General features: G+C 39.0%; 3 protein-coding genes across 10 annotated transcripts; 2 read left to right on the top strand and 1 right to left on the bottom strand.

Annotated features, from left to right (window-relative positions):
* The first annotated feature begins 26,370 nt into the window (after nucleotides 1–26,370).
* On the top strand, nucleotides 26,371–62,640 carry LOC124878592 (rho guanine nucleotide exchange factor 28-like). Of its 4 annotated transcripts, XM_047382620.1 has the most exons (31): nucleotides 26,371–26,629; nucleotides 34,942–35,063; nucleotides 35,178–35,548; nucleotides 36,788–36,962; nucleotides 37,355–37,466; nucleotides 37,665–37,745; nucleotides 39,787–39,829; nucleotides 42,864–42,953; nucleotides 43,526–43,649; nucleotides 44,400–44,544; nucleotides 44,782–44,837; nucleotides 47,047–47,104; nucleotides 48,281–48,425; nucleotides 48,793–48,923; nucleotides 48,993–49,142; nucleotides 52,399–52,649; nucleotides 52,727–52,852; nucleotides 52,950–53,067; nucleotides 54,411–54,665; nucleotides 54,758–54,834; nucleotides 54,930–55,108; nucleotides 55,245–55,342; nucleotides 55,438–55,635; nucleotides 56,884–57,015; nucleotides 57,108–57,241; nucleotides 57,327–57,374; nucleotides 59,326–59,430; nucleotides 59,561–59,719; nucleotides 60,360–60,611; nucleotides 61,473–61,824; nucleotides 61,923–62,640. In XM_047382620.1, exons 1-31 carry the CDS (start codon nucleotides 26,512–26,514, stop codon nucleotides 62,105–62,107), a joined length of 4,590 nt encoding a protein of 1,529 aa, XP_047238576.1. In that variant the 5' UTR covers nucleotides 26,371–26,511; the 3' UTR covers nucleotides 62,108–62,640. The 4 variants fall into 4 exon arrangements, with proteins under 4 accessions (XP_047238576.1, XP_047238577.1, XP_047238578.1 ...); XM_047382621.1 differs by lacking the exon at nucleotides 37,665–37,745; XM_047382622.1 differs by lacking the exon at nucleotides 42,864–42,953.
* Nucleotides 62,641–66,144: 3,504 nt separating this feature from the next.
* Nucleotides 66,145–80,953, top strand: osmr (oncostatin M receptor). 5 transcript variants are annotated; one of them, XM_047380450.1, is made up of 18 exons: nucleotides 66,145–66,287; nucleotides 66,367–66,512; nucleotides 69,122–69,275; nucleotides 69,366–69,638; nucleotides 70,042–70,171; nucleotides 71,117–71,265; nucleotides 71,965–72,098; nucleotides 72,178–72,319; nucleotides 72,564–72,649; nucleotides 72,756–72,969; nucleotides 73,251–73,436; nucleotides 73,787–73,796; nucleotides 73,830–73,888; nucleotides 76,818–76,973; nucleotides 77,123–77,275; nucleotides 77,364–77,445; nucleotides 77,532–77,616; nucleotides 80,491–80,953. In XM_047380450.1, the coding sequence occupies exons 1-18, from the start codon at nucleotides 66,200–66,202 to the stop codon at nucleotides 80,818–80,820; spliced, it is 2,577 nt and encodes an 858-aa protein (XP_047236406.1). In that variant the 5' UTR covers nucleotides 66,145–66,199; the 3' UTR covers nucleotides 80,821–80,953. The 5 variants fall into 5 exon arrangements, with proteins under 5 accessions (XP_047236406.1, XP_047236404.1, XP_047236405.1 ...); XM_047380448.1 differs by having other exon boundaries at nucleotides 72,181–72,319; nucleotides 73,787–73,888; XM_047380449.1 differs by having other exon boundaries at nucleotides 73,787–73,888; nucleotides 77,364–77,427.
* An 8,645-nt stretch (nucleotides 80,954–89,598) lies between these two features.
* ykt6 (YKT6 v-SNARE homolog (S. cerevisiae)) lies at nucleotides 89,599–99,723 on the bottom strand. The gene is made up of 8 exons (XM_047382215.1): nucleotides 99,477–99,723; nucleotides 99,046–99,198; nucleotides 96,184–96,266; nucleotides 95,521–95,621; nucleotides 95,337–95,441; nucleotides 95,043–95,108; nucleotides 91,151–91,252; nucleotides 89,599–91,059 (listed from the first exon to the last, which is right to left on the bottom strand). Exons 2-8 carry the CDS (start codon nucleotides 99,147–99,149, stop codon nucleotides 91,024–91,026), a joined length of 597 nt encoding a protein of 198 aa, XP_047238171.1. The 5' UTR covers nucleotides 99,150–99,198; nucleotides 99,477–99,723; the 3' UTR covers nucleotides 89,599–91,023.
* Between the last annotated feature and the right edge of the window lie 10,193 nt (nucleotides 99,724–109,916).

Genomic DNA, 109,916 nt, shown 5'->3' with positions numbered 1-109,916 from the left:
CATTTAAATAGTTCTGTCATGTGTGATGTAGCATAAGTCAAACAGTGTTGTTGAATACATTTTAGTGCTTCTCGGCAGGGGATCTTGACAGGGTAAGCAAACACTGAGCGCTAAAGCATCTTTCAAGATCAAACTGAGAATCCATTCCTCACACTGATTTCAATTCAAATAAATCTTATCAAAGCTGACATGCTTTGAACAAAGTGTGTTTTTAGTTTGATTACAGGTCAATTAAAGGTTGATTAAATGATATCAAGCATTAATGGAGGCTAAGCTTGACCATTTTGTGGATTGAAAGATAAGACACACTTATCTGTGTGCAGTGCTTTCCCCTGTCTGCTCTCTGTGCAGCACCTCTATCAGATAAAGGATAGTTGTCCTGTTTTTCTACAAAGTGAGAAATGATTCCAACACCAGTGCCAAGATATAACTGATGAGAGCCTTGGAAAATATTGTAAAACACATTGTTCACTATGTTGAGATGCTTTATCATACATGCATTACCCTCAGTAAGTTCAAGTTAAGTAATGCTTAACTTGAACTGGTTATTCTGATTCATTTTAATGGAGGCAGAAACATACAAAAACATTAAATCTATCATTTTTACTTTGGCTGAGGATTGTTTACTAAATTGTCTATATTTATGTTTGACTAGCTTTATGTTTGTTTTGTATTTACAGTACACCCATTGCTTGCACATATCACATTTTAGCTTCTAAACTCTATTAACACAAAGCTGTTCACTAATTCTCAAAAAATGGTCTGATTTAGTAACTTGGCAAACATGTAAATTAGTGATGGTTCTGTAAATAATTCAGTTTGCAAAAGCCTGCTGACATGTAGGCACCTGGGGACATAAGTGGTGGCGACCTCAGTGGAAGACATTTGGGAAGTGTGTATTAGACGGTCCACCAGTTGGTCAAAAGAGTTGCTGAGGCCAGTCAGTCATTTTCTACCGCTTATTCCATAGTGGGTCATGGGGGAGCTGGTGCCTATCTCCAGCAGTCTATGGGCGAGAGGCAGGGTACACCCTGGACAAGTCGCCAGTCCATTGCAGGGCAACACACAAACAACCATGCACACACTCATTCATACACCTAAGAGCAATTTAGAGTTACCAATTAACCTAACAGGCATGTCTTTGGACTGTGGGAGGAACCCAGAGTACCTGGTGAGAACCCATGCATGCATGGGGAGAACATGCAAACTCCATGCAGAAAGACCCCTGGTTGGGAATTGAACCCAGGACCTTCTTGCTGCAAGGCAACAGTGCTACCAACTGCACCACCGTGCAGCCCTTGCTGAGGCCATCAAACACATAATATGCTTCTTAGATGCATAAACGACTCTATTAGCCCCTGGTAGTTTGATAAGGATTTCATTTTGGGTTTGTGTGAGGCTGGATGGTTGTCAAACAGCTGACTAGCCTCTTGGTGCTGCAGATATGTTACAGTGTTTGAGGGCACCCACACACGTTGTATCATCCTGCAACATGTTAAGAAGTTACCAGCGCTGTCGGTGACATGCATAAATGTCACAGGGGCTATGTAATTCTTGACTGTAAAAATTTGTTGCTTGATATATTTCTGAAATAAGCAAGACATTACGCCTTCGGTGAAAGGTTTACGCAGACTCACCAAGGGGAAGATTGTCATATTCGCTCTTAGCCTTTGGACACACAACTTAAGTTAATTTTTGTATTTAGAATTTATTGTTGATTTTTCTTAATCCACATAGTCAGAATTTTACATTTAATCTAAAAAATATGCATACGCCACCACTGACATTTGGTCCCACATTATTTTTTGTTGCCTTCAACAAGCTTCTGGCATAGAGGTTTCCTTCCGCTGTTTACAGGGAAGCATTTTTGACAATGACAAGTCCCTGCTTCAAAATGGTCACCTTTAAGCTTGACTGAAATGTACAGCTGTTCACATGCACACGCCAAATGCTTTCCATAGAAAACGTTTATGGTTCAGTGAGGCAAAGATTGACTTCTTTGGCCACAATGACAACTCATAAGTTTGAAGGTAAGGTGAGGCTTTCAAATGTAAGACAGCATCCTGCTGAAGGTCTGTTTAACCCATTCAATGTACAAAATGAATTAAGGTGAAAGACCTCCTCCCTATTTATTTTACTTCCTCTCAACCCAACAGTGGGATGGTCGAAACTTCGACAAAATCAGGTGTAGTGACAACATAATGATTCCAAACACACATTAAATTGAGTTTTCGGTGGAATGTGCCATGGCCTTCTTTAACCTTTGAGAAGGTTTCATAGCCAAGTCTGTTCCAGGAAATCAACAAATTCAATTGAACATTGCCAGTTTTTTAAAGAAGAGTGCTCAAATATCCAGCAAAGATAATGTCAGAAGCTTAGAGAAAGACAAATTTTCAGATTTTATTTTCAGTGCTGGATCTTTTATATTGGATATCACTCAGCTTACACAACTTCTTTCTTCTTCAATCTTTAAAACATATGAACATCTTTCCACACTCCACAGTTATTTGTGAATGACATGGCTACATATGATGTGATTGCATTTTTGCAAATATTAAAGATGTTTATGTTGAATATATTGTAAGCCTCTTAAACATTTCCAACCCAAATCATATTTGCGTGTACAAGTGATTAGATTTTCATCGAGCTAGACTGTCTTTTCCAAATTACTTTTTTTTCAACCGTCTTTGATAACCTTACGATGTTTTGCAATCAGGTCAAGGATGTAGTGTTACTGGCTGTTTGATCATGCCCACAGAGAAACAGAGGCATAATTACCACGTGTCTGATATTGAGATGCTAAAAGAAAAACATCTAGGTTTATTCCATATAACAAAATTAGGTAAGCTGTTGAGCAAGGCTAATAGAATCGCAAGATAAAAGAGCAAATGAGCATAAAAATCCTCTCTTATTTATGTTTATTTATATTCAACATGAGTCATTTTCCTTCAGCCTGTCTCCTGCACTCTAGCTTGAGTCTGTTGTTTGATATGTTTCCAAGAATAAACCACATGGCTTGTCTTGTGGCCTCAATACTCGGGTTTATTTAGGACACAAGAGGTGGACAAATTCATTTCTATTGCCTTGTGACTTTTGGAACATGGCAGCTCTGCAATATGGCTAATGGTCTGGATAGACTTTGAGTGACTAAAACTATAAGCAAAACTACACTCACTAGCCACTTTTTTACACACGTGGACAAAATTGTTGGTACTCCTCGGTTAATGAAAGAAAAACCCACAATGGTCACAGAAATAACTTGAATCTGACAAAGGTAATAATGAATAAAAAATTATATGAAAATGAACAAATGAAAGTCAGACATTGCTTTTCAAACATGCTTCAACAGAATTATAAAAAAAAATAAACTCATGAAACAGGCCTGCACAAAAAGTATGGTAAAGGTTATAAGACCATCTCCAAGCAGCTTCATGTTCCTGTGACTACAGTTGCACATATTCAGAAATTTAAGAGACGGATAATACGAACGATAACAAAAGAGCCAAGAAAAACTTCTAAAGAGATTAAAGGTGAACTTCAAGCTCAAGGAACCTCAGTGTCAGATCGCACCATCCGAAGTTGTTTGAGGCAAAGTGGACTTAATGGGAGACGACCAAGGAGACCATTGTTGAAAACAAATCATAAAAAAGCCAGACTGGAATTTGCCAAACTATATGTTGACAAGCCACAAAGCTTCTGGGAGAATGTCCTATGGACAGATGAGACAAAAATTTAACTTTCTGGCAAGGCACATCAGCTCTATGTTCGCAGACAGAAGAATGAAGCATATAAGAAAAGAAAACTGTCCCAACTGTAAAACATGGAGGAGGCTCTGTTATGTTCTGGGTCTGCTTTGCTGCATCTGGCACAGGGTGTCTTGAATCTGTGCAGGTATAATGAAATCTCAAGACTATCAAGGGATTCTAGAGAGAAATGTGCTGCCCAGTGTCAGAAAGCTTGGTCTCAGTCACAGGTCATGGGTCTTGAAACAGGATAATGATCCAAAACACACAGCTAAAAACACCCAAGAATGGCTAAGAGGAAAACATTGGACTATTGTGAAGTGGCCTTATATGAGCCCTGACCTAAATCCTATTGAGCATCTTTGGAAGGAGCTGAAACATGCTGACTGGAAAAGGCACCCTTCAAACCTGAGACAACTGGAGCAGTTTGCTCATGAGGAGTGAGCCAAAATACCTGCTGAGAGGTGCAGAAGTCTCATTAGCAGTTATAGGAATCGTTTGATTGCACTGATTGGCTCAAAAGGTTGTGCAACTAAATATTAAGTTGAGGGTACCATATTTTTGTCCAGGCCTGTTTCATGAGTTTATTTTTAAAAACAATTCTGTTGAAGCATGTTTGAAAAGCAACGTCTGATTTTCATTTGTTCATTTTCATAGAATTCATTATTCATTATTACCTTTGTCAGATTCAAGTTATTTATGTGACCATTGTTGGTTTTTCTTTCATTAACTGAGGGGTACGAACAATTTTGTCAACGTGTGTATGTACATCTGTTAAATTGCTTGTTAAAAAAATATGGAGTCAGCCAGTAACATGGCAGCAACCTAATGCATTTAGGCAGTCAAGACAACTTGCAGAAGCTCAAACCGAGCATCAGAATGGGGGAGGAAGGGGGTTTGAATGATTTTAAACATGGCATGGTTTTTGCCAGACGGGGAGGTCTTGTTGTTTCATATTCTGGTCAACTGGGATTTTCCCACATAACCTTCTTAGATTTAGAGTAAAATATCAGAAAAAGAAAAAATATCCAGTGTGTGGTAGTTGTGCAAAGAAAATGCCTTGTTGATGTCAGAGGTCAAAGGAGAATGGGGAGACTAGTTTAAGACAACGGAAAGGGAACAGTAGGTCAACAGACAACTGGTTAAAACCAAGGTATTGTGAATGCACAAATCATCCAGCTTTGAAGCAGATGGGCTGGAGAAGCAGAAGATCAAACAGAGTGCCACTCCTCTCAAGTAAGGGCAGGGAATGAAGACTACAGTTAAAATTGGTCAATAACAGACTGGAGAAATGTTGCCTGGTTGGATGAGTGTTAACAACATGAATGTATGAATGCAATCCATCCTGCCTTGTATCAACAGTTAGAATGGGTGATGATGTTATGGTGTAGTGAATGTTTACTTGGCATATTGTGGGCTTCTAAATAAAATGCCACCTGGATATTGTTTCTGACTATGTCAATCCCTTTATGACCACAGTGTACTCATCTTTCTACCTCCTGCATGATAATGTACCATATCCGATATCCCCATTTCCCAGATCATCACAAACTGGTTTCTTGAACATGAAAATGAAAAAAACAAAAACTCAGGTTCTGTACCTTTTTGTGCTCATATGAGAAGGTAAAAGTTTTCTTGTCTGTTGAGATCAGGGCAGGCCTTTGCACTAGACACACAGAGGCATTCCTGTTTTTATTGAGGGCATATGCTTTATTGTAGCCTCAAGGAGTGCTGTTGGGGGATTTGGTGTACTTTATAAATCTGTAGAATCCTACATCAGAAAAAAGTCAAAGTTTAAAATAAGCCTGCATACTTTGAAATAAGACAAGTTGTTTTCTTTTTCTGGTGTTTCTTTTTTTTTCTCAACTACTTTCACCTTTCTTTAATTTAGGGCGAGGCGAAGGTCTTTGCATTGCTTGAGGGTTTGGACTTGGTGCCAGAGGATGCTGAGGTCTATGTTGTTCTGAAAGGATCCACACTGGTCCATGTAACCCGGGCTCAAAGTGATATCATGCTCTACTTTATTGTGCCAGGTATTTATTTTGCCTTAATACTACATGATTTATTTTTATTTTTTTTGTCGTAGAGTATATAAAAATCTAAGTGAAATTATAAATGTATTAAAAAATGGATTGATATGAAAATGTAAGTCTGGTTTTTGCAGGTTTAGAGACAGTGGGCATGTAATAAAAACACACTGAAGATAAAAGAAAAACCTGATGAAGGAATGTGACAGATAAAACCCTTTTCTAGCATTGTGTGCATTTGTAACAAGTACAGCAGCTACCAATCAGTTCCATCCTTTTGGTAGCTGCTGTTACAGTGTCTCAGTATCTCGCCCCGTAGGTTGTTGTATTTAAAAATGTGTTTTACGTAGTTCTGAATGTATATACAGTAAGTAAAGTCCATTCTGTAAAAAAATCAGACTCTGTCACCCAGTTTGTATTGGGAAGGCACACTGTAAACTTTACAGTGTGCTACTGTGTCAGGTAGACTAAGGTAAGCCTATCTTTGGCTAAATGTTAAATGTATAATGCTGAGTATATGAAGGCTCCCAAGCGGTCAAGGAAATATAAACTGAATTAACTGTACTGTAGTTTCAACTCCTCTACCATGTCAGCCAGTGTTCAGCATGCTGAGGTGAGGGAAAATTCATCAGTGCAGGCAGAGTATCTGCTTAGCGAAGCATGAGATTAGGATGCGTAATCTGGCCATTGATCCGATGTTTCAGCAGCTGCTGTATACTGTAGCTTCTGTAGCAGTAGTGCTGATGAGTGTTTATATGGCATCTCTGAGTTGTGAAGCTATAGCTGCAGACGTTTTTGACATGAACAGAATATCCGTAGCAGTGGAATACTGTAACAAATTGCATGTTACAGTATTAGTTACAGTATGTGGAAAAGCAACGCTGCAGCATTATTTTTTTCAAGCTATGCTTCTTAGTATACCATAGAGATCTAAGGCATATTTGCAACAATGAGATGGGGAGATGAAGATTAAATTTTATTAGTTCAGCTTTTGGTTTATTGGAATTTGGTGGCGTTATTAATGAACAAATTTTGATTGTTATTAACTGTGAAATCTATCTGCTGCTTTATTACTTACAGCCACTGTCAGATGTACTACCAGATATGTTACAAGTGGAAGAAAACTTTTTTTTCATTAGACATAAATAAGTCAGTCTAAAGTAAATGTTTCTGCTACTTTAGGACACAATTTGCCTGAGGAGGTCTCTGTCCAGGCCTATCTCTGCTCTGAAACCAGGCAGCTCACCTGGGTGGGCGGGGCTTCTATAGAGTATGTACATGATGATGCTCAGGTAAGTGCATTCAATCCTATTTATTGTTCTTATTGCCACACCCTTGTAACATGATGCCATTCAGTTATTTTATTTTATTTTTCAAAAATGTAGCTTCTTAAAGGAGGAAATAAATTAACAAAAAAGAATTATGAAAATATATTTTATCAAGATTTATTTGTGTATTTGTAATTCCTCACTCCTAACGTGATATACAGTTGTGTGAAAAAATTAGGGCACTGAATTTTAATATTCAGATTGGGGTTTAGAAAAGGGAGAAGCACAAATGACTCTGCATTATGTTTAGAATATGAAATTAGGAGAGCACAAATAAACAAAGAAAATGTAGTAGCTGTATTTTTTGATATAGAAAAAGCATATGACATGATGTGGGTTGAAGGATTATTAATTAAATTAAATAAAATGGGTATTACTGGAAAAATGTTTAACTGGATTAAAGATTTTTTAACAAAAAGAACAATACAAGTAAGAATTGGTCAAGAATTGTCAGATAAATATATAATAGATAATGGTACTCCTCAAGGAAGTATTATAAGTCCGTTATTGTTTTCTATAATGATAAATGATGTATTTAAAAATATTGGTAAGGACGTCGGTTGCTCACTATTTGCAGATGATGGAGCTATATGGAAAAGGGGTCGTAATATCAAATTTATTGAAAAGAAAATACAGGATGAGATTATTAGAATAGAACAATGGGCAAATCAATGGGGATTTAAATTCTCAGTGGAAAAAACAAAACTAATGGTGTTTACACAGAAAAGGAAAAGAGAAAATATCAAACTAAAATTATACAATCAAGTTTTAGAACAAGTAAAAAATATAAAATTTTTAGGTATATGGTTTGATGAAAAAATTATATGGAAAGTACATATAGAAAAAATCATAGATAAATGCAAAAGAATATTAAACATTATGAGATGTATGGCTGGTATTGATTGGGGAGCAGATCGAACATCATTAAAAAGAATTTATACAGGATTAATTAGATCAAATATTGATTATGGAAGTATAATTTATGGATCAGCAGCAAACACTCATCTTATAAAATTAGACAATATACAACATCAAGCTTTAAGAATTTGTACAGGAGCAATCAGAACCAGTCCAATAGCAGCACTTCAGGTAGAGATGGGAGAGATGCCATTAGATTTAAGAAGGAAACAGTTAGCATTAAATTACTGGATAAACTTACAAAGCAATAATCCGGATCATCCCACACGTGATATTTTAAAACCATGCTGGGAAAAAGAAAAAAAACAAGTTAAGAGTTTTGGTTGGATTATCAATAATATAGCAGAAAAATTTCAAATATATGAAAAAGAAATAAGTTTAATGTTGCCTTTGCCAGTAGTACCACCGTGGCTGTTACCAGAAGCAGTGGTGGATATGGCGTTGATGGAAAAGAAAAAGGATCCAAAATGTAGATTAGATTCAAGTATAATACAAGAATATATAAACAATTACTATCATTATGTCCAGATTTACACAGACGCATCAAAAACAGATGAAAAAATAGGAGTAGCATTTGTAATACCAGAATTTAAAATAAAAGTAGGAAAAAGAATTACAGATGGATTATCAGTATATTCAGGAGAATTATTAGCAATATTGTTAGCAGTGCAGTGGGTGGAGGATATAAAACCATTAAAAACAATCATTTGTTCAGACTCAAGTTCAGCATTATTAAGTTTAAAACATAATCATTCAGAGGGTAGACCAGACATTTTGTTGGAAATAAAACATACTTTATTTAGAATACAAAGAATGGGATTAATATTAGTGTTTTTATGGGTACCGGCACATGTAGGAGTTGGAGGGAATGAGAAGGCGGACAGGATAGCAAAGAAGGCAACACAAAACAACATTAGCTTTATAATAAATATTAGTAGGTCAGAGGCAAGAAATATAATTAAACAGAGAATCAGGAAAGAGTGGCAAAAAAGGTGGGATGAAGAAAAGAAAGGAAGATGGTTTTACAGAATCAACAAGATAGTAGGAGAAGTAAGAACAGGAAGAAGGAGTAGAAAAGAGGAAAGATTAATTACAAGATTAAGACTAGGACATACAGGACTTAATTCTACATTGTTCAAGATAAAGAAACATAATACAGGAAAATGTGATCATTGTGGAGAGGAGGAAACAATAGAACATGTAATATTGAAGTGTCAGAAATATGAACAAGAAAGAACAATTTTAAGGAGAGAATTTGTAGGTATTAAAGAAAATTTTATATTGAGAGATACTTTGCAAAGAAGTTTAGGTAGCAAACATATTCAAATTATAATTAGATTTTTCAAAAGCACTAAATTAATAAATAAAATTTGATTGTTGTAATAGTAAATAAGATTTAAAACCATGAAGAACCACACTCCATACCAGTTGGTGGCGGTAATGCACATCTTCAAGTTATTTGCCAACTGCCAAAAAGCAACACAGAAGAAGAAGATATTCAGATTTTAACAAGAAATTTACACATACTGATGTCTAATCTCTGCTTTATCTTTGGAAAAGAAATTAATTTAATTAAACATCAAAAATAACAATGCTTTGCCCATCCATTCATCCATTTCCTATAGCCGCTTCTTCCTTATAGGGTCTCTGGGAAGCTGGTGAATATATCCAGCGGTCTATGAGCAGGAGTCAGGGTACACCCTGGACAGGTCTCTAGCCCATCGCAGGGCAACACAGAGAAATATGGGCCAAACAACCATGCACACACCTTTCATATCAACCGTGCAGCCCCACATTGCTTTACCCATTAAACAAAATATGTCAGCAAAATTGTTTGTCTATCTAACGAAAAAGTTAGAAGATTTTAACCCCTCACAGGAGTTTTGGTTAAAATCCCTTCAGTGAGGCGCTTCTTGTAGCCATCTACTGAGACACTGGTCTAAGGAAAGTTTGCTCCACTCCCATGTTCAGTTGTGAGATGTGACTTGGCCCAGGACGTTCAATTTTTAAATTCTCAGTCAGTGCTTGGTTGATTCATTGGCATATTTTGGATGATTGCCATGTTACAGGGTCCAGTTATGCTTCATTAATTGTTTTTTACAGATAGTCTCACATTTTCCTTGAACACCCTTTGATGCATGGTGGTTTCTACGATGGTGAGGTGGCCATGTCCTACTGCAGCAAATCGTCCCAAACCATGAAGCTTCCTATTCCACCTTGCACAGCTGACATGAGATGATTTTCCTAGAATACAGTATTTGGTTTATGCCAAACAATTAATCTTTTCTGGTGTCCATATAATTACATTTTAGACTCCTCTCTCCAAAGAACATTATTACACAAATCCTGGACTTTCATTGTTTTCTTTCAGGCAAACTTTATTCTGGGCTTTATCTTTTTTAGAGAGCCAATGTTTCCTCTTCACAAACCTCCTATAAAAATAAACTTTTGCCTGATTGTACAGACACTTTCAAATCAGCTGTAACCTGCTGTAAAATAGAACAGAATAGAAATATTCTTTGTTGTCCGTCAGTGGGGAAATTTGGTGTGTACCAGCAGCAAAGTGACAGACAAATAAAAGCATACAGTGCAGGCAAAGGTAAAAATCTAAAAACATGAAACAAGAAATATGACTGTACAGTAAGAGCAAATTTAAAACATAAGAAAAAAAAACTGTACAATTATTAAAAAAAAGGTTCAGCTGAGTAGGATCATTTAAAAAAAATTTTTACAAAATGTGCATGTATATTTGTACACAGAAACGATAACAGACTATTTACAAGAAATGGAAAAACAATAATTGTTTGAGTTTGTTGGGAGCAGTGAAGGTTATAAAATCTAAAAGCTGTTAGGAGTAAGAACCTGCGATGACACTCCTTTTTGCAATTAGGATGCAGGAGTCTGTCAGTGAAGGAGCTCTCCAGTTCTGTTGCAGCTATGGGTCCCATGTTGACATTTTAGGGTTTTTGGATACTTCTTTTAGCATCTTGTGGTCTGATTTCAAAGTGAACCTGCTTGGACGGCTAAACCTTGGCATGTTGGCAGTTTTTTTGAATGCCTTCCACTACGGGATTGTGGATTGGCTGAATTAAATTTTTTTTGAGATGCCTTTAATCCCTTATCGGATTTATAAACTGCTACAATCTCCTTTTCAGTGGCTTCACACAGCTCCTAGGATCTTACCATGTCATACATTCTCACTCCAACAGCCAGGAATCCACCAGACCAGAAGTTTAAACAGGGCAAAATGCTTTTAAAATGATGTAACAGTGTTCCAGTCATTTGCACCTGTGATGTGCCTCTGTAATTTTAGCGATTTTATGTGAGAATAAATGTAGAGGTGCCCTCAATTATTCCTCACCAGACACTACATAATTTAAATCAAATTTTACTTCAAAATGTTGTTAATTTAAATGACTTGAATATTTCAGATAGGTAACATTTATATTAAATATCCATATGTCCAAATATGTTGGAAAAACACAAAGGCAGAGTTTTCTAATTTCTTTCACACAACTGAAATTAGGCATATCTAAAGTTGTGGTAGTTTTATTAAAATCAAAACAAGATAAAAAGAATCCTTTAGTTTTCACAGTTCTTTTAGGTACAGCTTTAATTCTCTTGACGACTGATTTATTCTCAGGATTTGGCAGAGCATATCATAATCCACGGACATCGTCTGAACGCCATGGATCACAAGGAGCTGAGCAGCCTCTTCAGCCTGTGCCAGGAAAGCTCTCGGTGTGCTATGGATCGTAAAGTGGCCCTTGCCATGGCCAATCTGGACATTCCTCCAAAGTGGAATGTACTTGGGAGCCACCATGGAGATGGTGAGAGCAGGATTGTTTTATATCACTTCTTGGTACTTCTTGCACACCCATTTTTTTTGCTATTTAGTATGCAGATGTTGACATTCTTAAAGTAATGTAAAGTTGTCTTTCTCAGGGATTATCTGAAACAGAGTTGTTTAGAAATATTGTGATTCAAGTGAAGAATTGTTTTGAATGTTAAAGTTTAATTCACTATGTTTTGCATAAAACTTCTTCTCGAATTAAATCAAAGCCAGCACTTTGTAGTAAGGGGGGACTCTTCTCTCTCCTTCTCTCTTCTATTGCCCCCTCTGCTATCATTCCCATTTTCTGTGCTCAAAGAGTTCAAATCGGAAGTGAACGTAGTCACATGTGTGCTTCTGTTAGATTAATCAAAGCCAATTAAGCAGCGTGTAATGTGGTTACTAGAGCCTTTCCATCGGGAAGTAACTGCAGGCACAGAGTGAGCGTGTGCATGCAAGGTTTCTGTTTGTTAACTAGCTGCCATGATCTGTTTGTGTGACCTGAGTGCTTGTGTAAGGCCACCTACATAATTTTACTGGTTAATGTTGTTATGGCAGTCTGTTTTATTGCAATGTTTCCCTCTGAGTCTTTGCAGTGAGGTGGACAACAGCACTCGTGACGTCACTAAATTGTCTACATTTTATGAATAACCTTTTTAAAATCTTTTTTTTAAGTCACTTATTACATTTTGTGTAGTCAGTATTTTAGATAATACTTAAAAAAAAAATGGGTAAAAACTAGGGCTGCACGACATTAGGAAAACATACGATAATATATACGACAGGTCGCCAGTCCATCGGAGGTCAGCATAGAGACACAGGACAAACAACCATGCACAAACCCATTCATAGCTAAGGGCTATTTAGAGAAACTAATTAACTTAACAGCCATGCTTTTGGACTGTGTGAGGAAGCCAGGGTAACCGGAGAGAACCCAGGCATGCTGAGGGAGAACATGCAAACTCCATGCAGAGTGCCTTTCTGCCAGGCAAACGGTGGACACCAGATAAAGAGATATTGAGTATTATATCCAATATTGTATCCATTAAATTCATTGTATCTATCAGTCAATTTAACACTTTTATTCTGAGGAGGTGCTTTAAACAGACATCTGCTGTTTTGGTCTAAAACTGTTTAGTTATAGTTTCTTAAAGACTTAAGCACTTACAGCCTCTTTACCTTCTAAAACCTTTGTGGCATTCAACAGAAAGTATCACCAAACACATTACAGGCATAGTTCAGCCTGAATGCCTGGTTCTTAAATAACTAGGTGAGATTTGTTGCAATTCAGGCATTTCATATGCCATACATTGTGCAGTCCATCCTCCGCACTGTTTTTTTTCTTTTTTTCCCCACAATTCAAAACAGAACATTATCCGAGAGAAGTGATTAAAAAACATACAGATTCACCACCTTTTAGAACCAGTTTCCAAAACCTTCTACAACAATATACTTTAAAGACACAGATATTCTTAGACCATGTGCCATTTCCGGTTACAATGGTCCATTTTGATTCGTAGAGATAGAGTCATTCGTTTTCGTAAAAAAACATACAGATTCACCACCTTTTAGAACCAGTTTCCAAAACCTTCTACAACAATATACTTTAAAGACACAGATATTCTTAGACCATGTGCCATTTCCGGTTACAATGGTCCATTTTGATTCGTAGAGATAGAGTCATTCGTTTTCGTAAAATTTGAAATAACCAAAGGGATATGAAAATATCGGATTTTGAGTTTCTAATCGAATATTTTGGGATAAGTTTTAGCTAACCTAAATGAAACTGCACATGCTGATGCCATTTTATTTTTTTAGTGATGTTGAATCTGTTTCACTCATCTGCAGAACTCAGTCCCAGAGAGTGTCCCCTCCACCTGGCTGTGAGATGGGGTCTGTATCGGCTGGCAGAGCTGTTGCTTTGCCAACCCGGGGGTCTGATGGCTGTCAGTCTCCCTAATGAAGAGGGAGTCACACCACTGCAACTGGCACAGAACACAGGCAATACTGAGCTCCTGGAGCTGCTCAATAAGTAAGAGAATAGGATTCTCCCAGGTCCATGCTCTTTGGAAAGACACTGACAAAAAATAAAAATCACTTTTTTGCTAAATAAAACATGTTCAACATAGAGCTTTTCTCTCGCTTTCTCCTGAAAGCGACCCACTTTTATTTAAAAGGTTTGTAGAAGCAGCCTGCCGGGCCTAGGTGCTGGATTTTATACACATGTGACAGTACGAGTGATTGGAACACCTGCATTTAATGATTTGGAGAGCTGACACTACACTTCTGGCAATATATTGAGTCTGACTCAACAAATACAGCTACAATATACCTTAAACTCTCCCAGGACAGCTGGGAATACCTCATCAGGTCACATGACACACACAGGCAGACAGTGTTAAGGAAAACTCAATCTTTAGATAGACAAAATAATGTGCTCTGCCCCAGGTACAGTTTTATAAGATATACATATGAATACAGACTGGAATTTTTTTTTATTTGCAGCTTCACAGTTTTCTGGGGTTGGAGCTGACACAAATCACAGACAAAATACCAACAACAGGTATCAGTAGTTGATTTTCAACAAGGACTTTGATAGAATCGTTTCAAACAGCCTTGATCTGGATACTGATCCAATACCTGGGGTTGAATAAAGGCATCCCTAATTTACATGCTTGACTAATATCTATAAGATGTTTCTACATTTTATTAACAAATTTGGAACTGATATATTTCTTTTACTTTAGGGCAGAATATGTATAGCAAACTGATGAGTGATCAATTCATTTATCGATTTAAATTACGAGAACTGGTCAGTGTCAGTTTTGTGTGATTGCTCTAACAATTATTGTTACTATTTAGAGAATTATGAGTTTGGTTGGTTGATATGCCAAAATTGATTAAAGAGTCTTTTTAAGTCTTTGAAATTGTGTCTAGTTTGAACAACTGACTGTCCTATCATGTTGCAGCCCACCCAACCCCCTCGCTACACCTCCGGCAGGTCTGAGCCAGGTGTGGGCAGATCGGTCCCGCTTGCTGAGGTTTTGCCACGACACAGGGAACCTGACTCTGACCGTTCGGCAAAACCCGAGGTGGTGTTTAGTGGAGAGTGAGCATGCTGATATCCTCCTGCTCAGAAACAGGCTCAGAGATGAGAACTTCCTCAAGGAGGTAAGGAGGAGTAAAAAAAGTCTAGGAAAATGGGAATTTTGTCACTCAGAGGATGTTTATTCAGCTTTTTTTAATTTTAGATTAATAAAAACATATTAAAAAGCTTAATGAGGCAAACCTTGTTAAAGGTACCAAAAAATATGGAATTATTTTGTAATTTCCTTTGCCATCACTAAATATCTAAGCAAGTTTAAATCTGCACATGAAATAAAAGTAAGAGCATGCAGACATTTACAAGGTGTTTAATCAGGCTGATACCCATAAATGTTTGCCCCAATAAAAGTTTTTATTTTATGTTATTTGGAACATTTTGGGTGGCTTATCAAATGTCTTCAATTAAAAATGCATGCGGTCAAAGATGTAGTCATTCCAAGCAGAAGTTCTTCAACATTTCTTCAAACAAAACAGGAAAACGTTCTCAAAGGTGCATTTATAAGGAAAAAACAGTCGAGAGTAAAAACAAATACCTTAAAAGTCTGCAGAGCACTTTGAAAGAAACAGAGCCACATGAAGGAAAACATGGTGTCAGCGTTTGTAACATAACTGTTAGAAATGTGATTTACATCATCCATCCAAAATAGACTTAATTTTAAAAAAACGTTCTTGATTTTTAAAAAAATGTCACCTTTTTCTTTGTTTGGGTGATTCAATTGCTTTTTTCTTCTGCTTGATAAAAAAAACTAATTAATGCAAGGTTAGTATTTTATTTCCTTTGTAGACTAAAACTGTCACTATAAATTTTCATTCCATATAAATTGCATATTATATAGGTAGTGTTAAATAATGAAATGGACAAAAAAACACTAGCCACATTTTGTTTATTTATTCTACTTCATCTTTCCCTCTCAATCTTTCTTATTTTTTTTTACTTTTTGTTCTGCAGATCAAAGCGCTCAAAAGAGAGCAGGTGGAATCCATAACAGAGAAAGAAGAACTTGTGGATGATCTTGCAGATACTGGTATAAACTTACAAACATTTTCTTGTAACCTTTTAAAGTGGTCTTGATCAGTTTATTTTGGGGCTCTCTGAAGGTCCTTCAATATTTCTTCTTGGAACTTTGCCTGTTTTTTTTTTTCTCATTTATAGTTTGGTACCAACCATTTTCATTGATATTGTTAAATTCGATCTTTAGGTAGTTTGCTACCAGCAGCCAATCTCGATCTTTTCCCCCCATCTTTTTAGTTAAATCCATGAAAAACAGCAAATATAGCACAGGTAAATAGACATAACGTAGAATTTCTGCACCATCAGGTGATTCTGGCATAAAATAAACGATCAACCCGAAGAATGTGGCCTCTCTCAGGTCCTCTGTCAGCTATTTTAGGGGGATAGAGAGATAGATGTGAGTTAGTGCTAGATTTTCCTGACAGAAACAGACTACCATCTATTGGGGAGACGAGGTACTGCAAAGGTTTGTCAAAAAGGAAACATTATTTTTATGCCAAATTGAAATCTCTCTTGTCACCACAAACTTTTTATAAATAAGTGAGTTATACAATTACCTAATTTTGTCTGTGCTTTGTATCATCATTTAAAAAAAGCTATGGCCACATTTTTAATAGTCAGAGAAAACAAACAGTTTATGTTTAATAGTTCATTTCTTTCTCCTACAGGTCCTTCTCAAAATATTAGCATATTGTGATAAAGTTCATTATTTTCCATAATGTCATGATGAAAATTTAACATTCATATATTTTAGATTAATTGCACACTAACTGAAATATTTCAGGTCTTTTATTGTCTTAATACGGATGATTTTGGCATACAGCTCATGAAAACCCAAAATTCCTATCTCACAAAATTAGCATATCATTAAAAGGGTCTCTAAACGAGCTATGAACCTAATCATCTGAATCAACGAGTTAACTCTAAACACCTGCAAAAGATTCCTGAGGCCTTTAAGACTCCCAGCCTGGTTCATCACTCAAAACCCCAATCATGGGTAAGACTGCCGACCTGACTGCTGTCCAAAAGGCCACTATTGACACCCTCAAGCAAGAGGGTAAGACACAGAAAGAAATTTCTGAACGAATAGGCTGTTCCCAAAGTGCTGTATTAAGGCACCTCAGTGGGAAGTCTGTGGGAAGGAAAAAGTGTGGCAGAAAACGCTGCACAGGGAGAAGAGGTGACCGGACCCTGAGGAAGATTGTGGAGAAGGGCTGATTCCAGACCTTGGGGGACCTGCGGAAGCAGTGGACTGAGTCTGGAGTAAAAACATCCAGAGCCACCGTGCACAGGCGTGTGCAGGAAATGGGCTACAGGTGCCGCATTTGCCAGGTCAAGCCACTTTTGAACCAGAAACAGCGGCAGAAGCACCAGACCTGGTCTACAGAGAAGCAGCACTGGTCTGTTGCTCAGTGGTCCAAAGTACTTTTTTCAGATGAAAGCAAATTCTGCATGTCATTCGGAAATCAAGGTGCCAGAGTCTGGAGGAAGACTGGGGAGAAGGAAATGCCAAAATGCCAGAAGTCCAGTGTCAAGTACCCACAGTCAGTGATGGTCTGGGGTGCCGTGTCAGCTGCTGGTGTTGGTCCACTGTGTTTTATCAAGGGCAGGGTCAATGCAGCTAGCTATCAGGAGATTTTGGAGCACTTCATGCTTCCATCTGCTGAAAAGCTTTATAGAGATGAAGATTTCATTTTTCAGCACGACCTGGCACCTGCTCACAGTGCCAAAACCACTGGTAAATGGTTTACTGACCATGGTATCACTGTGCTCAATTGGCCTGCCAACTCTCCTGACCTGAACCCCATAGAGAATCTGTGGGATATTGTGAAGAGAACGTTGAGAGACTCAAGACCCAACACTCTGGATGAGCTAAAGGCCGCTATCGAAGCATCCTGGGCCTCCATAAGACCTCAGCAGTGCCACAGGCTGATTGCCTCCATGCCACGCCGCATTGAAGCAGTCATTTCTGCAAAAGGATTCCCGACCAAGTATTGAGTGCATAACTGTACATGATTAATTGAAGGTTGACGTTTTTTGTATTAAAAACACTTTTCTTTTATTGGTTGGATGAAATATGCTAATTTTGTGAGATAGGAATTTTGGGTTTTCATGAGCTGTATGCCAAAATCATCCGTATTAAGACAATAAAAGACCTGAAATATTTCAGTTAGTGTGCAATGAATCTAAAATATATGAATGTTAAATTTTCATCGTGACATTATGGAAAATAATTAACTTTATCACAATATGCTAATATTTTGAGAAGGACCTGTATATGAGCTCATACCATGATAGCTTCAACTAAGCACAACGGGGTTTTTCTTCTTACGTCATCAACTAAAATTTGGACAGCTGAACAAATTCAGCAGCTAGGTGAAAAGCCAACAGAAGAATAGAAATAAATTTCATCTACCAGTTTTAGAAACGACATAATTTAACATTTGAAGCAGATAAACTGTATGTTAACGCAATGATTGCATCACATATGCTGTACTGCAAAAAGACATGGGCAATGGCATGTAAGACTATCTTACAACTATTAGAAACAACATACAAACAAGCACTCTTGCACACGTATCGCTGCAGGACCTTGAACAAACATGACAAAGTGAGCTAGAAAAATATGACCAAATATGGAGATTTTGTCCTGGTGTCCAATATCCTCCATGAACTGGTCACTGTTCCACTACATGAATTTAGAAAAGGGAAAGAACATCTAAGCACATCAACAAGAGCAAGTTTCAGAGGCGACTGAGTGATTCATTTTAAAAGAAATGCTTTTGGACATGCAGTGTTCTCTTATTGTGTTTCTCAAACCTGGAATACCAACTTTACCAACTGTTTTATGTGATCTGCCCACCCTTAGTTCGCCATCAGGTCATTTACTTTACACTTATGTCACGGCTGACATGCTGAGGTTGTGTTGGACCCATAAGCAGAGCAGAGCCGATGATCCTCATGGTAGGTTGAAGTGATAATGACTATTAGAGCAGAACTTACAAGGATCTTGAAGGTGACTACAGGCAGGAAACACAAGGAAGTAGCAAGTAGGTGACGGTATAAATCTCAGGACACATTTCAGGAGGAACCAGTAGAGAATAAATGAAACCAGAGATAAATACTGAGGGAAGTGGAGTATGGACCAATAATCTAGGGAAGATAATCAGGAGGGAATGAGAAGCAGCTGATGTAAGAAAGACTAAGGGCAAGTGACTAACACTGAAAAACGCTGAGTGCAGGGAGGTAACAGAAACACATCTAAAAGAATTGAAGCAAGCAAACAACGAAACTAACAAAAGAACATGAACGGGGGGAGCCAGATCTATAAGGAAAATATAAACTCAAAAAAATAACACAGGAATCCAGAAAGTAGTCTAAATACAAGAATAAAATCATGAACCTAATCCAATATGGACAGAACACAGATAGGGAAGTGCAGAAAAACCAACAAAGAACCAAAACCCAAAACCTAACAGACAGATCCTGATAACTTAAAGATGCTGTTACTCAACATTCAAAACTGTTCTCACAATTAGAAATAATTTTATGTGATTCTCTTGGAAATCATTCTTTTTTTGTTGCCTGCTCTTGTTTTAAATTGAAATTGATAATGAATTGTTTTTTATTTTATTCATTGTTCTTTTTATATTTGATGTCATTATTTCTGTTAGTCAAAGGACTAAAGATGGAAATTAGCCATGGATATAATCTTGCATTTTTACATGTTAATGTTCATTAATATGCACTGTCCCTTTTAAAATAAAAAAATCAGAATACATTCATGTTGGAGCATTAAATATTAGCCCCCACCACACTGACTGGCATCCTGGTAAAGATGTATTACAATGTTAATGTGATAAATTAAGACAAAACGTAGCTGCAGTTCCCCAACAGTGAGTTTTACATTGTCTTTTATACCTCCCCTAACCAACCTCTTCACTGTGTGTGGACAGAAAATAAACATCAGTCTTCATCCAGTCTTGTGTATCAGTTCAAGTTGTTTTAAACTTTTTGATTTTTGCTTTGCCTCTGGTTAGTGGAAAGTTTAGGCACTTATGTAGATCAACACTCATCTCCCTTACCTGAGTTGAAGAGTGGCCAAGAGAAATAGGTCTCAGTGTAATGACATATTTTATATCCTGGGAAAATAGGAAGTCGCTGATTACTGTTTTAAAGTTCCTCAACACTCTGACTGGCATAAAATAGTATACATTTTCAAAAATGCTGCCTTCTTTACTTTGAAGGAATTGTAATTTGTGCCAATAAATCTGGGACGTGATTTTCTTAGAACCAATTATTTCTTTTAGTTTAGGGTATAATTTCCCCCTTTAAGTAAATAATGTTCAAACTAAATTTAAGCTACTTCACTAAAATATGTAGCTATATAAAGATCTTACAAGAAGGAATGTAAGTGGCACTGTATATTGAAAACATTTGCAAATGCAGATGCAAACGTATTCCACTGAACAAGATTAGATTTAACCTGCAGGAGGCGCTGGAAGAAAACTCTACCAATTCATCCTCTATGCACATTTTTAAGGGAGCCATTTCATGCAGTGACCAACAGACAGACCAAGAGCCACAGTAATGATATGATGACTAATATAACAGAAATGCAGACATTATTTCTGCTGCCTTGCCTTAGTCTCTTTCATCCCTTTATTGTGCATTTGTTCTAATGTTATCCAAACAGCAGACATCACAACTGTATCACTACTGTGTCACAGTAGTGTACTTCCTGATGTCAGATGTAAGAAGAAAGAGAACATTTAGGTTTTTGATCATTATTTTCCATAAACATTTTACATCCTTAGGCTGTTGCTTTCTTTTTCTTTCTCAGACTTCTTCCTGCTCTGTTTTTTTTTATCCCCTAACCTTCCCTTTACATCGAATTCCAGTTTACAAATCAAACCAACCAAACACTGCCTGCCACTGCTTTGTTTCTGAAAAAAGATCATGCACCATACTCTTCAGTCTGAGGTGCACATGGTGGTATAAAGGGAAAAAGGACATCAAGGTTGCACAGTAAAAATTCCTTGATGTTATTAAAAGAAAACAAATGTCAGGTTTTATATGCTATCATTAAAAACTGACTAACGTGTGTGCTCGCTGGAGTCTCCTTTTCAAGTTTAACGGCTGCTGTATGGCTTCATCTTTCAGCTCTGTATGCTGACATAAATGGAGAAAACTCTGCTGTTGAAAACGTGAGTACCTGATGCAGAACAGATGGGAATAGAGACGAACTTAAATGTTTCAGATCATGAAACAAAATGTGCTATCAGACTAAAATAACTTGAGTTAAGACAATAAGCAGTTTGAAAATGAAGACTTTATTTATTAAAAAAAGAAATCTGTCCAAACCAACCTCGCCCTATGTGAAAAAGAAACTTGCTCCTCAATCTAATAACCTAACAACTGACATCAAGTATTTGTGGACAGGCAATAGTCTTTTACATCACTGTGGAGGAGTTTGGGGTATCTCTTCTTTGCAGAGTTGTTTCAATTCCACCACATTGGAGCGTGAATATCTGTTTATGGTCATACTGCAGCATGTCAGTCTGAACAACTCGGCTGAATCTGATGTCCAGACTTTGAGTAGGCAGGCCATTCATGTACCGAAGCAACAAAGCAATCCCAGACCATCACACCGCCTCCATGTCTGTTGTTTAATGTTCTTTTTTTGAAATGCTGTTGGTTTTAGGCCAAATCTAACGTGAAGCACACCTTCCAAATAGTTCAACTTCTGTCAAGCAGAGCTCTAGATGCTGTTCCAGGTTGTTTGATGGCCTCCTGGATAAGCCGTCAATATCCTTTCAGAATAGTTTTGGTAGACCAGCCACTCCTGGAAACGTTCAACAATGTTTCATGTTTTCTGCATTTGTGGACACTGGTTCTCACTGTGGTTCGCTGGAGTCCCAGAGACTTAGAAATGGCATTTGTAACAGTTTTCAGACTGATCAATGGCAATGACTGTTTAACATCTGGTCATGAATTGCCTTAAATAGGGGCAAGATGAGTTGTTTTTGGAATTCTTTAAGCCTACCTCATGTTGTCAGGAAGGATCAATTGAAGAGATTTCTTCATTATACATGTCTGGCAATAATCAGAAATAGGTATTGCTTGTGAAATTAAACAAAAACTGTAGTTAACCACAGTTAATTCATGATTTAACAAGGGAGGTCTTTACTTTTTCACATACCGCTAGGTTTTTATGGATAATAATGAGGTTACCTTCGTCTGATATTAAAATTAGCTTAATGATCTGAAACTAAGAAAAAAACCGAAGAAATCTGTAAGATGAGGAATATGTTCATCACAGCATTGTATATTCTGCTCATACTTTTAAATCCTTCTCTGAGTGGCAGTTTGCTAAACATCTACAACAGCTTTTCAGCAAGTTGACTGTGTCTCTATGCTCTTTATAGCTTCTCTTTTTGTTGAGGTGTTGGAGTTGGCACCTTGCACACAGTAAAGAAAAGCTGGCTTTGTTGAGCAGGTTGAATGTGTGTTTAATGTTTTGACAGGTGTGGCACATGACTCTGGTCATCCAATGGAACCTGTTTTATGTGATACAGATGGTTAACTAATTAATTTTTCTCACATGGTCCGGCCATCGCCAAACACTTGTGTTTTTGTGCTTAGTTCTGCTTGTGCTTTCTGGTATGCTTGAAGCAAAAGGTTTCACTCTGTAAACGTGCTTGTTGTTCCACCGAAAGGCTCTCAACTTCTTTGCTGAGGACTGCGAGGAGCCGCTGATTTTTGGCCTGAATGAGGAGGACGAAGAGGACGACCCTTCACGATCTGACTCTGGTAAATATGCCAAGATTGTCCTTTTTTCTTTACAACGCTGCTTTAACTCTAGAGCTGCTTGTGCCTCTGCAAGAGATCAGGCTTTGTGCCTACTTAAACAGATGATTGCTGGTTTATTCATATGATTTTATTAAAGTACCTTTCAATCATTAAAGGAGGAAATGTTTACTTTTTCTGACCAAAACTTGGAACTCAGCACAAATCCTCAACCATGGTTGACTAAATTCCCTGATGATGACGGGATTATGTTTCAGGCCTGCTAACATGTTTTCCCTTCCCTCATCTTGAGTTTTTGGAGTCTTGCTACACTGCGTTTACAGTTACGGTGTCACCAAAAAGAAGTTGTTGAATTTAATGTGTCACCTGGTTTCTGAAGAACAGAAAAAAGCTAGACACATTCTGAAACCATGCTGCAAATTACAGAGTGGTGGTGAAAATAAATTTTGGAAATTATTTGCAAGGTAAATCTGAACAAATTTATTGTTTCATAGATCTAAAATAGCAATAATACTAAACATTTTTATTACGTCTAAACCATGCAGAGTGGCTCAAAATTGTATTAGTAATTAATAAATAATAAATTACAGATGATTGAACATCCTATTGAAGACCGCTTCTTTTTGTATATAAAAAGTTGGGCCCAAAACAACAAAATCTATAAAATGGCCAAGGAGAAGGTCCAAGACCTGTTGTACCACTGCATGATAATGTCTGTCAGTGTGGTAGTAATCTCAGGAAATCTATTTTGTACTGTGTTGTTACTAAAAAGGTTGGAAATCTCTGGACTAGAATAGCATGTTCCTTGAAGCTTGAGAGTAGCTTTTCTCTGAGGAGCCTCTGGATGGTAAAATGGGTCTTTAAACTGGAAACATCCTGTGGGTTAATAATTACCTTGATTGCTGCAGAGAAAACTAATGCCTTAGTGTAAGAATGTTGTGGTTTCAAGTTAATAATACTTGGCACTGGACTCAAATGCTCTGTTGGTGGTGTTTTTTTCCTTGTTTCTGTGAGTTTATGGCTTTTTATCAGCAAAATTTGCATTGTTTTTGCATAGTCTCTAATGACTGACCTTAAAAATATCCATAGTGGCTCAAGTGAAATAAAACCCGACCACTGGAATAAAATACAGTGTCTTCTATAATATAAACCACTCATTTGACCCTTGAAGACTTTACATTCTTCGTTTGACATTCCAGAGCTATCGGGCATCACGAGTGGCTGACCTGCAGGCTTTTACATATTTAGCAAACTATTGAAGCTTGCATTGTGAGTGCATCTGCTTGTTGACACATGCAGTATGGTGTTTAACTAGAGTGCATGCGTCATCAGGTAGACAGATAGAATCTGTGCAGCCGGGGTCTCAGCAAGGGATGTGGTATTTGGAAGGTACTTGTCATGTCTTCCTGATGTCATCCTTCTTCTGAACTTACTGTAACTTCATTAACAAGGCCATACTGTTTGCTTTTGTTCAAGAACATTTTAAAATACAATAATGCATTTAAGTTTCCAGACAAAAGACACAATGGTAAAGGGGGTGCCCACTGCCATTGAGAAAATTGAAAAGAAAATTAACAAAATAACAGGTATATCTGAGTTATACATATATCAGTGCTATGACCCGATACAAAAATCAATGTAGAGACTTTGCAATTAATCGTAATTTTGATCAAACTTTTATCACTGTATATTTGACATAGGTGTTTCATTTTGCACATAATTTAGGTGACAACGTATCTGATAAAGAGATATATTGTTTACATGAAGTTAAAAAGTCACCTCAGACAGACTTGCTTGTTTTTGCTCTGAGACTCTGGTGTTCTTGCTTGCAGGAGCAGGTTTGTGCATTTAGGTGACTTGTAGTACTGTATATTTAATTAAAACTGTGGGATTGTTTAATTTAATTTCAGTTTTATTTATATAGTGCCAATTCACAACACATGTCATGTCAAGGCACTTTACAAAGACTATGACTAAATGGGCAGAGTAGACATCTTGCCCATGGGCAAGGCATTAAACTCCAAGTTGTCTGTCTGTCTGTCTGTCTGTCTGTCTGTCTGCCTGCCTGCCTGCCTGTCTGTCTGCCTGCCTGCCTGTCTGCCTGCCTGTCTGTCTGTCTGTTTCTTTCTTTCTTTCTTTCTTTCTTTCTTTCTTTCTTTCTTTCTTTCTTTCTTTCTTTCTTTCAGCTGAATTAAGAGAGAGGCTTGCTGTATGTCACAGTGATTTTAAGATGTGTGAGAGAAGAAAGAACAACGCAGAAGGGAAGAACGCTTTTAAAAGAGGGCAAAGGGTATAGTAGTTCTTTTTCTAACAGGGGTGTTTGTGGCTGAATGGGGGTTGCCAAAGTTTTTCTGAATGCATTTTTCCAGCCGCTCATTGAGATCCCCATGGGAGAGGAGAGCGAAGGAGTTTTAAAACAGCAGGGAAAAGACAGAGCAACAGTAAGGGGATTTATGATAAGGATAGTTTGGTGAGTTGACAAGAAACAATAAGTGCAACACCGGGAGCGCCAACAAGATCACCCACTCCCCCATCCCTCTCTCTCCATCTCCTTGACCCCAGCTGAGGTATCTAATTGGAGACTGGAAAAAAGGATTGAACCTCATAAAGACCCCACAAAGGCCAGCATTAATGTGCACCAGTACAGTGCCAACATCCTCCAGCAGCCTCCTCCATGCACACACAACCTTCTTTCTGTAGCCACAGTGTGGCTCTCTTCTCAGCATATGCTCTTCCTGCTAAACCCTTCTTGTCCTGCTTATTTTTTCTCATCACATTCCTAAATTTATGTGCATTCATAAACATGAGTTTGGCCTTTTTCTGCGCTGCCATTGTCAAATTTCTTTCTTAAACTGTCTTTAACCAGCCCATTTGCAGAATTTTACTTGCATCCTTGCTACTGCACCGCACGTGTCCCTGCCGGTTGGCAGCAGGAGGAAAGAGGAGGAGAGTAACAACATGCATGAAGAAAACAGCAGCAGCTCTCACTGCTGTCTCCATGGTGAAGCTGCTGACCTGGCAGTCCCCCACCCAACCCTTCACCCTGACACCCCCAGTTCAGCTTTGAAATGCTAAAAAATAAGGAACAAGAAGGTGGACTGAATGAGGGGAACGCTCTTCAGATATGGCACTGAGCATGCATACTCAGCTGCAGAGTGACTTGTCTTTGAGACAGTCACAAACTCAGTGGGTTGAGGCCTTCTCGCACGCCTGGAACTTCATGTTGTTTTTTTTTTGTTGCAGCTTCTGAAGTCATTCCTATGTTTAACTTTGTCTCTCCTCTCTCTCTCTCTCTCCTTCCTTCAGTCACTATTCAGTGAGTCAGTACCCTCCTCCCCCTGTCGCTGTCAGCATGTGTAGATATCTTCCCCTCTCTCTCAGTTCTGAGCATAATGTATGAGCGACTGAGTTAAAGAATATGAACACAGATTTGAGACAAGCTGTTAGAAAGGCAGGAAAAAATTATTAGAGAGTTAAAACAAGGCTAAAGACGACAGAGCTCTGTCTCTGCTCTGTCGGACGGGTTAAGGAAGGGGGGAGGCGAGGATTTTAGGGGGAGGGGTGGATAGGGGAGACAGAGGGGAACATGCTGGCTCACTCTTGAAGTGTCAGAGTCTACAGAGGGGCTTTGGAAAAACAAGAGCGAGAGCCACAGCTTGTCTGGAGCCTGTTCAGCCATGTGGGAAATGGATGTAAAATGAGGCACTGCTCGTTTTGGACTCTCTGAGCTGTTTGGATGAAGGTTATTTTTTCTTTGACATCAAAAGTCATGGATTCTGACTCAGAGTCTCCTTTCAACTACTCTTGGCCTTCATTTCCCAGGATGAGGATATGCCGGAAAACTGGGAAAAAAGGTAATTGGATGTTGATTTAGATAAAAACTGTTATATTTAAACTTAAAGATAAAAAATTCCTTCAATAATTTTTATGACTTGTTAATATACTTACAAAGTAGGCATGGGGGTCTATCACAATATTATAACCTTGAGTGAAAATACAGCTTCACAATATTTACACAAATATAGAAAACAAAAGTATAGTAAGATGTAAAATGATACCTACAGCTGCAACAAGAATATATTAATTATGACAGGTAAAATAATATCACCTAGACTACTTCTTTATTGTTCATTTGATATAGACAAAAGCAAAATACAGAAAGAACACCAGCTGAATTCAGTAGAAGGTTCCTAATTGAGTAAAACAAGTCTAACTAGCTGCTGCCCTCACATGTGGAGTTCCCCAAGGATCAATTCTTGGACCCATTTTTCTTTTCCATTTACATGCTCCTCTTAGCAATAAAACTGAAGTTATTATTTTTTGGTCCTAGTGAAAATCATTGCACTTCTTCTCCAGATCTTTTTGGTCTGGAGCAGTTTGTAAAATCTCATGTAAAAATCTAGTGGTGCTCCCTGATTCGAATTATAAGCTTGAGAAAAAGATTAATTCTGTAGGAAAAATATCCTTTTTTAAACGGAAACTTTTATCTAAAGTGGATTCATTTTTATCTAATAATGAATGAATGGGTGATTCACGCATTCATTAGCTCTCAACTGGATTACTGTAACTCTCTGTATGTTGGTGTTAGCCAGGCCAGCCTCATGCCTTCAGTTAGTTCAGAACCCTGCAGCCCATCTCTTAACACAAACAAAAAAGCATGAACATATCACCCTAGTGTTCGCTTCCTTTTACTGGCTTACTGTTCGTTTTAGAATCGATTTAAAAGTTTTGCTGATTACCTATAAGGCCTTGAATGGGCAAGCTCCTGTATACCTGTCTGACCTCCTGCAGTCTATGTGCCCTCCAGATCTTTTAGATCTACTGATCCTTTGCTTCTAGTTCTCACGAAGTCAAGGCTGGTCCACAAAGGTGATCAGGACTTTTCTGCTGTAGCTTCCATATAGCTTGCCATATATTTATTGGCCAGGGTCTGTTGTTTTCATATGTGCTATATAAATAAATTTGATTTGATTTGATATCGGCTGGTTAGTCAGCCTATCTTCTCAGCCAACAGAAAGAGTTTATAACTTGTCATAGTTTTAAAACATCATTACCGTGATAAATGTAATGTTTTTTGCCCCTTTAGTATATTCCTCCTGACTGTCCATAAGGGAGGGCTGCCATACTCTGTTTTCCATACAACCGGACAAAACTTGGGTCTCTCTTGCACTTTCTCTAACACTAAAAATACTTTAAAGGACATAAGATTTTATTAGTTTTGAAATCATAATTTCGTTAAACATCAGTATTCCTTGAGTAGAGGTAGGTTTAGTTGACATTTGGAGTAGGGTCTCATCCACGTAGCAATTAAAATGTGTACTTTATTTATGGAATGTGTGAAGAAGGCAGATCATAAACAAGCAAGAAGAAACACTGGTCTGTGAAACTTTCTCTGACATTTCATAACATGACATTAAACTGTACAAACAGCAGTTTGGAAAATCGCAGTGCTTTTGAATACATTTTTTACAACCTCTATACCTATGTTTACTACAACATTTCAGACAGCAAATGAACGTGATCTATTTTACAGAGCATTTCTTTTTTAGATTATTTTTTTCTTGTATGCCAAAGATGGCTTCGAAATCAACTGAGTGCCCTCTTGACAGACATGGGTTTTACCAATCACTGTGAAACAATAGGTTAAATTTAGAACTGTTCCCTTTATGCATTGTCACTCTCAGGCGTCCTACACTGCAGCGGCGGCTCGGTAAGAGATAGCCACAAATTTTCCAGTGATGTAACCTGATATCTGACAGCATGTTGTGGGGAATGTCAGATGTCCGCTTGAAGGATGATGAATGCCGCCAAGCGCTTCACTGTTTCGTAGAAGAAGCCTAAAAGCGGTGCTGCTCTGGTGCAATGCGAAAGAGAAGCATGATCCTGTATGTGTTTTCATGTATTTTGCTTTACTGGTTTGTAATTTTTTTAAAGTGTCTATTGGAAGTAACGCAGGTTACATTCAGTTGTTTTTTTGTTTTTTTTTACTAAAGGTCAAGTGTGTGCTTTAACTTGATGTTTGCTTCAGGGTTAGTCATGGGAAACTTGACATAGTTGCTTAAAAAAGTGCAAATTTACACTATTGTGGTCTAAAAGCTTATGACTTGTGTTTGTTGGAAGGAGGGACAGACACAGAGGAAGATCATGTTACTGCCACGGCTATGTCATGGCTTACCTCCTGTGCTCTTTTCCTTAGCTTTCTCCATAAACCCTCTGCTAGATTGTCTGTGTCACCATTATGCTTACTGACATTGGCAAATATTGTACACACTTTGTGCACAAACATTTAAATCTTGCGTGATATTCTACAAGTGAATGCAAGGTTTTCACACATTTTTCAACACATAAAAAGTGAATTGTCATTTCAGGTGTGCACAGCTGCAAATTTGTTTCTTTACTGTGAGAAGTAATCGCAGCTAAGTCTGGCTCACTGGCTCGATCTCTTCATGCATTCAAATGTAAACACGACGGGTATGTGATGCTTGGACCCGGAGGTTCGACCGCAGGTGTCATAACTCAGAGCCATTTTTGTGGATACTGCTGAGCATTTTTTAATGGTTTAAATTTCCCTAACAACAAAGCTGAAAAATTATACTTTCATATTTGTTCTGAATCTTTCTGACTTTGATTGTTATTTTATTCTCGGCTATCTTCAAAGTGGCAGCTGGTTTATGTGGGGGTAAAATTAAACTTACATCATAAGAAATGTTATCCCATGAGCAAATAGTTTTTTAACTCTCAAAATAAATTGCTACAAATGTTTCTACTGTTAATAATTTTGTTGATCTGAATTTGTTTTTCTCATCATATACCCTTTAGCAGGACAGACACCTAGGGAAAGTGTTTTTGTGTCAAAACAAGCTCCATCTCCTTTTCCCTGGGGTTTTCAGGAGTTGAAGGGTCACTCTCTGCATGTTTAACTGCTCTGGTCTGGAAACCTGACCGTGAGTGCTGTCTTTGTCTGTGCAGACCTACCATGCTCTCATTTTCACTGTGCTGCTACTGTATAGGGTTAGCTCTCGCACAGCGACTGAATGTCACATCACTCCATATATTGTCACCTTCCTAAAATAATGACCTAAGTCATTTTTTGTCAAAAAAGATTTTTTTTTGCCTAAATCATCTCCTCATGATGCTAGCCACCTATTGTAAAATTAAATCCTCAGTTGAGGAGGTCATCCAATTCCATGCCTTTTGTATAATGGCCTATGTCAAGAGAGTGACTTAGACTGTATTACAGGCCTTTCAAAATGGTGACCCTTTTAGGAAAAACCAAAATCTACTCAGCCACTGAAGCTATTTCCATAATTCAGGGCTCATCCCCTATTGGTAGGTAATAAAGATCATCACAATATAGGCTAGGCATTAAATATTGCATAGATATTTAGTATTTCAGTTCTGTTTTTCAATCAGCATTTTTGTCCACAGAGTAGCTACACTCATGAAGCTAGCATTTGGCAAAGAGCGGGAGAGCTCCAGAATCTGTGGCTGTAACACGTAATTGATTTTTGTCAACTCTTTTCTTTCTTTTTAAAGATTATTTCATCAACTGTTTTTCTTTCAATTTCCCACTTTATATGATCTAATTAAGAAGGACGTGTAGCTTAACAAAAAGGACCATGAAAAATGGCTATGTCAACACTCATCTGTTGATATTACCATTTTGGGTGAAATTGTTAATAAATATATATATTCTGTGAAGTTCTTTGTTTCCTGAAAAACTTAAAAACATGACATAGGCCATTATTTTAAGAACAAGACAATATGTAAAGCACACTGCATTTATTGTACATCAAAGATCCACCGGTTGATTTTCAATCTCTGGATTTTGTAAAGCTTTGACATGTCGATACCGATTTTTGACAATTCTGATCATTCTTCAAGAGCTTTAATTATGACTGTACCAAATACTTATTTCTGTCCTTTTGCTGTCGGTACTTTTAACGTTTTTTTAAGAGCAGAGGTGACGTCCGAGAGAGCAGTCAATGTTAAAAGGGTGTTTTACTTTTGCAAACCCATTTATTTGTGTAGTAGATTTTGGTATTGATTATTATTGATATAAATAGGTTAACTGCGATGAAGTAGACAACAGTCAACCAAAAACAAGTGTTGAAAGCTAAAATAACCTGCAAATTGAAACTTGGATCTGGTAATGACATGTAACCAAACTTAACCGTGTTTCAGGTCCAAGTTTGAAAACCAGTTTTATGTGGCCATGCCAACTGTTATTAGCAATGCAAGCTAATACCAATGTGTTTCTCAGCATTTTTTACTTTCATGTTCAGTAATGATGGTTGCACAGCACTGTGTGTGTAAAAAGCCATAAAGATGTTATATACAAATTGAAAAAATTGCAATTGAACTTTTTTGCTGTGGCTATGAGGTTGCCATGTTGGAATTTGAGGTCAGAGTTATTAATGGTGCGTTCAGATTGTCAGAGAACATATCTTGGGATGACGTCACACTGCATTCTAGTTCCATGTCAGAAAAACAGAGGGAATTGCTACTACTATTCCTGATACTAGGTGATGAGAATGTATTTATCTAAATTCTATGCATTCACACATAAAATATGTTCACAAAAAAATCATTCACACAATTTCTGACACTGCTTTAGTGAGATACAAACCATACAAATTGCTAATAAACAATTTACTAATGCAACTTTCCCTACATTGTTTATGTAGGAGGCCATATTGGAAACTGAACTTAGGACTGCTTTGCGAGCTCTAGTCACAGGTTTCACTTCAGGAGACAGTCTTGGTGTTTTTTTAACTTGACTTAACTCTGACTTCCAGAGAATAAGAGCACCTCTTCAGAAGTCTTAGACATTCCTTTTTGGAGAATTGATTTCAGGAGATCTATCAGTGGTACGTTCTGAATTTGGCTCTGATTAAATTTGCTATTTTGCCAGTTCGACAAAACGTCCCCAAGGTAGGTATTAACTGATGTCCTGCAAGAGACAGCTCCTTTTCTCACTCGATTATTTTTGGGTACAAAGTGACACATACAATATGATGAAATTGATCAGCACCTCCTGAAATCCTGGTCTCTGTTGCAGCAGCCTGGATGAACAGTTGACATTCCTCTGTTTAAAATGGTTTGCCTTCTGGAAGCTTCTTGCTTTATTTGTGAGTCCTCTGACTTCACTTTTAAACATCTTGATGAAATTAATAATAGCTAGCTGTGGTCTTCTTCACACAGTAACAACTTCCACAATGAACAGTGTTAAGGTTAGTATGGCCTGAGGTTTAGTTAGGGAGTAATCAGTAATAAGATTTTAAAAGCCTTAAAATACAATCATCTTTTACTGCAGAAGCATAATCTCACACTGATAATTTTAGAAACATTCAAACTTAAATGAGTAGGTTTAATCAAACTACACCAAGAATATAAAGAAATCATCTGTGCCTCAGTTAGTAGCAACCTAAAAAGTCCTATTAACCAAATGTATCTGAACCATTGTGTAGTTTTTACTTTTAGATTTTTTTTTTGTTGTTGACCAGTTTACATTTTGTTATTAATCCATGACCACCTGTTTCTCTGTGTAAGTCTAATATGACACAGAGGCCATTTCCTTCTCACCACTTAAAATGGGAAAGACAAGAGAACATACCATTCAAGTAAGATCTATTTAGGTAGAGCTCAATAAGGCAGGAAATGGCTTTTCAGCAAGAGAAGCTGCAGGTGGATCTGGCTTAAAACTAGAAGCATAATAAAGAATAAAGAAAAACAGGAACACTATAATTGTGAATGCCTACAGCCTTCACACTAATATAGGATGAGTAGATGTAAAGGCAATGTTTTCCCACTGGTTAATATGGTGGAGAATCTGTGATCCTGTGGACCTAGTCCACTTACAAATGCCCTTGGAATCTCACCAGAGTGCATGGCATCATGAACTCTTTTAAACACCAGGATATTTTACATGAAACTCTGCAAACCCTGTCAAAAAAAAACAAAGAAATAAATGTCATCATCAAGGTGCTGCAAGAAAATTAGCTAAATGCCTAAACTTGCCCATGTCTACTGTCAGAACAATCATTACAAATTTAAGACAACTAGAACTGTGACATACGAGGCTGTAAGATGACCCACGTTTAAGGATGGTAAGAGAAATAAAACAACCTACAGATCACACTGTTGGAGAATTAGAGCAAAGTTTTTAGTATGCCACTGAATTAAACCTAAATATATTTAAGGTGTTTTATGCACATTTGACATAGGTACCAGTTGCTGTGGGGAGTTGTACCTTCTATGAGAAAAAAATCAATTACAAGGCAACCTGTGCAGCACTCCAAAAGCTGTTTTAATAAGTAAAAACATGTGTACAGGTTTGTCGTAGCAATAAAGTCAATGCTCCTCTAACTTGAATATTAAGTCTGCTTTGTGTGTTATGTCACAAGTTAACTGATGTTAAACACATATCTTGCTGCCTGACAGTAATGTTCACTGAGGCAGTGTTTATGGGTCAGAGGTGTGTGAGTAACTGAGTCCATAGCAGGCAGCTGTGGCTTTGGATCGAGCGAAGAACCTGAAATATTTAGCCCGTCTGTCAACTTCATGACATGGGTTTATATGAAATGGTATCTATGTTCAAACAACAGTCTGACCTCAGTCCAGGCTCTGAACCACCCCTTGTGAATTAGATTGTTGGACTCATACAAATCCTATGATATGTAGAAGAGTGTCTGTGCAGATATTTCAGATGTGGTTTCACATTTCAAACAGAGTATAAAGATGTTGGACCCAGAGAATTTAAGAAGTAGCTGTAACAGTTTGTTGTCTGTTTGAAAGGTGCGTCAGTACTTTGGAGAATGAGGAATGATGTCAGGTAATCTCTGTATACACTCGGCTGGTACGGCTGGAGTTAATTCATTTAGATTTAATATGGATGTAACGGGAATCATCTGGCATCCTCATCAGTGTCCGCTTGACTCCCTGCTGCCTCTCGGATTTATGGGACTTGCCGCCCACAGGAAGCACTGCCAATTGTGGGTCTGATTTATTCTCAGTTACAGATGCTAAACCTCTCTTCTTCTGCTCCATAGTGCTGGTAACGATGGATTTGTTTTAAAAAACGCTGCTGGAGTTTTGGTTTTAAACAGTGCCTGAAGAGCTGTGGTGAAAGCAGCAATGCCAAAAACATGTTTTCAGCACCCCCCACCCCACCCCAGGTACAATTGGAGGCAAGCCTTAGCCATCGTAAAATGAGACTGTTATTAAGAGAATTAACATTTACACAAGCTAATGAACTCTCTTCCTATGTCTGCTGTAGAAACTTTTGAACAAGCTGCTAATTTGATAAGTTTGATCACTACAAAAAAACACCATAAAAAAAAAAAACATTTTTAAAAGGCAACCGATTTTTACCTCAACTTTCTTCCTTCTCAAGTTTGTGTATTTGTTTTAGGAAGTAGCTGCATGCTCCATATGTACACTTTGTTCAGAGACTAGTTATTCCGACTCATTCAGTTTTTGCATTGCACCTGACTCTGTGTGTATTATTTTATAACATACCTAGGAACATGCTTACAGTTTTGACATGACAAGATTTAAATGCATTTTTAATTTAGCAAATCCTCCAAGTCAGAGTATGCATTTGCAGACCTTTAGTTGTCTGCTTTGTTCCAATACGTTTGAACAATTCTTTGCTATTAATGTCTACTCAGAGGCTCTTTGTTAAGCCTGCAGTCTCTTTACTGAAATACATATGCTACATTGTAGCTTTTAAAAAAAGTTGTGTTGCAGAGAGGGTGTGCTTTGTGTAGGGCAACTTGCCCAAGGGAAAGGTGTGTGTGTTTTTCCCCCACTGATCAGCACCACCAGGCTGCAGCTCACAGTGCCTCTTCTGTGTTGGAAGGGTTCCTCTCAATGCCTCTGTGTGCTCACCAGGAGTTATTTCCACTCAGCCGATGTATCAGAAAGCAGGCCGGCGAACAAAAATGCCTACAGATTTCCATCCACAGCAACTTCATGTATGTGCAAAGAACCATTCAAACACACTCAGTCACACACACTTACAGAGAGATGGAGAGAGAGTCTTGGTACTGAACAATGACAACAACTGCCCAGGATGTCTATGTCACTTCCCGTGTTTGTGAGCAGTCATTTGGGGTTGCTCTGGAAACCAAATGTGATATTCAAAAATCCCCTCTCCGTGCAGAGAAAAGCCAGTCAATAAGGGAGAGCCAGGCCTCGTCCCCGACCAGGGCAGCAGCTGCCAGACTCTCAGCAATGATACACGGGAAAGACCAAGTATACGCCAATTCCATGGTGGTGGACCAGGTGAGCCAGAGTCAGTTTATGTTCTGTAAGTGAAAGTTCCTTTAATGTAAAAAAAAAAAAAAATCTGCTTGTAGAAAAGTCTCTTCTTGTCGCTTTTTCCCATTTCTGCGTCAGGTGGATAGAGCTGACATTAAGTATCGGTCTCCAGGAGATGATGAGGAGGTCAGCCCTTCATCCTGCTGGGATTCCTTGTCTCCCACTCTTGTTGAATTGGAGAATTGCTCCCAGAAACGTTCCCAGTCGTCACCCCATTGCAGGCCGAGGGGAAGTCAGGGCCCAGGCCGGGACAATGGCAGGGAGGCATACTCTTGTGTTTCTCCCCCTTATCCCTTTGCCCCCTCCCCATCTCTTCCTTCCTCTCCTTTGGCTTCCGCAATTCGTTTGTTCGAGGGAGCTCAGAGGCGTCAGTTACAGATGGGTCCTTCAGATTCTCCAGCTCTGGAGCGCAGAGAGTGCGGCTTGACAGATGCAAGCCGGGGCCTGAGGTATGATGGTGTTTCTGCTGTGGGTTTCTTAACTGTGAGATCTTGCTGCTCTAGTACATAAGGCACAATACTAACACAGCTAAGTATAACTTTGTTGCTTCATCAAACTGTTTTTGGCCATGGTCTGCAGCAAATAAAGTCAATGACAAAGAAGAAGCCCATATGTCTGAGGTGTTGTGTGATTTCCTCAGTGAAATGTGCTCTTAGGAAATCTCTCAACAGCCTTTATGGTGAACTGGTTTGTCAGCAATGGTATTTTGCAGCTAATACTTGATATAAGGGCAGTCTGCCTTGAGGTCTAAAACAATTATGAAGCTTATCATAAACTATGATGCTGTCTTTCAATAAACTTGAATTTAGGACCTTCCTAAATTCTTAAGCTCATGAACAGGAGATGACAGTATAGTTCTTTAACTCTTTTCCTAAGAAAAGCTTTTAATTTACATTTTTTGTTTGGAAAACGGTACTTTTTGAGTTTTAAATAGCCCCTTATTTTTTTCTGTGCCTTCAGTTGTATTCTTGTAAAGTGGTCTTGGTAAATAGTTTTCCATCATTCTATCATTCAAACATTTAGGCTGCTTTTCCACTAATTTTCTGTCTAGTCTTGAACCTGACCCAGACTGCATGCTGTTCAATGGATGCTTGAAAATGTCAGTGTCCAAGTTGAGCACCACAGAGCTCAGTTTCAAGAAAAAGATACAAATGCAATAAATACATTTGTGCAATAAATGATCACATTTATACAAAATAAATTGTAGCGCTGTAGCAGTGGTGCAGTTGGTAGCACTGTTGCCTTGCAGCAAGAAGGTTTTACAGTATGTTCAACTCCCAGCCGGTGGTCTTTCTGCATGGAGTTTTCCCGCTGTTGAGTTTCAGTACATAGCCAGAAAAACAGATATTTGTGAGAGTTGAGAATTCACTTATATGAAGTTGACCTGATGAGAAATAATTTAATGTAATGGTCTATAAATACTAAGCAGTGGTGGTCTGATTACACAGCCTTGAGGCACTCATTTACTGACTAAGATCAAGAGTTATTTTGAGCACAGAAAATAGAGAGGGCACAATACTTTTACACAGTCACCAATAGGTCAGACTCAGATGACATTGCAAATCTAGAAAGTATGTTCTTAAGATAACATTGGATAAATTAGCCATTGAACATTAAGTTAACTTTATGCAGGGTCTATCTGACCCTATCTGTATGTGTTTGTTATGTATCTGTTTGTTGGTAAATAGCCCCAGTCTAGAGTGTGACAGTGAAGAAGAGGACATACTGGGACACACCTACCCTTGTTCATCTTTGAAGCAGAGGTCAATCCTGCAGTCCAGCTCTGGAGAGGAGAGGGACTCCTTTGACACTTCACCTGATTTTAATTGCTCATACTCTGAAACCGCAAAGAAATCCAGCAAGGTACATCTCAATTCCTTTGATGCCGATTAAAATTGGAGGTGAATAATTAGAAAAACTCCTTCTGAATGATTAACATCTTTGATCCAGTGTTAACATATTTGGGTAAAATGCCAAATTTGTTAACAATTTTTAAAACTAAACTCAGATTTAAACCCTGTTCAGTCATTCCACACAAAAAAAAATCCTCCATTACAAGTTTTCCAACAGACACAACCTACCTTGCAGAAAAGCCATTAGTAGATAAGCCCACATTGTCAACAGCTCAATAATGTGGACAAAAGGTCAGAGATGGGTCTATTTACCCTACAGGATTTTGCTGTCCTTCAAATGTTACTGTTCACAGATTGAACTTCTCCCTTCGATATGTTCATCTCTTGTGTTTTCTTAACCAGAATTCAGAGGATGCTGAGGTTCGCCTGCGCTCCTACTCCTACTCCTCCCCTAAAGTGAGGCCTTCTCGACCGCTGCTGAACCGAGATTTGGCTATCACCGATATGGAAGAAGGTGGGTGAACTTTGACAGCGTTGTCCTGTGTCCCCTCCTCTGTACTTACGAGCCAACTAAACTGACAAATGTGCCCAGACTAAGAGCCATAAATCAAGCAGTAAAGTACAGTTATGTTTTGGTATAGCACTGCTAAAGGGGGTCAATTGTAAATAATTGTGAGTTTTTAGCATTAAATTCTTGCTTTATTCCATATAGATGGCACTTTGAGCAGCGGCGGTCATTCGTTACTTCAGGCTTTATCTCTCTCTAAATCCCTCTCACGTCTCAACCAAGTTAGTAAGTATAAGAGGGAAGGGTGCAACTGAGACATAAACTTGATCTCTTGGTGAAAGCATTTTACTCCTTGACTCGTTTCATTGGACTGACTTCTGAAAAGCTGCTCAATTAGAGGGCAAATATGAAATCTATAAACTTTTTAAGACTTATTATAAAAAATTCAGAAAGGTAAAAGAGTGCCTGTTTTTGTTGAATAATACATTTTGCAGTAGTTTCCCACCGTTGCCCTAATTGTGCAGTTCTGTTTCTGTGGTAAAGTTTAATTCTTGGTGGTGAGCACGAGACCACTGTCTCACTAAAGAACATATTTTCAGATGTCCAGTAATCAAAAGCAGACCTTTTCCCAATCTTCATTATTTTTCTTCCATGAATAACAAAATAATGGTCTTCCAAAAGCTAATTCATAAAAAAAACCTTATAGCGGCTGACAAGAAGAAGAATGGGGATTTGGAATAATACTCAGCTCCTGTTGATCATTTGATGGATGGGGGAATTGTTTCTGGTCTGAGGCTTCTGTTATGCTTCCCCTTGGTCACGTTTTGCTTTCCTCTTGGCTTTTTATTTTTCCATCTTCTCTGTCATCTGGTTTTTCACGGAAAAGGTCGTGTTTGTTCTTGTTCTGTTGGGGTTTGCTGAATCTAGGCTTTTTTCTGTGATCTCTGTTTACCTCTAACTAAATAATAATAGGAGCTGGTGGGGGTTTCTAATTCTGTCAGCTGATTTTTTTTGTGATTCTGCAGCATCTAATATGGTGCTATGAAAAAAGCATTGCCCACTTACTGATTTCTTCTGTTTTGTCATTCTTAAATGTTTCAAATCATCAAACTAATTATAATATCCAGCAAAGATAACATGAGTTACCTAAAAAAGTGTAAAAGATAAAGGTATTTATTATTAAGGGGAATGGCTCTCCAAACCAACATGAAATGATAAAAAAGTATTTGACTGTCCTGTTAAGAAAATATATAGCCATATCTTTTGGTTCATTTTCACAATTCACACCCAGGCCTGATTACTTAATGATTTATAGAATAAATAAATCAATTAAAATGAACCCATCTGACAGTTTGAAGCAGGACAAAAGATATCAGAAAGCAACACATGCTGCCCAGAGAACACATTACAAACAAATTCACTGAAACCTAAAAATAAAGCCATTTTTAAAGTTTTGAGACTCCAATGAATCACAGCTATTATACACAATTGGAAAAAACATGAAACAATGAACCTTCCCCGGATTGGCCAGCCTACCAAAATTACTCCATAAGTGTATTAAAGACTCATGCAGGAGATCTTAAAAGAAGCCAGAACAGCATCTAAAGCTCTGCAGGCCTCACTTACCTTAGTTGAGGTCAATTTGCATGATCAATCAGAAAAAGAGCTTGCAACAATAGCATCCATGGGGAGAGGATGTCAAAGACATTGTTTACCAAAAAGAACACAAAGGCCTACATCACATTTGCCGAAGAAATATCTTGATGATTCACGCAACCTTCGGAAGTTCAAAAGTGGAGCTTTTTGGAAGAGGTGTGCCCCTTTGAATCTGGCATAAAACCAGGACAGCATTTCAGAAAAACAACAGTATACCCACAGCCAAACATGGTGGTGGTAGTGTGGTGGTCTTAGGCTGCTTTGCTGCCTTATCAGCTGCTTTTAAGTTGGTACTTGCTGTGTCATGTTTGAACAATTTTACAAAGAAGACTGAGTCAAAAATCCCCCACAGTGATGAAAATGATTCATTGTCAGTTTTTGTAAATGATTGATGGTCGTTTTTACCACTAAGGGTGAAATAACCAGTTATTGTTTTAGAGGGAATTACTTTTTCACATAGGGTTGGTTTGGATAGCCTTTTTTTACTTAACAAATGTGATCATCATTTGAAAACTTCCAAAATGACATTTTTTTGATGATCTGAAACATTTAAATGTGACAAAAAATACAAAACAGAAGAAATCTGTAGGAGGGCATACACCTATTTTGCAGCACTGGATCTGCAAATGCATTGACTTGTATTTCCAACATTTTTGTTTGCTTGCCACAGAACAGAGAGCCTTCAACCTGACTGAAACGCCAAGAGAAAAAAGGTAAACCAACATGTCACTTCCTGACCTCACTTCAGGTCTCCTGAACTGTGTAGACTCTTGCTCAGACCTGTGTCCCTTTTTTTAGTCATCAGCAGTGAACAGCGGATGGTGATTGGCTTAGATGGAGCCTACATGTGTATACATGTGTGGGGGGTTGTGTGTTTGTGCCTCTCTGGTTTTGAACTGCCCAGGGTCTTAGTGTGCAGGATATGACATGCTTCCTGTAGCGAGGCTGGGGCTGAGAGTATTCTCTGATTGCAGCCTCAAAATAACCCTGTGTAAACATCAAAACCCTGGGCTTTCTTGGTTGTCATACTTCAGAAACATCAGGACCACATCAGTTGGACTGAATTTATTGTGTGTGTATACTGTTGTGTTTATGTTGGATGTAGATTTAAACAACTGCTCTGAAGTAACATTTACTTTAAAATGTTTCCATCCATGTAACATGATTCATATGTCACTATTAATTTTGTCATGTCATTGACTTTTTAATTCATCATGTGCTAACATATTTTATTAGCTAAAAACCATGCATTGCTTTAAGAGAGGAAACATTGTAGTACACCCTATTAGGTAATTAAAAATTACATTGGAAACACAGATATACTTAAGTGAACAGAATAAGTAACTATTTTTTTGTACAAAAATGATGAATCTTTATATTAACTGTGAGGTACAGTACTGGGGAAACAAAAGGAGACCCTCTTTTTATTTTATGATTTGATGCATCAGGGCATATTGAAAATAATTTGGTTCTCAAATGATATAAAGCTGACCCTTAAGACTCGAAAGCTCAGAACAGATACCACACTGGCATTGTTTATGAAACTAAGATAAAGCCAAAATAGCAAGGCTTTATGTGAAAAAACTAAATACACCTATGATGTGTCCATAGGTTTTAAAAAGGAAAGTAGAAATCAGCTGCCGCTGATCAAATGCACTTTATTAAGATTATTGCTGATTGCTACACATCAGTCTGAACAGGTTCATAAGGGCCATTCCAAAAACAAAGTGTCCTTTTTTACTGGCCAGTGAAAAAACGATCTAAGACAGTTGCAACTATCTTAACAAATCCCATCGAATTTTCCTCAAGGTTACAAGTTGTAGCATTCTGAGAAATCTAAAAAAACTGAGACCCTGCAGGTTTTTCTGATGTGAGGTTGAGACCAAACTGAGCATTATGATAGTTTAACAATAATTAAACAGAAACATAAACAGAAGTTGCCAATAACAGATGGTGAAATGGAGTCCATGAAAGAAAAACACAGAAGGAGGTAAAATAACAGAAGAATCCAGTTGAGAATAATGAGAACCAATGAGTATTTAAACTGAGGGAGGGGTGAAAAATTACAAATAAACCAGAAGAGTTAATGGTAAATGGACTGAACTTATATAGCACTTTTCCAGTCATACAGACCACTCAAAGCACTTTACACTAGCGCCACATTCACCCAATCGCACTCACACATTCATACACCAATACGCAGATCGGTAGGCAACTTGAGGTTAAGTGCCTTGCCCAGGGGCACATCGACATATGGCAGGAGGAAGCTGGAATCAAACCCACAACCTTCTGATTGCAAGACGACTACTCTTCCTACTGAGCCACAGTCGCCTTAATCAGATGAAATGAGGAGCAGCTGAGACAGAGAGAAGGCAGAGCAGCTGAAGGAGGGAGAGTAATTAACCAGAGCCAAGCAGAAACACACAGAGACCAAGAGAAGTATAAAACAGAAAAAAACTCTGGATGTTTAAAGAACACTAAATTACAAAAGAATGACCTGATAAGGAAAACACCTAACAAAAATGAGCACAGAGTAATAAACTTAGCAGACCTTAAGATTAAAATAAACATCCAAGAAATTATTCAAATACACACAAAACAGAAAATCAATACCCAAACACCTAAGGATTGTTACACTTATATGTTTAAGTTCACGACAGAACAATTAGAAAACAACTCAACAAGTATGACCTGTGTGGAAGGGTTGCCAAGAGAAAGTTATATCCTTTAAATCAGTAATATAAAAGTAGAGATATTTGCCAATAACTCACAGCAATGAGTTTAGCAAAAACTACACACATGATGTTATCAAAAACACTTCGGACTAATTGTTAAGTATGGTTATGTTGGGGTGATGATTTTGACCTGTTTTGCTGTCCCATCACAGGGGCATCTTGCAGTGATTAGGTTGAACATGGGCTAATTGTATTTCACGGAGTATTCAAAGTATTCTAAAATCAGCCATAAGGTCTTCTGTCCAACAGCTAAAGCCTAGCTACGAAGAAGAATGTTGTAATTGACACAAAATTGAATCAGAAGCCAGTAAAGCTGACTGATAGTGGGAGAAATATGTTGGCATGAATGGGTAAAACCCTAGCCATCTGATATTGGAACATATAAGAGACTTTCCAGAAATTTACTGAATGCTCCAACAAAGACACAGTTGCATTAATCCAGATTGGAGTTTATGAAAGCATGAATAAGAGTTCCTGCCACAAGATCAGGGGGATGTGGCCAGAGTATTGAAATGTGTTTGAGGTAAAAAAAAAATAAAAAAAAGAGCTTCGATGCTGTGAAAGAGAAAGAAAGGTTGGACTGAAATCTGGTCAAGCAGGCAAAAATGGAATATTGTAAAGAAGAGTGGACCAAAATTCCCACATAACAATCTAAAAGAAATAAAGTCATACAGAAAACAACCACTTCTAGATATTGTTATTAAATGTGATTCTACAAGTTGTATACTCGCGGAGTTAAGGTTTACTTTATTTCATAAATAATAAAAATGTGAAATGTGTTGTGTATTTTTGCACACCTGTGGTTAGACTTAAATACGGAACGAGCAAAAGCATTTCCTGAGGTAATGTAGTTCTACTAAAACTCTATTTAAACCCTATAGTAACAAAACTCCCAGAAGACGTTTTTTTAAACCTCAATCCTAGATACAACCAAAAAGATTAATTTTCCCTTTTGATTACCTACCTAAGAAGATATGGAATGACCTGTCTGAGGTGTTTTATATCCACACAGGGTTTTGGGTTTCCGTAAGCGGGCCCAGTCAGCAGAGGAGGAGAGCACGACATCACTCCAACATCTCACCCTTACAGAGTTCCTCAAAGAGTATGTCACCTTAAAAAAAGTGGCCTCACAGACATGCACATGTGGTGTAACTTATTCTATTGCTGCTGGAGCACCGTTCTTCAGCTCATCTTTTAACCACACCGATTTTATTTTTTGCATTTGTATTTGGCTATGCAGTAGTTTAGTCTAATATAGACAGAAAGGTAGTTTTTCATTGCATGTTTCTTTTTCTGTCTTTCTGTCATTGTACCTTTTAACCTAGGAGGCCTAATGTAACCAGGGTATGTTGCTGTAAATAGATGACAAATTAATAATTGGGTTTTGCCAAGGTGGATCTATAAATAGCAACCACTAGAGTCCATAGTGACTCCCAAGCATGCCAAGCATGTTATTAAGAGTAATAATCTGTAGACAAGGGGTCCTGGAAGACTGTCTGGACATTCCTTCCTTTTAGCATGACACCATTTTTCCTGATTTGTCAACCTTTTCCACTCTGTTAAAGTACTAAAATTATTACTCTTTTTGTAGAAAAAGAAATGCATGTAGGATTTTAGTGGTGAAGTCATGCTAAAACCATGTAAGGGTGACTTCCTTTTGAATACATCATTCAGGATCGAGGATGAGGAGTGGGATAAATATATAATCCCATCTAAGGTTGAGTCGGAGAAGTACAAAGTGAGCCGGACCTTCAGCTTCCTAAAGAGCAGGATGTCCAGCACCCGAAGCAAAACCAAGGTGAGCCGGTGCTAAAGGACTTTGTTCCAAAAGGGAAACTAAAATTCCTGCTGGCTAAGATTTTCCTGGCATGTGTTTAAAATGTGACTGAAAAATCCCTGGAGTTGACCTTTCTAATTAAAAAGTCAGAGCTGAAAGGCCTCTCGAAGTAGTGCACTAAAAGTTTTAACAGCTCTCAGAAAGGGCCGGTCAGAATTCCTGCACTGGGGGGCCCATTGTCTGATAGTTGTGCCTTTATTTGGCAGTGAACATAGTGAAAATATTCCCTTACATAACACGTAGACCCCCTCCCTCCACTTTTTTCTCCAGCCTAAAGAACTAAAAACACGTTCTGCTGTACTCTGATGATCCCATGAACACATTTTTGTATGTGCTTGAAGGCATGTTTCCCTCACACAATACACTCGGATAGCAAAAAACCAAACACACACACTCTGACTTCCTTGCAAAGTCTGGGAAGAAAATAAATATGGTCCTATCACACACATACAGAGAGAAATCCTCCTAATGCTCCCTGAGGATAAAGTACTATAACAGCAGTTGCCCCTGTAGACCTTAGCAAAGTAAACAGAAAAGCCCCCTCATGTCCCTTTTATCTCAGCTAGCCTCACTCAAACAGGTGTTCTATACCAAACTGAGGGTTGCCATGTGCTATATCTTTGTTGGTTTACATAAAAAAAATTGTTTTAAGTATAGCAAATGTCAGCTAAAGGAGTAAAATCCAGGTTTTTACAACTTTTTTTATTGAAGGTAAAAAGAAAAGAGATGAAGGAGGGAAGAGAGAAGCCGGGAGCGTCAAATGGGCACCAGTTTGTTCTCGTGTCACCGCCTGCTCCTTTTCTCTGTGTGGCCTGTGATAAGCCTTTTTCTGGGAAAGAGTCCTTGCAGTGCTCCAGTGAGTATTTAATGTCAGAACTGGTGTTGGATAATGTCCTGTAGTGGTTGGAGAGTGTGGATATTGTTTAAATTACTTTATGTGCGATGCCATGATGTTTTACATGGTAGTCCCTAAGTAAGTTCTGTAAAACAATAGGAGAATTTCAGCAGAAACAGAGTTCAATTGTGTGATAATTTAGGTTGTGGCCAATTAATTCATGAATTTAACATGGATCTCCTCTGCCCCGATCTCTAGACTGCTTCCTGAATGTCCATAAAACCTGTCGAGAATCAGCTGCAGCCTGTGGAAAGGTAATCACTCAGTATTCCATTTAATATCCGTTTTAACAAATAATGATTTTAGTGTGTCTGTTGTGTAAATAATAACCAATCAATTAGCCTGAGACAGGAACTGGCCAATTTTCTAAATGGGTCTGATCTGCGATTGGAAGGTCAAATGCTAAAAGAAATAACTTTTGTCTTTTAATAATATCCTAGAATATGAAGAACTAGCTGAATTTTAAGTGTGTAAAGACATCAGCCAGCAGCTTGTACTATAATACACATTTTCTAATTTAGTTCAAATTAGATAACGATTAGGGTATATGCTTTGATGCATAAATGGAGATAACCTTTTTTTCTTCTTCTCTTTTGGACTCAAATCTACTTGGTCGAACTTCAAAAACTGAAATCCACTGGCAAGAAAAACAATTTTATGTCCTTATACCGGAATGTTATTTAAAAAAAGTCAAGACTCACATAATGTTTTATGGAAGGTATAAGCATACTGCATTTTGGAAGATGTCTACATAAGCACACTGCATTTTGGAAGATGTCTACATAAATCTAAGCTGTGTGGGTTTTAACATTTTTTTTAAACACTCAGTTTAAACAGATTTTTACATAGGACCTTTGGAAGTGAAACAGACCTGCAGCATCACAGATCCTCTAACATATTTAACTGTGGGGATAAAGTGCTTTCTCACATATTAATCCTTTATTTCACATTAAACCCACCTGGAGTGCTTGTTGCCACAACTCTCAATCTTAGTCTCATCTGACCAAAGCACAAGTTTTCCAGTAAAAGTCCCAGTACCGACAAGCAAACTCCATGTTTTACATTTGCTATGGTACTAAAGAAAAGGCTTTTTTCAGGTATTAACCCCAAACAACTGTCTGAATCGAGATAATGTGTAATGATCTTGTCTTTCTCATTTTGAAGTGTCTCTGAGAAAAATAGGTGCAATAAGCAGTACTTACAGGAAACAAATTTTCTAGACACAAAAATTGCTTTTTTACATGAAGAGGTGGGGACATCAGCCTTTTGATAGAGTACTAGACTTTTTGGTGTTTGGATCTTGATTCTTTCTCATTGTATTTGTGTTTACCATCAGATAAACAGTGAATAAACAGAAAGTATAAAGCTCAGCTGCAGAGAAAAAGTCATTGTTCTTTATTTTTTCTTGCTGCCTTTCCACAAAAATGTGGAAAGATGAGACCAAGTGGAGAAAAGGAAACATCTTATACCATCTGTGAAGTATGGTGATGTTATCCTGGTTTAGGCTTGTTTTGCTTGTCCAGCAAAATCCATCAGGGATTGAAGAGGGAATTTTGAGAAATAACAGCCAGTTTAAAAGAAAACTATCAACACTTTTATCTGTGAATTGAATCTTGAGAAAACATGATGTCACAATAAAGATCATAGGCATACGCATTGTTCCACCAAATCATAATTATAGAAGGATTATGTTGGTGTTTTACAAAAAAAAAACAGATTCAAAGTCAACAATATACATTCCAAATTGATCCTTGTTATTGTTCTTTGCTTTGCCTGATGAAATGAAGGTTTAATAATAATAATAATAATAATCTAACAATGCAGTCAAGTTCAGTTTGTTTTTCCAATTGGTTAAAAAGTTTTCCATCTCTGGAAACCCAGCTGACTTGCAGCATTCACTCCTCCTGGTTGAGCATGTAGCGACAGTGGACAGTTGCTTGCAATGTGTCTTTGACTTCAGCAATTCCTCATACAGAGTGTGCATGAAGCAACAGTGGAAAGAAAAACTCCCCCAGCGCTTGCAAAGTAAAACTTATTTTACATAACATTCAAAGATGATAACTATGTGATTTTGTTTTAATAATACAGTCACTGTTTCTCAGTAACCTTTTTAAGAGGTTTCTCCTTTCCAACAGACAAAAAAAAAAAGCAATAGTTCTGAGATTAGGACTTGTTTCACAGTCCATCATATACACACTAGGTTTCTCACAAAAGATTTGGGAACTTGTCACATTACACAATGTTGAGCAGCAGCAAACAGAACTTGGCCTTTTAACCCTGTGAATTACCCAAACATAGAGATGAGACACTCAGAAAAACAGATGCATCATGAAGGAAAAAGTCAGCAGGTTTATCTTAAAGTCACCTGGTTCTGACATAAATGTGCTATGTTGACGGTATGTGAAATTTGTTATGAACAAAATCAACGATGCTCACGTTAATAAGATTATGTTTGTCCCCCAGAAGTTGCAGGAGAGGAATGCAGTGATCATGAAAAGCAAGACCATGTCTCTCCCACACAGTGAGTATCCGGACCCCCACCCCGGTAACTAACCCAATCAAAAGACCTTCTTTAGTTTTGATTTATTTAGATTTCATCTGTCCTCCCTCATCTCACAGTTCAGTAAGCCTCTGCTCTTCATCCCCCACTATGTCCTGTTAAACTTCAATCCATCTTAGTGGGGGGTGAAGCCTGGATTGTCTGTATGTGTGTCATACTCTCTCACCTTTCTCATAGAGGAGATAAGGTTGCACATACTCTGATGCAATTAAGACAAATAATCTACTGGTTACATGACTAGTTGAGCAAATGAAATGCTACAATTTTGTGTTTTATATTTAAGCCACTTCAGCACTATACAGATTTGATTTTTTTAAAAGGTCAATGCAAAAGTATTTTTCTTATTCTTTATTTGTTCATTGGGAAATCTTCCAAACTGGGCTGGTATGAGATTCTCATGGTATGATAGCCCTGAGTACCACAGTTTCACAGTATAACAAAGATTTAAAATAAACATGTCCAACATGATCTAACTGCTTTCAACAATTACTAATTACAGTCAATTATTTTTAATCTGATACCTAGATGTAATATAAAAAATTAAAGCAGAACTACTAAATATGTTGTAATTTTCAATCACATACTGTGCAATACATTTTATTTATACCTTTGAGATAACTTAAAGTCACCTTCCAGAAGTAAAACTATTTAAAACCAAATGCAGAGAAAAGTTATAAAATACATAAACATAAAATCAAGAAGACATATGATTATCAGAGCAAGTTGACCAGATTAATTGGGTTTGATTCATAATGACATTTGAAAGTGGGAAGAAAGCTAACTTTCTGTCTGCAGGATGTTCAGAACCAAAGTGATGCCATAAAATGTTTCTGTCTGTCTGTCTGTCTGTCTGTCTGTCTGTCTGTGACTGGGAATGTTTTACTTGAGCCAAACTTGTTAGCTAACTGGCCAGCAGTGCTCAGCAAAATCTTGGAAGAGAGGCAATGCAACGAAGAAAAAAATCTCATCATTATAATCATTATTTTGCATCTCATTTAAACGTTGTTATTCCACAGAAATGGCATCATTAAAAAGTTTAGCACTTTGAAAATGCTAATGCTTCTAAACCCAGATACCGATAACTTGCTATCTCCAACTCCACACTGAGACTGGTTCATCTTTCTACTGATCTTCTAGGCTTTGTCAAGGAAAGCTCTCCAGCCTCTCTTTTCTCTTTATCTGCCTGCTCTTCCCCATCATCTTCAGTTCCAACGATGACCAAAGAAAGAAGGGAAATTGGGGCTTCTTTCTCCAAAAGCCAATCAATATCTATAGACAGCAGGTAGGGCAACAGTTTAACACATATAATATATGCCAAAGCATTTATTTACCTATGCAGTTAATCCATTAATTTGATTTTGCTTGGTTTTTTAATATTATTTAGGAGTTTTAGACATTTGTTTATAGGAGGCTTTAGACTGTAATGTAATATGTGTATAAGTTGTGTTAACTCTTGAGGAAATGTCTGAATCTTTAACAAAAACAATGAATGATAGCAATAATCATTAAATAGTTACACAAAAAAACAGCGAAATGTAAAGTCACACTTTTATGAACGTCCAGCCCATGTGGATGAAGCTATTGTTCACAGACAGGCTTGTATTTAAGAAGGATGTTGTCATGTCTTCTTTTTCTTTGCTTCTCTACAGAGGTTGGAGTGAAACTGCAGGGTTGGACAGTGAATGCAGCATGACAGCTTGCACTAACAGCTCACCGTCAGAAGATGGAACACCTGTCACAACAACTCCCCCTTTCGTTGACCTACCAATCAGCACAAAGGGTGAGGGACAGAGACCTACAGGATTCAGGGCAAACATCAATTAAAAAGTAATTATTTCTCTTACTGCAGAATATGCAGATACTGTTGATGCTCCTCTGCTGAGTGACCTTTCAGCTGACCTGCTGGGGCTTGAGGCTGAGTCGTGGAGTCTCGCTGTCTGTCCAGAGTTTTGTAGACAACACGACAGGCGCACCATCAAACGACAAGATGTAATTTATGGTGAGATCTTTCTTTATTTGATTCTTTCTTGCAGGACATAGCTGCACTGCACAAACAAGGAGGGTTTATAAAGAACAGAAACATAAACAAAAATACATATTTTTTGCCTTCGTAAATTGATGTGGATTGAATTGGCTGTATACATCTGAGCTGGAACTTGAGTTAATTACTTTTTCTGATCATTTCTGTTGTCAGTTGGAGCTACACAAGTGCACATACAGATAAGTCTTTGTTTAAATCATTGTTTCAGTAGGAAAGTTAGAGCTTCACATCTTGCATATGTCATACATTATGGCTGATGCTTAATTGCATTAGCAGGCAGTAATCCTTTCACATTTGCTGTTTCTTTTTATGACAATGAACATGGGCTCTTAAAATGTGGGTTTTAAATGTGTCGTTTGTTGACTCCAAATAAAGTACTCTAGGTTCAGTACTTGTGTTTAGCTGCATCTCTTCCCTTGAGAAAGCCACTGACAGAGATATTGCTGCCATCAGTGTTATGGCTATCCTTGTTTTTCTTTTCCAGAGACAGTATTTGTGGCTCAGTGCTTCTTTGTTTAGCTATGTTACTTTCCTGGTTGGAGTCATTCTGGACCTGTTGCTGCTAGCAGCTTTATATACGTTTTGTTTTACTTTCCTATGGAAAATGCTAATGGAATAGTGCTTCTGTGTATAGCTTTGTCTCTTTTCTGCTTGCCGTAAATAACAGAGCTGTTGTCACCATTAGCTTTGTATACTTTTTGTTTTAGTTTCCCTCAGAAAATACACCTGGCTTAGTGCTTTTGTGTTTTGTTTTTTATTTTTTCCTTGGAGGGAGCCATTTGCAGAGCTAATACTTTTGCTGCATTTAGCTTTGTGTACTCGCTTAGATTTATTTTTCTTTCTTATGGAAAGAATTCCTGGCTCAACTCTTCTGTTTTTAGCTGTGCTTCTTTCCTGGACAGGGCCATTGGCAAAGCTATTACTGCTAAGAACTCTTGATAATCAATGTTTTTCTGTCGCAATAGAAAGGATTCCTGGCTCAGTGCTTCTGTGTTTTGCTCTGCCTTTTCCAGAGACAATGACAGAGCTATTGCTGCTGTCAGCTTTGTGTACTCTTCCTCTTTTCCCTATGTTCCATTGAGTCTCCTAGATAGAGTCAATAATTGCTGCAATGTCAATGGCTTAAAGTAATTGACTGAGCTTCTTTAGACTTTTTTAGGAACTGCCATGAACTGTAAATGATGATGATTTGAATTTCTCCAACTGGATCTGAATCCTGACTATATGATTGGATGGATTGGTATAAATCGGACTGGTTGGACCGAATTGGATTTTTTTATAAGTAAAATGAATTTGACCTATCTGATTTATACAATCACTTTAGATTATATTTGTGTACTTTATTAATAGTGTAAATACTGAATGGAATAGAACAGAATGCAATTCACTTAAGTTGGTGTTGAATAACAAAAAGCATGGTTAGCGATAGAACAGCAAATATTTTGTACTCGTACTCGTTGTCTTCCGCTTATCCGGGACCAGGTCATGGGGGCAGCAGACTCAGCAGAGACCCCCAGACGTCCCTCTCCCCAGACACCTCCTCCAGCTCCTCTGGGGGGAGCCCAAGGCGTTCCCAGGCCAGCCGAGAGACATAGTCCCTCCAGCGTGTCCTGGGACGTCCCCTGGGCCTCCTCCCGGTGGGACGTGCCTGGAACACCTCCCAAGGAAGGCATCCGGTGTAGTTGCCCGAGCCACCTCAACTGGCTCTTCTTGATGTGGAGGAGCAGTGGCTCTACTCCGAGCCCCTCCCGGATGGCCGAGCTCCTCATCCTATCTCTAAGGGAGTGCCCGGCCACCCTACGGAGGAAGCTCATTTCAGCCGCTTGTATCCGGGATCTCGTTCTTTCGGTCATGACCCAAAGTTCATGGCCATAGGTGAGGGTAGGAATGTAGACCGACCGGTAAATTGAGAGCTTCGCTTTTCGGCTCAGCTCTCTCTTTACCACAACGGGCCGGCACAGCGCCCCAATTACTGTGGCAGCCACACCGATCCGTCTGTCGATCTCCTGCTCCATTCTTCCCTCACTCGTGAACAAGACCCCGAGATACTTAAACTCCTCCACCTGAGGCAGGAACTCCCCTCCAACCTGAAGAGGACAAGCCACCCTTTTCCAGTCGAGAACCATGGCCTTGGAGTTGGAGGAGCTGATCTTCATCCCAGCCGCTTTACACTCGGATGCGAACCGCCACAGCGCATGCTGTAGGTCTTGGCTACAGGGGGCCAGCAGGACCACGTCATCTGCAAAAAGAAGAGACAAAATCCACTGGTCCCCAAACCAGACCCCCTCCAGCCCTTGGCTGCACCTAGAAATCCTGTCCATAAAAGTTATGAACAGGACCGGTGACAAAGGGCAGCCCTGCCGGAGTCCAACATGAACCGGGAACAGGTCCGACTTAGTGCCGACCAAACTCCTGCTTCGCTTGTACAGAGACCGGATGGCCCCTAATAAAGGGCCCCCGACTCCATACTCCTGGAGCACCCCCCACAGGGCATCATGAGGGACACAGTCGAATGCTTTCTCCAGGTCCACAAAACACATATTGACCAGTTGGGCAAACTCCCATGAACCCTCGAGTACCCTGTAGAGGGTATAGAGCTGGTCCAGTGTTCCACGGCCGGGACGAAAACCACACTGCTCCTCCTGAAGCCGAGGTTCGACTATTGGTCGGACTCTCCTCTCCAATACCCTGGCGTAGGCCTTACCAGGGAGCCTGAGGAAATATTTTTTATTTGTTTTTAATTATCATTTTGTGTCAAAAAAAACTTTTATATATTTAGTACTTGTGGCTGTTACATATCTATTAAGAATAGAAATGTGGTAGTCAAACATTGCCACAGTAATGCTTCAATAAGTACACAAGCACATGATACAGTTTCCTAGTTGATTTCCTTACAGCTATTTTTGAATAGTTGTGACCAAGCTATTATTTAACTATGTTCTATTTGAAATGGCCTAAAACCACCCTCCGTTTACCAACCACCATCTTATCTTATGTACCCAAAGAATTGCTCTTCTGTTGAACATGTCCTGACAGTTTTATACCTTCTATAGAAAAATGTTGAATTAACTTAATTGCTTATTGGTTGACTAAAACAATTTAGGCAAATAATGTGAAAATTTCCCAAATTAATGTACCATCTGTGTATGTAAAACTATTAATTTCCATTAGATGTTTGACTCCTGGTGTACTCCTGTAACCTCCTGCTGTGTAGAGCTGATGCAGACGGAGCTGCACCACATTCAAACCCTGACGGTCATGTCGGAGGTGTTCAGGAGAGGCATGCTGGAGGAGCTGCAGCTCGACTGGGACTGCGTGGCCCGGATATTCCCGTGCTTGGATCCCCTCCTGCTCTTTCACAGAAACCTCTTCAAAGCACTGCAGGAATGCCGCCAAGCTGCAACCCAAGCAGAGAATTTCCGAAATTACCTCATCCATCATATTGGAGATGTACTGCTCCAGCAGGTTAGTGATGGCTAATTAGCTGGCAGTGATACGCGGAGATCAATGTTAGTTGTCATCATCATCATCGTCTCCTTCAGTTCTCGGATGAAAATGCTGAGAAAATGAAGCAGGTGTACGGAGAGTTCTGCAGTCACCACATGGAGGCTGTGAACTTCTTCAAAGAACTTCAGCAGCAAAACAAGAAATTTCTAAACTTTGTCAGAGTAAGTATCCCCTCCCAGCTCTTCATTAGGATTATAAAGTAAATCAACTTTGTTAAACTGATAAGGTTTAATACCCACATCTCTTCTCTCCTGACAGCAACAGAGTAATAACTCTCTGGTCAGACGAAGAGAAGTGCCAGAATTCATCCTGCTGGTCACGCAGCGCATCACAAAGTATCCAGTGCTGCTGGAGAAGATATTACAGTACACTCAGGGTAACTTAGAAAGATTTAAAATTAATACATGTTAAATCTAGTTATATACAGTGCCTTGTAAAGGTAACTTTTTCACATTTTATCATGTTACAACCAAAAACTTGCAATATATTTTATTGGGATTTGATGTGATTTACCAACACAGAGTAGCACATACAGTAACTGTGAAATAAAAGAAAAAATGATACATGGTTTTCAACACTCCAACCTCTGCCTCAGTTTCAACTCTTTTGCAACCTCTAACAGGTTTTCTTCCCTGTACCTGCTGAAGAAACGTATCTACATAGGTTTTTACAGCCATGGTGTGTTCAGGGTGATGTTCTGGGAAAAGTGTTACTTTTCCCAGAAATATAGCGCTCCATGTAGACAAAATGTTTGACAAAATGTCTTCAATGTGTTTGCTGTTTCATCGACATGGCTTGCGGCAAACTTTTACATAGAGTATTCTTTCGACAAAGCCTTTTCTCTTGCCACACTCTCATAAAGGCCAGATTTGTAAGTCCATGACTAATAGTTGTCCAGTCAACCCATTCTCCTTCCCTTCCTGAGCTGTAGATCTCTGTAGCTCCCCCAGAGTTACCATGGACTCAGAAAGGCCTGTGATTAATGCCCTCCTTACTTGACCTGCCAGGTTGTCAACCGTGTCTTGGTGGGGTTGCAGTTATGCCATACTTTACCCATATTCAGATGAGCATGGTCTTTAAGATGTTTAAAGCTTGGAATATTGTTTTCTTACCTCACCCTGCTGTACACTTCTCCACAACATTATCTCTGACCCGCCTGCTCTGTTCCTTGGTTTTCATAATGGTGTTTGTTTACTAATTTTCTCTAATAAACCTCTGAGGCCTTCACGGTGCAGCTGGATTTATGGAGTAATTCAATTCGGCTCAATTGATTTATGAAGCCAGTTTAATGCATTAGATTTAATTTTGGGGTTTTAGAATAAGGGGGGAATTATTCAACTGCACGCCATACTTTTCAGACTCTTATGCAAGAAAAATTTAAAAACATTTTATCATTTTCCTTCTGCTTTACGTTTATACACTACTGTGTTCAATACTGTCATGTAAAATGACTTTAAAAAGTATCGAAGTTTGTGGTTGTAGTTTGAAAAAAAACGGCTTTTGCAAGGCGCTGTATTGACTGGCAGCAACAAAGCAAAAGTCAAACCAATATGCTACATATTTGTATTGTCACCTTCAAGAGATTGTCATGTTTTGTAAACTTTGCTGTGCAAGATAAGGTCACAGAAGGTATTTTTGTTTCTGAAATTTTATCAGCACTTAATCGCATCATTGCATTATGAACTTGGTTTAAATTTGCTACAACTTTTTCTCCCACAGACGGAAGCCAGGAACACTCTGACTTGTCAGATGCTCTGGCTCAGATCCGTGACATCATCACAGCAGTGGACCAAATGGTCGGTAAGTATGAGAGATCTCAGGAGCTCCAGGAAGTGCTCGCTAGGCTCGAAACCAAGAGCTTCGCCAAGCTCAAGAACGACAAGTTGTTTCGCAAACAGGACCTGAACAGCAAGCACAGAGCTCTGCAGCACAAAGGACTGCTCTACTGGAAGACTGCCACAGGGCGTCTGAAAGGTGTGAATGAAATCATCTCTGCTGCCATATTGGATTTTGTTTTTATAGTTTGTGAAGAACTATTGTAAATATATCTCATATTTTGTTGACAGACACTTTAGCTCTTTTGCTCACGGATGTTCTGGTTTTTCTGCAAGAGAAAGACCAGCGCTTCATATTTGCCTCTGTGGTAAGGCATCAACCCAAGCAGCGCTTTGAAATTGGATACATCTATACTCAAGTTTTCCATCCTGTAACCTTTCTTTTCTGGGCCCACTTCATCAGGACCAAAAGCCTCCAGTTATTCCTCTGCAAAAGCTCATAGTTAGAGAGGTAGCCAACGAGGAGAGAGGAATGTTCCTTATCTCTGCATCCTCCGTGGGACCAGAGATGTATGAAGTTCACACCACCACAAAAGAAGAGAGGAATGCATGGATGAGACACATCCGAGAGGCTGTGGAGAGGTGTGTGTATGTGTGCACATGTGGTCCACATCAAGCCTATAATGTTTGTCTGCCTTAGAATCGGTGTGTCTGCGTCAAGTTAATGGACGATAATGTTTGGTTCACTCATTATCTAACCTGCTGATCTACACCGCAGTTGTCCAGAGGAAGAAGAGGAGGAGGAGCGAAGTGCTGAGACAGAGGAAGCCAGGCAAGCTGCAGAAGTGAGAGCTCAGAAGATCAGCAAGTTCCAGGGTAAAAATAAAAAGTTAAAAATACACCTCTATATGTTAAATCCTTCGATAAAAAACATAAACAGCAAGTCCTGTTCTGTGTTGGTTTTCGTGCAGAAACACTGCTTGGCCAGGACCAGCAGATCTGCCACAGCTTGGAGGAAAAGTTACAACTTTATGCTGAGCTCACAGAGTTAACTCTCCGGGCACCAGAATCTGTACCACATCGCCATCTGCTGGTTGGACCTGCACAGTACATCGACACTGAGGCGCCGCATCAGGCGTCATCGCTGCTCACAGCTGCGCTGAGAGAAGGTTAGAGTTAGGATTTGTAGCATGTATGTAAAAACAAGAAACTGGGGAAAATATATTTCAGTAGAGAAAAAAACAAACTTGTTCTAGATTAAAGCATTTATTACAAAAGGACTTATTTAACCTGTACAACTTGTACAACATATTTTTAAGGCTGACTGCGTGTTAACAATTCCATGATTCAATAGTTTTAAGGTCTATTCAAAAAAACTTGTACATATATAGATTACATGACCTTTTTTGTATTTTTGTGAAAAAGGCATATCTTTTCATTTAAGTCATTTAAGGCCAAAGATTTACTGATACCACGTCCCATACCACTTTGGATGCTTCATTAAAGTTAATATTATCAGTTCCATCAGTATGCTTTAATATCTGTAGCTTTGCGGTGCGGTAAAATAACTGACTACATCTTATCACTCATTCACATGACTTTCAGGATGTCGTATCTCCTATCTGTTCTTCACAGCAACAGATGTTAAGCCTTAACAGGCGTTTATGCAGGACTGCCTCAATACCACTCTGACATGGAGTAACTGGGTTAAGAAAGCTATAGCTTAGCTTTATCATTTATTTCTAAACAAATATCTGCACTGCTGTCCTTAGAACCGATAGCTGTATGGGCACAGTGCACAGAGCAGGTGACATGACACAGACCTTCAGGGTGGGACAGCAGTTAATACAGTATTTCTTTCAGCATTTTAGTCATAGTAAAGGGTGAAAAACCCTTTATTTGTTAGGGATTACATTGATTTCTTAGAGCAACATAATGTTGTGCAGTCTGCAATGTAGTTGCTTCCTTTAGACCCAAAACAATCATTTTTTAAAAACTAGCTGCTCAATTTGTGGCTGAACTGCTTGCTGTAGGTTGCAGCTGTCAAAATCACAGACCAGAGGAAGTATAAACAGAGGACATATAAGAATTTGGGTTTAGTCATGAACTCAGACACTGCTGATTTGAAAATGCCTTGACTTCAACTTCGACACTTGGCATCCGAAACAGACATCTCTTCCGGAAACCTTCTCTTACCTACTCCTCATCATTTATCTTGGTCCAAACAGACAAACACTTAATCATGTCTGTTCGATCTACCAAAATGAACCTTTCTGATTTTTGTTATAATTTCTATTTATTATTAAAGCATAATGTATTAAAGCACAAACGTGACCCTGGTTGACAGCAGCAGAGACTTGCATATTTGTCTATATTACAGAAGAATTATCAGTTTTTACCAATTTTTGCCTTTTCAGCTGAGAACCTGATCAGCATTCTTCAGACTCGTGATGGAGTTCCTTTCCAACGTCAGAACTCCCCCGTCCAAGCGCCTGAGTGCTGCAGCTACAACAGCCATGGCAGCAGCATTCAGGAGTCTCCTTCTGAACGTGAGTCATAGGATAGCCCTTAATTTCAACATTTAACCTTTGAAATATTCCAGAAATCTGAATGTGCAATTCTTCTTTCTTTTTCAATGCAGCAGATTATCTGAGCACACTTAGTATGAGCTCCAATTCTCTTGGATCTGAAAGCGAGTTAACGGGCATGGACAATGCATCGTGGAGCTCAGCTGTCGAGCTCAGAAAAGGAGACACAAAAGGGACACTGTTAAAGGTTCAACCACTGTACTTTGTCCCATCATTAGTTTTTACAATTAACAACCACAAGTTATTGTTATATAATAACACACTGTTTTTAGGTGGCAGAGAGCGTCCAGAGCCTCACTCAGCTTCTCTACAGTCTGCAGGTCAGAAGAACACACAACTCTTCTCTGCATTAAAATTACTTTATTACTTTATACATTATTGTAGTTAAGTTAAAAAGGGGCTGTTTTACCAGGTGGTAAAATCTATTTTATATATATATATATATATATATATATATTTATATATATATATATATATATATATATATATATATATACAGGTCCTTCTCAAAATATTAGCATATTGTGATAAAGTTCATTATTTTCCATAATGTCATGATGAAAATTTAACATTCATATATTTTAGATTCATTGCACACTAACTGAAATATTTCAGGTCTTTTATTGTCTTAATACGGATGATTTTGGCATACAGCTCATGAAAACCCAAAATTCCTATCTCACAAAATTAGCATATCATTAAAAGGGTCTCTAAACGAGCTATGAACCTAATCATCTGAATCAACGAGTTAACTCTAAACACCTGCAAAAGATTCCTGAGGCCTTTAAAACTCCCAGCCTGGTTCATCACTCAAAACCCCAATCAAGGGTAAGACTGCCGACCTGACTGCTGTCCAGAAGGCCACTATTGACACCCTCAAGCAAGAGGGTAAGACACAGAAAGAAATTTCTGAACGAATAGGCTGTTCCCAGAGTGCTGTATCAAGGCACCTCAGTGGGAAGTCTGTGGGAAGGAAAAAGTGTGGCAGAAAACGCTGCACAACAAGAAGAGGTGACCGGACCCTGAGGAAGATTGTGGAGAAGGGCCGATTCCAGACCTCGGGGGACCTGCGGAAGCAGTGGACTGAGTCTGGAGTAGAAACATCCACCGTGCACAGGCGTGTGCAGGAAATGGGCTACAGGTGCCGCATTCCCCAGGTCAAGCCACTTTTGAACCAGAAACACCAGCAGAAGCGCCTGACCTGGGCTACAGAGAAGCAGCACTGGACTGTTGCTCAGTGGTCCAAAGTACTTTTTTCGGATAAAAGCAAATTCTGCATGTCATTCGGAAATCAAGGTGCCAGAGTCTGGAGGAAGACTGGGGAGAAGGAAATGCCAAAATGCCAGAAGTCCAGTGTCAAGTACCCACAGTCAGTGATGGTCTGGGGTGCCGTGTCAGCTGCTGGTGTTGGTCCACTGTGTTTTATCAAGGGCAGGGTCAATGCAGCTAGCTATCAGGATATTTTTGAGCACTTCATGCTTCCATCTGCTGAAAAGCTTTATGGAGATGAAGATTTCATTTTTCAGCCCGACCTGGCACTTGCTCACAGTGCCAAAACCACTGGTAAATGGTTTACTGACCATGGTATCACTGTGCTCAATTGGCCTGCCAACTCTCCTGACCTGAATCCCATAGAGAATCTGTGGGATATTGTGAAGAGAACGTTGAGAGACTCAAGACCCAACACTCTGGATGAGCTAAAGGCCGCTATCGAAGCATCCTGGGCCTCCATAAGACCTCAGCAGTGCCACAGGCTGATTGCCTCCATGCCACGCCGCATTGAAGCAGTCATTTCTGCCAGAGGATTCCCGACCAAGTATTGAGTGCATAACTGTACATGATTATTTGAAGGTTGATGTTTTTTGTATTAAAAACACTTTTCTTTTATTGGTTGGATGAAATATGCTAATTTTGTGAGATAGGAATTTTGGGTTTTCATGAGCTGTATGCCACAATCATCCGTATTAAGACAATAAAAGACCTGAAATATTTCAGTTAGTGTGCAATGAATCTAAAATATATGAATGTTAAATTTTCATCATGACATTATGGAAAATAATGAACTTTATCACAATATGCTAATATTTTGAGAAGGACCTGTATATTCTCCTCTAAAATAGATTTTACCACCTGGTAAAATCTATTTTAGAGGAGAATATATATATATATTCACTTACTTGTATCCGGGTGAGAAAATTAGGATAAAATGCAGAGTTTCCATATGATAGTGGTTATACTATCGTGTAATAAGGAGTCTCCCCATGTTTGCAGGCAGCTGTAACCCTCCAGGATAGCTTCTACGAAGTCCAAAAACTTCTTCTTCAAGAGGGAGAAAGACCTCAGCTTCGTAGCATCAGCTCCCTCCAAACCAGCCTGGTTTGTTCATATGATCATATCATAATCATATATTCATTTTTAATTTATTTGCCATTCAATTGATGGTTTTTTGGCATATGAGGCTATGTTTCAAAATAGCATTAAGATAGAGATTTGCTTTCTTCCCCAGGAACAGGAAAAGCACAGGAGCGTCGACAAGATGAAAGAAGAGAAGAAAAGTTTGGAAAGGAAGAAAGAGGATGTCGATGAGGTGCAGAAGCTCCAAGTCAAACTCAAACAAGAGCAGCAGCGCTGGGAAAAAGAATGTGTAGTCAGAGAGAAACAGCAGGTGAGACCCATGCCTATGGTCAAACATTTGTGTCTGTTTCTTCATTCACTGCAGTTTAGAATAGAATAGAAATAAACCTTGTTCCTGTGGGAACATTTTGTTCCCAGCTGCAATTTGTAATGCAAAAGTATTCATGTCTCTTCGATTTTTGTTTCTTTACAACCACCACCTTGTTGTATTTTATTAGGAGGTGGCAGGGAAAGGATTGGATAGGGATAGGTAGGATGGTTTTCAAAGAGAATTTTATAAATAAAAGTCTAAATGTTATGTAGTGCATTTGTTTTCAGTCCCTTTTTCTATGATTCTCCTAAAAAAATCCATACGAAACAATTTCCTGGAGATGTAGGCTGATTAGTAAAGAGAGCCCACTTGTGTTTAATTTCAGATTATGCCTTAGAGATTTGTTGAAGAACATTAGTAAACATGAAGACCAAGGAAGACACCTAACAGGTCAGGGATAAAGTTGTGGCAGTTTTTAAGCAGCATTAGAAACCAGCATCATACTCTGCGGAGTTTTTTCATCAACAGGCACAGGGAAACAGGGGAGATAAGAAAATGACTGAGCTGAATAGAGAACAATCCTGAAAGAAAACCCTTTAGATTTATCTGTATAGATAAACTTATATTTCCTTGCTGGCAGTCTGAGCAGGAGAACGTGCTTGAGGAGCGAGAGCAGCAGTGTCTCTTTGAAGCTGAGCGGCTGCGCTGCGAGCGAGAGGAGCTTGAGGTTCAGCTGCAGGAGTATCAGCAAAGCCTGGACAGACTGAGGGAGGGCCAGAGGAGTGTGGAGAGGGATAAGGAGAGGATCGAAGCCCAGCAGAGGCTGCTGCAGAGCTGGAGACACAGCCGCCAGAGCAGCCTGCCCATCACAATACCACTGGATGGATACAAGGTAAGCAGATCAGAGAGGGGAGGAGGAAATGCATCAAGTCAGGAAATGGGGGTGGAATGTACAGAAATGGCGGTCCTCACTATAAACATTCTTCATGTGGTTTTCTCGAGTGAAAGCATCTTTGGCTGTGGAAAATGCTTTTATTTTAAGCTCAGATTTTAAAAATCAGGTTTGTGTTTTGTTCAGGTTAATCCCTGAGCTTTCAGTTGATACACATGCGCACATGCCATGTTAATGTGTTTAAGTGCTATTTATAAATAGCATAATTCATACAAAATTAGTTATAAAAGAGTCAGGCTTTATTGTTATTGCAATGAAGTTAGTGTTTTAGTTTTAAAACATGAATAAATCTGAGCCTTAATTATCATACTATTATTAATAATCGCAACGAAGAAATGCATTGACTCACAACAACTCAACCACTTTTTGCGAGGTTAAGCACTTTCAGCACAAAAAATATAGATCAGTGAGGGCATGCAGAACCTGCATTCATCCATTTAAAGTATAATTTCCTACCAAATTCTGTATCCAAGCAGCCCTTTGGAATCTTGATGTTGGACACATTGACATTGTGGTGACGATGACAACTCCATTTAGTGTGCAGCTCCGACGTTAAAATGAACAAAGCATTTATCCCCAAACAAATACCCAATCATCCTGAGAAAAGTGTTTTCTATTTTGATAACAAGATCTTTTTTCTCATTATCTGAAGAAAGCTGCAACAAAATATTTATAGCAGTGATGGCTGTTGTCAGCTTCCATCGGGTTGAGCAGAGTACAACAGTGATGGAATATGAAGAGTACAAAAGAAAAACAGGGAAGTTTACTTGAACTCATCAGCTTTGTGTTTTATCGTTCCAGGTTGTCACACACAGCCGCACAGGCAGCTTTGATGGAAAGTGCTCGCTGTTCAAGAACGAGTCGGGTTTGTTCAGCTCCCTGCAACAGAACCACCTCCACCATCCCACCAACTACAACCGTCAGCACGCTCTCTCCACGCAGAAGAAAAATCCAGACAGCCTGCCGCTCAGCTCTGGCTGCGCTCCAGACCGCAGCCTTAGTGCCAGCCTCTACAACAGCCTAAACACACTGCTGAGTCAAACGCACAGCAAACAGCCTCTGTACGGTAACAACCACAGCTGCACCCGATCATCTGTTGACTGCCTCCATCCCTTCAGCAGCAGAGTGGCTTCGCAGCAGAGATCCAACAACAGTAGGACATACCAATGCTCTTAAAACATTATTTCAATTGATGACATCCTCATTCAGACCTCCACATCGTTATCTCTTGTTTCATTTTTCTCCTTGCAGCAGATTTCACCCAGCTGGAGGAAACACAAACGTCAGGTTCCTGGAGGTCAGGGATCACAGGTCACGGACTCATTAAAGAGCACAACTCTCCCTCTCTCACTCCCCTCCTCCCACCACAGGCTTATCTCTCCCTCGAAGGACAGAAAGGAGACGAGGGAGTAGAGGAAAACATAGTTTACCTTTGAGAATCCAGAAATGAGCAAAGCGAGCTGCCAGATCAATAACTGGAAAAAAAGGATCATTTATCTGTGGCTTCATTGTCTCTGTGATGTTGTTTCTATTTAAAACTGACTTAAGTCCATTTAAAAATCAGAATATTTAGACATTCTGACTGTTTATGTGCCTTTACCTAAGTCAGTGTGCCTCCTGTGTGATCAAACCATTGTGCCTTTTTCATTTTGAAAAAAAAAACTTTTTCTTATGTCAGTTTTTTACTTTGAAACTCTATTTGTTGCACTTATTTGAAGACAGAGGTACATTTGAACTCAAGCCATCAAACAATTCAAACAGAAGTACTGATTTAAGTTCCCGAAAAGCACTTAAAACTAAACTATAGCTGTAAAGTCAATCAAGCTTTGCCCCACACTATGTAATGTTTTGCTTTGTTGTTTTGCAGAGCTACCTTTGTTTATTTTTACATCTGGTGGTTGCAAGCATCTGTAAAGCATAAAATACATACTGACATTATTGTGTGTGTATATATATATATTCAAAACCAGTTGGGATGTCTGTATGGGATCATTCATGATTGATGATTAAAAGCCTCACACACACACACACACACACACACACACACACACACACATATATATATATATATTTAGCTTTGATTACGGCATGCATTCGTCGTGGCATTGTTTGAATAAGCTTCTGCAATATCACAAGATTTATTTCCACCCAGAGTTGCAATAATTTTTCACCAAGACCTTGCATTGATGGTTGAGTCTGACCGGTGCGCAAAGCCTTCTCCTGCACATCCCAAAGATTCTCAATGGGGTTAAGGTCTGGACTCTGTGGTGGCCAATCCATGTGTGAGAATAATGTCTCATGCTCCCCCAACCACTCTTTCACAATTCAATCCTGATGAATCCTGGCATTGCCATTTTGGAATATGCCCGTGCCATCAGGGAAGAAAAAAATCCACTGATGGAATAACCTGGTCATTCAGTATATTCAGGTAGTCAGCTGACCTCATTCTTTGAACACATTCTGTTGCTGAACCCAGACCTGACCACCTGCAGCAACCCCAGATCATAGCGCTGCCCCCACAGGCTTGTACAGTAGGTACTAGGCATGATGGGTGCATCACTTCACCTGCCTCTGTTCTTACCCTGATGCCCCCATCACTCTGGAACAGGGTAAATCTGGACTCATCAGACTATATGACCTTCTTCCATTGCTCCAGAGTCCAATCTTTATGCTCCCTAGCAAATTGAAGCCTTTTTTTCCAGTTAGCCTCACTGATTAGTGGTTTTCTTAAGGCTGCACAGCTGTTCAGTCCCAATCTCTTGAGTTCCCTTCGCACTGTGCGTGTGGAAATGCTCTTACTTTCACTATTAAACATAGGCCGGAGTTCCACTGTTGTTTTTCTTTGATTTGATTTCACCAAACGTCCTTCCTTGAAGATGATGGGTTCCCACTATCCTTCCAGTTTTTAATAATGCGTTGGACAGTTCTTAACCCAATTTTGGTATTTTCTGCAATCTCCTTAGATGTTTACTCTGCTTGATGCATGCCAGTGATTTGACCCTTCTGAAACAGACTGACATCTTTTCCACGACCACGGGTTATGTCTTTCAACATGGTTATTTAAGAAATGAGAAGCAACTCATTGCACCAGTTGGGGTTAAATAACTTCTTGCCAGCTAAAACATAATCGCCTTTGCAGTAATTATGAAATGGGAGGATCGTACCTATTTGCTTAGTTAAATCTAGGTGGCGACTTTTTTTTTTTGGCCAGGCAGTGTGTGTGTGTGTGTATATATATACTTATGTATTTAATGTGTTTATTTTTATGAAAAAGCTACCTATGCACACTGTGTTTTAAAAGGAACCTATATTCCTCGTTTTTTTATTTTCTCTGAAGTGCCAAAATTTTGCTGGAGCTGTATTTTTGATGTAAAAATAATTGTTTATCTTATAATTTATTTGACATAGATCGCTACATGCAACCTCAATTTTAACAATATTTTGTTCTGAAATGTCTCATCTTGTAATCTCTCGGGTTAGAGGTTTATATGCCCTCATCAGCGGCATGAATGCCACCATAATTTTAACTTTTAATTTTATAGTTTCAGTGATTTAAGAAAACAAAAACTGGGTGAGCAACTTTGAATTTATTGTTAATATTTTTCAAATCCACACCGGGTCAGAATTATACATACATGCCCAAATACTGTATGTACCTGTCATGTGTTCAATTTGTCTCAAAGTTCAAATTTGTCAATGACATTTCACCTGAGGGCGACTGTGGCTCAGTGGATAGAGTCATCTTGCAATCTGAAAGTTATCTAACTCCAAGCTGCCTACCGATTGTGCATTGATGTATGAACGTGTTCCTGTCTGTGTGACTGAGTAAATGCACATCTAGTGTAAAGTGCTTTGAGTGGTCAGAATGACTACAAAAGCGCTATATAAATTCATTTCATTTAGAGCAAGTTCTAGTTGTAAATGGGAAATCAGTGGGATTTGCCAGTTATGGTCCCACCTACTGTTACTAGTGCAGGTTAATAACAATGATTCCTCTCAATTTGGAATTTAAGAGACATGTTCACATATAAATGTACAAAACTATGTTCGATACTGGTTTAAAGAGATACAAACTGTTAAAAGTGCTAATAAATAGTTTATTCCCCACAACTTTAACTGCCTTTTATAAGTATATGGGCTGTCACTGTCGTTTTTCCGACCGGCACAAGATACAAAAATGCACCAAACGCCCCAGTACAACCCAAATAATGCTTGGTTAAATGTCACAGCAAGTTGCGCCTCATCCCCACAGGTTGTTTATTTTTTTCATTTTTTGCCCACTACAAGGTTCTGGTGAAACTGGCTGGACGTTTGATGACGTTTACTAGCAGAATTAGTAGGTTTCCGGTTAATTGGGGAGCTTTTAGGCATACTCCATATGTTGGGGTGCTTAAAGAAGTTCAAAACCAGTTATGATGTCTGTATGGGATCATTGTCCTTCTGTTGTGTCCAAGTTTCTACCATCTAGTTGTTGAAATGAGGTGAAGTTAGAGTATAAAGAGGTTTAACCCACTCTGTATGATGTAACCAGTATAACTCGCAGCAAAACAGCCCCACACCATGATGCTGCCACCACCATGCCTGTCAGAGAGTGTCTCCTCCACAGAATTTCTTTTGTTGTGTAAAAACTGTGAAGTCTTTGTCCAGAAGGCATTTGGCTTTTCCATATGGAAGGGTGTCTATTTTTATGCAAGAAGCTTCTTTTTTTGCCTGACACCCTTTCTGTCCATAATTATGTTAAGACCCTCTTCACTGTTGACAGTCATGCTGATGTTCTAGCATCTTCTGTTTAATAACCTGCTTGTGCCTTGGTGGTGCCTGAGGTTGTTGATCATCTTAGCTATTATTCTTTCTTCTGGTTGTGCCAGTTTGGGTCATATATTTGATACTTAGACACAGCTTGGTGTTCTAACAGAACAATTATCCCAAATACATATCAAAATTGGTTTCAAACTTTAAAGCAAGATAATATAAAGCTTCTGGAATGACCTCCCCAAACCTATGAGCTTAAAAAGTTATAAAATATTATAAATGTTTGGAATATGTTAAAACGTCAGGTCTGTGCAGAAAACGAACCATTTTAAACGAACCCTACCAATTCTACAAAGAAGACTGGTCAACCAAAATTTTGTAAAACTCCACAATCAATTCAAACTTGCTTGTTTTTAAAAGTTGAATGTTGTACAGTCATTTCACACTGAAAAAGAATGGTTTAAAAAAATCATTAACTAGCAAAAATGAATGACATTCATGCCCATGGCGACTGCATGAAAACCTCTGACCAGAACTGTATGTGTCATAATACTGTGTATATAAAACTATTGTGTCAAACATCTATTTCAGTGTATTTTGCCTTATTTCAGCATCCGTTTAAAAGTTACACACCCCTCATGAGTTCCTGTGCTACATTTCGCAATATCCCATTACTCACTGCAGGCAAACTGCTATTTCACTTTGACTCGAGAGGCTTCCTGTTAGTGTTTGTAGTCAGCGGCCAGAGTCCCACTCTGTTTTTTTTAGTTAAGAGGATGAGAAACTTCAGGTTATTCTGCACTAACTTGCTTGGCTTGTGTTTTTTATTTTCTGACTCTCAGACTGAGGGATTCGGGGACTCTGGTAAGTTAGGTTTATTGATGTAGTTTTTAAAAAACTCCTTTCTTTACCTTTTAAGAGCTGTATTTTAATGTTTGGCCAGGTTCTCTACCACCAACACCAAACATTAGTCATTTTAGTGACAAACAAAGCCTTGGGGTGAGTTGGCCGAGGAACCAAGGAGCCTCAGAGAGGGATGTTTATGAGATCCAGATCAGCCGTACTGAAAATCACACTATTATTTACAATGTGAGTATGTGGGAAAGGTAGAGTTGCCTCAACTTTGGCTACATCCGTAGTTGTAAATAATACTTTATTAATTTTCATTCAGTTAGACAAAGAAACAACAATCTACTACTACATGTTCCAGTAAAACCCCTTTCTATAAAAACCTTTTCTGTTAGAGAAGCACACTATTGGTTTCACTATAACATTTTAAACAAATCTGCAGAATAGTGGTCCATACGGTAGCAAATTTAACTTTCACGAGCATTTTTGTTTTGTGATGGCAACTTTCATGTTTTTTTAACGTAGCAGATATTTTCCCTGTGTTGTTTTATCTTATCTCCGTGCAGTGGGGTAATTAATCATTTACCAGCTGAAATTAAAAGTTTGTTAAACTTGCAAAGACAAGAACAACCTCTAATATGCCCTAAAACATAATGCTTCCACTTCCATGTTCAACCCTAGATGACCCCCCTGGGACATCTAAAAAAACACAATGACCCCCTGTATAACTTCAGAATGAATCTTTTATTAGAGGTGGCTACTAACTTATTTTACTCCATTACAACAAACTGTGTTACCAGTGGTGTTTTTGCTGATTGTGGTCTCAACTGCTTTCAGATCATGAAGAAGCTTTTCCAATTCTACGGTTGGTTGATCCCTTACCTTTCTCACAATCATCCTCATGACAACAAGTCCTTAAATAAAGCTTCAGACTGAAAGCAATTGATATTGATTTTATATTTACTCCATTACTCAATAATTGCACCAACAGTTGTCACCAAGCCCATCATGGAGCTTCATGCTGATGGTCTTAGAGCTCATCACTGCCTTGTACAAATCTATCATTTTCCCTTTGACATCTCTTTAATCTTGACAATAGTGGTTTCAGCCGATGGAAATGAATGCATTGATTCTGTGGACAGATGTGCTCAATAACCATTACAATCAGGAGTATCTGACATTGATAATTGATTTCTGGCCTCTCCATGACGCAAATGCCCTGCTCTCTTACCACTAACCCACTGCACCACTTGTGCATATGTATTCAACCCCCTTTAGTCTGATACCAATAAATAAAATCCAATACTAAGAGGTTGCCTTCGAAAGTAATCTTATTGTTAAATAGAGTACACCTGTGTCTACTTTAATCTCAGTATGAACTGAAAAACAAGGAAGACAGCAGTCATTTTAGAGATAAAGTTGTTGAGAACTTTAAGGCAGAGTAAAATCATAAAACAGAGTGTGGCAAAACTGTTAATCTACCAAGGCAGACCTGCGCACAAAAGTGACAAACTGGGCAAGGAGAGCATTAACTGGAGGAGCTGCCGACATCCACAAATCAGGTGGAAAAATCTGTTGAAAGGACAAATTTTTGTTGTTCAAATCTGGCCTAATGTAAAAGTAGGAAGGAGAAAGTACATGTTAAAAGAAAGCTATAACCAATTCGGTTTAAAGTTTGCCATGGATTTTGTAGGAGAACGCAAACCTGTGGAAGAAAGTGCTCAAGTCAGTTGAGACATTTTGTGTTCATTAAAAGTAACACTGCACATCATCCTGAACTTACCGTCCCCATGATAAAACATAGTGGTGGCAGTATCATGCTAAGGGGTTGCTTTTAGAATTTTTCAGATGGACTTTTTTTTTTTTTTTTTCAGATGAACTTAAGTCCATTTTAAATAGATACAGCAGCACAAACAGACGAAGAAGCAACAGATAATGAATAATGTTTTCCAGTTACTGATCTTCCATCCTTGGGCAGTAAAGACAGCAAGAAAAAATATACAGTCATACTCAATAAATTATAATATGCACTCTGATGAGGCTTATTTGTCAGATTAAAAGTAGTGGTAAAAGCAGGCTTTAAACATACTTTTTATTAAACTTACATTGCTATATTAAGTGGAGGAGATCAGAGGAGAAAATGAAAGACTGTGAATGATTTTTCATAACAAAATTATTCATAATTTATATTTTCTAAAGTTCTACAAGCTTAATAAGTAATGCTTTTGTAATATTGCGCAGTAGTGATACTGCAATGGTTTCCTGTCCAATAATTAGTGTGTTTACTCACAACTTCCAACAGTTTTAATATAGTTGTGTTTGTCTGTGACCAAGGTGTTAAACAGTAGTTGATAGTGACATGACCAAGCATGAATATTTTACTTGCCCTTTCTTCAGCAGCAACAGGGAACCTGGCCATCAGAGTTAATGGATGCCACTAAATAACAGGCAATCCTGGAAAAGGCTTCAGTTTCAGCAGGGCAATGGCTCTAAACATATGGCCAGAGCAACATTGCACTAGTTTAGATCATGACCCACTCAAAGTCAGAAAATGCTGAACTTCAAAATGTATGCTAACAGACCACCAACGCTGAATGAGCTTAAGCTAATTTATGAGCTATTTTGTGTTGTTTAGCATGTTTAATCCCAATAGAATACAATAACGTCTGTTGTTTTAATGTGACAAAGACTTAAAAGCTTAAGGGGTGTGAATAGTTTTGCTAGACACTGTGTTATCTTGTATGCATTGTGTTTTTTCTCCATTATTGTTGGCAATAATGATCAAATATTATTTTTCCCATTTTGTTGATCCCTCTATGATAAACTACAAGTCATTTTTTTTAACCCAGAGAAATGTGAGCATATCTGCAGGGGACTCAGCTCAGTACACTTGGACATGGCTCTCTGATTTGCCTCTGGAGTGTGTCGATCACTCAGTCAGAATGCGAAGTTTTTGTCACCAAACTGGCCCGAGTCCTTGGAGCAACTGGATAACCAACCATGGTGGGCTGATATGATTAGGATCAAACAAAATAAGAAAAATGTTCGATGTTTTTTTTTCAGCTGCACTAAAATGTTCCATCTGTGTTTTAGGAACCAAAGCAAGGGATAAGTTCAAGATATTTCCTTCTCAATCGGTACTGAAGGAGGGAAGTAATGTCATGTTCTGCTGTGTTGCCCCTGTGGGTGTAAACATCACAAGCATCACCTTTAAGGACATGCCATACCCTCTTTTGAACATTGGAGATGGGGTTAAGGCTATTTTAGTATCCAATCTGGCAATCCCAACCAACCTCATCAAAATACTGTCAGTCACCTGCACTGATTCAGCAGGAAAGACCAGCTCTGTGGGAAAATCTGTCAGCTGTAAGTTCATAACATGAATCCATCTACACATTGTCTATACCCACTTAATCCAGGGTCACATGGACCTGGTGGTCCAGGGGATGAGAGGCACATTACACCCTGGATAGGTGCCCAGTTTGTCGGAGCACAACACAAACACACATAATAAACAACAATGCATGCTCACACTCAGACATAAGGTCAATTAAGAGTCACCAATTAACCTAACAGGTGTTTTTGGACTGTGGTAGAAAGCCCAAGTACCCACAGAGAACCCAGAGAACCTTTCTTCATGGATTTAAACTCGGGAAATTCTTGTTGCAAGGCAACCTATTATATTATTTAATTTTATTATATTATTTTTTAAGATATCTGAAAGTATTTTTAACATGAGCTTTAACATCTTAGTTTTTGTTTCTTGCAGTTCCTCCCCAAAGGCCCAGAAACTTGAGCTGTACAACCTCAGACATGATAAACATCAGGTGTAGCTGGGACCCAGGCAGGAAACGAGACCAGTATGACCGCAACAATCAGACACAAACTCTCCACATTGAGTAAGCACACCCAACAGCCATTAATTCCATAAATAAATGTGGTGCAGTATGAAAATGCAGGTGTTTTTTATGCTGTGTTCAGGCTATACAGACAAAATGGTTCTTTGGAGATCTTTATTCATTTTAATACAAATGTTTTCTGCTCTGGCATTTCTAGTTTTTGGAACGAACTGCTTCCAAAGTTTTAGGGATAAAGTGTGGAATTGAACCCAAAGCGTCTTTGTTTTATGCTTCCAAATGGGTTTTGTTGCAATTTTTGAAAGTTGTCTTCATCAATAGTTCTTCAGACTTTCTGAAGATTTGTGACAGTTTTTCTTTGGACTATATATATGCTGTTAAAATCATTTTCTTGACAGGCCTTGTAGCTGACCATGAAAGAAAATTCTGTAGTTGGTGCTAAATACATAAGAAAACAGGGCAATGTGGACAAAAAAGTGTCAGGCTTAAGTGATTAAACAAAAATAGTATTTTTGTTTCTTTGAAGTCTTCTATTTCAATGTACATTTTCAGTTTTTTTTAGTTCTGTGGTTTATGTCTTTGTTTTTGTCTGGCGACCTTGAGTGTCCTGAAAGGCACCTGCAAACTTATTATTATTATTATTATTAGAATTATTAGTGGTAGTAATAATAAAAATGCTGGTAAATGAGTGAAAAAGCCCAAAAAAGAAGTTTATGAGACTTTTAAAAGATTAAAGATAAGTCTGGCTTTTTCCAAAGAAAATGAGAAATCCAAGCAATGACTCAAGGCTTGTGCACAGTACATCCCAAAGACCAAGTGCAGGATACAAATTTCACATTTTATTTATATTCATACTTTCTGAAATGCAAAACCAGGACTTCAGAAACGGTGCCATAAAGCTACAAACATGATTATTCATATTGTGCTTCACAAACGGCTGTTTAGAATATTTTTTTTTCTGTGCTTGTATGTTATTTCAATAAACAGAAACACAGACCAGGCTCCCATCCCTTGTCAGTCCTCATCTTGTATTTTCCCAGCTGTGCCACAGCGGCAGGAATACAACATCCGAGTGGAAGTGAAGGACCAGCTGGGAGAGGAAATGGCAACCTACAGCTTCAACATCTCTGACAGAGGTTGTGCATCATTAAATATGTGAACCAAACAGGAAACAAACAGCACTATGGTGGTCTTATTCTACAGAAATCTCTTTATGTATTGACATCCTTGGTAGAGATTAAATAAATTCATATTTTATCACAGTAGCATCATTTCACACTGACACATTCAGAAACATCTAACCTTTAATCTGAGGACATTTATTCAGACAGGAAGTAACTCCAATGTTAGGAAATAATGGGCTGGCGCCAATGCCACACTTACATACCCCTAACAGTTCCTGTAAAATTAATGTAATTTTATGACTTTGCTCTCAGATTCAAGTACCTTTTAATTAGTGATCTATGACTTCCTGTTTCCCTGGGCTGTATGATGACAAGACACAGGGGGCTATTACTCCAAACCACTCTTAAAAATGCAAAATGCAAGAGAACATACAGTTGAAATAGGGCTAAGATGTGGTGATCTTCATAAGTCATTTACTGGCTTCAAGGTAATGCTCAACTGTAACGAACAAGGCAAGGAGGGCGAGAACCCGAGTCCACGTCTCCACAATGCACACAGGTTACAAAACAGGTTAGAAAAATATTTTCAGGTTATTTACACATCTTTGCTAATAAATAAACAGCAAAAACATAAACATGTTTACATGAATTGGTGGAGTTGTTGTTTTGATTGTTGCTGCAGCTGAAGATGGGCTTATAAAATATGTGCAGTGTCCCCTGTGTTGGAGTGGGACAGGGTGATCCCTGAGGTGACAGAAGTCAGCCTGTCCTGGACTGTACTGGGGAACCTGACTCAGAACAACTTCCTTTGCCAGGTTTCTGTAGATACAGAAACCATCAGTAAGGTAATTTCCACTTGTCTAACCTCTGTATAGCTGGAGATTTTAATGCAGATTTTGTTTTAACTGTGAGTATTTGCAACAGCAGACTTTAAGGAGTGAGAATGGACTCTGCAAAGTCCGCCTGGAAGGCCTGCATCCAAACATGGGTTACTCTGCAAAGGCACGGTGTTCTGTCAATGGGAGACTCTGGGGAAAATGGACTTGGCCAGTATTATTCACAACCTGTAAGCTTTAAATCAAAGTTTCTTACTCATCTAGTCAAGTCAAAACCTAAGGAATTCTGATTCACCTACAAGTAGCCAATTAATCAATTAGCAAATATTATTTTACTATATTTTTTCCTTGATATACTTGCTGTTTAGGGGAAATAAAGAGTTGAGCTTAAGCAACTCTTTATTTATTTATTTTAGACTTAAGTCTATGGAAAGTGTACACTTTTTCTAACAAATAATACCCTGTCTTGAACAGGCCCACTGGTAACCTTGGACCTATGGAGGAGAATTGATTACAGATCTGATTCAGACATTCGTCGCGTTACTCTCCTATGGAAACCTGTACGTTATTTTTGTTAATTTACCACAAATAATTGTAACCCAATAATTACACCCAAACTTCATCTTCTGAACAGTTTTAAACCTCAGGGATGCAATATTTCCCCAGCATGTTTTCGGTAGAGCCACCACAGTGAAGATTCAAGCTTACACAGTCAAGTGGTCACAGGAAGGTCAAACCCTGACAGAGCCGATGGATAGCAGACAGAGCCAGGCGGACATCTCAATCGGTCCCAAAAAGTGCAACTTTACCGTTCAAGCTGTTCTCAACAATGGATCCTCCATCCCTGCCCACATCACCATCCTACCGAAAGACAACTCAGGTGAGGTTCTCATACATTTTTGAGGATTTTTCTCTGTGAAACGATGGCTAAATTTGATTTTTAAATAAATGATCCACCATGTTTTTGTTCATGTTAACCTGTTGTAGCTTCAAGATTGTATGAAGGATTAAATTGTAAAATAAATTTTTTTTATGAATGCACTCTATTTTGGGTTGTTAAAAAGCAACCCTTGTGTTGATATTTTTGTTCACAGCATGATGCACTGAAATAAGCTGCTTAGATGTTTAGAAAGTAAATGACTTACTTCTATGTCTGTTCAGAAATCCCTCTGTTAAAGAAAAGCCTGAACAAAACCTCAGCTGGAGGTTTTAGTCTGTGGTGGGATGAGCGGACCTCAGTCACCTGTGGTTACACTGTTGAGTGGTGCATCCTGGGAGGCTCTGCGTCCTGCACTCTGCAGTGGATTAAAGTGCCAAAAGGAAATAATACTTTGTTCCTACCTCCAGGCAAGTCTTTCTGTTTATTAGTATTTTTTTTCCCCTTAACTTGGATGTTTATTGTAATTTCTACACTGTTAAAATTAACAGCCCCCTTAAATGCATTATATGTGCATTAAATGCACTTATCTCCTTAATTCCACTTGTTACAATGAGTTTTTTTACACAAAATGTAATAAGTTTTACAATGTCAAACTTATAGTTGTAAATCGCCCCGACTGTTGTTAGCTTGCCAGAGTTGAGACCATATAGATCTAAACTTGATTTTACTCATAGTTTTAAGGCAGCTTCTGAACTTTTGTTCCTAAGTTGAGACGCAAATTTTATTACAGTGACTGCGCTTGTTTGATTTTTTGCAGGACATTTCAAATCAGGTTGCAGGTATTCATTCAATATTTATGGATGCACAGAACATGGAGACAAACTACTGGAGATACAGACTGGATACACCCAGGAGCTCAGTGAGTCTTTTCAATGGAAAATGAGATGTTTGCTTTTCTTAAGTTTTTAAGTTTTTATTTTTGCCTGTCTGATGACAAGTCTTATTTTTAGAAGAACGCGGACTTAACAAAAATAAATAATACGCTACAAAATTGTAATAAAATGTACTTTCTGAATCAAAAATATGACAGGATTATTTTACCGTAATTATTCATTAAAACATAATTAGCCTGAAAAAGCAGCTGGCACCCAAAGGAAGGTCGGCTCTTAAATAAGAGAGACTGGGTAAAAGTGTTTCTCTGCACTGATGCAATTTTTCCACATTTAGTTGCAGTAATATACATACATTTTGGGTAAAATCCATCCATATTTATGTTTTATTTTTTATAAATGTTACAGCCAAAACAAATTGCTTCAGATTCTTAGAGACCAGTGCTTTTTGCGACACTCAGATTATATGAAATATACACAATCTCCTGAAAGCTGCCAGATACTTCTCTTCTCTTCAGATTGTTTCCTTGTTTGCAAAATATTTCTCCAAATTAGATTCTGTGTTCAAAATCCAGATTACAAGCTTAAAGACTGCGGAATGCTCTAATAGATGGGGCTTAACCTGCAGAGGTTTTTAAACACAATTCACTTAAAGTAACTATTCAGAAAAGATCCACCTTCATTGTACATTGTGGTTAAGGCGCGATGAGGAATATTCTTCCTGCTCTGCTGTCGCACTGAGGGTGGAGTGAAGACCCGCAACATCCAGCTCCCCATTACAGAAACAGAAGACTTTTTGTGCCCCAATCAAATCAAATAAAAAACTAGGACGTAATTACTATCAACAGAACACATGTATTTCTTTTTTATTCAAACCATATATCACAAATTACAGGAGTTGGACAATGAAACTGAAACACGTGTCATTTTAGTGTGGGAGGTTTCATGGCTAAATTGGACCAGCCTGGTAGCCAGTCTTCATTGATTGCACATTACACCAGTAAGAGCAGAGTGTGAAGGTTCAATTAGCAGGGTAAGAGCACAGTTTTGCTCAAAATATTGAAATGCACACAACATTATGGGTGACATATCAGAGTTCAAAAGAGGACAAATTGTTGGTGCACATCTTGCTGGTGCATCTGTGACCAAGACAGCAAGTCTTTGTGATGTATCAAGAACCACGGTATCCAGGGTAATGTCAGCATACCACCAAGAAGGATGAACCACATCCAACAGGATTAACTGTGGACGCAAGAGGAAGCGTTCTGAAAGGGATGATCAGGTGCTAACCCGGATTGTATCCAAAAAACATAAAACCACGGCTGCCCAAATCACGGCAGAATTAAATGTGCACCTCAACACTCCTGTTTCCACCAGAACTGTCCGTCGGGAGCTCCATAGGGTCAATATACACGGCCGGGCTGCTATAGCCAAACGTTTGGTCACTCATGCCAATGCCAAACGTCGGTTTCAATGGTGCAAGGAGCACAAATCTTGGGCTGTGGACAATGTGAAACATGTATTGTTCTCTGATGAGTCCACCTTTACTGTTTTCCCCACATCCGGGAGAGTTACGGTGTGGAGAAGCCCCAAAGAAGCGTACCACCCAGACTCTTGCATGCCCAGAGTGAAGCATGGGGGTGGATCAGTGATGGTTTGGGCTGCCATATCATGGCATTCCCTTGGCCCAATATTTGTGCTAGATGGGCGCGTCACTGCCAAGGACTACCGAACCATTCTTGAGGACCATGTGTATCCAATGGTTCAAACATTGTATCCTGAAGGCGGTGCCGTGTATCAGGATGACAATGCACCAATACACACAACAAGACTGGTGAAAGATTGGTTTGATGAACATGAAAGTGAAGTTGAACATCTCCCATGGCCTGCACAGTCACCAGATCTAAATATTATTGAGCCACTTTGGGGTGTTTTGGAGGAGCGAGTCAGGAAATGTTTTCCTCCACCAGTATCATGTAGTGACCTGGCCACTATCCTGCAAGAAGAATGACTTAAAATCCCTCTGACCACTGTGCAGGACTTGTATATGTCATTCCCAAGACGAATTAACGCTGTATTGGCCGCAAAAGGAGGCCCTACACCATACTAATAAATTATTGTGGTCTAAAACCAGGTGTTTCAGTTTCATTGTCCAACCCCTGTAGTGCAGTACATTATTCATTTAGACTTCATGTAATTGTTGTTAAAATCCAATATATATACATTTTTTACTTTAATCAATGCTGGGAGCAAGGGAGCAATCATTTCATCATATTTTACAATCCGCAGCAGTGCATTAAAACCTCTACATCACCTACCAATTTACAAACGCCATGTAAAACATCCAGATGTTGCTAATAAATCCTCAGGTCAGGACCTGGTGCTGTCAGTGAGGACATGTTTTTGTCTGTCTTTGTATTTCTCTGCATCTGCTGTAGTTGGGGCTGACACAAAAAAGGTGCAAACTGTTTACATCTGCTTAACTTGATGGAAGTGCATTCATTGCTTACAGTATATTAAATGCAATCGATTTCATGAAATGCTGCAGAAGGTGCATTCAAAACATGGAGCAAATAGTAAAGTTTTTCAAATTTACCCCAGAAACCTTTATTATGTTCCGTTAGCATTTTAGCACCTTTTTGGTTTTATCTTTATTTTTGAGGTGTGTGTCAGGTCTGTTGGATCTTCTGTGCAGCACCATATCTCTATGACCAAAAGTAGAGATCTATGAAGACAAAACAAAATGTTCCTATAAATGCTGACATTTTTACTTCATAAAGCAAACAATGAAAACTTATTTCTATTCATGTGAACTTTGGGGACAAAAATGAGTCTCAGTTCAGCAAAACCATCAGAAAGTTTAGCGTCTTCTTTGAAAGTTGCATCACTGCTTCCTGTTTATTACTGTGATTCTTATCAATTCTGCTTATCTTCATCAAACCATCTCCATTTCGGCAGGGTCTGTGAAGTACCCAAGTCTAATCAAACTTGTTAAAAGTACACATGCATCTGTAACCCTGGAGTGGCACTACGATGAAGAGGATGCAGCTCAGCCTGCATTCATCACTGGTTACCTGGTAACAGTGCAGAAAGTGCAATCGGATACAGCTCCAGGTGAAACTGCAACTAAGTTCTGAGGAAAACTTTTAGAAAGTTTGACGCTCATCTTGAGTTAGACGTGGACTGTGCTAAACATTAATGCGTCTAATTCAGTTTGATCATTTGCAATAATCTCAGATAAACAAAATTTTGTGTCTACCTAGTTTTATTCAATGTGTCCGTGGGCGACCCCCGGCAAAAGTCTCTAACCATCGAGGGTCTGCAGCAGCACCAGGAATACGTCTGCTCTGTGAGTGCTCTGACTAAAGTCGGGCCCGGATTACCTGCCAGTATTACCATCAGGACCAAAACAAACTGTGAGTATGAATGAAAACACATCACTTAAGCTTGAATTTCTCAACTTTGTTTAGTGTAAAAGCAAATCTTTATTTGATTCCCCTGCAGATTTTTCCCACTTGACAAAGATCCTGACTCCCATTCTACTACTTCTTGGCTGCACCGCTCTGCTGTGGCCACAAAGAATACTGTGGGTGTTGGGATTTTTTAGATATACTTCAGAATTGTTATGTTTTAATTATTCAGAAAACATGGATATTGTTTGTTTCCCTGCAGGCTGAAGAATGTGTTGAAGAAGATATTTGCCTATCCTGCTGGTATGAACATCAAAACTCCTGAGTTTGAAAGCTTCTTGAATGAGGTATGGATAACAAATAGATCAAATTTATTTAGCTCAAACATATGTGTCTTACATCTTCTCAAGATGAAAGATGATTATCTATTTTGGATGTTTAAATAAATATAATAAAATATACAAAGTTATGAAAGGTCAAGAACATCTTTCAAGAAGCTGTTTCAAAAATGTAACCATAGGATCCCCAGTTCTGGTCAGACATTTACCTGCACTTGTTATGATCTAAAATGAGGTTTGGGGTTATAATTCTAAAATTAGGTTGTATTGAGTATACAAGAAACTACATGATTTTTTTTAAAACAAGAACAAGTCAAACAAGTTTGAATTTATTCAGGATTTTCAATTAGGTCCGAAATCCTCCAGAGAGTTGCAGGTCAATTACACACTTTTCAGATCCATAAGCAATTTTTTGATACAATTCTGGCTGGATATGCGACCACACTTCTTGGCAGAATAAGGTTGTGGTCATTGACAGAATGGTTTCTTGCAACAACTCCAAATTTTAAGCATAGTCCACAAATTCTCCGTATAGTTGAGGTCCTGGCTTTTGAAATGTTCACTTTTAGCCACCTTCATACATTCCACGATCAGACCAGTTGTGTTTTTGATAAATGTCCTGTTGGAAGACCCAGTTGACTAAACATCCAACCATCTTTCTGTTAATTTGAGAAGGTAAAATATAAATATTTACATTCCATTCACCAAAATAGCCACACAGCACGGTGTTACAACCTCTGTACTTGACAGCTTTTTTATTATGTTTCAATTCAATTTAGTTTAATTCAGTTTTATTTATATAGCGCCAATTCACAACAAATGTCGTCTCAAGGCACTTTAAAAATTTGTTTCAATTGAATCATACAGATTGATCCTAATTATCAAACGGTGCAGTCGGAGTCAGTGTATTATTCAAATTGGTTAAAAAGTTTTCTAAGGAAACTCAGCAGATTGCATCCAGTCAGTGACTGCAGCATTCACTCCTCCTGGATGAGCATGTAGAGACAGTGGACAGTCGCTTGCATTGACTTTGCAGCAATCCCTCATACTGAGCATGAATGTAGCGACACTTTCTTGTTTGAAACTGTTATTGTTTTTGTGGCCAAAGCTCAACCTTGGTCTGATTTGTTTTTTGTTTTTTTGCTTAATTATGTGCATTAAAACATTGCTTATGAACGAATTAATTGTGTCCTAATGGTGCGTTGACACCGAACGCGGTTTCTGCGAAAGGTGCGGCCACCTACATGTTATCCCTATGTAGAGGCGCGTTCAGGAGCGGAGCGGCGCGGTGCGCAGGACACATACGGAGGGCGCGGTGCGGAAAGCGCGCCAATAGAAGCGAAGCGGGAGCGGAGCGAGAGCGATGGACGAGTTGAAAAATAGGAACTTTTTCCTAAATTCGCGTCGCGTCAACCAATCAGGGACTGGATGTGGCTGTGACGTAGGGTGAAGGACCGTAGCGGAGAAGAAGCAGTTGTCAGTGAAGATGGAGGACCAGATCATAGTGGCGGTGTGTGGCAAGCCAGAATTGTATAATTCAACTAATTACTTTTACCTAGACGACATCTCCTAAATATAAGATATTTAGGAGATGTGGACATTAAAAATCGGCAGTTTTTTTTTACTGAGCTGAGATTTATTTACTGACCGAAGACAGATGGACAGGCGTTCAGCAGCGGGGATACAGCGCCGGTAAACCGCGGTGAAGTTAATTTGAAGTTGGATGTTCGAGCTCCGCGGAGTTAGCGGCATCTAGCTCACGGTTGATCCGATTCGGGCACTCAGATTTTCCACGATTGTTTGGTTCGGAAACTTATTGACGGTCCTTGGTGAACCACAGCACGTCAGAAGAGGGAGCAACAGAGAGCAGCTAGCCGAAATCTGGGTGCCTGACTCGGATCGGCCGTGGGCTGGATGCCGCTGGCTCCGCGGAGCTTGAGTGTCCGGTGTCCAGCTTCGGGCTGGCTTCACTGCGGTCGCCGGTAGTTGGCGTCCCGGAGGCCGATTCGTCTCCCAACGCAGGGCAGCAGATCTTCGAACTGGGTCCTGGATAGACGGAAGTACCGCTGAAATCGACCGTCATCCAGACGCAGCTCCTGGAGTAAGTGGTGGTAATCTTCGAACTGTTCCCGTCCCTGAAGAATACGGTAAACCCAGGGACGTTGACGTCGGCGGCGTTTTTCGACTCTCCACAGGTAAAACATCGTGATTATCCGTGAAATCCATGTCCGCCATGTTCAGTTGAAACCAGCAAGCAGCAGATGGAAACTCCTCCTATTTGATGACACGGCGAAGCGTTGCCGCTTGTTGCCAAATGCCAACGTGGAGTTCGCGCGGAATGTCAAGCGGGCAAAAGCACAAAAATGAGGCGAAAAATTCGCAGAATCCTCGTTTGGTGTGAACGCACCATAACAGGAAAAAAGATGCTATCTTTTTTCCTATGACGTCTAAGTGGAAAACTCAAAAACCTAACTAAATATCACAAGATCTTTATCCATTCATGATGTAATTGAATAGCTTTTATGTTATGAAAATAAAAAATGTTTCTAGTTTTTTAGCGGTAACCCAGTTTGAGAATGTTTGTTTGACCTTTTGAATGACTCAGTTTATCCTTGCTTTGAATAACGAAGCGATCTTTTCTTCTTTCATACCCAATTCTGGCACACACGCTGGTTAAAAATGATTCCAGGTTACTCATGCAGGCCTATGTTTTGTGTTTCATTGCTTGTTTGTTTTATTAAAGTTGACAGAAAAAACAAACAAAAAATGTAGATTTGTTAGTTTTAGGTTTAGTTAGGTTTAGAAATGTTTTTGACTTCTGTGTATTTTGCATATATCTAAACTTGTTAATTTAACTGACTTATTTTACTCCTCTTTGCTCAGATTGATCAGAAGCTACAGTCTCATAAAGTGGAAGAGTGCATAGGCTGTGACATTGAAGTCATGCACATCAAACCTTTGTGGCATGAAAGCACAATTCTAAGGACCCCTGAGCATACAAACACAATGTGCTCTCCTGCTTTCCAGCCATCTCTTCCTCCTTCCTGCGTCCCACTCCAAACAGGCTACTGCCCTCAGTCTACTGTCCTGCTCTGTGAAAGACCAATCCATCAGCAAATAATGTGCATTGCAAACAAAAGCTATCTGAGCATGATCGCTGAGCCACAAGAAGTCGAGTTTACTGAAATCAGATCCAGCTTTGAGAAATTGTGAAATTGTGAAATTATGAAGTACGGCAGATGTAAGGTGAAGATTAGCTGAAACAGCCTCAAAAACTGGATGAGCTGTTATGAACAAAATTACAAATGGTTCTTAAAAATTCTTACAAATAAAAATAAAAAATGTATTTCATGTTAACCCCTTACTATGTTACACCTACAGTACATAACATCCAGTGCATGCGGCTGCCTTGAGCAGTCACCTAATTGGTCAATACAGCATAAATACAGATGTTCTGTGAAGGCCTCAGAGGATAGAGAACGTTAATGAACAAACAGCCTCATGAAGGTTGAAGGTGAAGATCATAATACAATATATAGGTCAGGGATAAAGTTGTGAAGATGTTTAAGTAAGACTGGGTTATAAAACAAAATCCCAAACTTTGGACATCTCAGAGAGCACTGTTCAATCAATCATGTCAACATGGAGTATGGCACAACCTAGCAAGACACTGTAGTCCATATAAAATAAAAGATTGGGCAAAAAGAGTATTAACCAAAGAAGAAGAAGAGGCTAGGAGACTGTGTATGGTTAAAAACAAAACACTGTGTAGGAAGAAAACTAAGACTGTGCACCATCCTAAACACAACATCCCCATTCCAAAACACGGTGATGTCAACATTGTGTTGCAGGGGTGCTTTTCTTCTGCAGGGTCAGCTGGAGGTTAAAAACAGGACAGCCCAGGAAGAAAACCCATTGAAGGCTGCAAAAAGACTTAAACTTGAGTCACTCTCCTCCTCCTCAACATACAGGTCCTTCTCAAAATATTAGCATATTGAGATAAAGTTCATTATTTTCCATAATGTAATGATGAAAATTTAACATTCATATATTTTAGATTCATTGCACACTAACTGAAATATTTCAGGTCTTTTATTGTCTTAATACGGAGGATTTTGGCATACAGCTCATGAAAACCCAAAATTCCTATCTCACAAAATTAGCATATCATTAAAAGGGTCTCTAAACGAGCTATGAACCTAATCATCTGAATCAACGAGTTAACTCTAAACACCTGCAAAAGATTCCTGAGGCCTTTAAAACTCCCAGCCTGGTTCATCACTCAAAACCCCAATCATGGGTAAGACTGCCGACCTGACTGCTGTCCAGAAGGCCACTATTGACACCCTCAAGCAAGAGGGTAAGACACAGAAAGAACGAACAGGCTGTTCCCAGAGTGCTGTATCAAGGCACCTCAGTGGGAAGTCTGTGGGAAGGAAAAAGTGTGGCAGAAAACGCTGCACAACGAGAAGAGGAAGTATGGACCCTGAGGAAGATTGTGGAGAAGGGCCGATTCCAGACCTTGGGGGACCTGCGGAAGCAGTGGACTGAGTCTGGAGTAGAAACATCCAGAGCCACCGTGCACAGGCGTGTGCAGGAAATGGGCTACAGGTGCTGCATTCCCCAGGTCAAGCCACTTTTGAACCAGAAACAGCGGCAGAAGCACCTGACCTGGGCGACAGAGAAGCAGCACTGGACTGTTGCTCAGTGGTCCAAAGTACTTTTTTCGGATGAAAGCAAATTCTGCATGTCATTCAGAAATCAAGGTGCCAGAGTCTGGAGGAAGACTGGGGAGAAGGAAATGCCAAAATGCCAGAAGTCCAGTGTCAAGTACCCACAGTCAGTGATGGTCTGGGGTGCCGTGTCAGCTGCTGGTGTTGATCCACTGTGTTTTATCAAGGGCAGGGTCAATGCAGCTAGCTATCAGGAGATTTTGGAGCACTTCATGCTTCCATCTGCTGAAAAGCTTTATGGAGATGAAGATTTCATTTTTCAGCACGACCTGGCACCTGCTCACAGTGCCAAAACCACTGGTAAATGGTTTACTGACCATGGTATCACTGTGCTCAATTGGCCTGCCAACTCTCCTGACCTGAACCCCATAGAGAATCTGTGGGATATTGTGAAGAGAACGTTGAGATACTCAAGACCCAACACTCTGGATGAGCTAAAGGCCGCTATCGAAGCATCCTGGGCCTCCATAAGACCTCAGCAGTGCCACAGGCTGATTGCCTCCATGCCACGCCGCATTGAAGCAGTCATTTCTGCCAAAGGATTCCCGACCAAGTATTGAGTGCATAACTGTACATGATTATTTGAAGGTTGACGTTTTTTGTATTAAAAACACTTTTCTTTTATTGGTCGGATGAAATATGCTAATTTTGTGAGATAGAAATTTTGGGTTTTCATGAGCTGTATGCCAAAATCATCCGTATTAAGACAATAAAAGACCTGAAATATTTCAGTTAGTGTGCAATGAATCTAAAATATATGAATGTTAAATTTTCATCATGACATTATGGAAAATAATGAACTTCATCACAATATGCTAATATTTTGAGAAGGACCTGTACAGCCAAAACAAAAACAGAATGTGTTCAAAGTATGATTAGGTGTTAGAATGGACCAGTCAAAGTCTAGACCGAAATCCAAGAATTTATGCTAAGATTTGAAAATGTTTATAGATGCTCATGGTTCAATATGTCTAAATTTAAGCTGTTTTGCAAAGAAGAATGGGAAAACATTTTAGTCTCTAAATGTGCAAAATTGGTAAAGTTTATCTGCTCTCTGAAGAAGCCTGTATAATATGAACTACTGCAACATTTAATTTCCCTTTGGGATTAATAAAGTACTTTTGAATTAAACTGAATTGAATATGCTATTTTGTATTGGTCTATCACTTAAAATCCCAATGAAATATTTCAAACATGTGGTGTGTGAATACTTTTGCAAGTATTTTTAAGTGTTTTGTATTCATGAAATAAGATGAATGTACTCTTCTTAAAATGAGTTCACTGGAGAACACAAATGCGAAACGGCATTGGAAGAGAAAAGTTTAAAAGAAAAGGGTCACTCAGTTTGTTTGTAATTCCTCTGTTAGTGACTAAGTTAACATTACAATTCATACACTACTAAAATACCTTTAATAAAGTTCAGTAAATGTGGAGCATGTAGTTGTATTTTCTACTTCTGTGTGTGTAAAAATGATGATGTGATCAGAGTATTTTATTTTCTAAATAGCAGACATCTTTTCAGTTCTCAGGACTTATAATCGCATTCATTTTTATTCTCTAAGAATAATTTCTGTCATAAATCACACTGGCTACATGCAGAAGTATAGATGATTCTTCTTATGATCATATTCACTGATGTTGGTTTCATTTTGACTATAATGATTTTATAAATCATTTTCTGGGTATAGTTGATTTACACTGTAGAATGGTCACTGGTTACTCACATTTCTGAAGATAACTCATTTAGTGTGACCTACCTGGTAAATTTGGCAGTGTAACCTGCTTTGCTACAACATCAAGTTATTTGGTGCAGAAGACATTTTGTGATAAAACTACAGAATGATATAGTCAAGACAAACCCGTGCTCAGTGTGTAAAAAGAAAAAAAATGAAGGATAACGTAAGTTTCAAATTTGACTCAGGAAGTTCAGGTTGTGAATCAGTAATCTAACTTTAAATCAGTCTATGATCATTTTGTTGCCTTATTAATCTTAAGAATTTTGTCAAATGCGTTCTTGTTTTGAGTTTTTTTTCCTGGGTGGTCATTTCCCTTCAACCCACAGGACAGTCTGTTTTGGGGGTGCTTAGTAATACATATAAATTATGTTCATGTTGTGCCTGTAATAAATCTGACACTTCAAAGGCAACCGATAGCTCCATGTGCCGCACAAGGTGGCCTTTTTTTCCACCTGAGCACCTGCCCCCCAAAATGTCTGTGCACGCCACTGGTGGTGGTTTATAGAGCCAAAAAGTTGAGAACTGAGTCGATGTCCTAATATTTATTGACCTGATTGTAGTCCCTCACTTGTACATTTAAGCCACAATTTTATTCAGAATTATTCAGACTTTAACAAGAATGGCTGTTCTATTGAGTAGCATTTGGTTTTTCAATTTTAGATTGATATTTTTATATCAATTGGTTTGTGTTTTTGATACCAGATCGTCTGTTCTGGAGTCCCATTATATTTATTGGACACTTTAAAATCTGTTGTCCATGTTGACTGTATTCTGCCTTAGCAATAAGCAGGCCTGGCTTGTGATATTTAGGTTTCCTAGATACTCATTGACAAAAACATTTTCCTTTTAGTTTTCACTCCTGTTTAATCACTTCACTCTGTACATTTTTGTAGGAAAATTAAATAAAGACACTTAGCATTTTTGCTTTCCTTTTGAAGATAAATGTCTTCCTTATTGTTTAGAGGGCAGCTTTCCATCAGGTGTTTTTTGTAACTTCTATATGACCCGTGTGTTTTTGGCCCACTATCTATTTTTTTGTTTTAAAGACAGCAAAAACAAAACTCTAAAAAATTTATATCTCATGGGTTCAAGCATATGGTTACTAAGTTTCATTCTGTTGTTTAAAGCATAAAATGTAGCAATACTTTAGAATATTATGTCAATGCCCTATAACCTATTTTTAGCCAGTTTTGTAAACCAGGTCCCCCTGTTACAGGTTCATGTATTTTGTGTGACTGCACTAAATTACAAAAAAACAAACTGCAGGTAAACCAAACATTACAACCACCAAAGTCCACAGATAGCGTTTCTGTTGGCTTGCTCTCGTGCGAGTGTCATCTGGTGGAGGAGAAAAGTATTATAGCTACAACTCGGATCTCACAATTGTACGTCGGTCTTCACTTGTCTCGGACAGTAATTGTGTATTTTTTCCTCTGCTTTTGACTTTAAAGACATTCAAATTAAAATTGAGATGATTACAGAAGCAAACAATGACACTGAGTGCTGCAGAATATATGAAATCAATCAGAAAAAAACATCAGATCTCTTTTCAGCACAGTTGATGTGTTATGATTTAGTGGGGTCTGAAGTTCTACTTCTCTTATTGGGTGGCTGGAGTTTAAATGTATTGGATAGAAAGAGTGTGGGCACGGCCCTGTTTAAATTGAGAAAACGCCGTTTTATACGGCGTAAAAATGTCACAAGGGGGCGAAATTTTTTTTATATTATTAGTGTAATGCTTCAACTCTGTCAGAAAACAATCAAATATATACTGTTTTCTCAACTGGTTCATTTGATTAAGATGCATAGCAGAACATTATTTCAAATGTTGCAGCATAAAGCCAAGAAAAGCGAGGCTATACAAGCATAAATATATCCAGATTTTTATTTTATAAATACATTTATGGATGCCCGTTTTGGCTTGAGCACCTGCCTCCAAAAATGTCTCTGAATGTTCTGACCAGCACCAGATCCAATTGAGATTTGGTGTTGGTCTGGTTCTTTCTCGATATTTTTTGTATTTCCCCCTTCAGCATGATGCTGTCTCTCCACATCAAGTCAAAGCTTAACAATGTAAAGGCCGCACCTCAATGTATATTAGATGAACTCTGAACAGAATTTTGGGTGTTTAAAATTGACTAATATAATTTCACTATGACAGTTAACTAACCATTGATCATCACTGATTGATGACGTCAAGTTCGTAAGGTTCTCTTTTTCAAAATAAATGAACTTTTGATATGAGTAAAACGACAACATTGAGATTTTGAGGTGTGTAGGTTTTTAGTTTGAAAACTATTGAAAACTATTTTGATAGAATTTTCTCATGAATAATTTCTAAAAACCCTTCAAAATGTGAAAATCAGCCCAAATTTTGACAACCTGCCCAAAGCTACTTTTTTCCCACCAAATGTGTTCAAAAGAAGCCCAACTGGGCGGAAACCAGTCCATCCATCCATCCATCAATCCATCCATCCATCCATCGTCTTCCGCTTATCCGGGATCGGGTCGTGGGGGCAGCAGCCTAAGCAGAGAGACCCAGACTTTCCTCTCCCCAGCCACTTGGGCCAGCTCGTCTGGGGGAATCCCAAGGCATTCCCAGGCCAGCTGAGTCCCTTCAGCGCGTCCTGGGTCTTCCTCTGGGCCTCCTTCCGGTGGGACGTGCCCAGAACACCTCACCAGGGAGGCATCCTAACCAGATCCCCAAGCCACCACAACTAGCTCTTCTCAACGTGGAGAAGATGCAGCTCTACTCTGAGTCCCTCACGGATGACCGAGCTTCTACAGGGGTTGGACAATGAAACTGAAACACCTGGTTTTAGACCACAATAATTTATTAGTATGGTGGAACGTAGATCAACCGGTAAATCGAGAGCTTTGCCTTTTGACTCCGGTCTCTCTTCACCACGACAGACCGGTACAGCGTCCGCATCACTGCTGACGCACCACCAATCCGTTTATCGATCTCCCACTATCGATCTTTCCCTCATTCATAAACAAAACCCCAAGATACTTGAACTCCTCCTCTTGAGGCAGGACCTCCTCCCCGACCCAGAGAAGGCACTCTACCCTTTTTCATCTCAGGACCATGGCCTCGGACTTGGAGGCACTGATTCTCATCCCGGCCACTTCACACTTGGCTGCAAACTGCTCCAGTGAGAGCTATAGATCATGAGCTGATAAAGCCAATAGGCCCTCATCATCTGCAAAAAGCAGAGACGCAATCCTACAGCCACCAAAACAGCACCTTGGCTGTGCCTAGAAATTCTGTCCATAAAATTTATGAACAGAATCGGTGACAAAGGGTAACCTAGGCGGAGTCCGACCTTCACCGGAAATGAGTCCGACTTACTGCCAGAAATGCGGACCAAGCTCTGCCACCGGTCGTACAGGGACCTAACAGCCCGCATCAAAGGGTCTGGTCCCCATACTCCCGGAGTACCCCCCACAGGACTCCCTGAGGGACACGGTCGAACGCCTTCTCCAAGTCCACAAAGCACATGTAGACTGGTTGGGCGAACTCCCATGCACCCTCCAGGACCCTGCTGAGGGTGTAAAGCTGATCCAGTGTTCCACGGCTCGGACGAAAACTACACTGCTCTTCCTGAATCCAAGGTTTGACTATCTGACGGACCCTCCTCTCCAGAACCCCCGAATAGACCTTACCAGGGAGGCTTAAGAGTGTGACTCCCCTATCGTTGGAATATACTCTACGGTCCCCCTTTTTGAATAGGGGGACCACCACCCCGGTCTGCCAATCCAGTGGAACTGTCCCCGATGTCCAAGTGTTGCTACAGAGTCGCGTTAACCAACACAACCCTACAACAGCCAGAGCCTTAAGGAACTCCGGGCGAATTTCATCCACTCCTGGGGCCTTACCACCGAGGAGCTTTTTAATCACCTCGGTGACCTCGGCACCAGAAATTGGAGAGTCCGTCCCAATGTCCCCAGGCTCCGTTTCCTCAGTGGAAGACGTGGCAGTGGGATTGAAGAGGTCTTCGAAATACTCTGCCCACCAACCCACAACGTCCCGAATTGAGGTCAGCATTTGTGAAACTGTGTGTAGCCACACCCACGATGCTGTAACATGAGTGTTTTTTTTTTCTTTCTTTAATAAAGGGCTGTGACACAGGGCAGCTCCTCAGAGAATGGACTGTCTCTCCCTGGCCAGCCAAAGATCATTTTGACTTGTTTGTGTCTTCATTGCATACTTTCTCTGAGTTTAGTGTGTCTAACTCTGACACACGACAACAAAGTCTATCACTGAATTGCGGCCTAGGGTGTCCTAGTGCCAAGAGCACATATGGACACCCTTATGCTTGAACATGGTGTTAGTTATGGACAATCCATGACAAGCACAGAAGTCTAATAAAACACAACTCGGGTTCAGAACGGGAGGGCCACTCCTCCCAACCACACCCCTCCAGGTCTCACTGTCATTGCCAACGTGAGTGTTGAGGTCCCTCAGCAGAACAAGGGAGGGGCGCTCTCCAACACCCCCTCCAAGGACTCCAAAATGGGTGGGGGGTAGTCTGAACTGCCGTTTGGTGCATAAGCACAAACAGTCAGAACCCATCCCCCCATCCGTAGGCGGAAGGAGGCTACCCTCTCGTTCACCGGGGTGAACCCCAACATACGCACACCAACTCAGGCTCCTTCCCCATCAGAGAGGTGACATTCCACGTCCCAAGAGCCAGCTTCTGCAGCCAAGGATCAGACCGCTAAGGTCTCCGCCTTCAGCCACCACCCATAACACATTGCACCCGACCCCTTTGGCCCTTCCCATGGGTGGTGAGCCCATCGGAAGGGGGACCTACGTTTCCTCTTCGGGCTGTGCCCGGTCGGGCTCCATGGGTGAAAGCCCGGCCACCAAGCGCTCGCCAGTGTGCCCCACCTCTAGAGTGGTGCCCTGGTGACCCGCGTCCGGGCGAGGGAAAACCGTTTCCATCTATGGTAATCATCATGGGTCTGTGGGCTGCACTTTGTCTGATCCCTCACTTAGGACCTGTTTGCCTTGGGTGACCCTACCAGGGGCATAAAGCCCCTGACAACATAGCTTAAAGGACCACTGGGACACTCAAACCCCTCCACAACGGTAAGGTGGCAGTCCAGGGAGGGGGCCAGTCCAGTCTGGCAAATTGCAGAGCACCATAGGTTACCCCAGTCCCATAAAGAAAACACTAATTAACAACATTAAACATGCCAGAGCATGTGTACGGATGATGATGCGCCCTTCAAATTTAAGCCAGCCCCCCTCATATATGCTTGCCTAGAACCAGCCCTGGTGACAACTAATTAAACCTGATCACATTTTTTTTCCAATAACCACATGCCAACAGTTCAAAAAAGTTAAATCTGAAGGGCTGATTTCCTGTAGTAAATATATTTAACACTTTTATAAATGAAATGGCCCACCCAGACATGATTTTTATCCAAGTGTTCTCCAAACAATAACAAGCTCATGCTGCACTAACAAACTAGTGCCAATAGAGACAGAATTTTTTTTAAATGTGAAGCTCACATTTGGATCAATACGTTTAATGCATACAATTTACTCCATACTGTTCAACACAGCAGCCACTGAACTGGGCTTTACAGTATAAAACCAGAAAAGTGTTTTCAAAAGACTAAATCAAAGATCTGAGAAACACAAGAAACACTGGACAGGCATCATGCCAATGAAAAGAAAAAGCATCAAGTTAGAGTTTAATTAAGTGTTCTTTGTGAGAAACATTTTCAGCTTTTCTCTCCACACTAAAAAGAGACACGCAGCAACAGTCCGCACATAGTGCATCAAAGTTTACACTGTAAAAGCGGAAAAAGCAACATCAGACTGCACAGACGTGCCTGTCAATATGCACAATCACACAGGCACTCAGAATCAACACAGACCGCAGCTAGACGTTAGATCACAAATGTACTGTACACACAGTTCAGAGAACATCTAAAATACAGAACCAAATGCAAAGCTTAATTTTGGACTCATCAGAAATTATCTTTCTACTCAATTTGATTTAAATATGAAGCAAACTTTGTTTGTAGTAAATTAAAGTGAGCAGTGGAGTGACTAAATGACAGTGGGATGGGCTACTATATAAGATGTCAGTGACTGATCCATGTTTTCAGAGGTACAGAAGAGCCCTGGAGTGTAGCTTTTTCTGAGCAGGCAGAAATCTGTTATCCAAAACAAAATGACATGTTATCAGAATGATGAACATGCTCAGGGATTTTTGTATGTTTGACAACAAATCTATCCTTCTTCAGCTTTGAGTAATAACACAACACAATCAGCCAGGCAGGAATGCTCAGGACTTCACTTAGAATCAGACAGAAAAAGGCAGTTAAGCAGCAAAATGTAGCAAAGCAAAGAGGTTTAAAAATTCCCGTAAAAGTCTGAAAAGTTGCGATATAACATCTTCAAGAGGCCAACTGCTGTTATAGTACATAAAGAGAGCCCCTGCTGGATATATATGGTTCTAGCTACAAGAAAACCAGTTTTGACATGTTGAATATATGAGATTTTGTCAGTTGCCTTGAAGTAAAAGCACATGTGTGGTTAATACGCTGCCAATAAGTTTAAGAGATCAAGATATCAAGTTTGGATCCAACCTGAATAACAGTAAATGGTTTGAAGACGTTCTAACAACACACCGGCAGTACTTGACGTCACGCTAAAATATTCTCAGTTGGCCAGAAACACCACACAGATGTTCACGTTTTATAAGGTTTTAAGCATGATTTAAAACTGTTACTTCCTCCCACTAATCCCCGTCAGTCCTTCACACCCATAACACAGAAGTCCCACTTAAAACAGGCCCTCCTTTATCCTGCTCCCCATCTGGGATTAACACAGCGTCCTGGTGGAGAGCTCGCCGTTGGTGCATGATGGGGGTTGTAGGAAAAGCAGAAAGCCGGAGAGACGTTTCCACAAGGACGAGGCAGCAGCATCACATAATCTCACAGCAGGAGTTCTGTTTCCGTGCCTGAAATAGTAACAAAAACCGCAACATTTATTGTAGCAGCATCAACTTGAAGGAATCAGTTTAATTTTAGGGGTGAATAATCCATATTTACAGTCTTGTAGAAGGCTTTAGACTGGTTTCCCAGGACCTCAGACTTTGCCACCAGATCATCCAGTTTCTCTCCTCTTTCCAACAGACTCTCCATGGTGTTGTGCTGCAGAAGACAAAGCGTTTCTTCATGAAATAGTGGAGGACAAAGATTTTGAGTCATAAGGAGTTTATCAATTCAATTCAAAAATACTTTATTAATCCCAAAGGGAAATTAAATGTTGTTATAGCTCATTATATAGGTTTCTTCAAAGAGCCGTTGTAGATGCTGATGGCTGTGGGCAGGAAGGATCTCCTGTAGCGCTCCGTCTTACAGCAGATCTGAAGAAGCCTCTGACTGAAGACACTCTGTTGTTGTAGGACAGTCTCATGAAGAGGATGCTCAGGGTTCTCCATAATGTTCTTCATTTTATGAAGAATCCTTCTTTCCACAATGATCTCCAGAGGTTCCAGAGGAGTCCCCAGAACAGAGCCAGCCTTCTTTATCAGCTTGTTGAGCTTTTTTAAGTCCCTGGCTCTGATGCTGCTTCCCCAGCAGATGATGGTAGAAGAGATCACACTTTCCACAACAGACTTATAGAAGATATGCAGCATCTTGCTGCAAACACCAAAGGACCTAAGCTTCCTCAAGAAGTACAGTCTGCTCTGTCCCTTCTTGTAGACAGTTTCACAGTTGCATCTCCACTCCAGTCTGTTGTCCAGGTGAACACAGAGGTATTTATACTCCTCCATCACCTCCACTTCTTCTCCCATGATGGAAATAGTTTTTGACTTATTCCTGTTTCTCTTAAAATCTACAATCATCTCCTTTGTTTTAGTCACGTTCAAAATGAGATGATTGTTTCCACACCATGCCACAAAGCGGTCCACCACCTTCCTGTACTCAGCTTCTTGTCCATCTCTGATCCACCCCACAACTGCAGAATCATCTGAGTATTTATGCAGATGACAGGAGTCTGTCTTGTACTGGAAGTCTGAGGTGTACAGAGTGAAAACGAATGGTGAGAGTACAGTCCCCTGTGGTGCTCCTGTGCTGCTGACTACCTGGTTAGACTCATAACCCTTCAGTCTCACAAACTGTGGTCTGTTTGTCAGGTAGTCTTTGATCCAGGAGATTGTTGAGGCCTCCACCCGAGTCTTCTGGAGTTTCTGACAAAGCAAATCAGGTTGGATTGTATTAAATGCACTGGAGAAATCAAAGAACATGATCCTCACAGTGCTGCTGGCTTTGTCCAGATGACAGTGGGTTTGTTGAAGCAGGTGTATGATGGCATCTTCAACTCCAACTCCACAGCGATAAGCAAACTGAAGGGGGTCCTGATGGTTTACTGTTTGCTTACTCAGGTGGGCCAACAGGAGTCTCTCTAGGACCTTCATGATGTGAGATGTCAGGGCAACAGGTCTATAGTCATTGAGGACTGATGGGTGAGTTTTCTTTGGTACCAGAACAAGAAAGGAGGTCTTCCACAACAGTGGAACCTTCTTCTGGGCCAGGCTAAGGTTGAAGAGGTGCTGCAGAATCCCACAGAGCTGCTCTGCACAGGCCTTCAGGACTCTAGGGCTGACATGATCTGGACCTGCAGCCTTATTCCTATTCAGTCTCTCCAGTTGTCTCTTCACCTGACTTCTTGAGACACACAGGTGGAAGGGGGAAGCAAAGGAAGCATCAGCATCTAATGATATGGTTGATGGCAAACATGTAGAAGCAGAAGGGTCTAGGGCTGAGGTGGAAGATAAAAAATGTGAGGTGTTACTGGACAGCTGTGGGTCCTGTGGGTCAAAGGAAGGTGGGATGTCTGTTTGGCTGTGAGCAGGAGAGGAGGATGCTGAGCTTGTTTCTGAACTGAACCTATTGAAGAATGTGTTCAGTTCATTGCCTCTGTCCAGACGTCCATCGGTCTGATCATCCTTCTGCTTGAAGCCTGTGATCTTCTTCATCCCTGTCCACACATCTCTGATATTGTTTTGCTGGAGCTTGCTCTCGAGATTAGCCAGCTGGTCTATTTATATCTAAGTCTTTTATCCAAATGTGCCTGAAGCCAGAATGAACTTCTACAGGAAAACTTCTTCCATAACTAATCAAACAGTTGCATCTAAAAAGTAAAACATAATCAGAAGTAAAAGATCTAAAATTAGTTACAGAAAGAGATGCTGCTTGTGTAAATATTATTTATATTGTTTTGTTTTTAAAAAAAAAAGCTGTAAATCCATAAAACATTTGTCAAATCAAAGATAAAGCTATTATAAATCTGTAATTAAAATTCAAATTGGTGTAGAATCCACTTCATTTATCGGATATTGTTAGAATTATTATTAGGTTTCTGTCCTATAGAAAATGGTAACAGTCCTTTTGTCCATACAGACCTGGAAAACAAAGGCAAATTCCAGCCTTTTCCCAGACTGCGTAGGACCCCTTTTGGCAACAACAGACATTACAACTGATCAAAACAATGTGACTGACCATACAGACTATCTACACCTTATATTTATATTAGTTATGTTATTTATAATATAACCCCTGTGGCCCATTTTGTGTACCACCTGAGTCCCCTGGACTAGGGCTGGAGCTAGCTATTATTTTGCAAATCGAGTAATCTGTCGACTATTTATTCGATTAATAATCAGATACCAAAAGGTGCTAAATAGTTTATTTTTTACATAATTTGAACCAGGTGAAGCTAAAGCTATGTTACTTCAGGAGTTCTAAATAGATCATATTTACAGACAAAGAAGGTTTTCCATCTTCAATGCAAAATTTTTTTTTTGCACAATCTTTGCTCAATTATTGCCCTGATTGGATTGTTCCTTCAACCAATGGCATGTTTTACAGTCTGTATACTCTAGATAACAATTATTCGATTGCTAAATTAGTTGACAATTATTTCAATAGTCGATTAATCTGATTGTTTCAGCCCTACCCTAGACACAAATAAATGCTGTTAACCACGACTGCCAAATCTTTTTCAGGTTTTTTAAAAAGCCGTTATTAGCCTCAATCCTCAGCATGCAAAACAAATATTCACACATTTTCTTCAACCCCTTAAAGGAACCATACCTGAATTTATTTTTGTCTGGTTATGTCATGCTTTGATTTTTTTCATTTCGTATATGCAAAAGAGCTTTTTGGGTGAGTATTATCCAAACCACCCTGATCCTGATCAATTTTTGTTTTGTGCAAAATCATTAAAATATTAATTTTGGTCCATCCCAGATAAGGTAGGTAGATTTATAGTCCAAATAAACTTACCATACAAAGTAGAAAGCAAAATACTAAAACCATGATGAAATGTCTAAACTGACCCACTGGTATGCTAGTTCAGCTGTAATGTCCTCTACTTTTATTGTTGGCCGTCTACAGTAATTCAGACAGCAGCTTCAACAAATTAGCAAAGGTTTCAGGGAGCATCGGTGCTCTTCAACAGATTTAATTTGCAAAATCCACTCTGGACCTTAAAATTCAACACAGATGTAACAAATTCAGAGTGAGTTTTTATATAACCTTAAAAAAGCTTTAAAGCCTTTAAATGCTAGAGGATGCTGATCAAAAAGTACTTGAAACCTAAAGCTAGTATCCAAATATTTCCCATAAAATTTGATTTGATTTTGTTCTTAATCAATTTCCATTGGCACAGCTAAGGATACCCTGAATGTTTCCAATCTTAGTTGCTGATTATGCAACCCAGTCATCAATCTTATTACAGTGCTCAAACAACCTGGCAGAAAGGAAGTGGTCGTCTCTGTTAAACCTTATTAGAGGAACATTTACAATTCAGCATCTCAGTTTGCTTTACATATTCAACAAATTAAACAAAACTGAGCAAGATTCTAATGCCTAAACAAACTGAGTCATCAACATACTTTTCAAATGTATTTAGAAACACTGAAAGGTGGTTTACCAAAATGATCTTCGTCTCATCCAGCTCTGCCTGTACTTTGGTCATCGCATCTGCTTCTCTGGGGTTCTGAAGTAAAACAAAGTTAGAAAACAACCAGCTGACAGGTTACAGCTATAACATCATGTTGTGAAAAACCCAAAAATGATTTGATTTGTCTTTTAAGGATTCATTTTTATCTTTGAGAAAAAGAAGATGAGCAGATGTTGTCAAGTGAAATTATCCTTTAAATATAATAGGATTCTCAAACTCAAACTGATTTTAGCTTAGAATGTCCAAACTAAAGGATAAACCTACCTGGTATTTTGAAAGGTGAATGTCCAGACTTTTGTAGCTTACAGTGTCAGGGTTACCGGACGGCCAATCTATACTGTCCACTTGCCTGGAAAACTCTTCTAATACCTTCAAACCAATATACAATTTTAAAGAAATACAATTTAGAGCAAAATGATACAAAACTGTGCTTTGTTTCCATACTCACCTTGTCGAGAAGAGTGAAGCAGACCCTCTGTGGGTATTCAGTGTCTGAGATCACCACGGCACTCAAGTTGTCATTTCTCACATACACATGGCAAAGATACTCTGCAAAAATATATCAAAAATGACAAGTAACCAAGAGGAACGGAAGTAATTTATAGACTGCGTTCTTCCTCAGGCAATTTCAAGGAGTTCTGAAATATTATTCAAAAAACTGTTTCATATTGACTCTGGAAAACAGCCTCCTTTATGTGCGTCAATAAGACAACTCATACAGGACTGAAAAAGGAAAAACAAACAAAGGAATGTAAACAGAGCAAATGATTGGGCAATGAGGGAGAAAACTGAAACAAAGGAATGTAAGAGATAAAAGTACATTTAAAGAAAGGTTACAGTGCATCTGACAGGTATTTGATTACAAATTATTTAATAGTTTTGCTGAAGTAAACTGTTCAGTAGAGAACAAAAAAAATGAATTCAAATAAAATAAAGAAATAAAAATAAACATCCATTTACCCATCCGCGACTTTTCATTTGCGTTTTCAAAAATGTCTGCACTTTCTCACATTGCAATACAAATCAGCAGAATGAGATCAAGTAATGCAAGTTTGAAAGTGCCACACTGCAAAATAAGACAAATTCATTAAAGTATTAAACCCAGTTTTACCTTGTTCTTTGACAGAGGCACGGGTTCCGACAGATGTTCGCTCCACAATCAAGGCACTGGTGAAGGTCATGAATTCCTGAACACTAAATGTACAAAAGAGGATTTGGATAAAGAAAAAGAGACAAAATTTATTGTAGATAGAAAAATTTTCAACCAATTTACAGTAAATGTCGAAACAAACTGTGCAAGAACATATTGTTTTTTGTCTCCTAGGCATGCAAGATCAAACTGACATCCTTCTGTTCTTGTAACCCTGCTTTGACAGGTCTTGTAGTTGGTTCTCCTCTGAATAGAACGTTTTGTGTGTGGGGTCCAACCGCTTTATTCTATGCATGCTGCCCATTGAGGGACTCCCAGGGTTTCTGCACTTCATTTTCCTGTGAAGTATGAAATGTCCAGGCCAGACAGAACTTTGTTCTTCTTGCCACCTCAAGTAAAAGACCAAGATTTTCTGCTCTTGCTGCATATGAACACTGTTCAAAAAAATTAAAGGGTTGATTTAAAAAAACACATCAGATCTCAAATAGAAAAAAGAAATAAAGCTGGATAATCATACTGATATAGTACAGGTAATGTGTTATGAACAAAAGGATGCCGCATCATTTGATGAAAGTGAAAATTAAGCAACAAAGGGCTTAATCCAGGGCGGTGGCAGGGGGTGGATGAGATCCACCCTGAGTACCTCAAGTCTTTGGATGTTGTAGGGCTGTCATGGTTGACACGCCTCTTCAACATTGCGTGGCGGTCGGGGACAGTGCATCTGGACTGGCAGACTGGGGTGGTGGTCCCCCTTCATAAGAAGGGTGACCGGAGGGTGTGTTCCAACTACAGGGGGATCACACTCCTCAGCCTCCCTGGTAAGGCCTACGCCAGGGTATTGGAGAGGAGAGTCCAGCTGATAGTTGAATCTCTGCTTCAGGAGGAGCAGTGTGGTTTTCGTCCCACTGGACCAGCTCTATACCCTCTACAGGGTACTCGAGGGTTCATGGGAGTTTGCCCAACCGGTCCACATGTGTTTTGTGGACCTGGAGAAGGCATTCGACTGTGTCCCTCATGATGCCCTGTGGGGGGTGCTCCAGGAGTATAGAGTCGGGGGCCCTTTATTAGGGGCCATCCGGTCTTTGTACAAGCGGAGCAGGAGTTTGGTCGGCACTAAGTCAGCACTAAGTCGGACCTGTTCCTGGTGCATGTTGGACTCTGGCAGGGCTGCCCTTTATCACCGGTCCTGTTCATAACTTTTATGGACAGGATTTCTAGGCGCAGCCAAGGGCCAGAGGGGGTCTGGTTTGGGGACCAGTGGATTTCGTCTCTCTTTTTTGCAGATGACGTGGTCCTGCTGGCCCCCTCTAGCCAAGACCTACAGCATGAACTGGGGCGGTTCGCAGCCGAGTGTGAAGCGGCTGGGATGGAGATCAGCTCCTCCAAGTCTGAGGCCATGGTACTCGACCGGAAAAGGGTGGCTTATCCTCTTGAGGTTGGAGGGGAGTTTCTGCCTCAAGTGGAGGAGTTTAAGTATCTCGGGGTCTTGTTCACGAGTGAGAGAAGAATGGAGCGGGAGATCGACAGACGGATCGGTGCGGCTGCCACAGTAATGGGGGCTGAGCCGAAAAGTAAAGCTCTCAATTTACTGGTCGGTCTACGTTCCTACCCTCACCTATGGCTATGAACTTTGGGTCATGACTGAAAGAACGAGATCCCGGATACAAGCGGCTGAAATGATCTTCCTCCGTAGGGTGGCCGGGCACTCCCTTAGAGATAGGGTGAGGAGCTCGGCCATCCGGGAGGAGCTCGGAGCAGAGCCACTGCTCCTCCACATCGAGAGGAGCCAGTTGAGGTGGCTCAGGCATCTATACCGGATGCCTCCTGGACGCCTTCCTCGGGAGGTGTTCCAGGCACGTCCCACCGGGAGGAGCCCCAGGGGACGGCCAAGGACACGCTGGAGGGACTATGTCTCTCGACTGGCCTGGGAACGCCTTGGGCTCCCCCCGGAGGAGCTGGAGGAGGTGTCTGGGGAGAGGGACGTCTGGGCGTCTCTGCTGTCCCCACGACGAGTACAAGTACGAGGACTAAATCCAAAGTCACAAACAAATTTAAACTGAATTGATGCAGCAGGCTAGTCCAATTTGCTAAAATCTCATTACCCCTGTTGTTAATTTCATCAACACCAAAACAGCTGACACTGATTAACAACCCCTCTAGTACTGAACTGACCAGATCAATGTTTTAGAAGTTTGACTTAATTCATTGTTAAAACCTGTTCCTTTAATTTGTTTGAGCAGTGTATTTACGTACCTTAAATCTTAAAACAGGAGGGGGACTTCATTGTCTATACACTCCAAACACCATGAAAAAACAACTTTACACAAAACACATGACTATGTTTTACTTTTTTACACGCAACTGTCATTGGATTAGTTATGGAAGAAGTTTTTGATAGTGTCCTTTCATTTTTATGCAACTCCGGTAGAATTTCAGTCTGGCTTCAGACACCAAAAGAAAGTTCCAGTCTTTTAAAAATTCAGTAATCTGACAAATTTATTTTAATGTAAGATATAAAATATATCCTCTAACTTGTTTTGTGTATTCAACATTTAGAGTTTCACATCTGGAGGCATAATCTAATTTATTGGACTCAAAAGCATTATTTTGATTTAAAAATATATTACATTTATACAGGTTCTTAAACCTACATGATCCTGGAGTCCTTCAAAAGGTGCTTTAAATACAACTTTTACATAGAAAATACAATCATCCTTATCTATGTTATATATTATCCCTCGATACTTGGAGACCCAGAAAAAAAATAAGAAGGACTTTCCACTCATTTCATTTGATCATAGGAAGCCGGTCAGTGAGGCTCACCTGGAGCGCTGAAAGAAGCTGAAGGAGGACAGGTCATAGGCCGCTTTGAGCAGGTTGGCTTTGGTCGATCCTTTGTAGAGGACGCTAAGGCTGTAGAGCTTCATGACGCCGCCGGATCAGGTCTGGTTAGGGAGTCACAGCGGACACGGTGGTCTACACACGACACAAGGAGGATCACATGAGAGCATTTTATCTCCAAGCCAGCTCAGCTACAGGAGACAGGTTAAAACACAAGCGAAAGTAGCCTCCGAGCTGACAGCTGGAACAGTGTTTACTGCCTGCTGGGTTTCCCCGCTGTAGCTGACAGTGACCCACGCATACTTTTGACAACCTTAAAAAAGGTACTTTAACTTCATAAACACGTTTTCTTAATATCCAGTTGAACTAGCTAGCCAGAGATGCTATATGTTGTGAGGCCCGAGCTAACTTACCGGATAAAACAGCAGCAAAACCTCCTGAATTCCCGTCAAAACAACCCAACCGACTGACGCAACAACTAAACCTCTCGGAAAGGTAGAACAAATTAACAGCGACCAAATCACAAAGTAATTATCTTCAGCTCAGCAGCTGAATTAGAAGTTCAGTAGTCAGACAATCCTTTAGAGAGTTGACTCGGTGGAAACAAACGCATCACAGTTTCGGCTTCCCCTCTTTCTTCTTCTTCGGTTTTTTGGCGGTCGACAAACAGCTTTTGGTCCCTATTACCGCCACCTATCTGAATTGGAGCGTGAACCAGAATGGACAAGGAACTAAAAATACCAGTAAAACTGCATTTCACAAGGACTTCTTTCATAGGCACTTATATATAAACATTATTTTTCTCCTCAGAATTTATTTAACTGGACACAGGTAAATTCATCCTTTCAACAAGTAAAGCATTCTTGTCGGTCAGCTGTTTAACAAAAATTGATGTTTACTAAATTATAATTAATTCAGCCTCAAGTATAACCTTCCTGTATCTCCTAAAGAATATGATAATGTGTTTGTTTGATGTTGTAACTAATGGAATATGTGAACTCTTTAGAAATAATGATGTTGATGAAGATAAATCCTTGTTAAATGTAATTGACGCCACCGTTTATAAAACATGTTTTTCTTCTGTAAAACTAACAAAATTATGCATGCTCTGTTTCAATAAGATATTATTTCTGTACCTTTAGCTGTTTTCTGTTTGAAAAACTTTGTACCGGATACACTGTGGAAAAAGGGGTGGACACTTCATCAGAATTTTTTGATAAACAACAAAATGAGAGTTGTTTCTTTTAAACTGTTACACAAAGTCAGTTCATGATAAAATATACAGTGCCTTGCGAAAGTATTCTGCCCCCTTGAACTTTTCAACCTCTTGCCACATTTCAGGCAAGATATAAAATTCTAATTTTTTGAGAAGAATCAACAAGTGGGACACAATCGTAAAGTGGAATGAAATTTATTGGATGTGTCAAACTTTTTTAACAAATAAAAAACTGAAAAGTGGGTCGTGCAATATTATTTGGCCCCCATGTGTTAATACTTTGTAGCGCCACCCTTTGCTGCAATTACAGCTGCAAGTCTTGGGGTATGTCTCTATCAGTTTTGCACATCAAGAGACTGAAATTCTTGCCCATTCTTCCTTGCAAAACAGCTGAAGTTCAGTGAGGTTGGATAGAGAGCGTTCGTGAACAGCAGTCTTCAGCTCTTTCCACAGATTCTCGATTGGATTCAGGTCTGGACTTTGACTTGGCCATTCCAACACCTGGATACGTTTATTTGTGAACCATTCCATTGTAGATTTGGCTTTATGTTTTGGATCATTGTCTTGTTGGAAGATAAATCTCCATCCCAGTCTCAGGTCTCTTGCAGACTCCAACAGGTTTTCTTCCAGAATGGTCCTGTATTTGGCCCCATCCATCTTCCCATCAATTTTGACCATCTTCCCTGTTCCTGCTGACGAAAAGCAGGCCCAAACCATGCTGCTGCCACCACCATGTTTGACAGTGGGGATGGTGTGTTCAGGGTGATGAGCTGTGTTGCTTTTACGCCAAACATATCGTTTTGCATTGTGGCCAAACAGTTAGATTTTGGTTTCATCTGACCAGAGCACCTTCTTCCACATGTTTGGAGTGTCTCCCAGGTGGCTTGTGGTAAACTTTAAACGAGACTTTTTATGGATATCTTTGAGAAATGGCTTTCTTCCTTCCACTCTTCAATAAAGGCCAGATTTGTGCAGTGTACGACTGATTGTTGTCCTATGGACAGACTCTCCCACCTCAGCTGTAGATCTCTGCAGTTCATCCAGAGTGATCATGGGCCTCTTGGCTGCATCTCTGATCAGTCTTCTCCTTGTTCGAGATGAGAGTTTAGAGGGACGGCCGGGTCTTGGTACATTTGCAGTGGCCTGATACTCCTTCCATTTCAATATGATTGCTTGCACAGTGCTCCTTGGGATGTTTAAAGCTTGGGAAATCTTTTTGTATCCAAATCCGGCTTTAAACTTCTCCACAACAGTATCTCGGACCTGCCTGGTGTGTTCCTTGGTCTTCATGATGCTCTCTGTGCTTTGAACAGAACCCTGAGACTATCACAGAGCAGGTGCATTTATACGGAGACTTGATGACACACAGGTGGATTCTATTTATCATCATCAGTCATTTGGGACAACATTGGATCATTCAGAGATCCTCACTGAACTTCTGGAGTGAGTTTGCTGCACTGAAAGTAAAGGGGCCGAATAATATTGCAAGCCCCACTTTTCAGTTTTTTATTTGTTAAAAACGTTTGACACATCCAATAAATTTCATTCAACTACACGATTGTATCCCATTTGTTGTTGATTATTCACAAAAAATTAGAATTTTATATCTTTATGTTTGAAGCCTGAAATGTGGAAAAAGGTTGAAAAGTTCAAGGGGGCCGAATACTTTCGCAAGGCACTGTATGTAAGCAATTGACCCCAACTGTAAATGTTGCAAAGAGCACCCAGAAATAAGCAAAAAATTGGAATTGTCATATCACACAGAAATCTTGAAAGGAATGTATTAACTTAATAATTTGTAATATTGATACAAAATTTTCAGTAAGGTCATAGCACACTAATCATGGTTTTCATGGAGAGAATATTAATATAAACAGAGGAATGGCAATTAATCCAATTATATTATTTGGCAAATTTCAAATGTACATTTTCATCATCTTCACCTTTTTTCAGTTTTGGTTAAGGAAATAAAATTATATTTATCTGCTATTTCTAAGAGAAAGAAGAGAAAAAAGCTGTAAACACACATGAATGCTGTAGGACAAGAATATTGTGAATGACTATTCTTTTTTTTTAATTTGTACTAAATGTATTGATTGTAGAAGCCTATCCCCCTGGCATACTTTGTTACATATTCTGTGCTCTGTTCTTTGTATTTGTAATCAAAGGTTTTTTCAATGAAAAAGGAACTGAAACTCCTCTTCCCCTTTGGGTTTTGGGGTAGATTGCAATAACAGATGACAGCCCCACCTACCAAATTAGAGTATGTAAACACAAATCAAAATGTAACAAAATAAAATAAATACTATTTATTTTTCATAAAACTGCCAAACCTGTCAAAACTAGAATTGTGATACCTCCTCAGTGTTGAAATTGTCACAAATGAATGAATGAATGGGTTGTTGCCATTCTCCAGCAGTTCCACTGTGCTTAGTACATCATAAAAAGATAAAGATAAAATTACCTTTCAAAATTAAGCTAATTTTTATTGGGCCAGAAATAAGTATATCAATAAGAAACAAAAATTGTTTTAACATTATATAATTTTCAGCATATATAGAATAACTTTACAGAAAATATGAAAACACCTGCTAACTCGTGGAGATTTAATTATTTTGGACCATCAAAAACATATCTGAAATTAGCTGCAAATAGGAGTTATTTGGTACTGTTTTACAGTTCTATTTATTCTAAGGGTTTTCTGTTTTTTTCCTTCACTATAAAGTAAAAGTCAATATTGTTTTTGGGAAACAGCCATGATGAAACAGGCACCAAACTTAATGTCTTAAAACAAATGTTTTGTTGTTCTTTTCTTTCAAGACTGACACTAGGTCCCACAACAAACTTTACATTACTGCACTGCTATCTTCTGGCATCAGTTGGTCCTACTTGTAACTTATAATTTGCAGAGTTTTACATCTGGGTGGTAAATTAGTTAAAATATTTGAGTAGATTTTAAAAAAAAATGGACTGGCAAATAAGTAAGAAATCATTTTTTAATGATTTACTCACCTAACTCTTAAGTTAGACCACGCCCCCTTTTGGCAGTCTATAAAACTCCACCATTTTTCTTTTCTTAAATATATCACAAGAGGAGGTTTTAATCTTCACAATATAATTCCCCAAATGAGTTTTGCATGAATACTTTTTAGTTTTGAACTTCAACACAGGCAATATCATTTTAAGGTCCCTCAGACATTGCTGACTCTGTAAACAAAATGGTACAAAAAGCACCCTTCTTTGCAGCATGCCCCACATGTCTCATATCATAACAAACTAGAGACACTCACCTTTCTAACAAGGCATAATGTCTTTCTAGCACCTTCTCTGGTGAAGTAATTCGCTTGCACATTACAGTCTGTTGGTTGCTGTCCGCTGGCTGCTAGCTTGCGTGCTACTCTGCTAGCTTCCAGTTATGTTTGCAACTGTACATTTTGATAATACACAGAGTAAATGTCATGACAAAAGGCTATGTCATATGCAGAAAGACTCCTACAATGGAAATCAATAGTTTTATTTGACCAGATTCCCATTTATTTCCATTTTATGAGGTGCCTAACTGCTATTTCCGCCTGGCACATTGCATACATGCTTCAACTTATTCAGTCCAAGTTTGCTACAGTTATAGTGAAGATTAAGATGAATGCAACCTGGGGTTTCTCCTAGGAATTGCAAAGGATTTCCATAGTGTTTTGCATTGTTGATTTAGAAAAAACTTTTGGCGAGGCTCAAAAATGTTTATTTTTTCAGTGTTTAATCACAAATAAATCAGACATAGAAACAGTTACAATTGTGGTTCCACTGGAAATTTTTTTTTTAAAGTCTTATCTTTAAACTGGTACCAGAAGTTTGCATGTAGGCCTTATAACTGTGGAGCTATACTTGATTTATTTAAGGTATGCAATTTTCAGGCGGAAACTGCTCTAAAACCCCTTAGGGTTTAATAAGAGGATAAGCCCTAAAATTTATGTTCTGTGCCTGTACATGCCTCTTTCTGCATTAGTCTTAACATATCATCAACATATAGAGTGAGTAAAATGCTTCAAGTAATTTATCAGCATGGTTCTAGTAGTAAGTGATATCTGCTTCTATGAGGAACTTAAAGCCAACTATAAGTGGGTCCTTTGGGTAATCATCTTTCAGCAAAGATTTTCAGATGATGCAATATTTTTAACGTCTTTACTCATCCCATATGCCTTTGACTTTCCCTTTGACTTTCTTGAAATGTTCTGAAATGGTCTTGAGTATCATTTTGTCAAACCTTCAAAATACATTTTAATGCTTTTATTTGAACCTTGGCTGCTCCTTTTTTTAATTGTCAGTCCAGGGCAACGCTTTATTATTTATTAGACCTCTGAATTTTCTGACCTTTGAATTATTCAGGCATGAACTGCCTTGTGAACTCAAGTGATAAACCAGTATCGTGTCTGCACTGATCAGATTTTAGATACTTTACTAGAAGCTTGTAACAAATACATAATTTGTTCAAATTTTGTTCACTGAGAATTTTAAAAATACCAAAGATAACAAAGTTTGACAGAGATAAAAATGTGTTTTGACAGAAAAATATATTAGTTGTGTTATGATTTGGTTTTTGGTTTCTGGTTTTTTCTTATGTTTTTCACAGTTAAGGTTTTGACTCGTTCTTTTGTTATTATTCTTCTTAGATTTTGAATCATGCTTCTGTTATTTTCCTGGTGATGCTTTAGTTTTGTCATCTTGTTCATGTTTTGTCAAGTTTGGTTTTTGGATCTGGTTATGCTTTTGCTTCATGTTTTTTCTAGTTTCTGTTAGTTTGTGTTCAAGAGTCTCTGTTTTTGCTGCAGCCACGTTTTGTTCTGTCTGTCAATTAAGTTTATTTGGTTCACCTGCCCAAACTAATCTGTCTCCTAGCTCCACCGGGTTTACTTTCCACATATACACTCCTGTTCAGTTGTTCTTCGTGGAAACATTCTCAAACCAAGTCTTGTTTTTTTAACATGTCATGCCTGTCTTGCCTGCCCGTTTGTTTTGTTCCTGCCTCCTGTAGTGAGTGAGTTTTTTGTTATTAACTCTTTGGCACTTACCATCATGCTGCCTTCTGGTCTGCATTCTGGAGTCCTATATCTCCCAAGCCCTAACAAGTTGAAAACGGCATTCCTCAGAAAATAGGCCAAAAAGAAACCAAAGTCCTATTTTGAAAGACCTTCAGAAAACCTGCAAAGCTGTTGATCAAAACCACTTTTAAGGACTGAAATAAATTTAGCTCCTTAGAGGCAAAATATAATGAAATTGAAGCTAGTTTAAAACCAAATACTGTATAAAATAACATTAATAAATAATATATGTAATTGTTTATTTTAATGTACTATTACTGATTCACTTTGTTCAATTAATTAATTATTTTTGGGTTGAGACAGATTTTTTTGTTAGTCAACCAGCTGTTTCTTCAACCAAAACATGGTCCTTTCAATTGATGTTGCCTGTGGTAATCTTGCTCCATTTAACAATTTCCTCCTGGCCACTTAACCTAGGGGTAAGTAAATGTTTTCCATGTCACAAGTGTCCCTGTCGGTAATTTCCCAGGCAACACAACGTGGAAACCGTTAAGCCTTTGGGTGCATCTGTTGGATCAGCCACACCAGAGGAAAGAAAGGAAGTGTGTTTCCAAGAACTTGCGCTAGTTTAAGAAACTGAAACATTACAATTAGTGAGGAGTTCAGCCACAAATGGGAGGTTTGCTTGTTATCTTATTTTTTTAGTCCCTTAAATATATATACATCTTTTTTTTAATCATGCCTGTATTATCTGTGGAATGAAGGGTCTGGTTGATATTTCTCTTTTTTAACTGAAAGCTATGGCACTTCAGCACATGGAGACTAACTGGAACGAGAATGAAGAAAGAAGAAAAGGATTTATTTTTTATGTAATGTAGCCTGTGCACACGGATGAAGATACATCTGCATTTATTTCTTTACTTCCTTGAACAGATTTTTGTGGATGTCTGATATCTTCAAGAAGGGGTGCTTGTGCTTTTGAAGGCAAATCCCTGTGAGAATGGAGAAGAATACATAAGGCCTTTGTCTGCCTGCTTTCCAAGTGATTTTATTTGACTGACAATACAGCAGAAATGTAAACGTGTAAATCCTAAGCTCAAAAGCTGGACATAAAGGTCTCATAATGGTTGGCCCATATCCTATTAAAGGATAAGAGATTTTTTTTTTTTTTTTTACATTTCATGCACGGACTCCAAAGCAAATCATCATTAGAAGCAGAAATTTGGGAAAGTTCAAACTCCAACGAGAGATCGCTGATGGTTGGCCGGACAGTCAGGATTTAACCCTGGTTGTGAAGCGATGAATAAGGTAACAGTCGAAATTTAAAGGCAGGACAGACTTGAATAATCTGAAACCAAGGAGCCTAGTTCCTAGAATAAAAATTATGATAAACCAGTTTTCAATAAAAGTTGGAGAGAATGATGTCTGCAACATGATTTTAAAAAGAAACAAAAAAACTAAGTACTGACTTTTAATAAAAATGCCTGGTACGACACCTCATTTACAACCTTTAGTAGCATGACAGGTTGCATAAGTAAAATCATATCAGAGGGGCCAGGCCTTTAGGATTTACAGATAGGAGAGGCTGTGTGAGTGTGTGCAAATAATTAAACAGTTCTCAAGGTAATGTTGCAATACGTTTGGAAATTTCATCACTTACATAAATCCAGATGACTATGGTCTTCAGAGAGTAGAGGATCCATTCAGGCCATTTCATAACTGCACACACTTACCTCACATCTGTTTTCACCCCTTGCAAATGTTTAGAAAGCCTAATAATAAATTCATTTCTATTGCAGTAGCATTATTTTGCACTTAAGTGTTTGAAACCACACCTTTAATTTGAGTACATACATTAAGTGTGGAAAATAATGTTAAGAAATTGTAAAGTGAATTGTTTTTAACAAAATCACCAAATCCAAAATTATTAGCACTGCTAACAGTTGTTATAAAACAAACACAACCAAAGCATTTTTGCATTTTATTACTTATTTATTAAGGTTGATCAGATATCTTGTTTTCCTAGGATATAAATGTGACATGATTCAGTTGCCCACTTTTCAAAATGGGAGAGACCAGAGAACTTGCCGTTCAAGTAAGGCCAATGTATGTTGATCTTCAAAAGTTAAGAAATGTCTACAAGGAAATAGCTACTCACCAATAATTGGCTGTATGTTCAGTGAGAGCAATAATTTAAAAGTTTTACATAATTGAAGCTGTGAAAAAATAAGGCTAGATGGTGACCCACGGTTTATTTTGCCACTATGCACAGTGGGTAAGGGAGGTACAAATAAATCCAAAGGTCAAGAAATGCAGCAATTACTAACATCTTGGGGGAGCCAATTCTCTATAACAACTATTTATTTCAAGTTCTTTCTTACCAGGGGTGCCAGTAGAGGGTGCTGCATATAGAAATATCACACAGCACTTCTTTATGTGAACTTAGGATCATTCAGGTTTGACTGGTGAGGATGAAAATTGCCCTGTGGTTTTGTTAGATATCATGGCCATCATCTCATCTTGGCTAAAGAGCAAGGAGATCTGGTCTAATTCCAGTTATGGTCACCTAGTAATTTAACATGGAGGCATGAAAACATGCTTAAAATCAGAAAACGAATACTACAGTTTTTTAAGAAACACAAGTCACGCAGCAGATGTGTATTCAGTTAATTCATCAATGTTCTATACCTGTTTAATCCTTCTGGGTTGCAGGTAGCTGGTGCCTGTCTCCAAACATCAATGGGAGAGGGGCAGGCTACACTCTGGACAGTCCATCACATGGCAACACAGATACAGAGGACAACCAACCAGGCACACACAAAGCGAAGAGCTAAGGGCAATTTGATTCAATTAAATAATAGTTTTGTTTTTTTCCTAATTGAAAATTAGAAGTCAAAAATAATGTTGATTTACGTGGAATAATGCGAAAGCATTACATAATTTAAATGACATGATTTGAACTACTAACCCCTCACCTTTCACTCTCTAAATATACCTGGGAAATTAGGATTAAAATTATGGCCACAAAGACCATAGCTTTTGTTATATATCATATTTAAATTAGTTTTTTTTTTAATGATGTGTCACAGCTTACTATTTGGAAGCAAAACAATGACAATTAAGAAGATTCATGAACAGTATCCTACAAAGAGTCTTTCAAAGAGGAAGATCAATCACCTCAGGGTTTTATCTCGATGTAACCCCTTTCCTCACATCTGCCCACACTCATATGATGTAGTCAGTGGCAGCCCTGTATGTGCATAATGCTCACAAATTTAGTCTTACTTTCATGACTGTAATCTCTACTCTGGTTTTGCAGCTGACATTGTCAGAGACAGCTGGAGATCCATCAGGCAGGTCTCTGTTCAAACAGCCGGAGCGGGTTAAATTAACTGGAAAATCAGCTATTGACAAGCACTTGGCACATGTTCAACTCTTTTCAGTAAAAGGTTGCAACACAAACTGGGTACTTTTTGTGTCTGATTGTTGTACAATCTGCCTGGGATATTTTACATTTCCTAATTCCAAAAGGTTTGCTGCTTTGCTGTAATTTAGGTAAACCAGACTTTTCTGTAGTTTTACATTTGACAGTTATAAATATGAGTTGTTCTGGTTGGTAAAAGTCAAGAAAAACTTAATGATGATTTAATTCTTGCTGAAATCTTCAGAAAAAATTGTGAGATTGATAATATACATATTCTCTATACCAAAACTCCTGGAATCAAATAGAATTCTGGTTAGTTTAACCTGTGAAAACTTAGGGTATTGTTTGAAATAAAAAACAAAAATTTTAAAACTGGCTAACAATTCTAATAAAAATATATAATAAAATATATTTTTCATTCCTTCAAACAAACATCTGACATAAAATCTATTTGTAGGTTAAAGGTCAAAGCTTTGACTTGCGATGCAAATGATCATCTTCGGTTTTTCAGCACATCAGTAATTTTAGGATTTTTTGGTGATTTAAACAATCAAATGCAAGATGGTGGCCTAAAATGGAGATTTTGTAGTAATTTGCATCAGTACAACACATTTTATGGAACCCAGCTTTGTCTTATCAATAATCTTTCATGAAGAATCCATAAATTTGTTTAAAATAGGTTTTGGGCAATTTTGCAGGACAAATGTATGTTTAAACAATTTACTCGTTTATTATCCCTCTCAAAAAAGTTGATAATTGAAATTCTCAGCAGGACTGTTAAACCTACGTTTATGTTACATCTCAAAAGCTTCCTAACACAGACATCTAGCAGTAAGGGTACTGGGGTGAGAGGTTTGCTTTACTTTACTTTTTTTAGTCCTCAGTTAGAACTATAAAAAACTCTGACCCGTCGTCTGTTAAACTACCTGACTTGATAAGAACAGGAGACCTTCATCCTTATCATCCTACTGTTATCTTTGGAGGTCACTCACTCCTTTCAGGGCTTAATTTTAGGTCTGTTTCTAATTTTAAAAATGCTAACGTGGAACTCTCTGACCCACTGAGTAAACATGCAGTATTACGCAATATTGGGAAGATGGGTTTTATAACTGAATTTCTGTTCTGATGATTTAATTTGTATTGTAAAATAGATTGCATCTGAAAAAGCCAACATGAT

Source organism: Girardinichthys multiradiatus, chromosome 12, assembly GCF_021462225.1.
Source record: "Girardinichthys multiradiatus isolate DD_20200921_A chromosome 12, DD_fGirMul_XY1, whole genome shotgun sequence".
Lineage (NCBI taxonomy): Eukaryota > Metazoa > Chordata > Actinopteri > Cyprinodontiformes > Goodeidae > Girardinichthys > Girardinichthys multiradiatus.
The sequence above is the reverse complement of the archived record's forward strand: the minus strand, read 5'-3'. Positions and strand labels throughout refer to the sequence as shown.

Excerpts from the sequence above, each read along its gene's own strand:
- LOC124878592 (XM_047382620.1), top strand. The coding sequence starts at position 26,512 with ATGAAGGTTATTTTTTCTTTGACATCAAAAGTCATGGATTCTGACTCA. Across the intron at positions 36,963-37,354 it reads CCGCAAAGAAATCCAGCAAG|AATTCAGAGGATGCTGAGGT; the intron begins GTACATCTCAAT and ends TTTCTTAACCAG. Across the intron at positions 48,426-48,792 it reads TCAATATCTATAGACAGCAG|AGGTTGGAGTGAAACTGCAG; the intron begins GTAGGGCAACAG and ends GCTTCTCTACAG.
- osmr (XM_047380447.1), top strand. The coding sequence starts at position 66,200 with ATGAGAAACTTCAGGTTATTCTGCACTAACTTGCTTGGCTTGTGTTTT. Across the intron at positions 71,266-71,964 it reads CTTCAACATCTCTGACAGAG|TGTCCCCTGTGTTGGAGTGG; the intron begins GTTGTGCATCAT and ends AAATATGTGCAG. Across the intron at positions 73,437-73,786 it reads TACTTTGTTCCTACCTCCAG|GACATTTCAAATCAGGTTGC; the intron begins GCAAGTCTTTCT and ends GATTTTTTGCAG.
- ykt6 (XM_047382215.1), bottom strand. The coding sequence starts at position 99,149 with ATGAAGCTCTACAGCCTTAGCGTCCTCTACAAAGGATCGACCAAAGCC. Across the intron at positions 96,267-99,045 it reads AGCTTCTTTCAGCGCTCCAG|TGTTCAGGAATTCATGACCT; the intron begins GTGAGCCTCACT and ends TTGTACATTTAG. Across the intron at positions 91,253-95,042 it reads ATGAGACGAAGATCATTTTG|CACAACACCATGGAGAGTCT; the intron begins GTAAACCACCTT and ends TGTCTTCTGCAG.